Raw genomic sequence first — 114,738 nt, forward strand, 5'->3', positions numbered from 1 at the left:
TACTTTGTGAAGGGTACAATTTCACAGAGGATTTTTTTTTCCCACCGGAGACCTGTGGTTCTCTTTGCCCAAGGCGTTAACAAAAGTACAACTCTTGAAAGGCCTTTAAATAGACTCTCCAAAACTGTCGAAGCCTACCTTGGCCTTTTACGCAATAATACGTCTACACACAGAGACCATTTCAGCTCGAGGCTACGTCCTACACTTGAAGTGCTACCTTGTAGAGCAGGAAAGGAACATGATTTCTTTATGAGAGCTTACTGAGCAGCAAAGAAAGTCAGACATGAGTAGACAGAAAACAAGGCAAGGTGAAGTTTATTGAAGAACTCATGACAGTGTCTTTGTTTTTGTGTAGCCCTCATGTTGACAGAGAAAAACAATCCATTTATTATTAAATGTCTTTCCTTAAAAACACACTGATACAAGCACTATTTAGTAGTCAGGAATCGGAGCACCTGATGTAAAATAAAAACCTTTTGCTGACCACGAGGATGTGCATAACATTAGATATTGACAAAATGATCTCACATCTCCGATTAATGGAGAATAAAGGCCATCGTGTATTTTTGGCACAAAGGAATACAATGAGAATGATGAGTAAACAAGTCTGCCAATTGTCTTCTTTTTTTTTTTAAGTGTCAAGTTTTTACTGCCAATATTTGGTATCTTTTCAAGCTTTTGTCTTAGTCCATACCTAAAGAAAGCTCAAAAGGTGTAGTGACAAAAAAAAAAGTCATCATATTTAACATATAACACATCACAGCATTTTTGGATGAATTCATACATTTTCCTTTCATTCATTTTTGAAACACAACCACATCTTTGGTTCCAATTTATATTATGCACAAATACTGAAAAATGAGCAAAATACAGGCAGGAGAGCGGCATAGGACTGTATCCTACGAATCCTTCGACCGATTTCAAATTCTGTTGTTTGATATGTTTCACGTTGAGAGAACCCCTGCTGTTCGGGGGTGACCATTTCTCTATTATTTATGAGAAGTTAAGGTTCAAACCTTTACGGCGTCAACTCGATTACCACGGGAACATTTCATCATGACGGGGAACGTGAGGGCGGATTTACCGACCAACCTATCAAACTTTTCACGTGAATAACTGGAGCTCCTCCTGTAACTCAGCAAAAGTAGGCAAGTGCTCTGAGCATAATAGCAAACACACAGAATCGCTGAACGTATTGCACTGTATGTCTGCTTGGACTAAAGTTTGAGAGTAAAAACTTTACACTGCAACAGACACAAATGTGTCACGGCGACATGTCGCCAAGGATGGGAGGACTGAGTAAGTACATTTCTCATGATAGACATCACCTTGGTTTGATTGTAAGGGTGTTTTATGAAAGCGGGGTCGAGCCTGTGACTGTTTTTGCTTTCAATCAGAGCTGGCGATGGTGAGTCAGACACGGAGGTGGGATAAAACAAAACCGAGGAGAGAGCCAGGGACACTCTTTGAACTGTCTGGTCTACCCATACAGTCAGACACAGCTTGGTTGTATGTGAGTGTGTGAACATATACTATATATATACATATATAGTTGTATGTGAGTGTGTGAACATATACTATATATATATATATATATATATATATTACCCAGTATCAAGAGAGACTTTTGGTCTCTCCTCTCACCTACACACTTGAGTTTCACTGCAAACATAAAATTGTCCGTGTGACGAACAGCAATGCAATTGCAGATATATGTTGTCATGAACTCTTGAGACAAACAACACCAGCTGCTGGTAGTTTTGTCAAACCTCGGGCTGACAAGAACATGACTGTCATACAGACGTTTTAGAACAGAAGCATGTGATGTACATTCAGATCACTCCCCCACCTTTAGTCTGTTTTTCTCGTTGCCCCATGGGGAGCGTGAACTCTGCCTCGGCGTCTGAAACGCGGCGCTAAAAACGAGGCGACACCGCGGTCAGTCACACAGGAAACTGAGAAGGCAGACGACCTCACATCCTGCCTGCGCTGTGGGAGAAACACTTCCTCCTTAAAAAGCAGCGAGTGCACGTACTTAAGAGCTCTCACGTGAAGGCAGTGGCGCGGTGCTGAGGGATGAGCTACCATGTATGTCTGCTGAAATTTAAAGCCTAACATGGCAGACGTGTACGTCTCTGTTGTGAACAACAAAAACATTATCGCAGTGATCTTTGGAGGGAAATTACATTCACGAATTTCAAGTGAATACAAAGGAAATGAATGTGACTATACTCTGAAGCAGAGTTTCCATCACAGACACGCAAAAACAATGGGATCATACACACTGGTAATGGCTATAAGTTGAACCTGAGGTCCAAAGGACTGTTTTGCCAACAGGCAACTTCTGTTCACTGCTTTTGTGTTGCTACTGAGACTGGTAGTAAAAACATCAAGGCAGTGCTCAAAAAAGATTTGCAGAGGCAGACACATTTCTCGCTTGTGTCAATCTAGAAAATTCCCCCGTGATTACCAAAAAGATCTGAATAAGGAAGGATGTTGTGCATCTCGATCTCACCTTCAAACTGGCAGTGAAACAGATGAGACAGAACAAGCAGCTATGATGCACTGATGGAACAGTCTGTTTGCTAATATAACTGAAACCATCCTCCCACTGCTCCATTATATGCTGACAAATACCACGGAGATATTTCCCCATACAGTCTGCACGACGTCTCGAGTCCAGACAATCACACATTTACAAAAAACCCTGCTACTCTTGTGCAGCTGTACAACAACAATAGCCGTGGAGCTCGGCAGCCTTCTTCCACTAAAGCAGTCTCCATTTGTTCACTTCAGTCTCTGCCCAGAGCAGCCAGCCCCCTGGTTGCCATCAGGGCTTCTTGGCTGCAGTTTTGGCTTTCCCGTTGGGTCCTGTTTTGATCTGGGTCATCTCCACATCTGTCAGGGCGTCAGGGGGAAGGCATGAGCGCATGCGTTCAATGGTCTTCTGGTGAACTGCCCTCTCCTGCTCCAGAGAGCGAATCATGTGCTTCATTTTGCTCTCCCGAGAAAGGAAGTTCTCTACGCTCGTCTCCAGTGTCTGAATCTTCTGCCGTGCAGCCTAGAAGGACATAGATATTGTACCTCAGTGAATACAGGGCACACCACAAAAGACAGAGGGTAAACAAAATGCACAGAAGCTGCAAATTCTGAGGAAGTCAGCACTTTGTTGTACCCGAAACATAGCACAAAATCTCAACAAAAGTGCGATCAGATAGGATTGTAGTTCATACAGAATCCAGGCTTTGTGTAGTTCACTTGTTAAATGTTGTCGTAACAGTTATCCAACACCATAAGTCTACAGATTGTTCTTTGTCACATCGGATACGAGCAGCTCAATACCTCTTTGACACTCATTAATATGAGGACTATCAGGTGTGACTTTACCAGTCTCGCTGCACAGATTCACAAACTACTTATCAAAAATGTTAAGAGCATTTGGAGAACATGTTCAATCCCTTTGTCTTGCTATCATTCTCACTGAGTTTTTAACTTGTGTTTTAGTGCCATCTATGGGTAGTCTGAGGCACTACCAGTGCATCAACAGGAGGAATAATAAACGGACCAATGCATTAAATACCTCCCACAGTTACACATCAATTCCCTCAATGATCAAGCATTCAAATAATGAATACCATTACAAATTATATACAAAACATTTCCTGCTGTTTCCCCAAAATGATTCCCACCGATGTGGATGAAACAGGGATTCTTCTCTTCCTTACCTGAAGCTTTTCCAGTAGGTCCATGTTCTGTTTCTTCAACTGCACATTCGTCTTTTCTAATTTGTCGAGCCGGTCGGAGTCATCGGGCAGCGGCCCGCCCTCTAACATCTCATCCTGCAGGACGTGGTACTCCACCTCGTAGGCATGCAGCTGCTTGGAGATGTCCATCTCCATTACCTGGAAAACAACAGGTTACACACAGTGAGACTGACGCCATCAACTAGAAAGTCACAGAGTGCTACAGGAATGAGTCCTATTGAAGGAGGCTGGGACACGGCCCAAATGATTGGGGTTTAAATGAGATTGCTTTTTATGGCTGTGGCTAAACACATACAGCAACAGTACTTTTGTCAGGAGGCACTGTAACAGAGAGCATGCAAGTGCTAGATATTATCTTTAAGACTGCACGCAACAAAAGCAATTCTTCTTCTATATGCTGTAAATACACCTTAAATTAAAATGCTATTATTACATTTTTCTTTGCAGTAAATCTGTAAATAAAAATTGCCACTTTTTATATGTATTTTTGATTTGTTATCTAATGCTTTATTTAAACATGTAGTCTCATTGAGACCACGCCTTGTATTTTGGATCTTTAAAGGGTAATTTCAGTGTTTTTCAACGCGGACCCTATTTTCCCATGGTTGTGTGTCAAAGTGACCAATAGGGACAGGCTCAGATTTTTATTATAAGTGTCTGACAACATTATGGAAGAGATCCTACAGAGAAATAAAACATTTTTCTTACCTTTTGCTTGATCCGGTCTGTTTATTATTGTGTTCAAGTCCCGCTCAAGGAGAAGTCTCGTTGTGAAATAAATAAATAAATATGGCGGCCATCGAATTCAAACACCTAGTCCACATTAACGAAGTCATCTAAATATTCAGCCATGACATTGAAAATCTAAGTAACTAAGCTACGCTCGCGTTTCCGTCATTATGGAAGACGGAACCTGCCAAAACAAAAAATAAATAAATAAAAGCCTTGATAAATAAATAAAAATGTCATTAAATGTAGCAAAAATAATATAAAAAATAAATGTAGCCATTAATTAATTGATCAAATGTGACAAATTGATATTTGTTTTAATTTGATTCTTTATTCATTTATCTTTGTATTAATTCCCTTATTAATGTACTCTTCTGTTTGATTTTCCCTTTTATTTATTTATGCATTTAGTTTTATTACATTTTTTAAATATATTTATTTATATTATTTATTTTGTATTTATTGTTTTATTTTAGATTTTTGGCAGGTTTCGTCCTCCATACACAATGGATATATTCCACTATTCCACTGTTAGTGAGTCCAGCGAGACTGTCCATAATGTCAGACACTTATAATAACAATCAGAGCCTGTCATGGCAAAATTGAGCACTTCTAGTGGACGTAAATGATGGTGCCAGCTTGCCCCAATAGCACCATATTGTAGCCTGTGAGCAGCTGCCATTTACAGCATTCTCCCTCAATACTGGACCAATTTCAGCAATTGTTGTCCCCATTAGTCAGTTAGACACAAAAACATGGGAAAAAAGGGTTGTATTTTTTCCAGGTTGAAAAATAAAGAAGTTACCCTTTAACAACGTGACACAGAACGTGTCCAGAAGTGGTCAGCTTAACACAATAGAGATGGTGTTAAGTGGCCACTCATGGATAAGTATTAAGTTTACATGTGTCATTGTGGGACCTGGGACTGTACTTTATACTATTTCAACTTCCAGCTCTGTACCTTTGCCATGGTCTGCTCCATCTGTGTCTGATTGAGGGCGGGAAGTGTAGTTTTCAGATAGTCCACAATGCTCTCAAAGCTGTCGCACTCCACTATCTCCCCCTCACGGCTGCTCAGCAGACAGAGTGCAACTTTGAAGATCACCCCAGTCCCTTGGACAAATACAAAATCTGAGGAAAAAAAACACAGCAATAAATGTTTAACACACTTTTCCTTTAAGCTTTCATTACTACAGGGCTATTTAAATGCCATCCTCTTTTGAAAATAGCATCGTGCTGATAAGCATTTGCGTGTGTGTGAGCAAACACAGGGGCCATTATTCTAAAAATATACCAAAGACGCGGGACACAAAGTTGAGAGGGAACTGTGAGGCGTAGAGAGTGAGGAACCACGGTGCTGCGTAGAGGCTCGGGCTGATCTCGTGCTCCTCGAGGTGATTGTACAGCTCGCGGTGGTAGTCGTGTAAAAGCCTGGAGAGCTGGTACATCTGAACCTGGGAGAACACAGACAGATAGTGTGCACGGGCATAAACACACACATTCAAACAGATAACAAAACACACGGAATAAACTGGTATATCTGGATCTGCAGGGGACAGAGTACCACAGAGCGATCTGAGAATTATTAGCTGGCAAATGAACATTTACCCCAAGCTGGGAGCTCCTTAAGGATTACCAGTGTTGTTTTAGAGACTTGCTCAGGCACGCATTTGATGAGCTGTACTAACTCTCCAACAGTGTATTACAGTGAGTGCTACAGTGAAATGTTCAGCAGGCAGAAAAGAGAAGCAGAAGTTAAAGCTCAAGCTAAAATTAGACCGTTATCAGTCTTACAATTTCCTGGCCGTTACAAAGAAGACAAGTAATCCCTTTACCTCCTCGTAGTGAACCACTGTGCAGAGAAAAAAGGCACAAATTCCTCTCTGCTTTGCGACCTTTGGATTAGTCCTAAAAGAGCAGAACTGCAGCGTCGGGAGAAGCAAGAGGGTACTGCTAAATGGTTACCTGATGTAGATTAAACATTACCACGCCTGCTGATGCTCTCACCCCGGTGAGGTCAGCTGATGTTTGACGGAAGCTAACAGGGCAGGCATGCAGGTGTGGTTTGAATAAGAGGTGGAGACACAGACTACTGTTTGCTGTTGCTAACTAATAACCCACACAGGGCCTTTTACAGCAGGCAGATGACAGCTAAAATGTGAATGTTAAAGTCCAGTGTGCTTGTTAATCGCATACTGTTTCTAACAGTTTGGATACATACTGTGCGTATGTCATAACATTTACATTTAAAGCTACTATGTGTAGAGTTTTATAGCTCTTTTATTATTCCAAACTAAAATGCTCAAATTATGAAGTTATTGTTGAGAGAAAAATGAGAACTTCCTGGTGAAACTGAAGCAGTCTATGTGTTGCTGTTTATTCTCAGTGGTCAGATTAGGTTGGGGAGGTGTACAGTGTCTTTTTTGATAGCACCAGTGGGGGGGCACCAACAATTTGAAATTATATTCATAGTTGTTTTAATGCTCAGAGGATTTCTTTTCCTGCAGTACCAAATGTTCAAGCGATTTGATACATTCCCCCAAGCCCAAAGATTAAAAAGTATGTTATTCAAAAAGTGTGCGCACAAACACAATCAACTGGCCGGTACCGGAGGTAACTTCGACAACGGAGATGTTGGGTTTATTTACTTCTTGAGAGATCCTTTATTGATTTGTTTGGGAGGAGGATTTACTCGTGGGGGAAAACTGAACTGAACAAACTGACTTTCTATCTTTTGTTGTTTAATGCTGAATCCCCGAAAAGTGTTTTTTTTATGTTTTTTTTTTGTTTGTTTCTCAACTCTTTATTTTTAGTGAATATGATTGGGACTTGTATTTGATTATCTTACACTTAATTCCCCAGATCCACTTAATTTGAGCCAATCTGACAGCAGTCAATCAAGTTGCAGGAAAAAAACATGAATTACATTATGTTACTGAGCGCCAGTTACTCTGCCGTTAAAATGGCATTACATTTGGTGAAGGGTGCATCGTGACTTGTTTAGGACTGGAAACTCAAAGTTTAGAACTTAACTTGGTACTTAACAATCTTGACCTGGGACTAGACTTGGGACTTGTCAGTCAAGACTTGGGACTTGTCAGACAAGGCTTGGGACTTGACTCAAGATTTGTCAGACAAAACTGGGGACTTGACTCTGGACTTGTGAGTCAAGACTTTGGACTCATCAGTCTTGACTTGGGGCTTGACGCAGGACTTGTCGTCAAGACTGGGGACTTGACTCGGGACTTGTCGGTCAAGACTTGAGACTTGACTCTGGACTTGTGAGTCAAGACTTTGGACTCATCAGTCTTGACTTGGGGCTTGACCCAGGACTTGTCAGTCTTGACTTGGGACTTGACTCGGGACTTGTCAGTCAAGACTTGAGACTTACTCGTGACTTGCAAAACAATGACTTGGTCCCACCTCTGCCACATAGTAACGAGATCCCTCATATTCTAATAACCGAGCGGTCCACCCAGCCATTGGTGTACTGACCTGCAGAGAGACCATGTCGGGTCTGAACTGCTGCCTGATGCCGAGGTCGTACATGAAGAACTTCAGCATGTCGAAGGCCTGCTCTTCGTTCATGTGCAGCAGCAGCACTCCAGCCACGAAGCTGATGCCCTGGCAGTAGCCAACCTGTGTGACACACAAAAATAATGTACTACCAACGTCATGACATTCACCACACTGTGGCATTAGAGTGATGCACTGACTGTGGGGGGAAAGAAACAGGGATTACAGTATGTACCTCTGTATCCATCAGAGAGTAGGCTTTCAGGAGGTTGTAGAGGGAAAGTTGCCCGGCGCCCAGCTGGGCCGAGAAGTACTGGTGGTTGGGGAAGGTCCGGCCTGAGCAGGGGAGGCAGAGATAATATTTATTTATATCTAAACATTTACTAAATGTTCATTGTTTCTGTGATCTTTCAACATGACAAGAAGTGCACACCTAGATCCACCAGAATAGAGTGCTGCTGTGCGGTGAGCTGCTTGAGCAGGTCGTGGTAGGGGATGTCCGGGGCTTGCTGACGCTGGGGCAGCCTGTGACGCAGCCGGTGCTGATGGGAGAGGAGCAACCAGACCTCCCCGCGCCTGCTCTTGGGAACACCTGCAGACAAAATTGGAGGCTACATGTGCTCATTCAAAACATCACACGTGTACCGCTGCATGTTTATTGAAACACAAATACATGCATCTCTCCACAACCACTTTCTTACACACAAAAACACACACATCTCTCACCTTGGCAGAGTGCACGATACATCTCCTCCTTGTCTTGTGGGACCGTCGTCCTGCCCGGGGCTGTCAGTTTTCTCTCCCACCACGCCTGCGAGTCTTTGGAGCACTGGCCCACTTCCTGGTAGTTCAGCTTCATCTTGCGGATGTGCAGCTCATCCCTGCTCGCTGCAACACAATCGCCAGGAAAGGAAAAACAAGACAAAAGAAGAACATATTCAACATCATTGTGTCGATTAACATTCTCTTGTCGCACCAGAAAATCAAGAACCAACAAAAGAGAGGGCTGTACTGTTCTGTTTTTACATTTGTAAAAACAGGATGCAGCTGATTTAAAAAGCAAGTGTGGATATAGTGCCTCACACCTTTTGTCACCAGTTACCATGGAAAGCCTACCACGTAAACACAAGCCACAATACCCACATTAACACCAAAGATCCATCTTTATTATGCGGGAGGCAGGGAGAGGTACAACGGACAAAAGAAACAAAAACACCATGAAAGTGTGATCGGCCCTGAACATGCAAACAAAAGTAGCTGGGTTGAATGAATATAATAACCAACACCCGAAATCATGCAAAACATCTATCTGCCTTGATCCCAAAGGGCTGCTTTTATATCGCTTACCTTCTATTGAAAATGGTTATTCACAGTTAGGTCCTCAGACCAGCATTGGTGTCATAATAACAAACAAAGGGAAAGAGATATATATGTTGGTATAATATAATATGATATAATATAATATAATATATTTAGGGCTGTCAAAGTTAACACAATAATAACGCGTTAACGCAAATTCATTTAAATCCCACTAATATTATAACGGATTAATGCAACAGATTTTTTGGGAGGTTGTAGCAGACTCAGTTTTAAAGCTAGAGTGAAGATACTGGTATCATATGAAACTACAAAAACGAAGGAATCCGTTGGTACCAAACATGTCATACTAGCTTGTAGTGAAGGAGGCAAAATAGGGCTCCAAACTTGTGCTAAATTTTGGCGAGGAAAAACTGTCATGGCCATTTTCAAAAGGGTCCCTTGACCTCAAGATATGTGAATGAAAATGGGTTTATGGGTAATGGGTAATCTATCGTTTATGATAATCACATGCAGTTTAGGGCAAGTCATAGTCAAGTCAGCACACTGACAGCTGTTGTTGCCTGTTGGGCTTGAGTTTGCCATGTTATGATTTGATGAAAGCATATTTGCCTACTCCCATGTTGATAAGAGTATTAAATGCTTGACAAATCTCCCTTTAAGGTACATTTTGGACAGATAAAAAAATGTGCGATTCATTTGTGATTAATTGCGATTAACTATGGACAATCATGCGATTAAAGATTTTAATCAATTGACAGCCCTAAATATAATACCGTTTTATAAAAATAACTTTTTTTATCATATGTGCTCAGAGTTCCCGACTGCAGCTTCAATGTTACACGTTGTTCTTTGTCCATTGTTTGAGCTAGGCATGAATACAACTGACACACACTACAGTCTTAGACTTTCACTATTTACAAGGTTGTTGTAATGGTTCTCTTCACTGTAAAGATGCACTTCTGATAATGGAGTAGCTAATTAACTGTCCCAAATGGCCTCTACTTCCTCTTCTCCACTCCATTCCTCCTCTAGCCTGTTAACTTCCTGTTTAGAGACATGTGGTTGTGAGGGGAGAAGAGGAAAAAAAGGGAGTGCTAAAATAAACTTTGGGATACACCCTAAATCAGTCATAACCAAAGACAGGAGATTTTATTAGGGTCGCCGATATATATCTGCAGTTCACCTTTGAGCCACATGAGGGAGCCTGAATGGTCATATTGTTCTGATTGTAGCCTACTTATAACACTGGATCTAATATGAAAGGCTAGTGTACACTCTATTTGTTTTACGGATGAGAGCTTAAATGCATGTATTTGGTCTCATTTATAAAGTATTATGTTTTCAGTAACATGCATAAAATGAAGTTGTGATTTATCAAACGTATCTTTTCCAAAGGGCTGGTTATTCAATATCAAATAAGGTAATGCTGAAATGGTAGTAAAAATGGTCAGGAACGTTCATTTACATACAAATTCACTCTTCTTATGATTTATAGATATTATGAATTGGGTCGCAATGGTTTGTCATTTTTAAAAAGTGGGACCCGTGATAAAAAAAGTTAGGGAAACACTGCCCTAAATAACATGAGCCATTAGAGGGCAATATTTCCAAATGTTATATCTGTTTATTTTAGCCAATACTGTAGCTTTTTCTCATATACATGCACTTTAACCCACTGAGTGTTTGAGCATGTTTCCATATCTCAATGTGTTCATACGTGTGTGTTTATGCAACACCAAAACATTTTTCTCTAATTATAGCTGTGCTCCATAATCTCCAACCAAGACGGCAACATTTGACTTCTCAAAATAAACACAAATGACAGCGTAAGGAGGAGCTAACTCTGAGCTTTCAATCCCTGCTATCCACACTCGCAAAGCTTCAGTTGTGGCAACAACAAGACTTTAAGTGTTGGAGCGTGTGGTGAGGGCCGAGTGTGAAACTTTCATGATAGGTGAGGAAAAGGGACGGGAGCAGGAGTGGTAGTTGTAATAAATATCTGAACAACCTTAACAATAAGACCCAGTGAGAGCTGGTTTCAACAAGAACGGCCCCATGACAAATTATAAATACCACCAGTGTGTGCAGAGAAACGAGTACACTAAACATCCAGGAGATACTGAATGCTCTACAGTAGCAGCAACAAAACAGACAGCATGTTCTTGGTATTTCTCATTCATGTGACCAAAGGGAGGATTCGTCCCGGGGCGATTATCATACTTTATGTTGCACAGTAGTAAATGCAGCTCACCCTCCAGTCTCTGGTTCTCCTTCTCCATGCGCAGCAGCAGGATCTGCTGGTGGATGGCGGTCTTCCAGAGGGCCCGGTAGTCAGCCCCCGTCCTCTTAGGCCTCTCCCCAGACAGGTGGTCACCTGCCGGCAGCAGGCGCCCAAAAGGATCCAGCCCGGAGTCCAAGCCATGAGGAGAGAGAGGCAACAGCTCCCTGCAATCAGGGTGGTCTGAAACACAGCATCCAACAACATCAACAGGAAGTACATGTAGAAAATATATTTTTATGTCACAATATGAACAAATGTGTACTATCAATGTTGGTTGATGCTTGTTGGCAAAGACGTTATTAAGGGGAGACAATCCAGGTGAATATGGTAAAAAAAAATGAACTGATATCGCCATGAAACTTCACCAGTTGATTACTTATATTAAGACAATTATTTTTGTATTACAAGTTTTTTGAAATTGTATTTTTAAATATGCAAATGAGGCAAAATCTTATTAAATATGTGCTAATTTGCATACATTGCCAGAACAGAAATGTGAACATTGGATAAAGCCAGGTTCAAAATTCTTGTTTCATTTTGTTGACATAATATGTCAACAAAATGAAACAAGAATTTTACAGTAGAAATGTTGGATATCTCTTTTTATCAGTCCATAAATCAGAAAATACTGTCAACGGTCATAAAAAAAAATCTATTTTCACCATGTTTTTAGGAATAAAATATTGCATAAATCAGACCATGAATGATGTATGAACAATACTAGTCATGACAACAGGTAACAGGTAGGAGGATCTCTTTCACTCGTGTTTTTCATCAGTGTTTATCTGACAAGGATGGGGTGGGAAAATCCCTCTTTCCCTTCAGCCCTTACTGCTTCCCCATATATGCATGCAATTTGAAAGTTTCAGAATAGCAATTTTCCACAAGAATCAAATGTCCTCCCTGCCTGCCTCGTCCTCATTCTCTATGCACTTGTGGATTATTCATTGTGCATCATGTTGTGCCTGAGCCGCGTGAGGGATTGTGTTACCAGACCTGGGTGTTGCATCGATGCAGACGGCTTGTTCATGGGTGAAGCGACCCTCAAGAAGATCTTCTGTCTCCAGGAGACCCTGCGTGGGGTCAGAGGGAGACCTCCACTCACTGAGTCGCTGCTGCAGGCGGACAGGGTCCTCTTCCTGCCTTCCCCATTGCTACAAGAGGAGAAGGCAGCGTCACAGACAGGCGATAAATGAGTCAGGTATCGTCTTACACCAATACTCTTTGAGCAACTTTTACAAATGCAGGCGCACACACACACACACACACACACACACACACACACACACACACACACACACACGTCCTTCAGCACACAAATTCATCCCACATTGTACAAGCTTACCATCAGCAAACTCTCTGAGCTGATGTGAACCTTAAACACACTGATGGAAAACATGTACCAGGCATTGACTGATTCCCAGTGTCCATGTTATTAGGGCAGAAGGTAGTGCCGTTATATAAAATGACAACAGCCACAGTAACAGCCACAGTAACAGCCACAGCGGAGAAGCATGCATGTACTGTATGTTCACTTCCTGGAAAAGAAGTGTCTTTTGTTAGTGGAGAAGAAAAGGTGGTTACTGAGCTGCTGGAGGTACTGAAGAACTCCATGTTCACCGTCTCATATTTATCAGTAGTCATAAACTTAAAATTCACACCTACCTACACAACAATGCAGACAATGTAGCGAACTTGGTCCCATTTTAAATGGCGTAATTGCAATTTGCAACAACAAAAATAAAGTGCATGGTCATATGTGGAAAGTAAACATATGAGCATGGACTGTGCAAAAAAGTGGGTGAAATGGAGTAGGAAAGTTGTCTCCATATTTTTTGACATGCATAATGACGCACCATGCAATTACCAACTCTGCAGCACAACGTCATTAGTACAATAGCAGCAGAATTAAAGACAATGTATTGTAATGTATTTTTACTATACCTGGAAGCCCCTCCTATCTTATTTTGACCAACTGACAGTGCTTCCGTATGATTAAGGCCACTTGTATTTTTGTAGTATACGTTTTAATTTTATTTGGGACGTAGTGTATTTGGGCAGACTAATGGACTTCTGGCATATGAGATGTATTTCTCTCCATCAGCTAAATTGTATGACATCATAAAGTTTGATTTATGTAAAACAAAATGACCACTAACAGGTCATTTGTCCATTTGTACATATTTGTACATATTTTATCTGTAGTTTGGGATTCATCCTATAATTATTATTACTGTCAATGTGTACTTTCTATCTCATTTTTTGTTTCTTTTTTTTAAATTTAATTTAACTTTATTTTTTGTTCTTTATCCTTTTTGCATCAGCAATGGGTGAGGATTGGGTGGGAGGGGGCTTTGGGGGAAAAATACCAAAATATGGAGGGACAATCATTTACATGTGTGCTCTATTTGCATGTTTCTGTACATCTGATGTTACTCCCAATAAATTATTACAGAAAGAAAAAAAGAAAAAAGTCTATATTCTTTTGCAGGTTGGGTTTTACTTAAATAAATAGTCAGGTCGCATTCGACTAGATTTGATTGTGTATACATGTGACATTAACATCATAATGTAGCTGTCTGAAATATTGCAGTCGCTAAACCATATTCACAGTTTTTGTTCTCTGTCTTTTTATTCACAGGATTATTTTATATCAGTGCATTCTGCACTGCAGCTTATAAGCACCAGTGAAATTACATGTTATATATGTAATAAATTTGTTTATTCGTCTTTGTTTGTTTGTAAGACAACTATTTTTGCGAGTGAAAATTCACAGTGAATGGTAAATTTATATAAAATATACAGCAAGGCTGTTGAATGTGAAAATGAAATCTCAAGAACTGAAGAGATTTCATTAATGACTGGTTCAAATGACATCTTTCCTCCAAGCTTTTCATGTTACTCGTTGAGGATCACTTGATGGCGACAGTAGTTAGTAAGCTTGGTCAGCACACAAGCGTCCGTCCGATCATGTGGACAGTGAAAAACAGGAAGTGGCCTTTATTGAGACAAATGTCGCTGAGACCATGAGTTTACTCTAACAGCTGCTCTGCACATCACCTCTTTGACAGATTACCTCTTATCATGTTTTTCCTGACAGTAAAAGTCACATAAAAGACAGCACTGGGGTTAAGTTATCTCACAGAGCGACAGATAAAGCAAACCTAACTGTGGTTATGTTGGCATATATTCAGATTTAAACACCTAGCGGGTCGAGACTCTTCAACAAGTTGTCTTTTAAATCTGCTTTTTTTTTTTCATCCCCAGAGACGACGCGCTCCTTTTGCTGCATTGTCAACTTAAGTGCTCAGAGGATAGGACTGCTGTCGGAGGAGACAAACATCCTGTGGAAATGTCATTTTACAAAAAGGTCTGCTCTGCTGAAGCTCATTCATAATGGAAATGTTAACCTTTACTTTCTGCCATCCAGGCACCTAGCGGACCGTGTCAGGGTGGTGCTGAGAGAGAGAGAGAGAGAGAGAGGAGACTCACAGCGGTATGTCTTGTTTTCTTGAACATACTATATTAGCTGATTGATTAGAGCAGCTGAACTTTAACAGCAACCTTTCAAAATAAATACATCACGGAGCTGAGTCAGCACGATGCTTAGAGTTCCTGAGGCATCGTGGAAAAGTGTTATGTGCGGTTAATAAAAGGCTATAAATCCAAATTAAATACAGTTTTGCCGTGCAAAAAAAGCTTAAAATTCACATGCAAATACAACAAGAGAGGGGTGTATCAGCATCCCCTTCTACTTCTGAGAGAAACAGGAAGAGGGCGGGTCCAGCTGCAGAGACGATGGGAAAAAAAGAGTAGCTGGAAAGTATTTTTTACCAATAAAAAGGTTGTTGTGGATAGACAGGAAAAAAGTACCAAGATACAGGGACAAAAAAGCTGAGTGTTAAAAGGTTTGGACAGCCAACAGGTATACGGCTACTGCCGTCCCAGCAAAGACCAGCTCGCCCCTCCCACCCGTCTCATCCCCTCTGTCCTTGACCGATGTGTTTGGGTCCAAGTAGGGGGGATGTGTCTGAGCACCCCCTCTCACCTCTTGAGGCTCCCACTGTCTGCCAAGGAGCTCAGGGACCCCAGGGAGCCCTGGTAAATGCTTTTCAGGAAAGTGGGGGCGGAGAAGGAGGAGGGGAGGCTGAAGGTGGACTCGCTCTCCGAAACGCTGCGCGTTCTCGAGACAGCTACGGGACTGGGCGAGCCAAACATGAAATGCCCACAAATACAAAAAAAAAAAAAACACATTACACAAAAGAAAGAGCTGCTGGTGAGAGAAAAACACTGAGGAACACATGAGGGATCAAAACAGTGACAGGAAACTTGTGATGCTATTGTTCAAGGATAGCGGAGCAGGAGGTGGAGCAGATTTAGGACTGATCAAAGCGCTGCAAATAGATTACATTGTATGTGTGTAGATCAAAAGGTTGACTAAATATTTAGTTAGTGTAAAACCGATTAAAAGAGAAGTGTCAGGTTCTGATTTTCTAAGCAAAGATAGCATTAGCCATATCTTAAAAAAAAAAAATGCAAAAGCTCACTGCTGTAGAAACATTTTAGTGCAATGCACTCTGTGCAGAACATCCACTCCTGCAGCATTAATAAGAGATGCATGTTCTGCATTGGTCATTCCTTTCTCCCACTGGTTCAAACTAGGAAGGAGGTTACCTGCTCTGCAGCAGTTCTGGGTTAACAGACTGTTGTCTGCGTAGCGGAGCCTGTCTGCCCTGGCTGGCCGGCTGGCCCTCGAAGGAGATGCGTTTCTTCACAGGTAGATGGCTGAAGGTGTGGGCTCGCCGACGGAACTGCATGCCGGCTTCCACGTCGTCGTTGTTAGGGGAAGGAGGAGGGGAACCTGGAGGGGAGTGTCCGGGGGATTCCTCATCCTGCTGTGGAGGACCGAACATGACAAAGATGTCAGCGCTTAAGTGAAAAAAACTTTTGCAGTGATGCACATTTATGAGATTTTATACATAAGCATGGTTGGATTTTCTGGTGCATCTGACTGTGACAGGGTGAAACAATGACATAATGGTGACTAATAACAAATTTCTCTAAATTATTCTGCATAGCTACGCAGGTCAATAACCTAAGTATAAGCAGGCAAAAGTCAAAGTCACGCCAAATGTCTTTAGAACTCAAAACCACACACACACAGCTGGTAACTCTATTCCAGAGGCACAGCCCAAAGCCAAATAAAACATCACCTCAATTGCTCAAGTTACAGGTCTGCACTCACCTAGCCAATGCAACCCCACAGCAAGACTCGTTCCAGGTTTAACTTTCCACTCTTGGACTCAACGTTGCCTCATGCTTGGCAGTACAACTCCCACATCTATTGTATTCTAATGGACAACGTCCTGTGACTCACGGCCTCACACACTATTGGTGGGCAGGACGTCAGCGGCTCAACTCCACATGATAACCCTCCAATCTCCTCCCTTCGTGCTTTTACAGCCCTCCCTCTCAGAGATCCGACGTGAAATTCAGCAATATTTGTGCTGCTTCTTTCAATGCACATAGAAAAAAAAACCTGCAAGGTCTAATAGAGCTACTGCTGCTATCTCGAAAGTCCTTGCACTGTTGATCACAATGCAGGTTGGAAAAGGTGTGTTGCACACGTGTAAATCATGCTAGATGTCAGGTAAATGGCTTGATTTTGATTTGTAGATTTTAGGAAACACTGATAAGATAAAGTGACTCAGTGGATCAGACACTCGTGTAGTGTAGTGCTGGGCTAAGGAAGAGGAAGCCAGAACAGGCATGGCTCAGCAGGCGGACAACTGGAACATCCTGACTTGAATTTCCTGCTCAACATTGGCATCCTGACACAATCCCCAGATGACTACTTATTGGCTTAAACCTGCAGTAGGCAGAATGTCTTTGGCATCATTGGGCAAAAATTCCAAAATAGCCTTTCATCATATTGTTATTCAAGTGTTCTGAGAGAAAACTAGACTTCTGCACCTCCTCATGGCTCTGTTTTCAGGCTTTTTCAGGCATTACAGAAACAGAATATTGATTCATATTTGATCAGCGCTGCCTAGTTTGACCGTTTGATCGGAGTTCGCTAGTGATTGACAGCTGCTCAGAGGCGACAAGGCTCCAGCTCAGCTCTGATTGGTTGTTTTCCTCCAGTCTGTGAAATCTTGCAGATGCTATTAGGAGCATAGGAGGACACAGAGTCACATGCTTTTTTTCAGATTACCTGTCTCATGCACTACTGTCTACCCATTCTACCCACTGCAGCTTTAATCAAAGGGCAAACATTCTTCTGACCGTCACTAACATAACAAAGAAAGCGAAGATTGTCCTTGTACATACAGAATATCCACATGTGTAATCATGTCACTTCATTTTGCATAGAACAACAACAGAGGGACATCGTAATGATACTTATAAAGATGCTTATGAAAATACCATTACTTGGTCCTCAGAAGTAGGGTTGTCTGTGGCATTGTGACTATGACTGATTGATATGCTTTTCTTTTTTTTTCAAATCTGCGCTGGCTGTCAGTGTTGGTAGATTTAGTGAAAGTAAGAGATACAGCAGCTTAATAAAATCCCATCACTTGGAGCTGCCACTTGAGGGCTGATGTGAATAATTTCCCCCACTTGTCGTTTCATAGTTCTAGTAAATCTGACATGACATGATTGATGCAGCAGGCAAAGTAAGTCATATGACAGCTGCATAGAGGGTCTATATATAATATGTCTGTGCGTTGAATACTATGAGAAACACATCTTTAAATGGGGAAGTCCAACGATTTTACACATCAAATCTGTTTATAGGTCTTGGGGAGAACTACTGCATATGTGTGAAAAATATATGTGAAATAAAAGTCAGACTTTTGTGGCTCCAGAGGGAGCTATGTGAAATCTGATAAATTGCCTTAAGTGATGTCACTTGAGTCAGCATCGCTTTCCCCTTCACTAAATCATAAAAGTGGTGTTTATTTGTGAAGATTATCTCGCTGAACAAAACGTGTAAGTATCATAAACATTTGTTTGCCACAGAGTTTATTTTCTGCAATAATACAAAACCCGATGGAAAAATCCCATTGGGTTTTTGTCGAGGGAACCAGGGTGATGCTAACTTCCTGGTTGGCCTACAAAAATAGGTCATCCCTCGAGCACTCTATAAGAGGTTGACGTAGTCATTGCCGTTTTTAAGCCTCGAGTTCAGCATTTTGGCCGTCGCCATCTTGGTTTTTGCAACCAGAAGTGACAGGAGAGGGTGTACAACCAAACGCTGAATAAGACATTTCTAGGTGACCAAAATGTTATTATCTAGTAATTATGTTCAAGAAGTGAAAACACACTGTGAAAGGGTTAAAGTTGTAAGATGAAAACACGGACAACTCCCAGACCGGACAACTCCGTGGTAGCGAACTGTCAATCACAAGGTAGCTACCCCCTAAAGCATCCCCTGCTTTATGGTCTATCTGACTCTAAATGGGGCCATAATGTACTAAATGAACATCATGCTGTATTGAAGAAGACTTGAAACTAGTGATTGAGACCATAAATTCATGTTTACAATGTTTACTCAGGTAATAAATCAAGTGAGAAGTAGGCTCATTTTCTCATAGACGTCTATACAATCAGACTTCTTTTTGCAACCAGAGGAGTCGCCCCCTGCTGGTTGTTAGAAAGAATGCAAGTTAAAGGCACTTTCGCAATTGACTTCACTTTTCAGAACCCGAGGTTGCGGCCTGCATAAAACACTCAAATCTTTGACTGAACTATTGGCGGTGTAGTTGCATTGTGGGTAATGTTGGCGCAGGTTTTGACAAGGAAGAAGTGTGCGTGGAATAAAAAAAGACAATATCTCTGGTTCTGCTGCATCAATTTTTAACCTTCTTCTTTAAAACTGTCCACTGTGAGTCTGACAATGTTCCAGGAGTGCAATGCTAAATCGGTGGTGTACTCTTAACTCCCTCATGACTGATGGGGAGTCTGAGGGACTAACTCACACACACACTCCACATTCTGCACAGCAGTGACACGGTGGAGGCAACAACCCCAAATGGTTCACTGACAGCTCTGCCCTGGTCTTTTGACAGCTGCATCATGAAACTATGTGGGAATAATGCAGCGCAGAATCATCATCATCATTATCTCCATCATCTCCATGTGGGAAAAGAAATGTTGGCAGACTGCAGCTGCTGACATTGATGAAAGTGAAAGCATGTCCATCACACTTGTCCTTTTCTGAGGACAGAGATGGAATATAACATGCTTTTAAAAGCCACGGGGTAAAAAGTGAGAATTCCCAGAGTCCCTCGAGTGAAGTTCTGGGAATTCTCGTGTTCCCCCTCAAGGACACTTACCCTTTCAAAACTGCTCATGCTTCCCATGCTTCCCAAACGGCCCCGCATCCGGCTGGCACCCTGGTGACAGAAGTGATTGTATAATATGAAAGAAATTCTGAAATAACAAATACATAAATAAAAACATGTTTACGCCAATTGCTCATGACAAAAAGTGCAGTTGGTATTGACAAGAAGGTAGTAAAACATCGAGCAGCGATGAATCAGAAAATCATAAATGGCAAGAAATAAAAATAACTAATATTTCTTGACTTGATAACATCAACAGTGTCATTGTTCAGTTAAGTCTCTGAGACAATAACAGATGGCAGCAGAGGTCTCAGATTGCCTGGATCCCTCTATTAAGGAATTATTCTGCTGTCTCACTGGCAGATATGGGTCAATCCAAATCCCCTGGATGGCTGTGACACACAAACAGCAACTGATACAAAGAGAGACCAGAGAGACACATAAAGGTACACAGCACAGTGGCTATAGTCTGTCTGGGGTGGAGAAACAAGAGACAGAGACGAAGATTAAATTTAGAAAAACGAGAACCGGAATTACCGCCTCGCAGTTGTATGCCTCCGCCAAACCAGTCAAGCTGCAGTTTACATCCATGTCTGTCCAAAATGTCATAACTTCATCTTTTTATGTTATGAAATTGTCATAATTAAATGCATATGAATTCTTGATTTATGGCCAAATTGGTGTTTTGTGAGGTCACAGTGACTTTTGACCACCAAAATCTAATCAGTTTATCCTTCAAGTGGATATTTGTGCCAAATTTGAAGAAATCCCTCCAGACGTTCTTGAGATAACGCGTTCACGAGAATAGTACAGACAACCCAAAAACATAATGCCTATGGCAACAGCTGTCGTAGATTGGAGGCATAAAAAAAAAAATGCTAGATAAAATAACAGCAGGATATTAAATCAAGATAGAGGCGGGGGCAGAAAAGAAAATGTGTTATAAAAAGACCCTCTCTTGTGACCCACCCTTGCAAAGATGTTCTCCAGGGAGCTGGTAAGGGAGGTGCGTGCTTTATTCTTGAGAGCATCGAGTTTGAAGCGACTGCTGGTGGCTCCGCCGTCTGATGAGCTGTTTGCTGCATTCTGTCAGACGACATAACAACGGGAGCAGAGGGGTAAAAAACAATCACAGAAATAATTAATAAAATGTGATTTTCACTGTGAGCCTTTCAGTAAACACAACTCTGTAAGCACGCAGTAGCAAACCACAAGGCCAAGAATAATACTGGATCTGTTGTTGGTGTTCTGCCATTTGAATGATACTATTTAACATACAGGCCCTCAGGCTACATCATGCTAAAGTAATAATCCACAACCCCCTCGTACTTTAATGGCATGCTTTCCCCGAGGCACCTCATTGGATGTAACAGTGATTCAATTGATAACCAGATCAGGTCTTTTGTGGGAACATTATACTTTTATATGGGAAGTGATTTACTTTTAAGAGAGCAGTAAAGAGCGGAAAAAGTGAGCTTTTAGCAGCAATAACAGCCATCACAGGGAACAGAAATCCTAACACATTCTAGACACATTCCTAAAGCAATAACTCTCTACAACATCTCACCTCTGTCTAACAGAGAACTCATAACTCCATAGTTTCTGCCTCAACCAGATTCCATTCTGTTTTAGTCCTATAATAATTTTGGACAGCTACATTTGCACATTTACTACCTCAATTATTATTATTATTTTATTTATTTTTTTATTGAAGAACAAACACTGCACACTTTGTTAATGTACAGTATATAGTTTGTTGTTGCACACTTGCTAATATATATATAGGGTTATATGTTTTTATTTTTTAGCATTTTTTTATGCGAGTTGTGGTAGTCAGGTATATTTATAGTGTATTCCAGTATTCTTTATATTTTAGATTTTTTGGGATACATTTCTTTAGTGTTGCCATGTACATTGTATGTACTGTTCCTGTACATTGCTTGGATAACCTGCTGCTGTAACACAACAATTTCCCAATTTGGGATCAATAAAATCTATCTATTTATCTATACAACCTTAAAATCACTCACAGAAAAGTTGCTGAACACTGATAGAAAACCCTGTTTGACTTTTTTGTTGGAATTCAAGGATTTTAACTTTTTTTTTATTCTTTATTTTTTTTTTCTGTGGCCTTGTCTATTCAAAACTGCTGCTATTAAAACACAAAAATCCAAAAGAAAACCTGAGGATAAGAATTTCCTGTAGACAGAGAGGTCCAGAGGGCTGAGACACATTCAATTCTGTGCTATTTTGCAAAGAAATCCAATAATTTTCATTAACTCTTATGCTCTAAATTGACTTTCCTCACATTTCAAAGATGTTAAAGACCCTTGGAAACTTTTTAGGCATTCACATACAACCTTCGATTTAGCTTTTAGTGAAAATGTGTCTTCAGTTCAGACAAATCTGATTGGCAACTGAATCACATGTTTTCTGATCTAGGCAGCCCACAAAAAACTGTCTTGTTTCACAGTTTGTGGGTTGGTACTCCAGATACTCAAATGTGTGAGCACAAGTGCTGAAAAAGTGAGTTTTTCATGATGTGTCCCCTTTTAAAGTAAAATCTCAGAAATCAAATCTATAACCGACTATGATTTTCTTTTCAGCATCTCCAGGGTTAAGTATTTACCGGGGCCTCTCCGATGTGGAGGTGGGACTTCTGTTTGGTTCCACAGAGTTGTCTCAGATGGAGAATCACCAGCTCATTCTCCTCTTGGTCTGACCCGGGCTTCAGTCTCTGCAGACGGGGATACACAAAAAAACCAAGATGGAAAACACAGTACTTTGAAGCAGCAGATGCAGCATCTGTTAAAAAACAACTGTCTCTAGAAATCAATCACCAAAACTTGTCAATATGTCACTCATTTTTCAGATAATAAAGCACGCTGGCTCCAAGCAGCGGAGCCAAACTTTACCTGAACTCGTTCAAAAATCTCGGCCTGCTCATTGTCAGTCAGCTGGGAGAGATATTTTTGGATGGCTATCTTTGCTCTGGGTGGGTAGAGACCTGGAAACAGAGGAGGAAATAGGAATGCTCTTTTATGCTCCTTTAACATCAATATATTTATGAGTCAAGCCGGAGAGAGTGGCTGAGTTTACCTTCAATCCGCTCGCAGAGCTTGTGCAGGTCGTGCATGGGGCAGGCTTCACACAGCTGGACCGGAGTCTTGTTGCTCTGTAAGGCTGCTGCTGTAGTGAAGGCCTGCTTCAGGGTCATCATCACCTCATCCACCTGACACACACGAGACAAGCACACACACACACCAAAAGACAACACAGATTACAATAAAAGTATAGGGTTAAAGCTGCAGTTGGTAACTTTGAGCAAATATGGTAAAGTTATTTTTCTGAAAACATATGTGGAGAGAAATAGGCATTACAGTAACAGAATAATGATTCATATTTGATCAGCGCTGCCTAGTTTGATCGTTTGATCGGAGTTTGCGAGTTTCGCGATCAGTGACTGACAGCTTCTCCAGAGACTGCTCGGCTCTGATTGGTTGTTTTTGTTTGGGTACGGTGAAATCTTGCAAATGCCATTAGCAGCACCGGACGACACAGAGGCACATGATTTGTTCACAGATTATCTGTCTCATGCACTACTGTCTGGATATAGTGACCGTTTTATAAAAAAATTACTTTTTATCTTATTTGCTCAAAGTTACCGACTGCAGCTTTAAGAGCAAGAGCTGAAGTAATTTGAATGCACATGTTTTGTGTGACTTACCAGAGACTCGCTGGCACACTGGAAAACGTAGCTCACGTACTGACTGGGACCGGACTCTGACGGGTCCCGACAGATGAATCCAAAATGGTCGGACTGCTTGACACCCTGCATCAAATTCAAGACAAATAGGAAACTAGAATAAATCGCAGCAAGGGAAGACAATACTTTTGGATCTTTGTATTCAGTCCAGCAATACAACAGCACATGTCATATCAATAATATTACTAAGACTGCATACTATTTGTCCCATTCTTTACATGGCTGATGCTGAAACGCTTGTTCATGCATTTCTCTCATCTAGGCTTAATAATTGCATCACACTTTTCTCCGGTTTACCTAAATCAAGGATATTAACCAAAACTAGAAAATTGTATCATATTACCCCTGTTCTTATTCCATTACATTGGCTCCCTGTACATGCTAGATCAGACTTCAAGATCCTAATTTTAACTCATAAAGTATTACAGACTTGCACCAACTTACTTATCACCCCTAGCCACTCCTCATATACCTGCTAGGGTTTTACGAACCTCACTTAGTCTGCCTGAAATACTAATTACGGTTATCTATATAAAACTGTAAATTTTTGTATATTCTGCTAATGTTGCTATTGTTTGTATTGTATATATTGTGTGTGTCGAACTTTTCCATTCTTAATGCTTTTTAATGTAGTTTACATCACTTGTATACATTTGTTGTGTGTTTTGCTAATGCTTTACTTTGCTGTTTTTGTTCTATGTTCAGCCCTTTGCGGCATGCTTTGTGATATTGGACTATAATAAACTTTGACTTGACATGTCATTTTGACACCATAATGGCTTTTTCCATTCACCATTTCCATTTTCCATTCTATTTGTAAAATGGCCACTTTGCTCACACTAAACAGTGCTTTATCTTCACGCAGAATATCCATTTAAAGAAAGGGGATTGCATCGGACAGTAAAAAAATAACATATTTCTACATCACTCATAAAGATGTCATTTGCCATCAGTTGATATATAAAGGGCCTGATGTGCTGTAAAGATGGGCAGTGATGCATTAGATGTCTAGAACAGAAATGCATAAAATTAACGCTAGGACTGCAGCAGAGACAGAAAAGAGGCTTTTCGTGTGAATACAGCAAGTAAAAATAAACCAACCTGACAGCATGATGAGATATCTTTGAAGTTCTTCTCCAGCACCACCGTTTTACTGTCTGGACTTATGAGATTCACTTCAAAACGGCCGACCTGTGAATCACAAAAGTATATTACGGTCACACAGATTCATGCAAGAGCACATACAGATAAATAAAAACACAAAACAATAATATCTTCATACTGTTTGTGGATGATGGATATAACTTAAGGCAAACAATCTCAGTGTCAAGTAACTGATGACAAGGTCTATGACTATTCTGAGACCCGTTCAATGACATACATAAACACGCTCACGCACTCTCAAAATCAAGGTCAACAACGATTTTTCCCACAATTGACTGCCTATGTGGAGTATCATTATTGAGCGTTGTGTGCTCTAGTTTTTAAAATTAGCTCCACGAGGAAATGGACATGGTGTGTGAGGAGGAAAGGCAGCTGGCTCGCTCTGCAGCCCGGCGTGCTTTCTCACAAAGCGGCGGTTTACACAGGAGTCGCGCTGCACTCACAAATTCTACTCAGGAGTTACAGCCTCTTTAACTGAAGCGGCAACACGGGGCCGAGCTAGTAGTCTGTGCGTTGTAACTGCCAGCCACGTGCACATAAAAATGATTTGCAGTAGCAAGAAGCTGAGAACTAAACGCAGAGAGGGTTTCAATGACAAACGGCGTGAGGCAAGCAAGCATTTGGTTTTCTGGTGTGACAGACAAAACATCCATCCATCTCACTGACAGAGTCCAATAAACCTAACATCCACGACAATTTTGGAGTAAATCCAAAGCGTATAAAATATTACTACAACTCAGTACAACTGTCCATCTATAGCACGATCACACAAATGACTGTCATTCAAATATAATAGAGCCCTTGTTCCTGGCAAGGCACTTGGGTGCAAACTAAGCACTCAACAACAAAGCAGTTCTCTTATAATGAGAGAACATTTCTGTTATGATAAAGCTCCTCGGTGCTGTGTTCAACCAACGGACTAAGCTTCTACGGTAAGCTGGAGAAGGAGATAAGAAACCTCTGAGCCGCTGCACTCGTTGTGAAACCAAGACATCAGCAAAATGGTTAGACATCATTACTCTTCATGGAAGTCAACAGCACTTTTAAATGTCCTCTACCTGGAAGAGCATGGTGCGGTTCTTGTCTGAATCGGATGGCTGAACGTGGTTCGGTGCGCTCGAGTGTCTGCGGCGCGTGGGACCCATGATGACGCCTTCCCCCGGCTTCCTCTGCATACCCCCCGCCAGGCTGCTGCAGCGCGCACGGAACTCTTGGGGCTCCTCGAACCCAGAATCCTCCAGGATGCACTCGGGGAACGCTCCCCGCAGGCTGCTCTGGCTGGCACTGTTAGACAGGCCTTTACCTGAAACACATACAGCAAAGATACACTTGGGTTAACATACCTGGCACTTTTTTGCCACTATTCGTATTGGCGTACAGGGCCACCACAGGACCAATCAGACAAGTTTGACAATGTTATCCAGTTTAAAGCTAGGGTTGGTAATGTTCTCCAAAAAAATGTGTTGGTATATTTGTTTAAATTTTCACTACATTCTGATGGCAATCAATAAAACAAATGCTCAGACAAAAAAAAGAAATACAAATCTGGTATCTGTGGCTGTCACGGGACTGTAATAAGGTCGTCCAATCATTTCACTTGGCCCGAATATAATGATTGGATAAGTTACCTACCTGCCATGTTCTTTGTTTACATTTATTATGATAATTTTGTGGGAGTGGCTTTGGAGGGAGGCCTGAAGGGATGGACTATCAGTGACTTGGCGACTTTCTCGTTAGATTTAGGGACTTTTGGAGCTAGTGTTGCCAGCTACTCTAATCGAAAAAGAGTTGGCAAAACTGGGCTGGGTTTTTCAGTTGACTAATTATTTTAATCTAGCGTACTCTTGCTAGTTTCTCAACATTACCAACCCCAACTTTAACCAAATCATCATCTAATCTTACATTTCTCCTTATCATACTTACATTCTAAAATATGATATTACACAATATAATGACAATAATACATAAGGGATGTACAGCTAGCCGGTCATTCTTGTGAAATAAACCCATCAAGGCGATGCGTCACCCCGACGCCAAGCATCACCCTGAAGGGGTTTATTTCACAACAATGACCCGCTAGCTGTACATTATCCAGCTTACTACACGGCTACTTACTTAAGAAATCAATAATATGACACAAAAATGGTCCGCCAGAGTCCAACATCAGAACTGCGTCCATAGCAACAGTCTGTTATACATAGCAACGGTCTACTATGAAGAAATAACCGACCGTAACACCGCTGTGATTGACCAATCAAAATCAAGTATTCACCAGAGCAGTGTAATCATATTATAATATATAATAAGTAGCTCCACACTGCAATACAATAACAATGCTGTTTCTTAATTTAGCATTACTGTACATCTTCTACATGAACGATCAACTGGTGAGGATGCTGACTTCTTGAGTGACACTGCTGACCTATCCGTAAACTAAGCCAATAAGTAAAAATGGAGGAGGACTATAGCAGAGCTGCGCTGATCAGATAATCACGACACGGAAGCGTCTGAGAAACAGTGTGTGGACGTATGGGTCCTACACTGTAGTTGACAAAATGAATGCTGCTTGCCTTCTTGCCACCAAAGTGAGGCAGTGGAAGCACCAGGAAGGAGTGCCTTCTCAAGACACATAGTGCAGTTGCAAACTACACTGAAGGGTGAGACACTCTCTGACCACCGACATGGACATTGCTGGCCACACATGCTTCTGCGTCACAGCTCATTGCATCTCAAACTCACGCATTATGCTATACGGGTTGCGTTCAAATGAACTCAAACAAATTACATGTTAGTTCAAATTCAAACTTTTTGAAAAAGTGACAGCCCTATTAGCTAGCCTGCTACAGCTGGCATGAAAAGTCTGCTTATCAAATGAAGGACCCATTGTTTCCAAACATACAAAGGATTTCAAGCGGTAAATCTGCAGATTTGACACGTTGTTCTTACTGTAGTTGTGTGCACACAGGTTATTTCGATAAAACAGCTAATGCTAATCTTCAATCTGCATGAGGCTCTTACCTCCAGTCATGTCCTCCACGCCAGGGCTTTGGGGGTTTCCTATACTCTCATTCAGAACGGAGGAGAGTGGGTCTCCATCATCCCCAATGCGGAACTCCACCGGGGCAGTGTCCGTTGACCCTCGCTGGCCGTTGAGCAGTCGCAGACGCTTGCGCTCGACCTCGTGCTGATGAAACTTTTCGATGCAGTCATCGATGAGGGTGGCTGGAGCCTTTTTGTGCAGAACCGTCACCTGGATTTTTTTTTTATATATTTTTTTTTTAATTCAGCAGCATTAATACAATTTCTTAATTCAATGAAAACTCTTCAGATTTGAGGAGCACATTCATTTTCTACCTTGCCACAGTAAAGCACTTCAAACTTCTGGGAGTTGTAGAAGGCCTCTTCTGCTTCCTGTTTTGGCTTGGCGTCTTCCTTTAGGGCGGATTTGGACACTTGGCGAATACTGCTGACCACCTCGGGGACCTGTAAGAAAGGAGAGTGGAACGAAGGGATATGATGAACAGGAAAACATTAACGAGGAAAACCATAACAAAAGAGAAAGGGAAGTGAACTGGAACCAAACGCCGGAGGAGGTTTTCTCTGCAGCTCTTCCCAAACAACTGAACAACATGAGAATAAATCAGCAAAACAGCTGAGACAGACACAATAACATCAATTGCAATAACCGTATTACCTCGAAAGACGGACTTGTTTCAAGTTTCTAGAATATTAAAGGGGACCTATTATGCTTTTGTGCTTTTTCCTTTTCCTTTAGTGTGTTATATATATTTTTTGTGCATGTAAAAGGTCTGCAAAGTTACAAAGCCTAAAGCCAAAGGGATTTACTCTCCCCCACAGAAACACTGCTCCTGAACTGCCTGAAACATCGCGCTTGAAGTCCCTCCTTTTTCCCCGCAACGTGGTGATGTCACTAAGTAACACATTTGCCTGATACCTGCCTAGCAGCTAGTTTGGCACGCCCTCAAACAAAGCTAATTAGAGTGGAATCCAAAGAGTTTGGTTCGGTTGATCAATCACAACAGAGTGGGTCAGCTGACCAATCAGAGCAGACTGGGCTTTTTGGGAGGGGGGGGCAGGATCTCAAACAGAGCGTTTCAGACAGAGGGTGAAAAGAGGTGCTGCAGCACAGCAGGTATGAGACAAATACAGCGTTTTTTGAACACATGTAAACATTTCAGAAACCCAAAATACAAGTATGCACATGAAAATGAGCATAATAGTTCCTCTTTAAAAATCGCATCATAACAATGCAGATATTTTTGGACATACATGTAGACTCAATGCACAAACAGCAGTCAACACAGAACATGTCACAAGTCCGTCAGTTGCAGTTCACTCAAGAACTTGTTTTGATTAACAAATAATATGACCCGACTTCATGTTGCGACTTTAAATAACTCAAGGCTAAAAACAAATATCAGCACAAGATTTGAACTAACTCAGGCCAGTCAACAACGGACAGACCGAACACTACATGGGTAGCAGAAGTAGGCGAGGAGACAGGAAACGCTCACACTCCATAGGACAGAAGACAAAACAAAGAGCTGGAAGGAATCAGAGACTTGAAGGTCACTGAGCCTGTTTCTGCACTTGTTTGACTCCTGCAGCAAGCAGGAAATCTGTTTTGGTAACTTGCATACAGGAAAAAAAAAAGAAACAAACAAGTCAAGACAGAAAAATTTAAGTGTTTCAAAGCACACTCTTGAGCAATACTTGTGAATGTAAAGCCAGTCCATCATTCAGTCATGAATGACACTTTTACAGTTGAGATCACAGTCATTTTAACAGACCCAACAGGACTGACAGCCTATGAGTTCCAGCTCTCTAAAAAGCAAGAGTGCCTAGAACCAGCCAAGGTCAGACAAATACCACGTTTAAGACAACAACGAGCGCTAAAACAAACAGTGGCTATCTGATAAGCGTTGCCTGCTGAGCAAATATATTTATTATGTAGACTATGGAGGGAAGTTATGTAACAAAATCAGTCTTACATCAGAGGTGTGACCAGAACAACAGAGTAGAAGCGGGAGGGCAGGGAAAACAGGAAAGGATTGCAAATAATATAAAAGTCCATCCTGCTTTTCATGGAGGCCAGTTCATGTGTGAGACACAAGAGATCAAATACTTGTCTGCCATATTGCCGCTGTGGCTACATGAGCTATTTTAAAGTGCCTGCCTTTCCAAGGGTTGAGCTGTGCGTAGCTGGTGACACAGGGCTGTGTTGGAGACGAGGAAGAGGGCAGGTGGTGGGTGGTTAGTCATACATACTCAGCCATCTGTTCACTCCCAACAGAACTGACCTGTGCAATTGATTTTTGTAACAGTTTGGCTGGTTTATTTTTCTGGAAATCCTTGAAAACTTTCAAAGCATATTTTGAGATAACAGCAAACTTCAGGGAGCAGAGACCTTTATCTACACATAGTTATAGCCACAAAATAACCTGAAACATGTCACCATAATTTACCATGTGTGAAAAAAACAGTATCTGAAATCACCCTGGCTACTAGGGCTGTGTATTTGGCAAGAATCTGGCGATACAATGCGCATCATGATACAGGGGTTACGATTAAATGTATCGCGATATATTGCGATACGGTAAGCAAGGGGATATATTGCAATTTTTTCATCTAATTTTTTTAAAACTGTCCTAGAATAAAGAACACACAACCATATGTATAAAATTAGAGTTTAAAAAGTTATGTTTTTATGCAGTCAGAACAGTGGGATCTGCATTTCCATTTATCCCCTTTAGTCCCTGTAACATCCAACATCATAGCACTACTTTGAGAGAGCACATACACTAAGGGCGCATCTCTTTGCAAATGAAATTAAGTATTGACTGAGTTAATCCTTGCATGTAAACTATTAATTAAAAATCTTTAAATTAAAAATTAAAACAATTTTGAGAATCGATACAGTATCACAAAACATAATATTGCGATATTTTATTTTTTTCTATATTTTCTTACACCCCTACTGGCTACCTTTGTGGGGAAAAAAGGATTTGGCAAAAGCAGTGCTGACACTATGAGGTCAAGGTAATTCAGAGGCCTTCGTTGGCTGAGAATCACAGCTGCACCGTCTGATCCGTCACGCAACCAGGCCTGTGTAGGAAAGAAATAACAGTGCCGTCTTAACATTTAAGGGCACTGCTGGATTATACATGAGTAAGATGACGCCACAGCACCATTTGATCTGATTAATTATTTGTAGCCAACCCAATACACACAGCCATTAAGTGTGCTCATTCCTTGTGTGGAGACAGGCACAGACAGGCAAAAAGCTGTTAGGGAGGGAAAGCCATGTGCTTTCCACTGGATATCTCTTCAGACAGAGCCTCCCACTCCGATGGTTCTTCAAACTGGTTTTTACATCTAACCTTCACCCATCATTGCCTGGCTTTATCAAACAATATCTGTGATCCAAAGCCTGACTACATAAACACCAGCAGCTTTAGAGCTTAGGAGAAAACAAACACGAGGATTGTCCTCTCTGAGCTGGTGGAGTCCCGAGCACCCTCAGTGCACGGCTCATGTCATGTCAAACCTCCCTACAATAGGCCTAATAATATCTGGTCAAACAGTAGCTTGGGCATGTGTAGTTCTGTTGCACTTATCGGCACCGTTATAGAGGATCTATTAGGCTTTTGTGCTTTTCCCCTTTCCTTTGGTGTGTTATATAGTTTTTGTGCCTGTAAAAGGTCTGCAAAGTTACAAAGCCCAAAGTCCATGCCAAAGGGAATTACTCTCCCCCAAACACTGCTCCTGAACTGCCTTGAAGTTCCGCCTTTTCTTCTGTAACATGGTGATGTCACCAAGTAACACATTTGCATTAGGGCTGTCCCGAATACTATTTTTTGGGCTTCGAAGCTTCAGTAAGAAATATTCAAAAGGTATTCTAAGCTTTGGGACAGCGCCGCTGCCGCACTACTGTACACTCACGCACCTCTACTCAAAACAAACAGCGATATCTGTCTGAGAAAAACTAATAATTAATGTTGAATATGAATAATGAATAATGTTGTGGGATTATTTCTTATTTCATGGTCTATTTTGGGATTTATACTTTATTATTACATACTTACATATATAGAAAAAACAAAAAACAAAGCATTTGAATACTGATTTAAAGGTCGATTACCATGGCAACGCTTGAAGCTTCGAAGCATGCGGGTCAGCCCTAATTTGCATAATACCTGCCCAGCAGCTAGTTTGGCAAGCCCCCACACAAAGCTAGTTGGAGCGGAGCTGAAGCGGAGAAGAGTTTGGTTCAGTTGAGTGGGCCAGCTGACCAATCAGAGCAGACTAGGCTTTTCAGGAAGGGGAGGGCAGGAGCTCAAACAGAGCGTTTCAGACAGAGAGTGAAAAGAGGTGCTGCAGCACAGTCAGTATGAGAAAAAGTAAAGCGTTTTTTCAACATTAAAGCATGTAGACATGTTCTAGTAGAAATCCCAAATACAAGTACGCACCCCGAAAGTGAGCATAATAGGTCCTCTTTAAAAAATAAAAAAAACACGGTGACGACCCAACACACTTGCCCACACCATCCACAATAGACCTAATTAGGTTTATCTTAGGTTATCATTGTGTCAATACGAGATAAGGATGAAAGCAGACAAAGAGGCCCATGTCAGGACAGAAGCAATGCAAGATTACATACTTTTTATGTTAGAAGTAATCAATATAAGTTCTTGCAAAGTTACTCAAAATAAATAAAACAAGAAAATCCAAATTACAGCTGAACTTAATTTTAATTAAAACTTTAAATGTCAACTTTCAACAGTTCAATCCAACCCAGGTGAAAAAAAAAAGTTGAATAAGAATCCACCTAATGAAATATAGGCAACTGATAAAGAATTCTGTTGCTTGTTAACCTGAATAAATACTGTTGCTTTCAAACATATCAGTCTTTGTGTGGCTGGAGCTCTCCCAAGGATCGCTTCTAAAGGCACCTTACTGTTCTCACTACGGCTGTGACGTCCAGCCAGTGCTTTTCCATCTGCCTGAGGACAAACTGGCCACAGCAATTTAACAAAGTTCATGTCCCAACTCAAAACAAAGCAGGACAAGGGCTCTTATGTCACCTTAACATCAGCCAAGAAGCTCATATCGTAAGTAAATCACAATGTATCAAGACAGCAGTGAAATAAAGTGACTTTTACTTTACTTTACTTCCTCCCGTACACGTTTGCTGCATCAAACATGTGATTTTTGCCATGGAAGATCCACGTTGTGTGTCTTGAGTATGTCATTACGGTACAACATCAGACCCAGACCAATTATATTTCATTTAAAAAATGATCAGGGGCAGTCAGTTCTCTATTAGAACAAGTATACTCTCACATTGTGCCTTCAATTAAATAGATACACCCTTTAATTTGCACTGTCAAACCAATGTACTGTACAGCTAAAAAGAGACGCAACTGCAAACAATGGAAACAGTTGACTTATAGGATTTAGTGATCATATGGTAAAGGCAGGCATTATTTTCAAGCATGCAAAGCTACTTTAACAATAACACTTTAACAATCAGTTAGTTTGTTTGTGTTATCGTGTGGCTTTGGTTAGTTTGGATTCACCAAAGTCACACTATAACACAAACACACTAACCGATCAAGGCAGTGTGTTTGTGTCTGGTGTCTGGCGGCTGTGGCGAGAGCATAGACAGATACAACGGCTTCAGTTCCCCGCCGGAAAGGACTGTCTAACGGCAAGGTGAAGCAGTGAAAATATTCTAAATATAGCGTAGACTTAAACTGATATTGATTTATTTTTTATGTGAGCCTTTCTTTTAGGTGGCTAAAATATGTTTTGTCGTCATCCCCGTCCACAGCAGTACATTGCTTTTTTCCATGCGGTAACGCCTGTCTGTTTCTCCAAGCTGGGGGCGTGCCGACTGTCATCTACCGTAGGTAATACACTAACTAATTGATAAGTACCTCATACAACCCCACTTCAAGGCACCCAAACTATCCCTTTAACACCTCTCAATAGCAGAGAAAGGAAAAAGCCATGTCTGTTTTACTCCATAACACTGATAGAAATAAGAAAATGTATTGAAGTTTCCTAGATGTTGATTTAGACTTTTAAAACGCAGTCAAGTAAGTCACTTGTGTTGGCTCACTCCATGTCGCTGAATGATAACCGGGCACCCATAAAGACAGCAGAGGGTCACCCAGTGAGAGATTCAACTGTGGTACAGTTCCAAGTGAGAGCAGAGGTGGAAAACACACAGAGGCCTCTGTGGTTTACACTGTGCTGGCTCAGGCTGTCTATTGCTGGCTTGATAACTGCACAATGGAAATGGGTCGAGTGTTAAATTAGTGCATGCTGTCATGAGAGTCTCACTAAGGATGTAAAGGAGCATCCCAAACTCTGAGCCGAGTAAAATGTTACAATTAAAGTCTAAAGTTGAAATATTATGTATAGCCTGTTGTCATGGATACACCAATCAAGAGTCCGGAGCTGACTGAGTGACCTTAAATGTCAGAATGGCTGCACCTTATGCACAACTATTACGACTGTAGCAAAAACAATTACAATACATTCATGCGGACTGAAGTTGAATTTCAAGTTGAGGAAGTCAAACTTGACTTTAAGCACCCAACCTTTCAAACAAAGGAACGCACACACAATGAGACATCCCATATAAACTATGCTTTGTTAGCATTTCTTCCTGTTAAATACTGGATTTTGTTTTTCTCAAACTAACACACACAAAATCTTATAAACCAACTAAGCTTCGCTGCTCTTCAAGACATCATGAGCGTCATTTCATTTTAACCTTTCACATCATATTGGTCGATGCCAGGGGTCTTTCCTCAGGCTTTGCACAATGTACCCGTGTCGTGTCTACGGCTAAGAATAGATCTTAAAAACCATGCATGCCTTTTAAAAACGAGGCAAAGAGTTATCTTCAAACTCAGTTGGGACAGATCGAATTCCTGTAGTATAGAGAGGAAATATGGGAAATAATAAAATCATTAACAAAAATGAGCGCAACAGTTTGTTGTTGTACATGGCAGCAGTTTACTGGTAGATTAACCCATGCATTCCACATGTTCCTGGCTTGTTGGCTGCCAAACCAGTTTTTTGTTACGTAATACATGCTGAATGAGGTATGTTCAAGATGCCTTTCTGACTGCTGCAAACATTTGGATGCCAGTAGGAGAGGCCAGACACCTCGAAAGTGTGTGTTGCCATCTTCTACTCTCAGCTTTCAGCAGCAGACAAACAGCCTGCCCGAGCCCTGCACATACATACCACAGGAAACATGATCCAACGCAGCAGGCGCATTTGAGATCAATGCAAAAACGTGAGCATATCTGTTTAGGAACATTATTTGTGAAGCACTGAGGAAACAAGAACAACATGGACGAGACTTCAGCTTGTCTTACAGCAGGTGAATAATCATGTTGGCACAACCCCTAAAGCACATGATTCATATATAAACACCCACAAAAAAAAAACATGTATTAAGCACTTTCTAATTCACTACCGCAAACTCTCACTCACACGCGAACAGACACATCAGTGACGCTGGGGCAAGCTCTCGAGTGCAGTGCCTTACACATAACACACTATGACCTAAACTGCATTTCAGCAAAGACCAAAAAAACATGACAACACACTGACTCCCACCTTCCTGATTTTGCACTGTTTACCACATTTCGGTTTATTACTCAAGAGTGGCATGCTGATCAGCATGTAATTGTGCTGACTCGATATTGTGCCTATTCAGTTGTTGTCACACTACTACACCAGTCACCAGTGGAGAGATGTCTGATCCCCTGAAGAGGAAAGCACAGAGATGGATTAACTATGCCAACAAAAAAAAAATCCAGGGTGCTTCTGTTTATCATTCCCACCGACCGCTTGGCCTAAATACTTAATACCAAAGCAAACATGTTTGGGACCATTGACCACTAATCTACTCTGTGTTTGAGATTAAATGACATAGTTGTCACCTAAAGGAGATTTCAAATCAGGCTTTTGCAGGAGATTCCTTTGTCTTGTGTTTACACTTGGAGCTAGATTCAGTCCATCATAACAGGTGGGCCTCACTGTACATCCTGACAGCATAGTAGATTTACAGTTAAGGACACTCAGGACTTTTACATTATACTCTCACTGGAATTAGAGATGCACCGATGCGACTTTTTCAGTCTCAATACCTATAGCAATACCTGGGCTTTGTGTGTCGTCCGATACAGAGTACAGATCCGATACCAGTGTTTAATTAATAAGCTGTATGTGTATGGTCTGTTATTTCTTTATAGCAGACCGTTGCTATGTATAACAGACCGTTGCTATGGGCGCAGTTCTGATGTCGGACTCTGGCGGACCATTTTTGTGTCAAAATAGTAGTAGTTCTTAAAAGGTAAATAAAGAGAACGCGCTGAGCAGAGATATAACCGGAAGCATTCGAATATTGATTTGGAGGTTGATTGCCATGGCAACGGTCGAAGCTCCGAAGCATTCGGGTCACCCCTATTAAATTTACTGAGTTGTTATATATTATTAAAATAATAAACCGTACACCAGCAACTTGGGGGGAAAAAATATTCAAAGTTAACAGGAATTACAATTCAAGTGTAAACCCTTTTAATGCAAATTGGTCAAAACTTAAACAGGAATTTAAATTCCAGTATATAATGTATATAGTATATAAACATATAATTGAATTGAATAGATCTGCCCCATTGTCATCAATATCCAATCCAGCTATTTGAATCAGTATCGGCCGATATCCGGTATATCGGTGCATCCTTACTTGGAATATCATGAAAAGTGCCTATAGTAATACTCCAGTAATAATATGTATTATTTGAGTGATTACACTACTGATCCCCTAATTATCTTTGGACCTATTTTCTCAGTCTTTTGTTCTTTAACAATGCTACCAGGTGCGCTTATTCTCTCTTCCTGCTGTTGTGTCACGTGAAAGGAAGTATTTTTTGACACTATAGTTGGACAGGACAGGACAGGACAGGCCAGGCCTACCTGGTTGGGGTCGCAGGCCTTGAAGACGTGACAGGACATCTCGGACTCCGGGTTGTCTGGCTGGCCCCGCATGAGATAGGCGAAATAGGAGAGGTCATTGCTGTTGTGTATGAAGCGAGAGATGAGCTGCGCTTTGTGCTCGAATATAAAAACAGAGGAGTTGTTGCTGCTGGATGGGACGCATCGGACGAAGGGTGTGTTGAGGACCAGCTGGACGTCTCTCGGCTGCACCACGGGGCCGCAGTCGCCTCTCTCGCTCTTTCTCCTTATCTCAGCCACCAGCCACGGCAGCATGGGCAGCGTGGTCCGCCTGTCGAGCGACGACCAGCCGATGTAAGTCAGAGCGAACCTCGGAGGGCTGCTGCTCTCTCTCTCATCCGGACTCTCCATGTCGAACCCGAGCAGACACTTTTCCGTTCTCGTTGACAGCGATGTGGCGACTATAAAAGACTACTTTCAATGCCGATGGAGCATTCCCTGCAAACCAAAGCAGTTGTGGTTAGTTTACAACACTTTCCATGTCTGCAAAGTTCACGATTTTGCTAAATGCACAACATGTGCTCACCCTGTCGATCAGCTGCGACGCTCCATGATACCCCAAAAATCTCTTAGATGGACAGTTTTTCCTTCAAATTCACTTATATGGGCATGTATTCGCAGCTTCCACTGTTTGCATGGGCAGTGACTCAAAATGCCAAACAAGTCCCGTACTGTACTGTCCCAACCAAAGCGTGCTAAAACGTGGCTTTGGATGGCTCCTGTGTAAACACAAGTCGCACAGAGAAATCTGATTTCTTGAGACGCGCTGGCTGGTTGGTGTTCGTTGCTCCAGAGCGCACAACGCATTAATACAGTCCCGGCACTACAATCCTATTATACATAGAAGCTTATAGCCGGCACGATCGCATTATTTTTCCCCCTAAAATACATACATTGATGCTTGTTTATCGCCTTTTTAATGCAGTCTCCTTCCACTGTGTGATCCTTCCTTCCACAACGCCTTGGAGGCGGAGCGGCTGTGCGCTCTGACGGCCCGCCCATCCATCCCATGTGCTAAAGGAGTGGGCAGGGCACAGCTCGCTGTGTGTGAAACGTGACAGGACGAGGCTCCACCTTTCTCCAGTGCATAATAAGAACTGGAAAGCCTCTTCCAAGGTAAGTGTGGAAAAGTGTTTGCAAGCCCCACAGCACTTGGCCTCTGGGCCCATAAGTCTGTTTGTTGTAATACTATACCTACTAACTGCCATTACAAAAAAGAGCATGAGTTGAAAAGACCAGACTTGGCCAAATACTCCAAACCCATATGTAATATTTCACTAAAGCAGTTGACAACTAACTGTTTACCAGCAGAGCTGTGCTGATTCATAGTCTCGGAAAGCTGCAATCCCATCTGATCTGTTTCATGCACTAGAGGAGTTCCCATCTATAATTCCAAGCACTCCGCCTATCCCAAAAATAGTACCAGTGCCATATAACCTCATCACTGAGGCAGCAAGCCACTACAGCTCTGCAGAACCACCAAACCTCACACTACTGGTGAGGAATATGTGTATACGCAGCTCTGACAATCCATTGCACAAACATGTTTGGACTTATAGATATCCCACCCACCCCCCACCCATGACAATACCCAGAGGGCGCTCAAAAAAACAAGTGTACAAAAATAAATATAAGTAAATAAATAGATAAATAAATAAAATAAATAAACATAAATCATGATAAATTGTTAGAGGTCTAGGACATTACATCCTATCATCTAGGGCACTGACATGCATAAAACAAACACAGGAGTTAAGCCGAAGAGTTGAACACAAAAACAAATCAGGGGTCCTTCCCATGTTTCCTTTGAAATATTCCTGGTGTATACGCATTTCAACTAGACTTTTATATTACAGGGCAGGCCACCAAATAAACAGACACCAGGCCCCAGACCCCCATTTGATGAAATCATATGGTTGTATTTTCGTTCTTTGAGTGTTTTTCATTTTGCAGTAGCTTGCTGGTATTTCAACCACATTCATATTTCCATAGTGATTCAAGTAGTTAAATTACTTTTTTTTGTGAAGTTATCAACTGAAACTATAATACATTTTGGGCCATTATTTTCATTTTTACCATTGCTTCTATACTGTAAATGAACCCCCTTTGAGCAGCCCCGTCCCCTTTTTCTTTCAATGCATTCGTCAGGCAGCCACCACCACACACTTGACCTTTCACCTTTGTGTATAGTGCCTGCATGTGCAAAAGGGCGGGCACACACAGCGACAGCGTCATCATCTTCAGCAAGTGGAAGGCTGTCAACAAGTGAGATGTTACAAAACTTACAAGTAAAACAACAGGCACATTTTTTTTAGACCAGTGCTCAAGTCTGTCAAAGTTTCTAAGTTAAATATTATTTTAGTGGGGTATTTTATTGTTTCGGTTTATGTATGACCTGTGAACAAGTGGACACACAAATAAATTCAATGGAGTGGCATTTTTTGCTGGCATGTGACTTTTGTATTATATTTTGTAGGGCTTTCAAAGTTAACGCGATAATGCGTTATGACGAATATGTTTTAACACAATCGATCTTTGGGAGGTTGTAGCCGGCTCAGTTTTAAAGCTAGAGTGAAGATACTGGCATCATATGAAACTAAAAAACCTCAGGAATCCATTGGTACCAACCAACTGTCATACTGTCTTGTTGCGAAGAACGCTAAATAACGCCCCAAACTGGCATGGCCATTTTCAAAGGGGTCACTAATCACATGCAGTTTTGGGCAACTCATAGTCAAGTCAGCACACTCACACACTGACAGCTGTTGAGTTTGCCATGTTATGATTTCAGCATATTTGTTTATGCTAAATGCAGTACCCGGGAGGGTTTCTGGATATTTGTCATTGTAAGAGTACTGAATACTTGACAAATCTGCCTTTAAGGTACATTTTGAACAGATACAAAAATGTGTGATTAAGTTGCGATTAATCATGGGCAATCGTGCGATTAACTATTTTAATCGGTTGACAGCCCTACTATTTTGTTATAATTTGGTAATACATGCACATTCTCAATTTCATCTTTAATTTTTACAAAGTAGTTTGAACTACTTTCTCTAAGTAGCTTCTAGATTATTTCCTAGGGATAGCTTTGCTATAGTTCAACTTCCAGTGTTTTTGTTTGTAAATTGGTAATTTGCAAACTATGCTTCCCCAAAACTGTTGAATTGACTGTCTACAATGCATTGCAGCAAACATGGAAATTAATAATACATCCATCTAAATATGCAATCATACACTACATAATCTGAATTATTAATAATAATTAAAGCATCCCTAAACTTGCTGCAGACCCTCTGGACTCCCCACTAGAATGCCTACAATCCACAGACTTCACATCAGGAACCACTATTAGACCATGAAGTAGAGAGTCAGAATTATTTCTGTGGGTTCAACATATACAGAGAAGTTAAATGGTAAACAGTGACACTAATTTACAGCATTCAATTCATTCAGTGTATAGTTGCTTTTACTTTGATTTGATCTGAGCCGTGAAGTAGGGATCAAAAAACCATGCACTGGAGTTTTACATTTAATAATTTAGTTTATTGCATCATTGTTGTATGGCATCAGAGTCAAGATGGACGGATACAAGTAGAAAAAAAAGACAAAGGCCTCCTCTGAACCACACAGCAGCCATTTCAGCATTACCAGGGGAAAACACAAGCAGCAAAAGTAAGTTTTCCTAATTTAGACATTAAAGGTCTTATTGATAACATTTTTATGTAAACAAATATTTTTTTTAAATAATACATCAACGAGCCTTCAGAGAGGTGCCGAATAAAAATATGGCTTTTCCTGAAAGAAATTATAATTGTGAATTAATCATTTAAAAAAATTTGGTTGATCCAAAATTAATGTTTTGTTTAACTCTGTGGAAGATATTTAACGTTTGGTTCCCACTTCTAACAAGGCTTGTGAGCCAATAGTATAATGACGTTGGTATCATGTGGTATCTCTGGGTCATCGGTTAGTATGAAAAAAACTGATAAATGGCTGAGATTGATGGTAAGTGCCTGGCAACGACTTGTTGCGAAGTGAATGCATGGGAGGGAGAATAAGAGAATGTTATCAATAGCACTTTTAGCAAAAAGCACAAAAACTGTGGATCATTTCACTTCACAAGCTTTTCAAACTAAAAAATGCACTGCAAAGTTTATATGAAAGTGTGCACACTAAATGACACTATATTGTGTAAAGGATGTGGTATAGTGGGCTAATCACATTTTACCCTACATAAAAATACAGCAACATAAGCAACGGCTGTGTTCACTGTGGCAACAGCATATTTGTATTCTGCACAAGTAACACCAGAACTAAAGTTTAGTGCAAACTAGGATTAATCTAAACCATATCGTTGTTAGACATTTTGTAACTAATTAGGCACAATTTAAATATTAGTCAGGGTTTTGCAGCATTAGCAGTAGATATATACTCAGTTGCCCCTTTATTAGGTACACCTAGCTCAAACTAACACAGTCTGATACAACAGTCCTGCAATAAATCCTACCTTCATGAAGGTTATAAAACCTCTCTGTATAATCTAATACAGTTCAACAGCACCTCTCTGGAACAGTTTAAACAAAAGCTGAACATTACAACCTTCGTTAAGGTAGGATTTATTGCATATTAGTTTTTCATGATACCTGGATAAGTTAAAGTCTCGGCATTCAGTGAAGACAGATTTTCAATTATTGTAACAGCCGGTGGGCTTTAAAGTTAATCATTTAGGAGCTTATGCAATCTGTTGGGAAAAAAACGGAAGTGCAAAGCAGACAATTGACATTTGGAGTAATTTTGAGACAGCCAGTAGACACACACCTGTGTCAAGCTGTTCCTCCGTTGGTTACATGTAAACTGGGGTGTAATTTCGACAAGCACTTAGGTGTGCTTGCAACTCTCACACAGTCTCCATAACAGCTGCCATCTCCTTGAACTGCTTGTGAAAGTTCTGCAGAGGACAAAAAATAAAAAGAATCACAAAATCAAGCTTGTAATAAATTGCACCATCATTCACATCAACAAATACAGACCTGGAACTGTGGAACGGTCATCTCAAAAGACCTCTGGCAAATCTGTCCAGAGGGCTCAACGACCTTCAGCAGCAGAGACACGTACGGGGAGTTGAGAGATCGGCAGGTGTCGGAGCTCACTGCCATGCCGAGCTTCCACTGCATGTCCACTAACTAGAAAGACACAGCAAGTCTCATCGGCCTTGAATGTAGACCAATTCTGTGTTCAGGTCATCAGATAATATTTGAAGATGTGGACATACCTGGCCGATGCTGAGCACGGACTGGACCTCCTGCTGAGCATGGACTAATGCACCATGTTCACTCCACAACCTGTGCAACACCTGAAGGGAAGCTTTGGGCCACTTGTTACTGTCTTGTTCCAGCCTCAACACAAGGTCATCCCCAGAGAGGCTGCTCTTTCCAGCTGACCTGATGAAACAAATGTTAACTATCACACCTTACAGTACAACAAAGTGCATCTTTATGTTATGATTTAGCCTTTTGCCAAGTGCATAACCGAGGAAAAAAGATGTTAAAGCTCCGTTACACAATTGGAGCCAATGCTATAGGCATTTTCTTATCAAGGGGATTTGGAATCAACATGCAAATACATCAAACTGGACTAACACTGATCAATAACATAAGGAATAACGTGGGCTTACACAGTAGAAGACACATTCACCAGCTACTAGCAAACCACATTCAGAGGCAATAAAACAATGGGACGAAAAATACCTGAATGTTAACAAGAGGAATCTGATCATGTTCTGCAGAGCTTCATGATCAAGTCTGACTCCAGCTCTCTGAAATCTCTGTCCAGACAAGAGAAAAACAAAACAAGTAATGAAAGAGGAACTTGGAAAGATGGGTTACTAGAAGTTAGAAAAATATTCTGAGGAATTATTGACTCACATCAGAAATTTCAGCTGAATCTACTCCTCTAGATTGACCTTGAAGATAAATCAGAATGTGCTGACACTGTGGAGATTATAAGATTAGTTAACAGAACTACAGCGTATAACTTTTATAGCAACAACACCACATCCTGTGCAGAGTACGGCTGCTAATAGTCCTACAATGAACACGTTTATATTGTATTTAACATCCAATTGTTAATCCCACTGAGAGGCTGGCTCCACTGCAACTCCATGCTGTTGTGAAGCTCATAAAATGAAGTGTGAAGAGGCATGTGGTTGATTTAAATGAGTCATTTCAGAAACAATAACAACATGACGTATGACTTGTACTTCTCTTTTAAGCACTTCTATATCACTCACTTAAATATTAATCAAGGACTGTGCCGTATGCTTATTTACTTTTCAGGTTTAGAATTAACTTGCTTTCGGCAAAAATGTACTATACTATATACTATATTTTGAAAAATATACTCACTGCTTCGGCCAGGAGATCTGGAGAAAGCTTACAGATGTTGTCCACAACTTTGTTGACACCTGAAGCACAGAAGTAAAGTAAGTCACGTTGTCATGCTCTCTTTTAAGGAACAGGCAAACAACTTCAACTGCAAAAGCATTTAGTAAATTATGTATTTATGATAACATTATTACAAATATGAGCAAATATATGAGTGTGACATTATCAGTCTTTTTTGTCCGAAAGAAAACTAAGTATAAATCTTTGTTTTCCCCCTCAGGACCTTATTCAGTAACAAAGTATAATAGATATTCAGGACAGGAAGACAGGGGATAATAAGGGCCAACACATAAAGAAAGATTTAATAAAAAATCAATAATACTATGCACTATAATATTTTATAAATTAGAAAAAAAAATAATTAGGGCTGTCAAAGTTGACGAATACTTGACAAATCTCCCTTTAAGGTATATTTTGAACAGATAAAAAATTTGCTATTAATTTGCGATTAATCACGATTGACTATGGACAATCATGCAATTAATTGCAATTAAATATTTGGATCAATTGACAGCCCTAAAAATAATGAATCCATTTACAAGAAAAAAAGACAAAAGATGGATTTAAAAAAAAGAAATGTCGAGGATACAACATACATTTGCAAGTTTAACTGTGTTTGCGTTGTCAGAGGGAATCATTGTTTGCATATATTGTTTATTGTAGAAATATATATTTAAGCAGGATTTAACTTTAATTTTGCAACTATGAATATAGAATGTAGCCAAAATAATAATTTTGTTGATAAAATAGTCGTGTGTGGACATAATCATATCATTGATATGAACACCAAACAGCACATGTTCAAAACACAAAACAAACTCAGGAAGGACATGATCAAAAATGAAAACACTAATATCAAAAACAATGTACTGTGAGAGCAGTTCCAAAACAAGCTCATGAAAATGATATTGCACAGTGAGAATGAAATGAAATTCCACCTGAAAATATCAGGTTATTGTCAGTTTTTGGTGTGTAAGTGTAAGTGGTCTACTGGGAGCAGTGCTGGTTGTGGAGTCTGACAGCTGCAGGAAGGAAGGACCTGCGATAAAGTTTGTTAACCAAATTTAAGTTATTGCAATAAGATACTACATTTGACGCAGAGTGACTTCTGGGCAGGGGAGCACACATCGACGGGGAAACAGTAACTTGCATACCTCCGGTACCGTGTTAAGCTAACGCTGAGTAACTATAATACATTGCCTGGGTGGTATAACGTTACAAAGATAACGTTACTCTCTAGTCAAGCTACAACCTGCTGAAAACACTGTAACGCTACATGATGCGAGTTCAAACCCACCCTGCGACTCCTCTGCTGCTGCAGGCATCTTCTCTCTCTGTCAGGCTGCAGGCTGCACTGCCCTGCAATGATGCACACTTAGCGAGTTTATCGCTTTAGACCCCTTTAGCGACGTTTCAAAAAAATATTTGTATCATTATTTAAAAAAACAAAACAAAAAATACCTAATGCCAAGAAGAGCTACTTTTTGGGCAGAGCATTGTTGTCATCTTCTTCCTCTTTTTCTTCTTTTTCTTCTCCGTTAGTGTTTATTGGCGGTTGGCAAACCAGTTTAGAAGTGTATTACCGCCACCAACTGGACTGGAGTGGTGAACAAGAGATTATGCAGTAAAATAAAATAAAATAAAATAATAATAAATAAAATAAAATAAAAACAAATATTTTCCTAAGAATGAAACTCCTCTCCTTTCAAGAGAATCACCAGTATTCTTCTTCTCTCTGTTTCTCGGCGTAATGCAATCATTGTAGTAGGGGAGAGTGGGGTAAGATGAGCCAATTTTTACTTATGCTGTCCTCGAGGTTAGGAAAAATGAGACAGAAGTAAAATGAAAACATGAACCTTAAATTCAGGATCTCTCCTATTAAATGAAATGATCAGCATGCATCTATAACAAAGCTGTCTGAAAAAAATTACCTTCCCAAAAAAAGTGCTCCTGTGGCTCAACTTGCCCCAGGTAAGGGGTAAGTTGATCCGAGTCAGTGGGTAAGTTGAGCCATCGTGGGGTAAACTGAACATCTGAGTTTTTAAGTTTAAACCTCAGCATAAGTGTGTTAACAAACAGTTTCACAGTTATGAACTTGTGAGAACAAACCACCTGTGAGTTTCAAGACCATTGAACAATCAAAATATCATTCAATATTCGACAATATTCCAGTCGTCAAGGTTGCAGTGAAATATGAACTGTTGCTCCCTCCTTGCAGTTCCTCCAGCCTTTTGAGGTTGAGGTAGCTTCTTCAGCACATCACTCAGCAGAAAAGATGCCTCATCCTTTTCCTTGAATGCAAAGGTGGGCTTCTCACGTCAAGTGTTCCCCCGGATTCTTCTGAGAAATCTTGCACTCACTTCGTTGCCCTCCAGGCTCTCAACCAAGCCAATGTAATGGTAGCTTCTGCCTTTGGATACAAAGTTTACTATGACAAAGTCACCAACTAACAGATCTGTGATGTCTGATTCACTTCTCTCATCATTAGAACTCTCATGCTCAGAAGTGTCATCAAATGGGATGGGAACATCACTCTCCTCAGAACTGCTGTACGCTGTGATTTTCGTCTTGGTCTTTGGTTTGACCTAGGCCTACCTGCTAAACCCTTCTCTTTCCAGTTGTTGGGGACAGGAAGGTTGTTCTTTCTGCCAATTCCAATGCCAGTTCACAGCATTTCTTTGGAGTAAGGCCGTGGAACTGTTCAGCCAGCTTCTTGATATGGTCTGCAAGCTCCTTCTCTACCACCTCTGTGAAGACCCTCTTTGCCTCTGCTGTTCCACTGTAACCAACTGTTTTTACTTCCTTTATCTCCCTCTTCTATAAAGGTTAACATATAAAAAATCAAACCAAGTTGTGTAACACTCAACGGTAATACCATTTTATACATCAGAGAATTAATTTGGTTAATTTATGGTGGGGTAAATTGAGCCAGTGGCTCGGAATAACAGTAGCATATTAGTGAGCCATTGGCTCAACTTACCCCATAGCCTTTGGCTCACTTTGCCCCATAGCTACCATTTTGGAAAAAATGGCCTAGTTTAGCAATTCAGGCTAATCTTTAGCGAAGGGATTAACATGGTGTTATATCTTAGTAAATCACCAACGTGTATAATATATTTTTTTAGACCTGGATAAATTTGCTTTGACCTAACATTCATTATTCCTGACATGCAGAAAATTTACTTTGATAGGGAAAAAACTGTTTTTGGTGTAAAAAAGTACTTACTACTTCTCCCATGTGCTTCACTTCATCACAGCAAGATAGAAATGATGGGTACTTCCTAAAATAATGGTTACATGACAAAACATAATCACAGTTGCCAAGATAGAGGGGGTGGGTCAACTTACCCACTGGCTCATCTTACCCCACTCTCCCCTAAACGGTTAAATAGAATTACTAGAATTTTAAATTCCATTATTTATTTATGAATTATTTAATGTATGTTTATATGATGTACTTTTTTCACTGTTTTATGGTGTTTTTGTTAATCCCTTTTTAATATGAACTATTTAAATATGGATTAATATTTGATTTATAAATTCTTTTAATAATTCTTCTTTTTATTGCCCATTAAAATGTCAAATAATTAAATACTTTGCAATTCTGTCCATTTATTCATAGATTAATAAATTAATTTGTAAAGACATTTATTAATGCCTATTCTTATTGTGCAATTGGTTATTAATCAATTAAATGCTCTCTTACTATTTACGTGACTCTTGTGGTCTTCCATAAGTAACAGCAGGCAAGCTGTTATCCCAGTCAACAAGCACAAATAAACAGCCTTTACTTATTAAATGTTAGATATAACTACACTCAACTTCACATATTTGAACATACAATCATATGTTTGATGAATAATAACATAATCAACAACAACAACAACAAAAACAAAAATAATAATAATAATAATAATAATAACAAAATAAATACATAAATAACACCCAAGTGCTTACTTGGGATTTTCTTTAGGCTTTCCAAACAAACAGCAAAGGAGATCAGTGCTCAGTAACATGGGCTGCCCTTCTTCTTTACTGATTGGGTGATTACAGTTCAAATGTATTTACTGTGAAAACACCAGGATCACCGGGCGTTTAATAACCACCAACAGGCACTTAATAACTCCCCCAGATTGGGGAATGATCACTACCTACTGTGGAAATATTTAATGATTCTAGAAACTTGATCAGATTATTCCCAAACTATGCATCTAAATGAGCTTGTAAATCATTTTGAACTAAGACATTGTAGTTACAGATTCATATGATTTATACAAAGGATTTGTTGCAGCCCTACAGTCCTGAAAGGGGGTGTAATGATGTAAATGTACAACAAAAGCAATGAATACCACCTGATGTAGCCTACTGAAGCCTATTGTGTGTAATGAAAACAGTAATCACATTTTATTTATTTTTTTCTGAACAGGGAGGTCTGGCTTCTCAGGTCAGCTGGACATATTCAAGATTCTAGATTCAAGATTCAAGATTCAAGATTCAAGATTCAAGATTCAAGATTCAAGATTCAAGATGTTTATTGTCAGGCCGGTTATACAAATACAATCGTGTGAAATGCTTTTTGCTGGGAAGCTCCATTCAAATAATAAGTTATATTACAATTATAAAAGGAAATACTTTGTACAAGGGCATATTAAGAACCTATACATATCACGAAGTATGAATGTACATATAAGATAAGATACGATAAGATAAGATAAGATAAACCTTTATTAATCCCCGGAGGGAAATTCAGGTGTCAAGGCAGCAACATCAGCAAACATCAGCAAACATCAGCAAACAGAGTGAAACACAGGAGAGGTAAAGGTATACAAAAATTATAAAAACAATAATAGAGATATAAAAGATACAGAGTGAATGGGTGAACATAGTGTGTGCAGTCCGTCAATAAATAAATGTAGTGTGTGCAATAAATAAATGTAATATGTACAAATGTGCAGTCTATAAAGTTAAATATATAAGAAATACTTTGTACAATGCATTTTAACAACATATACATTAAGAACATATACAGTATATACAGTACAAGATATATTCACATATTCACAAAAGCCATGCATCAAACTGGAAGGTGCCTTTTTATGTGGGAGACAGTTTCAGTGAAGAATATTCAGGGAATAACCTGAAGAATATTTAGAGAAGTGTAGAAGAGGACTAAGCCAATGTAGGACAACAGCGCCCCCTTCTGGCTGAGATGGATGCTGCGCCCAATTGTTAGAGCTACACACTTTGAAACCCAGCCCATGACTCTGGAATGGTCCACTGTTGGCCTGATGGTGTGGGAATTACATTAAAAAAATCCTTCATTTTGAAGACAAAGAACCATGACACGATTATTTAGGCTAAAAACATACGATAATTATGTATTAAATACATGTAACCCGTCTGTTAATGTCATAGACTACTGGGTGTTGTGCATTTGTGGTTTAAGTAAAAGCAAACACCCCTGCGCATTAACCTAAATGTCAAGGTGCGATCTCCTGACGCGGAAGTGATTTCCCCCAGCTGTCAAACAGATCTTGGTGTTTCATCAGTTTCATCTCTCGGTTGAAGGGAAATAAACCGTCGACGTGACTTCAACATGGACAGTCCACGCTGGTTGCCTCTGGAGTCTAACCCAGAAGTACGTGTTGTTGATGTGTCTTCAAACTATCTCGTTTTATCCACGTCATTCATTCACTAATAAGCATGTGAGAGCTAGCTGACTAGCAACTTAGAACAAAAGCTGCAGCCGGTGTGTGGCTGCTTTGCCGCATCCAGAAACTATTTTACTAACGTTTTTATTTGTGTTTTTCTCATTTCAGGTTATGACAAAGGTGAGTACTTTCTTCTGATTTGATTTAACATTATAAATCATCTAAATAATCAGCTGCAAAGCGACTTGCAGAAGGACAAGGCCTACCTACCTAGCAGCGATGCTACATCCAAACCAACGCTGTCATTAAAGAGGACAAGTTACTACTGTCTGAGAAACACAGCACATGGTTACAGCTGTCAATAACATCTACCTAGAAATGTAGCCTCTGACCTGAAGTAAAGGTTTCCAACTTGGAGAAGCCAAAACCCTACAGAGTAAAGATTAATAACCAGACTAATTGCTGTTCACATGCCAAGAGTTTGGACGTGTCAGTCTATAAATGCCAGTTCATCTGGATACAATCTGGTAGATAGATAGATAGATAGATAGATAGATAGTAACTTTATTGATCCCTAGCGAAATTCAAGTTTCCAGCATCACAGCTCCAAAAACATGTTAGTAAAAAAGTTGGTAGTACAAAGTACAACATAATATACCAAATGGGTAACTCCAGTAGCTTAGTCTATGAAAGTGCACTGTGTGGTAATGATCTATTGTACAGGTTCATAGGAACTATGCACTTTGGTTCTAAAAATGAGGGAAAGCAGAGACATTGCTTAATTGGTACATTTCCATTTTATTCATTTAAATTTATTTTAAGTGTAACTGTTCAGTCAATTCACAGCAGGTCAGTTGTACATGAAAAATGGGAACTTTATCTACAGGCAAGTATCCAATTGTACATATGACAATAAAGTTTCCAATATTAGATTGGTAATTAATTAATTAATGCTTGCTTGGGTTTTAATAGAAGTTTTCTTTAATAATAATAATAATTAGTATAATGCATTATTTACAGGAAACTCCCCGTAAGATTTTCTGACAGAAATGTTGTATGCTGGCATGCAGTGAATATTCATTGGAGAGTAATGACATTGACATTTCAATTGGTTTTCGGTAGGAATCAGTTGTACCAGCTATTTCATACAACTTTACTTGGAAGTTAAACTTGTCTGCCAGATATTGTTAGGTTAGCGTTATGTCTTTGTATGCATACAAATTTACTTTCAGCTTTTTGTGTAGTTTGTCAATTGCTTGGGTATGAAACCAACCTGGCAATTTGGAGATGTATACGGATTGGACCCGGAGCTTCTCAGCATGGTACCAAGACCAGTGTGCGCAGTGCTTCTTCTCTTCCCAGTGACAGAGAAGGTACTTTTTTTTAAATCTTTGGTTTAAAATGTATTAACCGCATGTTCATGAACCATAATGGATGTCTTCACATTATGCATACATGTTGTAACTTAAAGGGGATCTATTATGCTTTTGTGCTTTTTCCCTTTCATTTAGTGTGTCATATAGTTTTTTGTGCATGTAAAAGGTCTGCAACATTACAAAGCCCAAAGTCGATGCCAAAGGGAGTTACTTTTTCCCACAGAAACACTGCTCCTGAACTGCCTGAAAGGCTTTATTTGAAGTCCTGCCTTTTCTTCCGCAACGTGGTGATGTCACCAAGTAACACATTTGCATAATACCTGCCTAACGGCTAGTTAGAGCAGAGCTGGAGCAGAGTCCGAAGACTTTTTTTTTTTTTTACATTAAAGCATGTTAACATGTTCTAGTAGAGACCCAAAATACAAGTATGCACCTGAAAAGAAGCATAATAGTTCCTCTTTACTAATTCTATATACATGTTGTTCTGGCGATAAGAAACAATGTTCAATAGAGATTTCTCTTCTGTCCAGTATGAAGCATTCAAGCAATTAGAGGAAAAAAAACTCAAGGATCAGCAACAGGAGGTCTCTCCTGACGTCTACTTCATCACGCAAACTATTGGAAACGCCTGTGGAACAATAGGATTAATTCATGCAGTGGCAAACAACCAGGCACACCTGGAATTTGGTAAGTATTTATTCTGTTCACATCATATGCAATGGTGGAGATGTGAAAGATTCCATGTTTACAACTTGAGAGTGACAACTCCAGACGGTTGTATGATTACAGAGTTGATGGTGTGTGGGTTAAAATTACTGTGAGTTGACAATATAACACTATATCTGTTAAATTTGGGTTTTATTACATTTTAAGAAAAATAAATAGTAGTGTTGCAAAACAATTAATGACATTATTTGTTCATTTTTATGCCTCCGTGCCGGCGTCAGCTGTGGCCGGATGCAATATGTTTTTGGGTTGTCCCTCCAGTCCATTCTTGTGAATGCTCAAGGACTCAAGGATGAACTGATTAGATTTTGGTGGTCAAAGGTCAAGGTCACTTTGACCTCACATCCGTCTCATTCTCATGATATCTCAGGAATGCCTTGAAGGAATTTCTTCAGATTTGGCACAAACGTCCACTTGGACTCAAGGTTGAACTGATTAGAATTTGGTGATAAAAGGTCACTGTGACCTCACAAAACACGTTTTTGGCCATAACTCAAGAATTCATATGCTAATTATGACAATATCACACAAATAACTAATAGGATAAAACAATGAAGTGATGACAATTTGGACAGACATGGATATAAACTGCAACTTGACTGGTTGGCGGAGGCATACAAGCATGAGGCGGTAATTCTAGTTCTCAGCTAGAACAGCTTTGTATCACTTAGTTTTAAGACTAAGAAAAGATTCCATTTATAATAAGCACATTAACTTACCATGCATAATCTCCTTTTACAGTTGCAAAGAAAGAAGTGTTGATCCATCACTCAGCTCTAAATCCATATAGTAAATCCATAAACATATACTTGCATAATTATATGCATGTTGTCCTTTCTCCTCAGAGCCCGATTCTGCTCTTAAGAAGTTTATTGAACAAACCTCTAAAATGAGCTCAAAGGAGAAGGCCACCTTCCTGGAAAAAGATGAGGTAAGAAAACACTGAAAAGGAGATCTTGGCTCAAGGATGGGGCGATGAAGTGGTCAGTCCTTGGGTTTTTTTAGTCATCATTTCACAAAAAGGATTTTTTCTGCTCATTGTATGTTTTCCCATTCTTTTAGTCAGACAGGTGATAGATGAAAACTTTTTTGGAGCTAGATCTTTATCAGTGTCACTGAACATTTTTGGTCACCTAAATCTCTAACCTATAGAGTAAGGTCTTGACCTGCTCTATATAAAAAGCGTCTCGAGATAACTTCTGTTATGATTTGACGCTATATAAAAATAAATTGAATTGAATATTGAACGTGTTGAGTGATGACACCATGGGGAAAAATCATCTTTATTTCCTGGTAACTCTTTAGCATTTACAATTTTATGCAACAGCTCTCTAGCCGTCATTTGTTAGATGATAATACTGGCCTTGTGTTGTGTACATAAAAATCTTAAATGTGTTGGAGATTGGTAAGATTACCATGAAGCACAATACCATAAAAGCTACCAGAGACCATTGCTCACACTGCAAATCATTTGCGTTTTGTTCCTACTCTCTGTTTCAGAGTATACGTGTCACACATGAATCCAGTGCACAGGAGGGACAGACTGAGGTTTGTATTGAGTTTTAGACAATCTGTGTTTTCTAACAATGCTTCTGACAGAGATAACACCACTAGTTTTGTGTTGAATCTAAAAGAAAGTGTTGAACTCTAAAGCAATTTTGTTTATTTCTTGTCTGTTTTAGACCCCAAGTTTAGATGAGAAAGTGAATCTGCATTTTATAGCTTTTGTGAATGTCGGAGGACATTTATATGAACTGGGTGAGTTAAAATATTGAGTAGTATTTTTCTCATTGTCGATGATAATTACTTTAATTCCGCATTTAGTGGTGGCAGATTTGAAGCAAAACTCCTGGTCTTTTTTTTAGATGGCCGGAAGCCTTTCCCCATTAACCACGGAAAAACTTCAGGAGATACTTTCCTCGAGGTAAGACGTCACAGAATAAAACAAACAAATTGTCATAAAAACATCTTCTCAAGTTGAGTCACAAGTCATCATTTTCTTGTTCGATTGCACTGCAGGATGCTGTAGAGGTTTGTAAGATCTTCATGGCTCGCGACCCTCAGGAGGTTCGTTTCACCATCATTGCCCTCTCCAAAGATTCAGACTGAGGAAACTCCCTCGTGGCCTCAGAAAACAAAGAAAACATTACTGCCAAACATTCTCAAGTGCTGACTTTATTGGAAAACATTTTTTTTTTTTTTTTTTCCAAAATACTTGTGGGGAAAATAACAAAATGTCAGGGATATCATTCGGAAGTAATGTTCTGTTTTTGTTGAGTGCGGCTGTGCGACTAAAAGTATTTCTTGTTAAGATAAAATCTTCCAGTTCCCCACTGCTGAACCATCTCGATAACTGTAATACAGATATCAGCTTTGTTTACATGACGTGTTTGGCTTTCAATTAAGGAGGAAATTTAACAAATTTTCCAGGTAACTGAGGGAGCTCAACTTCTTTTTTTTACTCTGGGTTCAATGATGCGCACTGTAGTGATTTTGTTTTTGATCATGTGTCCAACCACATTGTCAAAAACAGCTGTTTTGCAAGGCTTTAATTTCAGTCATAGCTTTCAAAAAGCAGATAGGCCTAAGCGCTGTTGTATGCAGTAACAATGTTAAAAGGAGCATATTAAATAAAGTCTCCTGAAAGTGAGGCCGGCTGGAAAATGCAGCCTGTACATCCATGTGGAAGGTGCCTACATTTTTTGTAATCAGAATTAGAAATTCTGTCAAATAAAAGGCAAATTTATTAAGCATTTCTCTTGTCAATATTCTCTGTAACACAGACATCTTAGTTTAATATTAATCTGTTTACCTTTTATATTTGGACTTTGTTTGTTTTATTGTCAGATGCATGCAACTTGATCAGGCCTACTGAAGAGAATTAAAAAAAATAGGCAAACTGCAATGGTAAAATGAAATATTTTTTTTAAATTAATTTATTTTGCACAAATTAAGACTACACAAATTTAACAAAAGAATAAATGATATACAGTGCAGGAAGAGGCAAAAAAAACCACTAGGCTTATTTGAAGCCTCCACCTAGAGGCAATATTAATATACAGAAATAATATGACTACATAATAGTGATGACAAAACAATTGGAACAAGAGATAGATAGATAGATAGACAGAGATATAAAATAACTAAATCAAAAAAGACAAGAAATGTGCGTGCAAGTGTATGTTTTTTAGAGGGATATTGATTTAAACATTTACATTAACTTTGAAATCAGAATGTGAAGTGTGAATCATGCCTCTCCCCTGGAAACATAAAAAGCTGCTGATTTGATTGCAACCAGTTAACCTGGTCTAAAAATTGCAAATATCATCCTAATTTTACTACCACTCTAATATTTATTCCATAAAATGGGAAAAAAAATATTCAAAACACCTTTCTTTAAGGAGCATGTTTTTTCCCTTTTCTCAAAACTTAAAAGATAGGTTCATATTTTTGAAGTCTCTTAAAACAATAGTAAGGTGCCCATATGAACATTGAGACAGGATGTGCTGGCTGTAACTTTGGATTATAACCACTTTATTTGTCGAACACAGACTACTGAAGTCTCATGTTAGCTTCAGATAAACTTTGGAATTTTTTTTTAAACACACTTTTTTGTCTCCTGTCATTTACATTGAAATTGATTTTGGAGCGGATCTCTTCGGGGCCAGTATGAACAGGAGGGATGATTAGCTAGAGCAAGCACATCCGGTCTCAATGTTCATATTGGCCCCTGATTATTGTTTTAAGACAGATTTGAAAAAATGTGAACCTGTCGTTTAAAACAGTAGAGGAAGCCTCATTATTTGCTGAGTCATTTGACTAACTTGTGCCTTTATATCTGAAAATTAAGCAAACTGTATCTAAAGTTTGTCTTGACGTGTCTGTCAAAAAACAGTCTCAGGAGGACACAAATCATATTAGACACTTGAAACTCCAATAATATTTATAATCCATCAATAAATAGTTCCAATTAAAAAGAGATTCACAAAAACACCATAAAACAGTCATATAACATAATTTAAGCCGCAGGGAAATGCTAATGCATATGGGAAAAGAAGTTGCCCTTTTAAATGCCTGATTAAAACCTGTATTCTTAATTCAACATGTGAATCCAGTTATTTATTTCACTTTTTAAATTTGCATTTTCAAGCAGAATTTTAAATTCCATTATTTATTTATGAATTCATTGATATATATATTTTTTAATTATGTACTTATTGACTGTTATATGGTGTTTTTGTAAATACCTTTTCAATTTGAACTATTTATTGATGGATTTTTTTAAATTCTTTTTGCAATTCTTCTTTTTATTGCCCTTTAAAATGTCAAGTAATTAATTTACTTTGTAATTTAGTAAATTTATTCATAGATGGATAAATCAATTTGCAAACAAAGGTATTAATGGCTATTTTTTAGTGTACAATTAATTATTAATCAATTAAATGTTTCATTAATATTTACGTGACTCTTGTGGTCCTCCGTAGCGGAGTAGACAAAGTACATTCAAGTACAAGTACCTCAAAATTGCTTTTCACTGCTGCTTTTACGATTAAATCGCCAAATTGATGAAGTTAAATTTTAATAATAATAATACATTTTATTTATATAGCGCTTTTCTAAAAGAAACTTTACGTAGATCAAAAGATCATAAAACAAGGAAATCATAAAAAAGATATAAAACACACAATATTAATTACAAATTAAAAGCTGTTTTAAAAAGGTGAGTTTTGATTTGTGATTTGAATGTGGAATTTTGCAGGTTGTATTTCAGGCGCTTGCAGTTCAGCCTCACCGCCGCTGCGTGTCGCTGCAGGACAGTTTGTTTGTTTTAGGAGCGTTGAGTAAACTCCTACAAGTAGAAGAGTTTACTCAACTTTTTAAACATTTGGCTAAACATTTTGGTACCACAGACGTCACATTAAGTCCAGTTTGACTGTAATGTGAGACTGTTTTGTAGCTGGTTGTGATTCGGTGTAGAGTTACACCACTGTAGCAGTGAAAACATGAGCTCAAAATAATCCTCCAGAGAGAGAAATAACAAGCTATAACGTTCACCTGGAAGCCTCTCAAAGGACCCGTGGGTGGTCCTCGGACCCTGCTTTTGGAAACCCTCCTGCTCCAGCCTGTGTTAGTGCCTCTTCTACCATACGAGGTGGTCGGACTTTGAAGACTCGTCTGCATAGGTGGAGCAAAACGGAGCGCAGTGTGACAAAATACCCAAAAGAAACAACAAACCCGGGTGTGTCGGATGAAAGAAAGAACAGGTGAGCAGCTGTTACACCTTTTGCATTCATCCAGTGATGAGCTGGTGGAAACGAACAATAGGAGGCATTTTTCATGAATGAGTAGTGTGATTGCGATGTTCACCTGTAACGCGCTTGACGAGTTTAAAAGTATCTGCTTGATTGGACTGGCCAACATTTGATGTCACTCACTGGACTTGAAGGAACCGACTTGGTGCAGCCTCCTCCTCGAGATAACACGGTGTCGTGATGGAGTGGCGCGAGCAGTCCGCAGTCAGCTGTGATGAAGCCTACCTGGAGGCGCAGAGATGGATTGAGGTGAGTTTAAAAAAAACAAAAAAAAAACATTAAAAACTATCTCAACAACTTCCTTTACAGTTACTGGCAGGGCTTAAGCATTGGGAAACATAGACAAGGTGAAATCTAATTGGCAACTGCTTATGGCAGTTCAGGAAAGTGGTGTATTTTGTGTTTAAAGATGTTACTCTCATGGATGATTTGGCCACTATGAGCTGAAGTTTATTTTCCAATATATCCCTGATTTAGTAGTATGTTGCTTGGTTTTAGCTCAGCTTCTTACCCCAAAGTTTCAGATAATATTAACTAGGGCTAGGCGATAACTCAAAATGATAATTTATTTTCTTTTAATGTAATTGTAAACTATTGAAAACTATCAACAACTTTCTTTACAATTACTGGCAGGGCTTAAGCATTGGGAAACATAGACGAGGTGAAATCTAATAGACAACTGCTTATGGCAGTTCAGGAAAGTGGTGTTTTTGTGCGGGTTTTTCAGTTTAAAGATGTTACCCTCATGGATGATTTGGCTACTATGAGCCTATAAAGGTGTAAAGCTGAGGTTTACTTTCCAATACATCCGTGATTTAGAAGTATCTTGCTTGGGTTTAGCTTCAGCTGCTCACCCCAAAGTTTCAGATAATATTAACTAGGTCTGGGCGATAATTCAAAATGATAATTTATTGTCTTTCAATGTAATTGTATCGTGAAAACTATCGCAACAACTTTCTTTACTGACAGGACTCAAGCGTTGGAAATCATAAACAAGGTGAAATCTAATTGGTAACTGCTTGTGATAGACAGGGAGAAGATTTTGTCCGAATCGCCCAGCCGTAATAGTAACCAGGACCAACAGATGCATGGTGGCATGTGTCACCCTTGACCTCACGTCTCAGGTAGCTGGTGAAATAGAATCAAGTCTATTATTTCAGCCACTAGAAATCATGTGGCTTTTACTCCAAGCATTAGTACAGGTAGCCTACATGGATTTGACCCCAGTCATCATTATTGTTTCCTCGCTTCTTCCTTTGTCAGATCTTGCCTAGACCTGCTCATCAGTTTTTTTTTGTGTTTTCCAGAGTCTCTTTGAGACTACAGTTTCATGCAATTATGAAAAACTTCTACGAATGACTGGGTTTGGGGTTTCCATCATCCTCGTGACACTTGCTATCAAATGTAAGCTATACACAAGATATTGAAATGATTATTTCATGTGTTAGTAATGAATACAAACTAAAAAAGCAGTCACACATTATGGCTCATGCAATGTTTATAACAATTTGTGAAAAATGTGTCATACATAGAATACATGGTTTCAACAAGCAATTCCTTTTCTGGAGCTATTTTTATGGTCATAATGTACCCCCTTTCCTATTGCAGTAATCAAAATGCAAAACTAAAAAAACTATCCACCAGCACTTAAAAAAACAGTCCCTTTTTATTTCCAATAAGTCAAATTTATTTAAAGTTTCCATCCAAGCTCCGGCCAGACTCTCATTCTTTCTTTTCTTTTAACAAGCGGGTAAAATTATGTTCCCTCATCTCGCAAATTCTCTTCCCAGCAGGGTGGCGCGGAGCTGCTGCACGGCTCTAACTAAACAAATATTGTTCTAATTTCATGAGGGGTGAATCTGAATTCTTCTGATGTGACATCAGTGTCTCCCACACTTGCACACTGGCCCATTGTAGTGGCTTACCTCGTGGACTGTGGGGGGGGGGGGCTGATCTCAGGCAGGAGCAGGAAGATTAGGGAGAGTGAGCAGGAAGCTGAACAAGTTAAATAGGTAGAGGTGCAGGCCATGGGACGAGTATATTCATAGTGTAGGTGTGAGAGGTTTTGGCATCGGGGAATTACAATAGCAATCAGAGAGCAGGTTCTGTCACGGGGCAAACACATTCCTGCTCAAAGACAAAGTTTTGTGGCTGTCATATTCTGCCACTGAATGATTAACAAGCCGCCTGGCTTCACTTTAAACAGAGGCATGTGTGCATGGCGAGGTTGGTGGTATTGTTAAAAACTAGACTAAATGGTCTGGAGCCTGTCACATGGACACATTCCTGCATTAGCTGCCATGGCTGTGAACATAGCCCCCTCAGAGCTGGCCAGCTGTCAGCACAGGGCGCCGCGTCCTACAACCGCAGGGCCAAGTAGAATAATAGAGGTCCTTGTTAATTGAATAGAAAAGGCTGTAAGTGTGACCGTTGTGACAATCAAGAGCAAGTTTATGCAACTTACAGGTCAGAAGATCATGCATATGGCCGCCTGTAAACACAAACACAGTCTGTTATGAATAATAAGTTTGCAGTTAGTGCTTATTTATTACACTGTATGTGTGTGTTTCAGTGCTTTTTATGGTTTCTTCGCTGGTGTTTTAGCAAATGTAGGTTGTTATATTAATAACTCACAAGCGTGCTGCAACAGTGTCACGCACATCATGCCAGTTTTTCTTGTTTAGTTTCGGCTGTGATGGAAAATTAATTTTCTCCAAGAGCCAACCAGGAAGGTGTTACCTAAAATACTTAGAATACTTCTTTAAACAGGTTTTTCAATAGGGCTTCACTATAGCCACTGATCAGGTTTAAGGTCATGTAATAACCCAGGTCATAATCTGTATAAGATTTCAACTCTTGTTTTGATTTTACTCCCCTGTGTTTGTTTGAAAAGGGCCGTATTGTGTTTCCTCACATACTCTGGAGCAAAGCAGCCAATCAAACGTAACACGAGCCTGTGGATGTTCTTGAAGTTCTGTTATTTATCCTGTTGTTGTTGTTGCTATCGTGTAACACTGAACCAACTCCAAGCCTCCGTGTGGTTTTGGTGTACGTTGTTGGGGAAACAATGTGACACAGTGGCAATTGATATTGTACATGTTTTGATTCAGGGATGCAAATGACAATTGTTTTCATTATCAATCAGTATGCTGATTATTTTCTTAGAATTGATTCATTGTTTTTGTCCATAAGATGTCATGTAGAGAGAAATACCTATTTTAATTAGGGATGCACCAATCCGACTTGTTCAGCCCGATACCGATAGCTTTGGGTATCGACCGATCTGATACCAGTGGTTAATTAATAAGCTGTATGCCTCACTGTGTGGAAGTGACTGGATCATTCTTTTGTGTGTAAGGCAACATCAGGCCTGACTTAAATATTTCTTTTTAACTTTGTAAAACAAAATGTAACAAATAAATATATAGATATAAATTTACAGAAACGTACTTATTATTTATTAAAATAATAAATCGTACACTAGCAATTTGGTAAAAAATCTTCAGCATTGACAGGAATTCAAGTGTAAACGTTTTTAATGCAGCAACAAATTGTCAAAAGTTAAAGGGGCTATATGTTGGAATCAGAAATTGCTTATTAACAGTGACACCTGTCGCTGTTAAGTCAGCGACAGTCAGCATCCTTTTGCTCGCGCTTGTGCTCGCACTACGTAGACGCGAGCGAGCATGGGTCAAAACAGTGAGGCGACAGGCATCGTGTTGATTAACGTTAGCATCATTATACAGCTAAAACCACAATATCACTCTATATTTCAAATGCTTGGCAGTAATGTTGTCTTTCCTGTCCAGTAGGAATTTTGCCAGCTCGGGGTCCGTTTTGATACCCAAAACCAAACAAGGGTCCCTCCATGAATCAAAGGCCCGGCCGATTTTGATCCTAGTTTTCCCCCCGACGTCGGTCACATTCCTGTTTTGCAAGAGGGGCTTCACTAGATATAACTTTGGTTTTTCTGTGCTTCCGTGGAGTTTGTGTTGGAGTCTGAGTTGTGGTGGGGGCTGGTCATTTGTTGGCGTTAGCGGACTCCATTTCTAACCGACTGTTAGCTATCGTTGCACACTCTTTGCCCTGAAGAGGTAGGAGCTGAAGAGAGTAAAGGCACTCGCGAGCACGCATGACGTCACATCCGGATTTTCCCAGAAAAAACAGCCTGCATTCTTCACATTAAAATCAGTCTAGGCTGGTAGAGGATACCCAGAAAGTCGCGGAGGGTCTCATTTTTTAGATTAGATTACAACCTATGACATACAGTGCTTTTAAACAGTATTAAAATTCCAGTATATAATGTATATAGTATAAGCATAGAATTGAATTATATAGATCGGCCCAATTGTCACCGATACCCGATCCAGCTGTTTGAGTCAGTATCGGCCTGATATCCGATACCGATCATTAGTCACCTCACTGTAGCATCATTTTGGGGGTTTTGACTGTTTTGATAGGGAGCAATTAGAAACTGGGACACATGCATTCACGTGAAGCAGGACCTCCCACAAGAAGCCATTCGCTTGCAGTTACAGGTCTAGTAGTATATTTCTCTTGAGTCAGGACCCTGAAATATCTGGATCATATCCCAGTTGCCCTCTGTTGACCCATGCCCCTGTCCTCTGCAGAAGAATTTTTAGGAACAATTAGTGGAGGGGGCTGCATCCACACAAACCTTGAATACTGATTTGCCTCAGTGCCCTGCATGAATAAACAATAGTTGTGGTCACGGACCCAGAGGCTCCTCAACTCCTCTGATTATCTGTGCTCTACCAAGACACCATTCTTGGTTCACCGCAGTAATAATACAAATTAATTACGTATCGGAACATTTTAAGAGCCCGTGATGAATTCTGAGGACCACATTTCTATCTTTAAATGTAGAAACGAGACTTCGACACGTTCAGCAGCACATTCTTGAGGGGAGCGAGAGTGGGTGGGTTTGCAGGAAGGCAAGCTGTTTTGGAAATCTCTGCTCCTGCCTTTAAATCTCCCTCCTGTTAAATCAGAGTAGCAGTATGTTGTTCCAGATTAGAGTTGTTATCCCACATGGCAGGTTAAACAGGAGAGAGAGAGAGGGCACAGCAGGCTGGATCTGAGGGGAGTTAATACCTCTATAATGATGACGATAGAGAGGAGAAAACTATTCTGTTACAGCCAGCTTAGTGCAAGCTTCAGTGCTAGGGCGGGCCCCACCTTCCTGAGATAATATCTTAATTATCACATTCATTCTGTTGCTTTGTTACCGTGGTGTTTTTTCTTACACATGTTCTTATCAGACACCTTGCGTAAGCACCACTGGAATCTAAATGATTGTACTGTTTTCCACCTGCATTGTTTGTTTGCATACAGCTGCTGGCCCCGCATACATGCAACAGCAGGGGTCAGGATTTCATATGCCAAGTGCAGCGCCTGACAGATTATACGCCGCACTGTGAAGTGAATTTTCTGTGTGTGAATACTGCGTGTTTGCAGCTTTGCTCGTCTGTCTGTGTTCCTGTTTAGTGTTTTCCAGCGTCTGGTTATGATTGTATTTTTGTCAGTGAAGGAGGAGCAGGCGGAGATCTCCTTTTGGTTTGCTAACAAAACAAGGATTTCCCAATAATAGCTTGATGGCATTGTGCTAAAACAGACTGCAGACGATGTGTCAAAACTTTTAATCCTTATTCACCTATTACAACACGGTCTAATTCTCTTGGAATGATGGGTATTTGAGGCCGTCTCAGGTGGCCCAGGGTGTGGTCTGAGGTGTAACACAACTTTGTGTAAAACTAATAATAGTAGTGTCCTCCAGTCAGTCTATCAAATTGCTCTGGTTTATTTGCCCTCCACAAAATGATCGCCTGTACTCAGCTGTGCCACTGATTGTCCCAGCTTTTGTCCCTTTCCCTTTAAAGTAAAAAGGCACATCCGATTTGGTTTGTGAGACCGGTTCGACTTGTTTTGCCTTGTGCATGAGTGTGTGTGTTTGTGTGTCTGCACTTTGGTTAATTACAGCTGTCTTATAATACCGTATATTTACAGTGTAATAGCCTGTGTGTGCTCATCTGCCTTATTGGTATTGTAAACTAATTAATTTCCATGCAGACTTCAAATCAAACACATTGCAGTATGTAAGGTCAGTGAAGCTATACACAGAAGTGTTTTCATATCTCATAGCATGCACTCAGTAATCCCAGTTTGTTTGTTTGACTGGGATCATTTAGCAGGATATCTCAAAAACTGGTCTCAGTGAAATATGTTGGAAAGTTCTGCCGCGGGCCATGTAACAAGTGATTAGTGTATGCATCCAGATCCAGGATGTTTCAAAATGTTTTCTAGACAGTTACAAAGCTTTTTCGAACATTTACTGTACTGCACTTACTAGAATGCAAAACATTTATGCATCCATCTATAAATGTCTATAATTAAGTATTTTTATGCACATCGAGATTTTGAAATCATTTTCTAAAATAATAAATATAGAAGATTGTACAGAATTAATAGCAGTATACCCTCTTATTGTTTTCTTATGTAATGATTTGTGTTGGATTTAGCAGCTCAGGTGCTGATTGGTCAAGACGTTGATGGTGGAAACATTCCAACAAAACAGAACAGGAAGCTCTGTTAGGGAGCGGCCATCAGCATGAATTTGATATTCGTTAACAAAGTTGCAGTTTCACATAAAAACATAAAAAAGTATTGCCTTTGAGAGGAAATGCAGATTGCATATATGGAAGGCTACAAGTTGTAGATGTAAAAAAAACAATTACAGACAAGTGTAATGTTTAAAATCAAGTATGTTTCAGTGTGTCTATGTATATGTGCATGTGTTTTTGAGGCTGGACGTCATGCACGCAGTGCCTGCATAATGACTCTTGGTGTTCCCGCAATGGTGGTTTGAGATCATGGGAAAGGCATGAGGCTGTAACACAGCGCTGTGTTCCCTCCAGCGCTCCAGATGCTCCCATAGCCTTGCGGCTTGGGCAGCCTGGCTCCAGCACAGTTTTAGCACAGTTCTCCGGTTTACCAGCGGCTTTTAGCATTAAAGCGAAATGAACGGAGCCCCCCGAGGAATACCTGAAGAACTGTGCTCAACTCTGTCCCAGAGACACTGTAGGAGGAAATACCTCTGACTTCCTCTGCTACTGTTCTCAACATCCTACCTTTCTTCTACCAACCTCCCCACCCCACCACACAACACACTAACCCCCGCCTCCTCTCCTCACCCAACCCTTCTCGCTCACTGTTTTTGTATCCTTTTTTTCCAGGCAGTAACCAAGAAAAAATTTGGGAGCGACGACTTCCGATCAGCGCTGGAGAATGGAGTTCTGTTGTGTGAGTAAGTACTCTGCTTTTCCCAGGCACCTCTCTTAAAGCCATTCATTCATATGGAAGCCCTCCGCTCTCCTCCAGGTCTGCGCTCCAACGTAAGTGTTACTGATATTTCCCAGGCAGACCCCCTGCCGAGTCGTTGTTTGTTTGTCAGCCACATAAAGTCAGCCAGTGTTTCCAGACAGTAACAATAGAGGTTGTAGTTATTTGATGTTTCCAGTGTCAGATCTGCCCTCTGTGGTCGTGTTTGAGAATATGAAGTGTGATCTATTTCAAGAGGAGTTATGTTTGTGTGTTTGACAGATGTTACAGATCTGTGGATGGGCCGAGTGCCATCCTTTACTTATAATGAGAGCTGTGAGAAGCCGTGTATTGAATGGAAAGCCTCCAACGGAAACCACATCGGAGAGCCAGGGCACCCTGCTTTCTCATTAATGCATCAAGAGTTTTGATGAGTTGGAGGAACACATTTATCTACACAGAATTGGCTTTTGCATTGAACTGCTCTTCTAAGAGTTGTGGCTTTTCTCATCAGGGATGTGTTTGTGTATGTGTGAGAGGGTTAGCATCATGTCCCTTTTATACATGTGTACGTGGGCAGAATTGGTGGATGGACACAGCGATGCGATTTGCACGAATCAGCAGGAAGCTGTAATTACCAGCAGCAGCCCATGCAGAATCTTCCTAACCTCTATTGGCATCGTTTCAAAGAAGAAGAAGAAGCCCCTCATTCTGCTGATTTGAACCTGACTCCACTGTTTGCTCACTCTTCAGAGAACAACAGAGACACTTTCATTCAGGGAGCTGTCCATGTTCTCTCAGCGTGAGGAAGAGGAAGACTGAGATAAAAATCGCTCTCACCTAGAAAACTCATTGTGTTGTAGTTATCAACTATTTGGAGAGGAATGTTCAGTGTGGGTCGCACACATGATTACATCCTACTTAGCTTACAATGTGTGTTATCTGATGAAATATTACTGCTTTCTATTGTTTCGCTGCTAAATGACTAACTTAACATCACATTCCTTTTGCATTCTTTCTCTGCATTTATTGTCAACCTATGCAAAGTCGTATACACCCCATCCCATCCGCCTCAGTCTGTCTGCTGACAGAGCAGAAGATGCACTGCAAAAACATCTACTTTAACAAGTGTTAGAAATGTTAAAACAAGAACACATATTTGCACTTTTTTTGTTTGCAGATTAAGATTTTACATACAAAACATATGACAAACATATGAAACTTGTTGCACAGGTTAAACTACCCAACAGTAGCCAATTACGTCACTGAATACTGTTTTCCTGTTAGTGCATCTGAACTAACAATCCAGTTATATATACACTGAAAGGTATGTATTAAAGAAATGTATAAAGAATTGTATGAAGAAAAAAGAACACAGAAATAAATAAGTTTATGGAAATAAATAGGGGGGGAATTGCAAAGGGAAAATCATGCATAAATAAATAAATACATAAATACATACATTTTGATAATGAATAAATCATTTGAAGTAAAAATAAATTAAAAATATATAGATAAGAAAATGCTAATGTAAAAGTTAATAAAAACAAGTAAATAAATAAATAAAAGGGAAAATTATATAGAAGAGTAGTTAGATAGGGTAATACAAAGGGTAATAAAAAGATAAATGCAAATTAAAACAGAAATATCAATTTGTGACACATTTTATCAATTAATTAATGCCTACATTTATTTTTAATATGTTTTGGTTTTTGGCATATTTATTGAGTCATGTTTTTATTTATTTATTTTTACTTTGGCAGTTTTTGTCCTCCATAGAAGGAGCCATTCTGCATGAGCACTATTACTTGCTATTACTTGCTTTCAGTTAGAGCTGCAACGTTTAGTTGATCAATCCGCAACTATTTCGATAATCGATTAATCGTTTGAGCCACTTTTCTAGCAAAACTTGCAAACTTTTGACTGTTCCAGTTTCTTGTCTTATACATCATAGTAAATTGGAAACTTATTTTACTTAAGTAGAAGATCTGAATAGCATTTTTTAATTTATTCTTTTATATACATCTTGGACTAAAGAATCCCTTTCAAAACCCTTTGAATATCACCAAAAATGCATCATCATTTATCAAAATCCATTACTGTTTTTCTGAGCTGATGTGTGGTGATTCCAGGTTTGTTTGGGGTTGTTCCAGTAGAAGAGGGTATGTTTTTAGCAGCCGGGGACCCAGTGTGTTTACATCACGGAGCAGCACTGGCCATTTACTAAACTGAAGCCAGGTGGCCACCATTAAACTAAGTCGTAAACACACAACACCGAGACTTTGCACTTTTTCCTTACTTCATTCCTTGTTAGTTAGACCAGCCTAGCCAATGACCAAGTGCTTTCACTTACCCTCTTCACTCTTTCTTTCCCTCGCAGTCTGATCAACAAGATCAAGCCTGGTGCCATCAAGAGGGTTAACAGGCTGCCCACACCTATTGCTGGACTGGTAAGTCTCTTTTTATTCTGATTAAATGTGAGACATAGGACATTGCATGTACAATTTGTTCTGAGACCCAGGCTTATATGTATCTCTATTAGAGGCTGTAGCACGCTCAGTCTTAAAGCTGGAGTGAAGATACTGATATCATATGAAACTAAATAACGCTACAAAGTTGGGCAAAATGTTTGCGACGAAAAAATGGCATGGCAATTTTCAAATTGACCTCTGACCTCAAGATATGTGAATGAAAATTGGTTCTATGGGTACCCACGAGTCTCCCCTTTTCAAACATGCCCACTTAATGCTAATCGCATACAGTTTTTTGCCTGCAGTATTAAAATGGTGTGTTTGAATATTTCTGCCTACTGGGGTCCCTAAGCAGTTTTGGAGTTACATAAATTGGGACTGGAAAGCTGAGACTCTTGTGAATCCAATGAGCCCAATTGTATTCATGTGTGATGATGTTAGTTGTTAGTAGCCATTTCACATAGCGAGACCTTTTTTTTAAATTTGACCTCATTGTATGAAATGACCTGTGATGACCTCTAGGATAATCACAGCCTCATGAAACTTTACAACCACAAGCTAGAGACTAGAGAGCATTCAGGGGATGGATAGATTTCCTAGCTAGACGATAAGGGGGTTTCTGAGTGGTTTCCAGAACAGAAGAGCTCGCCATCCAATCACCAAAAAGTGCAATTCTTGAAATCTCCAAATGTTAAAGGTTTTTGATACAAAATCACAGCATGGCTTTTTCTATGGTGTACATCGAGGTCTTGGTGTCTTAATGTGGTGTCGTGGAGGGATTTTTGATTATTTTTGATAAAAAATGGTTAAATTTACCACCAAATCTGTGTAACAAATGGCATCAACCCCAAAATTTCTGCAACAATTTTTGAGACATACACTTCCATTATAATGTCCTAAGCCCTTATACACTTTCCCAATGTATTTTAATTAATTATTTGATTACTTCATTCATTCGTGTTTGTTACAGATTTATGACTAGAACACCTTGACACATACTGCTTATCTGCATCTCAAATTAATCTTCAAGTTACCAGCTTTCAGATGATGTACACCACTTCTATGTGTTATCTACTGTTGACCTGCTATCTCCCCATAAAGACCACCTCTACCCCCCCTAAAAAATACAAAAATGGGTCTATGTGGGCCTCTAAGGGTTAAAAGATATCTTAACACATAGCCTCAATAGCTCATCCTAGTTTTCTTCTTACATAGTTTCGTCTCCTATTATTACTGTTGTACAAATGTCTGTTGTAGAAAGTATGTGCGGTGCGAGGTACAGCAGCAGCAGCCGTTGAGCTGACTGGTGACAGGTCTGAAGCTGCCAATGAGAGAGATGTGTTTGCCTCAGTGACTTGTCGCTCCTCATATCCATCCACACTAATAAGTTCAGGGAACGTGGAGCTGCTTGAAAGGCCAACGGTCGCATTCGAGTGCACCCTAAATATGATGTCAGCCATGCTTGAGGCTGCGTTCAGTCAAAGTCATTTAAGACAAAACCTCTTTGTGCTGGTATGATAATTAGGTCTTTGATTGAGTGACGGGAGGTCAGAAGAGGGCAGAGCTTGGTTTGCGTAATAACCTGTTACTGAATCAGTGTTTTTCACCTTTTTAGGCCTGGCAGTGTCTTCATATTTAAGCAGCTTGTGGCAGAAGCCTTTTGGGTCCACAGTGGCTCAGATGAAATAAATGTTTTGGGAGTGTCTGCATACAAGTGCTCGTGAAGTAGAGGGTTGAAAACCCTACCTTAAACCCATCCCTCACAAAGCTCTCTCTTGTGGGAGTAATTGAGTCCAGCTGTCTAGAGGAATTATAGAGAACCCCAACCTTAACCCAGCCAGTCTGAGTGCACGGCGGTGGGCTCAGTAACACTCAACATGTTTGGCAAGACAATGACAAGTTTCCAGTAGAAGGAAACAGACTGGCATTCATGCTAGATGTAAACAGTAAACCTGCATATTTGCAGCACCAAACACTGTACCATCATATCTGTGTTATGACATAAATCACATTTTCCTGCCACTTTGTTTTGGACAGTTAGTAATAAAGCTGGCTGGGCACCTGCTGAGGTAATGAGGTAAAGTATATCCTCCATCAGTAGCGCTGGTGTGGTATTTCCGAGACTTGGACAAAATCCTGAAACCACCTGATCATAAATTCTCCAGCAAAATGTGAAGGCTCCTGGTTGGCCCGCGGCGATCAGTTTCTGCCAACCACATGGAGAAACTGAAAAGTGGAGAGCTCTCCGAAAACAAACATTACTCACTCTCTCTCTCTGCTGTGAGAAAAGCTTTTCTCCCAAAGCAGTCAAGTAAGATTGTCCATTATCTCTCATCTCTATAAATAGTAAGACGTCTGTTCTTTAAGTGTTGAAATTAAGTGTTTGAAATGTAGCTATAGTTCTCTGAAATTGAGAAATAATTTAACCCCTTGCCATTCCAAACTCTTTTTTCAGATGGATATGGGTGGGGGAGAGGGGATGTTCAGGGGTAGATAAAAAGTTAACAGTAGATGTCACATATAAGTGGTGTACACCAGCTGAAAGCTGGGAACCTGAAGATTAATTTGAGGTGCAGTGTAGCACTGTGTGTCAAGTTGTTTTAGTCATTAATAAGAAATACAAATTAATTAAAATAAATTGTGAAAGTGTATCAGGGCTTAGAACATGATGATATAAGTTTGTGATGGTCATTCCCATGCTCTAAGTTGTCGAAGCATTTTTTTGGTTGATGCCATTTGTTACACAGATTTGGTGCTAAATTATTAAGTTACATTTTTACCACTCGAGAATTGATAAAAATTATCAAAAATCCCCCCAGAATACTACATTAAGACACCAAGACCTTGAGGAACACCATAGCAAAAGCTATGCTGTGACTTTGTATCAAAAACTTTTGACATTTGGAGATTTCGGCAAGAATTGCATTTTTTCAGTGATTGGATGGCGAGCACTTCTGTTCAGGAAACTCAGAAAGAACTGCTCAGAAATCCCCTTATTGTTTGACTACCTAGGAAAGCCAGTAGGCCTGTAGTTTGTGGCTGTAAAGTTTCATGAGGCTGTGATTATCCTAGCGGTCACAGCAGGTCATTTTATACAGTGAGGTCACGTTTCAAAAAAAGGTCTCGCTATGTGAAATGGCTACAATGCGGACTAACATCATCACACATGAATACAATTGGGCTCATTGGATCCATAAGAGTCTCAGCTTTACAGTGATACACAATTTATGTAATTCCAATCATAATTTTTTTAGTTTAGGATCCCCAGTATGCAGAAATATTCATATACACCATTTATAGAATATGAGAAAATAACACATTTGTACTGCATGCAAAAACTGCATGTTTTTTGCCTCAAACTGCATGTGATTAAAATGGGCATGTCTGTAAAGGGGAGACTCATGGGTACCCATAGAACCCATTTTCATTCACATACAGTATCTTGAGATCAGAGGTCTAGGGACCCCTTGCCAGTTTTTCCGCGCCAAAATTTAGCGTAACTTTGAAGCGTTATTTAGAAATCTTCCCGTTTTAAGGGGTCAAAAATATATGTTTAGCCACTTAGCCTCTTATTGCATTTTTTTATTGAAGAAAAATACAGTGGACAAAGAACAAGAGTAATGTTGTTTGTGCTTTTTTTTGTTTATAATAATGATACAGTTTAACTTTAATCACCGCTGAATGCAATGCTCTTTGCAAACATGCCTCATTAGCACTCAATTATGTACATTTTCTACCATTATGGTCATAACTGTCGTCTTAGTTTTTCTATATGAAAGCACTCAAATAGATACCAGGCTTCAGCTTTGGCAGAATAAAAAGCCCAGGGAGGGAAAAAACGGAAATCTCTGGTTTTGTGGAATATTTAGCAACATTGGCTCCAGACCCTGCTCTATTCTTTGGCTTCACTTATGTCCAAGGGAATGTTTCCCATGTCAGCACACTTCTCTGTCTGTTGCTGAGCAGTCAGTGAGCTGTGGGTTGGGATTCAAGGCACCCTGGTTCAGACCTGGTTCTGCTTTTACCAGTATTGGGCAGGAAGCCGGCAGTTGTGTGGCGGGGCAGCTAGGCAGCCGGATTTGAGGCCCACTGGGCTGAATCCGGAGGGACGGAGTTAAAGATGACTCTGCCCACCGTAAAAACGCTGTAATTGACATGGTGCTGGATGTTCCCGCATACACCAACTCCTTGGTGAGTTGAGGGAGCAGTGGGTGGAGATAAACAGACAGTTTCTATGACCCTGAGGGTGTCTTCACTCATTTAAATGTCTGTGTAATCATCCGTGCAATGACAGGCATTTGTCCATGTTTTGTTACTGTGTTTGTGTTGTACGGGTGCCTGTTATGACTGGATCTGATTGTTGGGAAAGAAGGGTCTTTTATTGGGTCTGTTTCAGGAGAGGCAGCATGTCAAGTATTCGGTTTATTGTCACAGGACTTGAAAAAATGTGTAGCCTGATATTTTAACCATAGCTTTGCTTGGTGTTTGAAGCACTGCCAGGGGTCAGTTGAGGGTAATTGTAGAGTATGCCCATCTTAGACAAAGAATGCAGTGGAAGAAATAGAGTGACCACAATGTGACCAGTAGGGATGGTGATCCTTTTATACCAAATCAGACACCTCATGAGTGAAATCTTTCCGTCTCTCGGTGTGAGGTGCATGAATCAGGGTCCTCAAGCCTGCATGAGAGGATTAGAGGCTGCTGGATGGATACAGCATATTTAGCAGGATTATGTGCAGGCACAAGTCAGCATAACATTCCTTCAACATCATTATCTCTGCATGTTCTGAGACTGGTTGTTAGGGGGGCTTTTAGTGTGTTCATAATGCTCTTTGAGGTTAAAACACATTCATACCTAAGTGATATTAATAATCCTTTTATATAGGCCTTGATTACATTGGCTTAAAGGTTCTCTATATGATATCCAGAGTATTATTATAGCATCAAACAACTATTGTCTATGTAAAGATATAGTGGAGTAATGTCTACCTGAGCAGAGAATGAAGTCGCTCTCCCTCTGTGTGTGTGTAATAATCCGAGCTTCTCCATGCTTTGTTGACATAGCCGGGCATGTATGTGAGCATGCCCAACTGGCTAGCTCACGGTCGCCGCTCTGCATTGCTCTCATACGGCAGTAACAGCTGATAATACCGTCGCGGAAGTGTAGCACCCATCCTACCAGTACCTACAGTAGATGACGGTCGGCATGCCCTCAATTTGGAGAAACATAGCAGCACGAGAGCAAAGCAATATACTTCTGTGATCGGGGGCAGCAGCAAAACTTATTTTAACCACCTAAAAGAAACACTCACCTAAAATAATCAATATCAGTTTAAGTGTAGCGTACACTTAAACTGATATTGATTATTTTAGGTGATGGTCCTTTCTTTTAGGTGGATAAAATATGTTTTGATGCAGCCTCGTCCACAGCAGTGTATTGCTTTGCATGCCGACCACCATCTACTGTAGGTAATACACTGACTGTGGATAAGTACCACATACAACACCACTTCAAAAAACCCAAACTATCCCTCGAACATGCAGAGTACCTGAATGTTACATGTGGTGTAATTTGTGCAGTCTTGTCAGCCAACATGCTGAGGTGAGGCAAGGTGTACTTTGTTATTTTTGACTGTACATGCTGTACGCATCGAATAACAAGGTAATAAATTAAGTGTCACTGAAACACGTACATGTGAACTATGTCACACGGGCGAATGATCACAGAGAAAAGAAGGTCTTACTCACTGTACGAGATAAAGTTTAACATTCAAAACCCATGTAATTAACTCAATTACTCAATCCTGTTCTGTTGACAATTACATTATCATGTCTATTACCAAGACAAAGCAGAAGAAGAGAAAATCTCCTCTGTGTTATAATTAATAAAGGGTGACCCCCCCCCCCTATAGGGGGGTGGGAGTGATCCTTGGCCTGTAGGGGCCCACAGTGACCTGTAGGGCCCGGCAAAGTGCTGTTAAGGGACAAGCAATGCTGTCAGTAAGAGATTCCTGCTCAGAGAGGTCAGCTCTGTCCTCCTACCATTTGCTAATAAGCATGTTTGCAATTTAAATATAGAACTAGCTACCCCTTAATTATTCCAGCCCATGTTGAGGCCATGTGTCATTACATGAAACTCTCTTAAGCAGTCCTGTCCCAATGGAAGTGCAGACTTACAAACAAGACACATGGGATTACAACTGGAAAAGTCATAACCCCGGAAAGGAATGGTGTTTTTTCTATTTTTGTGGTTGATGAAACGCATGAGATGTGTGTATATTTATAAAGCAAAAAAATTATTTTTGCTATTGGGCATTACACTCCCACATCTGTGCAGATCATGTGCATACATAATACAAACTTCATGCAATATAAAATGATTGACGTAGTGTAGGGCACTCCCATGTCCGCGTGAGTTGCTTCAGGAAAAATAGCCGTCAGTTTCTGTCACCCGACCTCATGTATCATAGCAACCAGATGTCTCCAAAATAGTCCCCCGCCCCACAGATTCCGCAGGTATTCTCGAGTGAAGGGCTCGGCAGGGAGGGGAGGGGAAGTTTCAGGGTGTGAGGCAAAGGATACCGCAGTACGCATTGTGCTCCTGTGTCATTTTTGCACTTGCATGGCCGGTTGGGTGGGACTTGAGCAAAGCTCTGATGTCATCCTTCCTGGTTCGGGCTTTGTCCCAACCCTAACCCAGCCCACAGGTAGCTATGCTGCTGTCAGTCAGCTTCCTGTCACGCAGCCTCTCCCCCCTGCATGTGTGTTTGTGTGTGCTCTCCACCGGGTCACTTCTTATTTGCTACACACACATGCTCCTCCCCGTCCGTCTCTGCTCTCTGGTGATATGAACTTTGGAAGCATTGAGTTGCAGGCTGTGTGCGCGCCAGAGAATTCTTGAGTGATTATTCTTTGCCTCTGAAGGTGGACAACCCTCATCCCCGCTTTGTTCTTTGTCCAGGACAACCTGAACGTCTTCCTCAAAGCCTGCAGGAAGCTCGGACTAAAGGAGGCACAGCTCTTTCACCCGGGAGATCTCCAGGACTTATCCACAAGAGTTACAGTCAAGTAAGTTCTGATCTTATGAGCTTTGTGAAGTATTTCAGCTACTGTGACATTTTGATACCCGTCCATGCCATTCACAGAGTTGAGGTCCTCCTGTAAGCTGAAACCAAATCATGTTTTTAACTCTTCCTTGATTGAACCATCTCCTATTTATGTTTCCATTAATATGCAGAGACACATTTAAATGTAACTTTCACATATACAGTGTTTCAGAGCATGTGTCTCCTCGTGTGAGGCATGATTTAAGTTGCAGTTAGAAAAAAGGTCAGCGCTATTTTCAGTGTGTGTGTGCGTGTGTGTATTCTTGTGTTGGTAAGCACCTGTTAAAGCATAGCTCTGTGTGTTTCTTCGAAATATGATGGAGGGAACAATTGATGGAAGTACACAGGTCAGAAGAGCAAAGCACGTGCTATCCGGCATGTCTGGTGTTCGGATCTGATCAGATTGATTTTCTTTTTGATGCAAGTCTAGAAAACCACGACGTCAGTCACAAAACAATAGTCATTAAAGTCAGGAACATCAAGAAATGCTTTTTTCTGATATTGTGAATCTAAAGAAGCTTAGTTGGAGCATGAGTTAGTGAGCAGGACAAAAAATATGTCTGCCACAGTGTTTATACTTTTGCAGTTTCAGTTGCGTGACGGACAGAGATGCATGCGGTATGTTGAACAACCTGTTCAGTTTTTACGCAGGTATGCCTTCAGGGATCAAGGTAAGGCAGAGCTCAGAGCACAGTCCATCCACTGTGACACACTCACTCACACACTGCTGTGCAAGCACAAAGAAAAGTGCTTTAGTAGCAATAACTGCAGGTCGTTAAACTTGAAGTTGATAGTAAATACATCACTTTAGGTGGCAAAATAATGTAAGGTGATGTCAAATTCGGTGAATGTTCCTTTGAGATGTTGCCACAACGTCTGACAACATTTTTCCTATGATCCACCCAAGACTCTGTCAGTCATTCTTCAGTAGCACTGACAATGGTGTCGAAACCACAGCTGTCACAAAAACACACACAGAGGCAGATGCACTGTACACTGGAATAGGATCTCTGAATAAACAAATCTGTCAAGACGCACCCTCTCCCCACAGCAGAGGATATGCTGCCCTATGATTCACTGTCATAAATATACTCAGTGTCATAAATATAGAGACAATACTTTTATGGACCGGTGCGTTATCAGACATTTCCCCTCTTGCATAACCTTTTCCCATGTATTGGCTGTAAATTACTTTTGTTTCAAAATGACATTCACAGCGTGGGAAAAAAATCGCACCCACATTTATGTCGTGAAAGCTGACATGTGACTTAAAGAAGACCTATTATGCTTTTGTGCTTTTTTCCCCTTTCCTTTAGTGTGTTATAGAGGTTTTTTTGGCATCTAAAAGGTCTGCAAAGTTACAAAGAGCCGCTCTTTTACCCCACAGAAACACTGCTTCAGAACTGCCTGAAACACCTTCCTTGAAGTCCTGCCTTTTCTTCTGTAACATGGTGATGTCACCAAGTAACACATTTTTATAATACCTAACTAGCAGCTAGTTTGGCACACCCTCAAACAAAGCTGGTTAGAGCGCAGCTGGAGAGGAGTCCGAAGAGTTTGGTTCGGTTGACCAATCACAACTGAGTGGGCAAAGTGACCAATCATAGCAGACTGAGCTTTTCGGGAAGGGGGGGGCGGAGCTCAAACAGAGCGTTTCAGACAGAAGGTAAAAAGAGGTATGCCGGTATGAGAAAAATAAAGCGCTTTTTGAACATTAAAACATGTAAACATGTTCTAGTAGAAACCCAAAATACCAGTATGCACCTGAAAATGAACATAATAAGACCTCTTTAAACTAACTTTTACATAGTTTTTTTTCTGGATCAAACTCGATTTGCATGAAATCGCACGATTGTCCCAGTCTCACTGTTCTGTTGGAGCTGATAGCTCAGCTCTTTGCCACCAGGTCTGCCTGCTTGCGGGGGTTCAGTCAGAGCCTAAGAGGGGCTCACTTTCTATTTTTAGGACCAGGGGGTCACTTTGACAAGCAGGATTGATTGGAATGGTGTATCAGGACTCAGAAGAAGAGCTTTTAATAGTGTGTTGTCTCCTCCCAGTACATTACACCTCTGCATGAGGTCTTGGGAGTACACCTGTGTGTGTTTGTTTGTAGTCGTCTGAAAGTTTGAGTGTGGTTTGCAGTTGAGGCAGTGTCTTTTTTGTGTCTTTGACTGCTGCACAGTGTTGCTCAACAGTTACAGGTCCTAATTTTTTAGATGAACCTGCAGCTGCTTTGACTGTCAGTCTTGATGAATTGTACGAAGGGAATCTTCTTTAAATTGATTTCTTAGTCACGTTTAATCTTAAATGCAGCATAATTTCATTGGGCTAAAATATAGAGATATTTGAGTGTGTGGGCACAATTATGTGCAGTGTTTATAACTCATACACAGAGAGAGATGGCACACAGAGAGTAACATGAGGAGAATCCCAAACAAGGCTGCAGACAAGCAACCAATGGTTTTATTTCACTGTTGCTTATCAGAGCTTATACTGTAGGCAAATGAGCCACAGAGAGCACAGCACACAGAGAGAGAGAAAGTTGTCTCTATCAGCTGTCTTTGCCCCTGGTGTGTGTCCAACCTCCACTCCCTTAAACCCAGTCTGACAGGTGCTTCGCTCAGCTTCCCTGTTCTCTGTTTCAGCAGCAGTAAGGTTGTTATCCTGTTGGGGCTATAAGTTTCGTTTCAACTACTATTTTTATAGCAAAACCCTTCACTGATACATAACGCTGCCTTTGAGTTTTTTTTCTCTTTTATATTGTTTTATCATTTATACATTTTATTTAATGTTTCAATTTATTTAATTTTACTTGTATAATTTTTGTTGAATTTAACGTATTATAGAGAAAGTTATAGTTATACGCAGAGTATGACTTTAGCTTTTACATGTGCATTAGTTTCCCCATAGTTTTGTATCCGCACTAGAGCTGTAAAGATCTATGATTCATCGGTCAGTAATCAGTCATTTATCGAGCAAAAATGCCAAACATTTTCTGACTTCAGCTTCTCAAATGTGAGGATTTTGTTGCTCTCCTGTCTTTCGTTCTATTTTTACTGTTGCTTTGGGTAAACAAGACGCTTGACAATGTCACCTTGGAATTTTTTCTTTACTGTTTCATGACATTTTAAAGACCAAACAATTGATTTATTATTGGGAAAACATGAATTAGTTTCAGCCCTTATCTGTGCTAACTTGTATGAAAGGTGCTACACAACAAAAAAAGATAGATTTATTTTTATACCATTGAAATAATGTAACTAACGTAACTTGCAAATTTGTTTTAACACCATTATTTTCATTAACACATTAACGTCACTTGCGATTTAGCCCAGTCGCTATTCGATCTTTCGGAGGTTGTAGCGGAATCAGTTTTAAAGCTACAGTGGCATCATATGAAACTAGAAAAACCTAAGGAATTCATTGGTACCAGCTATGTCATACTAGCTTGTCAGGAAGGAGGCTAAATAATGCTCCAAACTTACACTAAATCTTGGCGAGGAAAAACTGGCATGGCCATTTTCAAAGGGGTCCATTGACCTCTAACCTCAAGATATGTGAATGAAAATGGGTTCTATGGGTACCCACGAGTCTCCTCTTTACAGACATGACAACTTTATGTTAATCAAATGCAGGTTTGGGCAAGTCATATTCAAGTCAGCACACTGACACACTGACAGCTGTTGTTGCCTGTTGGTGTTGAGTTTGCCATGTTAACTTCAAAATTAAAAAAACAATTAAAATTAAACTTTATATTTGTTATATACATACAGGTACATACACAAAATTTGACCTCTGCATTTAACCCATCCTATGCATAATGTTAGTTATAATTTGAGCATGCTTTTTTATGCTAAATGCTGTGAGGGTTTCTGGACAATATTTTCATTGTTTCCAATAATAAATATATACATATATTGGCATATTAGCATATTTGCTCACTCCCATGTTGATAAGAGCATTAAATACTTGAAAATCACCCTTTAAGGTACATTTTGAACAGATAAAGAAATGTGGGATTCATTTGCGATTAATCTAGATTAATCATGGACAATCATGCGATTAATCGCGATTAAACATTTTAACCAATTGACAGCCCTAATATTTTTTCAAATGATTCAACACTAGTTCACTGAAAGAGAAACCTCTCAATGACTTAAGCTTGATTAGACTCACTGAACTTCCCACATTGATAGTTTTTGCTTGAAATTTAGTTATTATTAGGAAGGCTGGTATCTTTCTTTTTTTTTTTTTTTAAATGACTTGCTCCCGCACACACTTTTCTCTGCTTTATTAGTCAACGTTTCGGTCAACAAGGAACTTCATCAGGACATTAGTATCTTTCTTTTGGAATGAAGCTTGACTCAGATATTGACTAAAGCAAGGTGTGCTAAAAACACAGTTTAATTCATACTGGTCTGTGTTTTCTCTGCAGCCATAAAATATTATCGGATATCTATTTTGACCTTTGAGCTTTGTCGTTGTTGTAGTATTGGCCTTACCACCATTTGGAGTGCATGTTGCTCTATTGCCTTGTGTTGTGAAACCAGCTTTCTGAGAAAGATGTCGTTTATCAGCTAGAAACACATTCTGTATCAAAATTTGTTGTATAAATATGTAACATGACAAACTGTTGTGATAGAAACAGACTGATAAGAGAGAGTGTGCTGCTTTGTGAGTTGTCCTGGAAGATTTCCCCACATCATCCACGTGTCGTTGAACTATAACCAAGTTCAAACACCACCCAGAGGTGTAACACCGGCCACACCGAATCTGATTCATCATTGGAGGCTATGATTCACTGGCTACTTTAGACCAACTCTGTCCATTTCTAACAGCTGCCCAGGAAATGGGGGCTGAGGGCATTAGAGTGCTTTGGATGAATCATTGCATTTGAAAGTGCTCTATTTAACTTCAGCCACTTCCTTTAGACACTTGGCTGCCTTTTGGAAATCCAGCAGCATGGAGTCAAGGTTGGACCGCAGCTCCGAGTTGACATAAAGGAAAAGGCTAGAAAATGCCGGGATTTCCCTAATGACACAAAATGTCAGCTGATTACTGTACGCTTGACCTCTACGAATGTTTTAACAAGTGCCATTTGTCATAGAGATACTTAAACAGGAAATCTGCCTTGGAAAGTGGAAATTGCAGTGTGTGGAACAAAGGATGCACAGTCATTATGTAAGCTGTACATTATCCCGCTTATTACACAGCTACTTACTTAAGAAATCAATAGCAAAGAGTCCGACATCAGAGCTGCGCCCATAGCAACGGTCTGTTATACATAGCAACGGTTTGTTATACAGAAATTACTGACCGCAGAACGCCATGATTGACCAATCAGAATCGAGCATTCAACACAGCCGTGGAATAAGTAAGGGACAATATACAGCGAACCGGTTATTGTTGTGAAAGAATCCCCGACAGGGCGATACAGACACAATAATCGACTAGCTGGCGAACATAGTGGAGCATGTAGCAGCTAAAGAGCCAGATATTTCCATCAGGACTTGGTAGAGACCAAAAGCAGAGCTAAAAGAGGGTGAATTTTGGACATACATTCATGAGGTGTTCAGAAACATGACTCCAAATGAATGATAATGTTGCTCCGTAACTGCTGGATGTGTAAATAAGCAACTGTTTGCGATCAAGTTCACCATATCAACATAAAAGGTGATGAGATGTCAATGTCGTGTTTACAACTTGTTTCTGCTGCCCCCAAGTGGCCAAAAATCTGTTATTGCATTTGCTGGTAGCACCTCTGCACTTTTAATTGAGTGCATTTTTAATGCAGGATGGATTACTTTTACACTGTAGTATTACTACTTGTAATGAAGTCAGTCTGGCTGTGAGTCCAGCTTTTGCTATGTGACCTCCAGCAACTGACAGAACAAACCCCCCGCTGAGAGGAGTCCAAAGTCTCACTCGTTGCCGCCGTTTGATTAAGCAAATTATTGACGAGGAGTTGACTGCTCGCTAAACCGAAAAAACAAAATAGGAAACTGCACTTGATATGCAGGTACATCCAAATACATTGTCCTGTGAGGAATGTCAACGACCCTTTTGAAACAATAGATAAAGAGGAGTGGTGGTGTGGTGTGATTACACAATTTGGATTATGCAATGGCATCCCTGGCTCTAGATCAAACCAAATGTTTGAACTACCTGAAGGAATGTGCTGTTTCCCAGACAAATTTGGACTGACTACACAGCCTGTTATCAGAATTTATTCAACACCAACATATATCGTGCCTCATGCCGTGTGTGTGTTTATAGTTAAAACTCACTGTGACAAAAGTTGAAATGTTCCTGAGTGAAGTGCATAATGCAAAGAGGACAAAGTGCCCTGTGTGTGTTAGTATTTCGGGTGTGGCGCACTGAGCTGGCACTGCACGTTCTGGTTTCGTGGTTCAATACATGGCACTGCCGTCACTTCTTGTTGCAGCGTTGTGTGGACTGTGGGCAGATTGTGAAACCAAACGAGCGATGATGGGGAAAGGCCAATAAAGTTTCTGAGCCATGGACATGGCCCCGGCTGTAAAAGGCCAGCACAAGGGTTATGTTTGTGCTCCGTAGTTGACTCGGAGAGACAAATGCCAGCCTCACCCTTGTTTCCTTGCCTCACAGAGACTGCAGTGTTTCTGATAAGTACGCCACAATGATGCCCGACACTGTCTCACCCACAGCTGATTCCTCTATTCAAACTCTCCTTGTGTCTACATTTTTCAGGACTCCTGATGCATGAGAGCGTCTGGGTGTGTCTTTAAATCCAAAAATATTTCATTAGAATGAAAGGACGTAGATGAAGGATGTCACATGTGGTTGTTGAATGCTGCAGAGCAAGTAAGCTTCATTGCAGAGGTATGCTTCTGATCACACACGCACACCCATTCATTTAAGGCTTTGGTACTGTATGTTTGTCTTTTGGATGTTATTGTCTCAAAGAAGCAGAGCTGCCTTGATCTTGTTGGTGGCTGGATTGAGACACATCCTGTGGTCTCATTTCGGTCCATGTTCAGTTTTCACCTGTAGATTGTTTGTCTTGCTAGAGATCCACATATAATTTTCCTTCGGTTGCAGCACAGGGAAATGATTGGAAATGATTGGAAAGCTCATTTACTTTGGCTCATGTTAAGAAGTTATTTGTCTAACATTTGAAAAGTGGCTCATGTTTCTTCGGCTGTATGTGTTTCTTTTTGTCTCTGGTTTGTATCGCTAGAACACTCTTCAAATGAAAGTCAAATAAAATTAATTGTATGCTTTGGCACAATAGTGTCACGCAATTCTGTCGCTATTTGACAAGATAGAAGTCAGTCACATTAGCTGTTGTCTGATATTGTCCACCATTGTGTGGTTGATGATTGTTTAGCATACAGTGAGTGGCTAACTTGCACACGTAATCGTGTCTTGTGTCTTTGCATTTCCACTGGAGGTTAAAAGAAGAAGGATGCCTCTTGCCCTTTGACCTTGGCAAGAGAGTGGTGAAGTGAAAGGCTGTGAAAGCACGCAGAGGTTGAGGCTTATGGCTGACTGCTGGTGGAAGTGATGAGAGCGTCCTGTTAATTTGTCAAGTTTCCTGTCAGAGCTCTGTGTACTCACTGTATAGCACGTATACATTGTCTGACAGGGGTCAGCTGTTTAAAGGACCAGTGTGTAACATTTTGGGGGATCTATTAGCAGAAATGGAATATAATATTTATAACTATGTTTAATGTATAATCACCTGAAACTAAGAATTGTTGTGTTTTCGTATGCTTAGAATGAGCCCTTCATATCTACATAGGGAGCGGGTCCTCTTCACAGAGTCCGCCATGTGGCTCTGCCACATTTCTACAGTAGCCCAGAACGGACAAACCAAACACTGGCTCTAGAGAGAGCCTTTCACGTTTTGTTACATAACCTGTAGGCCACCGTAGTTCTCCGACACGTTGTGAAACTGCAGTAACGTGAGCCACAGAGTGCAAAACCGTGGTACCGCCCGCTACTGTTTGACATCCGTTGGTCCTAAAGTTGTTGTGGTAAGGATGGCCTCTGAGCAAGGCGAACAGTGTTACCACGGTTTTGCACTCGGCGGCTCACGTTACCGTCTTGTGAGCAAGAGGGGTACTCAGTTGGTTGCAATCTGCAACCACACCACTAGATGCCAGTAAATCCTACACACTGTACCTTTAAGGACCCTGAAGTGTCCTGTTTTACTTCTTAAACTAAAACTATTTTTTACCTGTAAGATAAGAAACAAAGTTAAAAGGGGCATCTCCACAAGACAAAAAGACTTTTATTCTGATGCCATCTGTTTGATAATATATATTGGATGTCTTGTTAAATTCAGGCTGCCTTTATTGCTTGCATGTGTGCAAGACACACAAACACAAATGGCTTTCTTCTCCTTTTTCAGCACATTAAAGACCAAAAACCCAATGTGGTTATTTCAACTGATAATACTACTTCACTGAAGCTACTTAGCCAGTACTCTCTGTATAGAACTTGTGTGTTTCAGACTCCGATGACGTTCTGATTATGATTGTGCTCAATCATATGAGCGCTCAGCTGATTTTACCAGCCCGGAGGCTCTGGAGGCCTGAAAATAGCCCTCATATTTTCCCTTCTGTTCAGCTATTACCACTAACCATAAATAAGCATTACGAGAAACAGTGTGGTAGTAGTTTTGGTATAAAGCTATAATCTTAGACTTTGTGACTGTGTTCCAAGCCACACAAGAGAGGGCATTTTCTTTCTCCAACCTCTTTTATTGGGCCCATAAATTTGCATTATGCCAAATTGGTAACCGTCCATTTCAGCTTTTCACTGTTGGCGAATCAGCATGATGGAAGCCCCCGGTGCAAGATGACGCATACTGGTGGGAAAGTTGTTCTGCTTTTCATCCTACTGGTTTAATCTTCTGCAGCTTGTTGTGTTTTATAATGTAATCCAATGTTTTAATGTAAAATCTTAATCTGACATGTAACTGTGCAATATCAATATTCCATATTCTGTGCAATATAAACATTTCATATTCCATATTCATATGTGCAATACTGTGAACCCATTATTCAGTCTATTTTTTAAATCTTGTTTTTTACTGTCTACTTGCTGACTATATTGTTATTGCTTACTTCCTTGTTTATTAGATCTTGTTTTGTTTTTTAACTGATGTCTCTTGTTTGCACTGTACCGCTTTGCTGCTGTAATCCTGCACATTTCCCCGCTGTGGGACTAATAAGGGATTATCGTATCGTATCATATCGTATCATATCGTATCATATCGTAACTACATTTATCTGACCGTTATAGTTGAGTAAAAAAAACTTACCTACTCTAAATAAATATGTCTCTCTGAAATGCAGCGAAATAGAAATATAAAGTAACAGGAAATGTAAATGCTCAAGTTAAGTACAAATACCTGAAATTTGTACTTAAAAGTTCTGTGATTAGGATCCGCTCTGTATGTAGATATAAACAGCTCTTTCTAAGGTAGCGAAAACACAACGATTCTTAGTTTCAGGTGATTATACACTAATGAAAACATAGTTATGAATATTTCATTCCATTTCTGACAACAGTTCCCACTAAATGTTACACACTGTTCCTTTAAGTACAGTATTTGTACCACTAAATGCTATATTGTACAGTCAGTGCTAATGTCTCGGTTCAGTTGTCACCATCTAACAAGCTGCCCTGATTTTAAAGAATTGAAAAGATGTGTTTAATTATACGCCCTTACTTTGTTTCCTCCCCCTGAACCGAGCAACCTTTATGAACCTGACCATGTTCGTGCATTACATTCTCAGCAGGTTCGTTGGTTACATTGCATGCTGGGAAGGGGCTGTAAGAAATCCAAGTGCTCATGGATAGAGAGGCATGTGTGACTATTGTATTACCACATGATAGCAGGAATGTGTAGCAGCATGCACATGGGATGTGAAGCAGATATCTCCTATCACTGTTATGGTTGCTCTATGTACTGTAGCTGGTTATAACAGTTTATTCTCTAAATAGACACTACGGTCACCTTGGGTGACAAGTACACGATGTACACAAGAGAAAATATAATATCAGGCTTGCAGGTTGACACTGTGAGTTTTGTTTGGTTTCACAGGATCAAGAATGAGCCGACAATTTCCTGCAAAAGTGATTTACTGACTGCCAGGTCAACTGTCAAACCCCAAAAATATGACTGAAATTCAGTTTGACCTGGGTACTATGGTGGGGCTTTGTTGCTCCAACAGTAAAGCCTTGTTTGGTGTTCCGATGTTAAACCATCAGTTATTAGTTTTATCGATATTTGAAATCAGAAACAAAAAGCCCTTTTGTGCCCCTAAACATTAACTAGATGTTTTTACAGCTGCTTGATTGTGTGATTAGTGTAAAAATAGACACACACACACGTAAAACACTTTACTTTACGGCTTACAATTATTTTTCCAGAAATGTGTGTTTGTTTTCCTCTCAGCCTTTGTGTTGCTGTGTGAGAGTGAGTGAAGGGCTGGCAGTAGTCTGGATTGTGCTCTCACTTTCCAGCTCTTTCACTGCCCAACACAGAGACCCAACAAGCATGCCCTCTGTTCTTTTATTGTCAATTTCTCTCACACATGCACCTCTGTTTTCTGCTCTTCCTCTCGCAGGCATCAAGAGACCAACAGGAGGCTGAAAAATGTGAGTGGAAAAATAAAAATAAGCAGTGTTTTGTTTTCTTCTGAGAGCTTGATTTATTGACCTGTCATTCAGCAATAATAAAACACAATGGAGCTTCAGTCCTGTATAGCTATGAATCCCTTAAAGGGGAACTCCAACAATTTTACACATCAAAGTCTTTTTACAGATGTTGGCGAGTACTACCTACATATGTGGAAAATATGTTGCATTAGAGCCTTTTGTGGCTTCAATTTATCAGAATTTTGTGCAAAATCGGATAAATTGCCTCAAGTGATGTCACTTGAGTCAGAGTTGGTCGGAGCTGAAGACTACAAGTTTGAAAATGACAAAAATCTGGAGGTTTAGTTAGAAAGAAGTGATCTTACCAGACCTGTAGCTCCTCACCTGTACTTGAGGCTAGCAGCTGGAGGCTATATACATTGTGCATTGTCAGTAATGTAGGAGCCAAGTTTTGACAAGGAAGAAAAATGTGTGGAATAAAAAATACGATATTGTCTGCTTCTACTTTTGAGATATTTTGTATTATTTATTATTATTATATAAACACATTATATTCTATTTTAGATTATGTTTTTATTTTATTATTTATTTTATTTTGTATAATATTTTTTATTTTATATTATATATTATTATTATATATTTTTTTTAAATTAATTTATGTATCTATGAAATACAGACAGACACTAAACATGTAGCACAAAATTAATTAGTTTGTCCTTACATTAATTCCAGACTAAATTTGAGATATATTTCAAGGTCTTACCTTTAAGTTTGAAAAGTAACCTGAAAGGTACTTTTAAAGTACAAGATATGATGTTTAAATTGCTCTTTTTGAGGAATGTTTGTCCCACAGATGTAATATTAGTTAAAGATTTAGATTTTCAAATGCAAGTGAAAGCATAGTATTTCTCATTACAGCTTCATCGTGTTTAATTAATCCTACAATATTTCCCTGAACGTGGCCCCGTGACATAAAACCAAAGAGCTGACGTGACAGTTTGAACCGTATCGTGTAATAAAGGACCAGCATCATCGATGTATCGATGATTGTTTGCTTTAGTGCAGCACATTTACCTGCCCAGGCTGATAATAATGCACACACAAACAGCAACAGAGTATTCTGGATGAGCCTGGAAACGAGAGCAGGGCACCAGCTGATATCACCTTGTGTCATAACAATCACCTGCTTTAGCACTGCACTGAACATTCATGAACTAGGGTAAAGGTACAGCTATAATCTGATGTATTCTGTCTGGTAATAACTTATTATAGGCTTGTGTAATAAGTTATTTGTTTTCTCCTCTCCAGGTATTGATCACCATTTACTGGCTTGGAAGAAGAGCTCAGTGCGACCGTTTCTATGATGGACCTTACCTGAATTTGAAGGCGTTTGAAGGCTTATTGGGCACAGCACTATACAAGGTAAAACTGTGGATAGTTATCCCATTCATTGAGCACTCTAAGCTGTCTTATCAGTGTCGTCATGAAACAAAAGCTTAATTTTCTTGTGGAAACCAGATATAGCATGAATGAAATCCTCTTTTACAGCCACTGCCCAGTACATTTCTGTATCCTCCCTGGTATGTAGACTATGTGTGGAAGAATGACCGTTAAAGGCCGGGGGGCCTTGGATTGCTGGCCACTAAAACCAAAGCTACGTTAAGTCATAAATGATCTGACCCTGCTATTTTAATCTTGTTTACAACACGGCACACAGCTCGCATACATTTGCAGGTGAAAATAGCTTCTTCTTTTCCTCCCCCTGCTCATTTTAGTGTTGAATTTGGCACTTTGCTTTCACATAGATTTATAGGTGATGGTGTGCAAGCCCTCTATAATTCAACTAACTACAGGGATTTTCAGTAATAGCAGTTGGTTACAGCGCGTCTTGTACGTTTAGCCATGATAATCCAAGTTCACCGGCGCATGGTTAGGCTGGGTTTAGTTTGTGGACTTCGGTGGATTACAGATCTGAAAATAATTTTTGTTATGGCTGACAAGTTTTTGCTTGTTTGTAGCCGTGCTGGTTAAGGTGGCTCCGGGGGCTTGCTTATGTATTTACGTGCAATAAAAATGTCTTCATGCAGTAAAGTTTGTTTTGACAGCGATGGCACTGAAGAGAATGGCACTGAAGAGAAAACAATGAGGTTATTACAATGTAAATTACAGCATGCGCCGTCTCTTATAGATAGTATAGGAGCGTATGTTTACAGTAACTGAGTCTGCAGAAATCAGAGGCCAGACTTCACACTCTACCTGGGAGATCTCTTGCACACCACACACAGTGGAGCTAAATATTGTAATTGGCACCCTATTATCTGACTTTGTGTGTTTTGTGTGCGTGTGTGTATGAAAGGCTCTGCAGGAATCGTCCAGTCAGAAAGGCAGCAACGTCAGAGACAGCGGTTTTGGCGATAGCTGGTACTCAGAGCGAGAGGAGCTCTTCCAACTGAGAGGAGGAGGAGGAGTAGGAGGAGGAGGCGGCGGACACAGGAGAGACGACTCCCTGGACAGCTTGGACTCTTTGGGCTCCCGACCCCAGAGCATCTCATCTGACACCACTCTCAAAGGCAGCAGCGAGGGTAGGAGACGTCCTATCATTTGTATTTACACACAAACAAAATCAGACACGTGCTATTCTTGACCTCTTTCTTTATACACTTCTAAAACTGACTTTATAGCATGTTTTTCTTTAATTTTTGTAAATTGCTGTTTATGTTATCCCACTCACACAGCTGATGTTTCTCAAATTGTATCTCAGCATGATTATTTATAATGAAGTTCTGTCTAGATCTTCAAATATTTGTGAACAGGGAAGATATGCTGCATCGGAGCCAGAAAGTTGCCTCCCATTTGTGAAAACAAATACCTATTGCCATCTAGTGGTATGCTTTTGAAAGTGAATGTTTTCAGCAAAAAGACCCTTATATATATCAAAGCTAAAGCCCGTCTGTGATCTTGTTTCATGACAAACGTGTAGTATGCCTTGAGAGTTCTGGTCAGTGATCTCAGAGTGGGTGTCCCCCGCTGTAAGAGAGAGCGGTGAGACATTCCACAGCCGTCCACACCGGCTTGTAAATGAAGAGGCCTTCGCTCCCCACCCTGCACCCCTCTGTTACTCCTCAGAAAGTCACGCCAGAACACACAACACACTCTCCCCTCGCTCTTTTCCCGGCTCTCACCTCGTTTGTCCTTCTTGCTACTTCATTATCAGACATCCTGCTTCTCTTCTCTTTCATTTCTTCTCCCACATGTATTTCCCGTAATCTGTTTTACACCTCTTTGTCCTCCCTCCTCTCCTGCTCTGTCTCTGCCATCAGGTTGTTGCAGTGACACTGAGGCAGACTCCGTCTTCAGGATGGCCGAGAACAAGGACGGTATCTCTTACCGCCGGTCAGTAAACATCACGCCCAAGGCCAGCGCCCAGTTTAACCAGTTCCTGCCCACTAAAGACAAATCTTCAGGCTACGTGCCTGCGCCGCTAAGGAAGAAACGGGCCGAACGCAATGAGGACAGCCGGCGCAGCTGGGCCAACCCCACATACGCGGAGGATGAAGGCCCACTCACCAGGTACTGTTACACCCAACAGTTTGATCTGTTTAAAGGTGCCGTTTCTCACCTCAGACAACTAATTTTATTTCATTTTTTTCCCCTTAAAAGCAAGACAAAGTGATCTAGTGTTCATACCCAAGTCCTTGGTTTGTGCTTCAAATGCCTGAAGTTTACGTTATCTCCTCTCCCGTCATGTTGTGGTGCTGTTGTGTTGTCTGCGAATGGACGATGGTGGTGTGTACTGGTTGTGTTTCATTTTCTGTGGATTGACGACCTCAGTGAAACAAGGCCTTCCTCTGACTGCTACGGCTACAGTCAAGCATCCCAGAGTGCCTCGCCCGCGGCTCATCTACAGTGGGCCTACGAGTATGAAAGCGGCAGCGACTCGGACGCAGATCGACCGGACCCTGATCTCCTTCTGGACGATCTGGCCAGCAGACGCTTCCACAGCCCCTCCCCGGCTCCTCCCACCAACTTCGCCGTGCCCATCAGTCCCCTGGCGGTAGGGACGGCGTCCAGGGGTAGTGGGAGCCCCTGGCCTAAGGTCCCTATGACTCCCAATGTTGCCCCTCAACAGAATGAGACCTGCTTCAGGTCAGAGAACATGAAGCAACGGTGTGACTTTGATGTGCCTGCCTGATGAGAGCAAACTAGAGCGCTTCTCTTACCTTCAGTTTGCATGGTTAATTGTAACCATGAGCAACATCCTTGGTTGTTGTATGCTGCCGCTAACAGTGCTTTAAAGTCTTCCATTTGTTGGTTTCTGTTTGAATTGTTTTGGGATTTTAGCTGCAGCACGTCCTTATGAGCTTGGAGGAGTGATTTGAGTTTGCAACATAATTCCTCAAATCAATTTTTGCTTCCTTTACAGTTTGAGCTTGCGTTGGTTTGCTTACCCTTGCGTCATCTCATTTGAGGTTGTTGTGCTCGAGGTAAATGCTATCCTCTTTGCGTGACTGGCGTGCTGTGCTGTGCTGCTGCGGAAAACAATATTTTGACACGTGTGATCGGCTGTCTGTCTCGAGCAGCAGCGGCATCCACAGTGGGGAAACGCAGCCCCCCCAGCAGAGCTTCGTGAGGGTGGACCACCACCAGCGGCGGCCCATGTCCACTGACAGCCTGTTCGGGGAGATATACGACGACTCTGAGGATGAGGACGATGACGTGGGCTATGCTGACCCCGTCCAAGATGATCTCTACTCCCGCAAGATGGGCCTCAAACCCCAGCCTGTCGCCAAAATGTCTTATGACAAGTTCTTGCCAAAGTTCTGGACGCCCGAAGAAGACCTTCACATACAGAAGATCAAAATGGGCTCTCAGAGGAGACCCTGGTACAAGAAGATGCAAGGCTTCAGGTGTGTGAGGGCAGTAAAATCCAGCATAATGTGGATTTATCTCATATATACATACTTTAAAGGGGTAGTTTGGGTGTTTTGGGGTTGTATGAGGTTATTATCCATAGTTGGTGTATTACTTACAGTAGATGGTGGTCAGCGTGCCCCAGGCATCAACAGGGCTGTGCTGTAGACAGGGGCAGCAGAAAAACTTATTTTAGCCACCTAAAAGAAAAGCTCACATAAAAAAAATCAATATTAATTTAATTGTACGCTATATTTCTAATATTTTCACTGCTTCAGACAGCCCTTTCCTTCTCCTTTCTGACGGGGATCTGAACTGAAAGTGAAACTTATCTATGATCTCTTCAAATCCAGCAGGCTTAGATGACAAAAACAGTTCAGATATGTTTCACTTTAAGTTCAGTTTGCCGTCGGAAACTATTGTAAATATAGCGTACACTTAAACGGATATCTATTTTTTAGATGGGCCTTTATTTTAGGTGGTTAAAATACGTTCAGCAGTACATTGTTTTGGTACTCCTGTTTCTCCAAACTGGGGGCGAGCCGACCGTCATCTACTGTAGGTAATACACTGACTATTGAGAAGTACCTCATACAACCCCACTTCAAAACACTCTAACTATCCCTTTAAATCTCTCTATATTATATTTTACAGAGTAGCAATATCATGGATAACATGTATTCCCTGCTTCTTGCACAATCCTTTCTTACTTTTCCACCAGACACTTTGCTATCCTTCAAAAAATGTTTGCATGCAAATTTAACCTTTTAGATCCTAAGATTCAAAATGTAATTGACTGCATTTTCTGTATAGATTCCTCCCACTTACTCTTCTTTCTTTCTCCTGCTATTGCCTCCTATCTTTCCCTTCACTTTTACCCTCTCTCTGCTCCTGTCCCCCTTTCCTCCGTCCACCCTGCTGTCCTCGGCTGTAGCTATAAGAAGTCGGGCTCTTCGTCAGATGACTCAGACTGTGACATCAGTCCTTGGCTCTCCTCTGCCCCCTCTCCCTCCGGCCCCTCTCCCTCTCACTCCCACACACACGAGGCCCCGGCACACACCACCCTCGTTGTGGGGAAAAGGTCGATACAGCTGCACGATTGTGACACTGAAGGAATGTTTTAGAGCATCCAGATTTTATAGGAGAAATATAGTTGGGTCCTGTTGGGGCTGAATTTCTGATAAGCTGCTTTTTAATATACTAATGGTAAAATACACTGTCAAGCTACTGGAAGTTGCCCTAACACACTTTATAGAGCAGTTTGCTTGCACTGACCTTAGTAGAAACTAGGCTGTATCTCAGCATTTTTATTACAGTCTATTCCAGTGATGGCAACTAGCATCGCAGTTTTATTTCGTAGCAGAGTGATTGTAAAATCCTGATTTGATCAACATCTGTTTGAATCAAATATCACCACTATAGCCGCTCGATGCATCTCTTCCTCCTTTTCTTGCTCTTTGATCCAGTTGCCATGCATGCACTCATCACCTCTCTGTCCTTTTCTCTCCTTTTGCCCACCCTGCAGTCCACATTTTCAAGCACACACTCCTCCACAGCTCCCCAAGATACAGTCCCCTCTGTTAGAGACCCCCCCTCTGGTGTTTGCCCCAGTGGACCCGGCCTCGGGTCCCAGACTGGTCAAAGGTGAGAGGTGGCCCCTCCTGGGGCGCCAAGACCCCCGGGAGCCCCCGGACTCCTTTGATTATGAGAGCATTTGCCCCGACTTGGAGAATGACGACATGTTTACCAGGCGAACCCTGGCCTTCCAGTCCAACACTGACTTGGCTATGATGAAGTCTCAGCTGCCCGCCAAACGCCGTCTCTACACGTCCGAGCCGCAGCTCAACATCATCACCCAGCGACACAGCAGCGTCAGCACCGATGAGAGCGATTTCCCTGATATCGAGGAGGACGATGTGGTATATCGTAAGGAGAAAACCCAGCAGGTTCAGCGGCCTCTCTCAGGAGCCCCCGACAACTACGCCCCTATGCCCATCCCAGAGCCGTGGGCTCTGCCTCCTGAGCTCAAGGCCAGACTCCTGTGCCCCCCATGTCCTCTGACCAAGGAGGCAGCAGCAGACAAACAGAATTTGACTGAGAAGGAGGAGACGCGTCCTAAAACGGATGACATGCTTGTGCGGAAACTTGGAGTTTGCTCTGACCAGAGCCAGAGCTCATCATCCAATCAGATGGCGCCCTCAGTACCTTCTTCCTGTAGCGAAGGTGACCTGCAGAGATGGCAGGCTATCAGGGTAGCCAGTCAGATAAGATATAAGAAGAGGCTCATGGTGGAGAGGCTGGCTGCTCTCAAGTTGTGAAAGTAGATTGCTGTAACAGTGCCTGTTAGTTTCTGCTTACTTTGTTGACTGTGAAAACTCATTAGTGCCATTTCAGTTTTGAAATATTTTCTGTCAGATGGTGAAGTGGTCTAGACTGCATGTGGATCCAACTTGTGAACGATTGGTCTGAAGGGCATCACTGTCATAGATGGGAGCTCTATCTATTTAAGCTCTTCTTTATGACAACTGATTGGTGCCTTCAGCATTCACTGGGTCAGTCACACAGACTGCAATGAAGGAGCAGCAACAGCTCACGTTTTCCTGTTTAAAATGTTTGTTGTTACCTCAAAATTGAGTCTTTTTCCAGTAAGAAAGACATTTTAATGAAAGGCCCTATGACATTATAACCATAAGGCCATTCATTATGATTTTCTGCATGATGGGAATATGGTTAATTGTACCTTAGCACCACATGGTACATGCTGAGTGGATGGCGACTGCTACTGTGTTTTTGAAGTGTGATTTTATGAACAAAGCAACACAAATCTCCAACGTCGTTAACTAAATTGTTCGGTACATCATGAGCACTGTTAAACAGACGCAAATTCTGCATTTTGTCTTCGGTTTTGTTTTCCTATCGGACCGAGTTTGCCTGTGAATGGAACAAATATATATATACAAGCTTAATAAAGAAAATAAGAGATCATGATCTTGTGATGGAATGTATTGAATTGGCCATTTGTTGATCTCACCCACTAACACATACAGAAACGCGGATCTGACCAGAGTTCAATGTTGTTTTCCCTCAGCAGAGGGAACTTCACACTGATGTGTAAAAGCTCAAAGTGCAGCAGCATGAGAGTGTGGAAAGGTTCAAGCCTGAGTAATATCCAAACATAACGTCCTGAGCATACTGACAGCACCAAGCGGGGCAATTAAATGCAGTCCTGTATGTTGAGCCGACTTGAAAGCCTATAGAAATTCCCCACGGCTCTGAAAGAAGACGCGACTCCATAGTAACCTGAACACAAATCTGTACCGCAGTGTTTGCACATGAGCAGACACACACACAAAGCAACCATTTAACCTGAGTCAAGGCCATCTGGATTTACTTCAGCCATGTTTCCAGTGACATCATGTTGGAGTCTCCAGAAAGGCAGCATTGTTTAGAGAAATATACATGTCTGCACACCTCCCCATAGAAATGTCAGGGAAAGGAAAATCCACTATATGCGCACCTTAAACTCTAATCTAAGTGAAAACCAGCAGGGTCATGTTTTAGCGCCCACCAGCTGTGGATGAGCTGGTCTGACAGAGTCACTAATTGACCTCAAGCACCTCTCTCCAACTCATTGTCAGGAGCTTCTTCTGCAATTATGTGACTTTGTTGTGTGTGGTTCTCTCCGGTTTCCTAGACAGCGGGGAGAGAGTTTCGACGGGTGAGTTGATGCGGGCTCCCAGGAATGTGGCACGTTTGCATTTGCTCTGGCCTCTTACAGTCGCACCTCGCTGCCCCCCTCCCTCCCCTGCTTTTGTGCTGCTGTTCTCACTCACTAGCTGCTAAATGCTGACACACAACGCAGTGTATTGTATGGCACAGGGCCAAGTTCAGGGGGTGTGTTTAGGGGGGGTGCTCTATTGACAAAGCAACAAAGTGAAAAGATGCATACAATAGCAATACGCTGGGTCATATACCCAAACTGTAGTGCGTCCCAGTGAGAGTTATGACTGAGCACCGGTCTAACCCACCCTGACAGCAATATGAGACACATGTAAATCTTAACAGGTAAGTGAAAACAGTGCATTTTTCTGAAGGCTGTGAGTGACTTTGCTGTTCTGCTTGACGGTTAGGGCTGTGATACGCGTTACTAACCCACCCACTGAGCTTATACATCACTCCACAGTTTTATGTGGTTGTAACGTGTGCTGCATTTGCAAACTAACACTTGGTTACAGGCAGGGTCTGAAATTAACTTTTTTCACCGTCTGCCACTGTGGCAGGCAAGTCATTTTTGTTGTCTGCCACTCAGAAATTTTATCTGCCACTTTTTTTATCTTTCTCCTTCAAACAACTGTATTTATTCACGTTTCTAAATTAAAAAATACAAGATGACATTCGAACACATCCTGATATACCTTTGACCAATACTCATTTTACGGAATAGAGCTTGAACGCATCATAGTGCAACTCAATGCAACCTCCGTTAACGTTAGTAGCTCCGTTATTTAGCCAAGCCGGACTGTGCTGTTCACCGGCTGCTAACAGCTAACATTACTAGTTCTCCTTCTGCCGATTTGATGTTAACAATGTACCATTACAAAGGAAAAAATAGGGATGCGTCCCCTCAGGTTTACTAGTGCCACGCTGTTGAGCATTTTCTCAACCAAGGCTGCGGAATCAAACAAACTGGAACATAATACAGTGTGCGTACAGCGTTATGTCATTGTGCATGCAAAACTGTCAGAAAGCATCAATACAGAGGAATTGATAGTCCCTGAGGCATGAGATGCCAAGGAATCGGACAACTGCGGATCGACTCTCTATTCCCATCCCTAGCGTTTTGCCTGTACGCCAACAATTTATCCACATTTGGTGGGTGGTGGGTGCTAATTTCAGACCCTGGTTACAGGTTAAAGGTCCAATCCAACTTTCACCATCAGCATCCAAACATATGGATGGTGGAAATTATTTTGAATTTTGGATGGTGTTTTTTTCTCTACAATTTATTTGATATGATGGTAAGAGATGGTGTCATGTCTTGGAGTGGAATTAATTTTTTGAATTTTACTAACTTTTTTTTTTTAGCTTGTGTGGAGCTTCTGCCAGGATATGCAAACTAAACATCCCCGTCCACCTCTCATTTGAGCTGCTGATGCCTTTTTTTTAAAAAACTCTTTCTTTCCACAGGAGTAAATCAACAAGCGATATCCAGGTCGACCCCACCATCATCCGGCAGATTCACTACGAGGAGCTGCAGAAGCATCGCGAGCAAGTAAAGGACACCGAGGATAAGTGGCAGGATGTGAGTAACTTATACGTCTACATGCACGCTGACGCTCGAGGATATCCGTTTGCTTCTCGACATTCATGTTGTACAAATCAAGACAAGCTGGCAGAAAGAAGCTTTGTTCCCATACACAGAAGTGAAAGATGAGCACATGATCTGAAGGATCTGTGCGGCAATCAGGAGAGCAGGTGTTGGTGGTGCAGTCTGTGGCCACAGGGTGAAAAGAGAGCTGTTTAGATATAAGCCAGAGACGGAGGCAGAACACTGATTGGTGCAGCACTGCCCTCTGGCTATGGACTGTCCTCATTTCCAAATCAGTGTTTGTGGCAGGAAACGCCACAGCCTGTACTGTAAATACTAATAATATAAATAATGTGAAATGGTGTTATGATGTAATATAGACACATGATGCAAGACAGACACCCTAGAATGGAAATAACTACATTAATCCATGTAAAGTTTACTTGGGGGGTGCAAGTTATTCCTGGAAAATAATTTCAAAGGGCATCTAATTTGAATCACCAGTTCTTCATCACAACTACTCATTCTTAGGTGGATAAATAAAGAGTTATAAAAAGTTATCCACATGTGTATGACTTGCTGTGACAGTGGCGTGTCTGTCGGCAGTCTGATTAGTATCATGGCCAAATAATGGAGTCTTAAAGCAGCATTTAGGTCACACAGTCCCCAATACACAGGGGAAGTGAGCCGGGAGGAGCTTAAAGCACACAAATAGAACACCTTCAAATGTAGCTCATTCTGGTTTTTGTTTTTTTTCGTCTTTCTCTCTCCTTCTCAACTTCACTCCCTTCAGCTGTGCAACAGTATCAATCTGTTCTTTTTTATCTAGATCTAAGCTGAATTGTTACAAAAATGGTGCATGAAGTGATCTGGGCTTACTTTCACTGCAGGACCTGAGCAAATGGAAGAACCGGCGCAGGAGTGTCAACTCTGACATAGTGAAGAAGAAAGAGGAGAGGGAGATGATAGAGCATACCACGACCAGCAGCAGCAGAAGGTCCAAGACCTTCAAGGAGATGCAAGAAGAGAGGTAAGAGAAAACACACCTGATCAGGTACTTTTGATAGTTTACGTTATTGGTGTATTTAATGCTATAGAATTTCTATTTCCATTTTCTGATCCTGTTTTTTACCAAAAAGCAACACGCAGTGAATTTGTTCTTCTTTTACACCTTTTTAACCCTCGGAGGGGGATCCTTTACTAAGGTAATAGAAGAGAAGGTGTGTATGAGAAGCTTTGCAGAGACGAAGGATTATTTGTGCAGGAGTGAATGAGGAGTAATTGTGCCTTCAGTCAGTGTGCAAGTGTAATCTAATCATCCTCCCCTTTTTTTGCCCCACCCCTCTCTTCTTTTCAACCTGTGCTCTTCTTTCTATTTTCCTCGCTGTCACTCACTGCCCTTCCTGTCCCCTTCATCTCCCTAAATTGCACCACCCTCATCTTTAATTTCACCCATCACTGTCCACTTTTTCCCCTATTACCTCTTTATCCCATCCCCCTCCTCCTCCTCCTCCTCCTCCTCCTCCTCCTCCTCCTCGTCCTCCTCTGTCCAATCCACAGAGAAAATAAAGGTCATCTCGGATCTCTGTCCTACCCGGACGACGCAGACGTATTTGATAAACCCGTCATTTCCCCACGTCGCCGAACCCTTCCTCCCAGGAGCTACACTATTGACACTCCCTACTATTCCTCTGATCCCCCTGAGTCTTCTCCAAAAGAGGACGAACCCCCAGCTGCCTCCCTAGCCACTGGCAGGGCCGCATCCCCTCCCACCTCACGGGAAGTTGACATTGTGGACAGTCCTGCGGGCAGCGACGCAACGACCACCATCACTCCCACCAGCCGCAGCTTTTACCACAGCTCCCAGACACCGGCAGCTGCACCTTTACAGAGGAGACCGGTCTTAGAACGCACCGGCGCAGTCAAGACAGAGGAGACCAAGACCACTGTGTCCTCTTATAGCTCCCTGCAGAAGGTGCCCGAGCCAAGGCGCCCATTGTCGGGCATACAGACTGAGGCGGGGGCCCCCTCCTCTGGTTTTCTGTACAAACAACAACCACAGCCCAGTTCAATGGAACCCAAGCCTCCCGGGGTGTCTCGGGTTTCTGCCTCCCTCCCCAGGAGCTACCAGAGATCGGATAGCGCACGTCTAACCTCAGTTGTCACGCCAAGGCCCTTCGGGACCCAGTCGTCCCGCCTAACCTCACTTCCCAGAGCCTATACAGTGAGTACTAGATAATTCTGCAACTAAATACAAACTACCAGGGCAGCACAGGGGACTTTGAGTGCATGAATGTTAGCCAAGAGTCTGATCTTAATACTGTGTGAATAATAGATGAAGCTAGTGTTTTTATAATGCTAACGCAACTACCAGGGCTGCTATTTTCAGCCTCTCTCACATTCATTACTGTTACAGGTTTATCAGATCAGTTAGTGACTGTCAGGTGAGGGTAGTGAACTCTTGAAACAGTTTCACACTCACTTAAAGAGTTGACAACACATTCCTCAGTTGATTTCCCACTATTCTAATATCTGTTACAGATTTAAATCGATTATTTTGTAATCAACATCCCTGTGTTATTCAGGTTCATTTTACATGATCTTATTCTTGAAACTCTGCATTCTCTGACTATCTGATTTCCCCCCCGTACAGGTGGACGACCCTCAGAAGCGCGTCAACGGCGACGCCGATGTCTCTAAGAAGTCGTCGGTGCCGAGCCGCTATCGCCAGTTCATGACCTCTGAGGACGAGACTCAGTCTCAGTCCAGCTCGGCCCACAGCAGCGAAGACGAGAAGGAGGAGGAAGAAGACAAGACTGCAGCGAAGAGCATCACCTCTACTCAGAAGGTCTCACCCGTCCCTCCTCAGGTCAAGAGTGAAGTCCCAGTCAGTCCTGCTCCAGCCAAAGAAACCAGCCAGGTACTCAGCTTACCCGCTGTTGATAAAACCGATCGGTATAATGAAGAGTGTGTTTGTTACACAGATTTTATTCAATGCTGACAATATGGACAGTCACTGAATGTATTTTTAGCTCTGTGGTGAATAATTAGTGAACCCAAAATGCGTCATTAAATCAAATTTTCGCTTTAACCTCTCGTAAAGCTTAAAACTAATAGGATGATGCACTGCAGAAATGAAAGAATAGTAACAGGTTGGCATTTAATCAACAGCCATAAATGATTAATACAAGGCTTTCTTGCCTGCGTACACACAGACACACAGCGTGACATGCTGATCTCCAGAGCGATGCAGAGTCAGGACCCCATTTCTGCACTTGAAGCTGGTCTTTTTTTGTGTGCGTGTGTTCATGTGAATCATTGTTCATCTCTACTCACCTGTGTTGGTGTTTGGTTTCTAGGAGAAGTACTGTGAGATACGGATCAGCCTGAACCAGAAGCCCAACAGCAGCAAAGACTTTGGCTTCCAGGCGGCCTGGGACTCCACAGGAGCCCGCGTGACGTCCATCCAGCCAGGTAACAGCAGAAATATTTGACAGAAACACCTTCAAACAAAGGGATTTGTGCAATACAATTGTATGAGTAGAGCTTTATTCACCTTCCAGTATAATGTCTGGTGATCAGCCAAACTGGCAGCCTTAAACTCCAACATTCCCAGGGGTTTAAAAAAAGAGCAAACAGTCATATCTCACTCTCACTGAAGCTGACTGATGTGTTCACAGATACAGTACAGTAGTAATATCTGAAACCAGTGCCCAGGCTCTGTTATATTTTACAGTGAGGCACGGCTGGATTGTCGTCAGCAGGTTTTCAGGTCCATTGCAGTGGCGATGCCAGACCTATGTAGGGCAGCATCTATCTGGGTCAGATCTGCTGGGCCTGAGCCTCTCTATCTGCTGCGATTTTTCCACCTTCACAGTATCTCGTGCAATTTAACAGGTTAGGAAAAACAAACATAAAACGCTAAAATGACAACATCAGAAACAAAATCAGCATGCACCAGACAGTGCACAAATCATGCAAAGCAGCATGAAGAAGAAGCAAAACAATGATGCAACAGTACAATGACCTCATCCTATGTTCAGCACATGCAGTCATGCAAAACAGTATAGAGCAACAAAACTTAAATACAGCAATACTGTTAACCACATTATGCATGCATTAGCCAATGAGACATAAAGTAAAATGTTAATAATATTGATCTTAATAGTATGTTATTAGAAATAGTTTAAAAGTTGGTAATATCACACAAAATAAAAATATGTTCTGTCTTGTTTCACTTGGCAGTAGTGAAAAGTAAAGACAATGTAAAGGACATGTTGGAAGAGTTTGCGACTCTCATTAGCTTCCAGCATTGTTTAGTATCTGTCACACAAAATACATTGTAAATATGTATGTAGATTCCATTTCATATTTAGATAATACAAGATAAAAACTTAGACTGCTTTTATAAAAAAAAGTAACCTGTAAGTAAAAGTCCCATTGTCCAAAAACTTAAAGAGGACCTATTATGTTTTTGTGATTTTTCCCTTTCCTTTAGTGTGTTATATAGTTTTTTTGTGCATGTAAAAGGTCTGTAAAGTTACAAAGCCCATAGTCCCAAGAGGGAGTTACTTTCCCCCACAGAAACACTGCTCCTGAATTGCCTGAAACACCTTGCTTGAAGTCCTGCCTTTTCTTCCGTAACATGGTGATGTCACCAAGTAATACATTTGCATAATACCAGTCTAGTGGCTAGTTTGGCACGCCCTCAAACAAAGCTAATTAGAGCAGAGTCCAAAGAGTTTGGTTCGGTTGATCAATCACAACAAAGTGCGCCAGCTGACAAATCAGAGCAGACTGGGCTTTTTGGGAAGGGGGGTGGCAGGAGCTCAAACAGAGCGTGTCAGACAGAGGGTGAAAAGAGGTGCTGAGGCACAGCCGGTATGGGAAAAATAAAGCGTTTTTTGAACATTGAAGCATGTAGACATGTTCTAGTAGAAACCCAAAATACAAGTATGCAACTGAAAATAAGCATAATAGGTCCTCTTTAACACAGTGCCTTTGTTCCTTTTTTTGTTCTTGGCATTGGAAGGTTTTTGTTTTTGTGTTATATTATTGAACTATAAAGGCTATATGTGGATGACTATTCTTGTGTGAATGATGATGAAATTCAATTTCAGTGAAATTACTTAAACAACCACCGCTTTATGCAAAAATTATAGCACTTATTATTATTATTATGAGTGATAACCAACCATGCATTGGGTTGATTGTGTACTTTCTTTGCCACTAACGACTGTTCCTCTGTCTCGGCTGCAGGCAGCCCGGCAGAGATGTGCCAGCTTCAGGCCGGAGACGAGGTGCTGACGGTGAACGGGCAGCAGGTGGCACAAATGAGCTACACAGACTGGAAGTCCTGCATGGAGGAGGCGCTGCAGGAGGGCAGCCTGATCATGGATATACGCCATCATGGCAAGAGCAGTGAGTCATATGTGTGTGTGTGTGTGTGTGTGTGTGTGTGTGTGTGTGTGTGTGTGTGTGTGTGTGTGTGTGTGCGTGTTTGCGTGTGCGTGTGTGTGTGTCTGTGTGTGTGTGTGTGTGTGTGTGTGTGTGTGTGTGTGTATGTGTTTGTGTTTGTGGGAGATTGAATTGAACCACTTTAAGGGTTGCATTCCTGGACTGACAGTGCTGCTTACGCTGCTTGCGTTGCTAAACAGTTTTGACACTTTAAATTGGTCCGTAAACTATTGTGAAATCATCCATGAATGATCTCATGACAGCTAAGCAGTGAAGGACCTTTTTTTTCTCTGTTTTTGTTTCTGTTATTGCGTTGACCTCAGTGGTTTTTATTTCTCCTTTTTTTTCCTGTGTGCATTTTTCTTGTCCTGTTTTTCCCTTTTTATTTCTACTGGTTGTTTCTTCTTTTTTTCTCCTTCCTTTTTCTGTCTCATCAGCATTCCTCTCTGTATCGATGCAGTGTTTTCCTTGTGGAGAACTAACCCAGCTCAGGTCCATGGTCCTCTTGAGTGTGCTGTTTTCACAGTGTTAGTATAACAGGCTTACTTATTCCAAACTACGTCAGTGTCTCCTTCCAGAAATAATAAACCACCCAGAGTAGCTCACTTGAACTAACACCTAGAACCTGTTTAAATAGTTTAGTGAAGCCCAGTGGTTGTGAGCCTGTTAGAAACACTGTGTGGGTTTTTGAAAGCTTTAATAGGCTGCATGGCTGGGGAAGGTTTCTCTGTCACACCCTGATGCTCTCTATAATAACTCCACAACAGAAACCTTGTCCCCTGCTTCAGTGTTCTTTATGTAAATAGACAATTCTGTGCCAAATGTGGATGCATAACGACTACTGCATACACACAGGCACAAAAAAACGTGGCTTTACATGCAAACACACATCCTATTTTTTGCCATTGCATTGTCTGCATGCAGACTGGGACACAGATCAACCTTCCCTGGCGTTTAAAAGCCATAAGACCATCAATCTGACCAGTATGGATCACCCGATCACACTTCTAGGTTCCTCCGACCCAAACACCGTCAGCTCCAGCCTGGATTTCACCTCACGCGCTTCCATGGAAAAGCTGACATCCAAAGAGGCCACCACCCACCCAGTTGTCGTGAGTGACCCAGAATGAACTCGAGTTTGATCAACCTTTATTACTGTATTGTGCCACCTTTTAATGAGCGCACACCCTGCTATGTCTCCCTGCAGGACGTGGCTTCAAACGGAGTTAATGGAGGCTTCCGTGAGCAGTCGGTGACCATGAGAAACAAAGGTAAAGAGCAGAGCACACAATCAGAAAGGTTATGGAATTGATCCTGATGACTATTTCTGTACTGAATACAAAAACACACACCGGTGGGGGTTGTCATTTTGTTTACTTAGCTTTGGGAGAAACATCTTTGCAAACACTGGACTATTGTGGAGAATACTGATGGACATTTACTGTGTTATATAAGAAAAAAGATGCAACAAAAACATTATCTGTAACATGATTATGATGCATCTTAAAGGGGAACACCAACCAAATTAAGAATTCCAATTTGTTATTTCCATGGCTTAGTAAAGTACAATCAATATTTGTGAACATGAGCTCCTCTCTCAAAGCCAGAAACCAGAAACCAGAGAAGTGAGTTTCAAACTTGTGATGTCATAGGGTATAAAGTCTGGAGCTGCTCCATAGACAATGAATTGGAGACTGATTTTGTGGACCCACAGAATGATTGTTTTCTTTTTTATACCTAAATGAGCTTTATTCTATTGTAGTATTGTCAGTTTTGAAACAGCAAATGTTCCCATATACTCAGAACAATCCCCTGGGTGCTCTCAATATCATCTAGAACATCTCTCCCTATTCATTGTCTATGAAGCAGCTCCACACTTTATACTTGATAATATCAGTTTGAGTTTTAGCACTGTAGTTTTTGGATTTGGAGGAGAGTTGTTCATGTTTGCTTATACTTTTTGGACTGTCTTAGACCATAGAAATAACATGTATGAATTTTGGAAATGGGCATAGTTCCCCTTTAAGCAACATGTACTGTATGTGTAATTCATGTATTGGTAATATAAGATGGTAAATCCCCTTGTAAACTTGTTTTTCTCCTCTCACTGTATCCTGTTTTCCATCTCTCATGTAGAGTCAGAACCCCTATCTTTGAAAAACTTAAAACGGAGGTCAGAGTTTTTTGAAAAAGGTAAAAAAAAAAAGAAAGAAGAACTGCGGGGTGGCTCTTAATAATCACTACAGTATAATCTGTGTAATCTGGTGGCTGGGTTCTCTGTGCTTTTGTCTCAATGAATTCTTCAGATTCCCAAGGGATTTTTGCATGTTTCTTATCACGTCACAGCCTCATGTTCAATCGATAAGTGACCTATTATCGATTGATTATGAGATGTCAGGATTAAAATAGATTCCTCCATGGCTCTGTTTTGGTGCCAGAGCTTAACCTTTGTGCTGTGCCCCCTTCCCTCCTCCTTCAGGTGGCTCAGGGTCCAGTGTCAGTGCGCTGGTCTACCTCTGTGGTAAACAGGGTTGAGTGTGCAGTGACTTCTTCCTCACCTTTGCTTGGTACACCCTGGGGCACTGACATGCTTTTCAAACCGAGGGAGTCTGGTATTGTTTTGGGGCAAATTAAGGAATTGTCTCCTCACAAACCAATCAAACTGTGTTTAGCTTCATTATTTTCTAAATGAAGCTGAAAAACCATCACATCATTATCACATTATTATTGTTTTTGTAGGGAAGAAGAGACCCCATTAAAAAAAAACAGTCTGCGTATAAAAGCAACACATTCAGCTCCAAAGGCTTGACAATCATGTCAGACTCTACGCCAGCGTACCAACCACAAATACAAATCTTTAAATCCTCAGCCAATTAGACTGTTATCATGGCATTAAATAAGCATTATCAGTCGCTATAAGTACCATAGAATGCTTCAGGACTGAGTCCTAAAACCTGGAAATGAGTTAGCATTTCAGCACTTACGGTTCCCTCTTCCGTTTTTTGAATGGGTTTTTAGTTAGATGCCTGAAATAAGGTCTTTGGTTAACACATGCTAAAGAGATTTTTTGTTGTACGACATAAAATACATTAGCCTTTATGTGTCTAACATAAGGCTAACAAGTGGCTAATGAGACTACTAAACGTCATCATGCTGACTCGTCCGCCTTTACAGCCTCGTTGTGTATACTCACATTCATGCAACCGTGGTGTAGTTCGTTTATAGCCTAACGTTAGCTTTTTACTTCTGGCAACTGCATTCACACTGGAGATTATTTTACAGAACAAAACGTGTAAATATCATAAACGTTTGTTTGCCACAGAGCTTATTTTCTGCAATAATCCACAACCTAATGGAAAAATCCCATTGGCTTTTTGTCGAGGGAACCAGGGCGATGCTAACTTCCTGGTTGGCCTACAAAAATATGTCATCCCTAGAGCACTCTATAGATGTGGGTCAATAGGGGCCTACTACACACAATATTAGGTTTTATCATCTATTCACATGGGCAATCAACAAAGGAAGGTATAAAGATAACAGCGACCTCTAGCGATCGTATTAATTATGACGGGAGCAGAAGCGGAAGTCAGGCCTGTAAACAGCGTGAAACTCCCTATGTGGTGGAATTTGGGGGCGATGGGTGGGACACAAAACACCACGGATCGCATCCTGTGTATAACCATCAATAGTAGTTGTAGTTGTCTTTGTGTCACAAGCGTTAAGCGTTTTAAGTTTTGCTTTCACTTTTACAACGTAGTAGGCGTAGTAGGCCCCTATTGACCCACATCTATGGTGCTTATAGTGACTGATAACGCCTATTTAATGGCCTGATAACAGTCAAATCAAGTGCAATCCTGCAGTGTTTGTGGTGTTTTTTGGAATGGTCCAGGTTTAACTCATGGTTACACTTTTCACTTTGCTGCACATGAAGTTTAAAGTTCCTGTTGCTGTCTTTGCATGCATGAATTGAACCGTATATTAGCCTTTCAGACTGGCTGCGCTGTACTCGTCTGCATCTTAAGTACGCATGCTGCTCATATGTGTGTTTTTCTTCCAGTTTGTTTGATCTTGTTGTCCTCGCAATCAGTTTATTGATTTTCCTATTCAGAAATATTGGGCTGGCATCCAAAGTAAAGGTCAACAAGTGGGTGATCTTGAATTGAGAGAATCAATAAGTCCTAGTGGGAGAAATTTAACCTTTGTTGCTCGAGGCTTGTTGAAAACATCAATTACCGTTTGTGGTTTTACATGTCATTTTCAATGATGAATCGGCACTTGACTTAAAGCTGAAACTTTAATAAGCCTGTCAACTTTGCGCTGCTAGTATATGGCCTCAAGGTTAACTTCTATTCTGTTGCTCTGCCTGTGCATGCCAGAAGTATTGACTGGATGATTTTCTTTCTTTTCAAGGAGGATCAGAGTCTGCAATGCCAGATGTGAGTAGTATTATTGGTGCATAGAGGGCAGTCTTTATCTCTTTTGTTGTGTTTGCTATTATAGCAGGCGACATCTTTAAAACCACAGTTATTACAAAGTATAGACGCATTATTAAGAATCCCATAAGGACTACATTGCTAGTTCTTTTCAGACGCTGGTTCATTCTGCTTCTTAAGCCTTTTAGTCGCCCAATTACTCAACAATGATTGAAGGGTGCTTTCATTTTTTATGAGTATACTCAAGGGTCTAAGGATAAATTGTGTTGTGTATTGTACAAAACTGAGACAAAATTGTAATTTCAGGCTGTGTAGCTAAAATTGACATGACTTGACTTGACAATACCACATAGTCAGTTGCCTTATACTGCATGCCTATCTTCTCTGTCTGCAGATACCTGTCCCTCCAATCATTCCGTCTTCCAGCCGCTGGTCTTGGGACCCAGAAGAGGAGCGCAAAAGACAAGAGAAATGGCAAAAGGAGCAGGAGCGCCTCCTACAGGTACATAAAGGCTCACTCATGCTGCTATACTGAGAAACAACAATTCAGATAAATCACAAAACAATGAAATAAGGACACTCAAGGAGGTAGATAAGAAAACTAAATACTATTAAAGACATAAAATAGACAATAGACAATCAAATCGAATAAAAATCCTGGGAATAGAAAGTTTTATGTTTTTGCTTTTGTTTTCATGAATTTTATTATGTTTTTATTATATTTATTTTATTAATAAATGTGTTTATTGAGCAATTTGGGATTTAAAAAAGCGGTTACAAAAAAGTCAATATACATGAGCAGGTTGTCCACCAATCGAAAGGTCGGTGGCTCGATCCCCGGCTGCTCCAGGTCACATGTCGATGTGTCCTTGAGCAAGACACTTAACCCCAAATTGCTCCCGAAGGCATAGCCATCGGTGTGTGAATGAGTATTTAGATTAGATCCTGATGGGCAAAGTTGGCACCTTAGCAGCCTCTGCCATCAGTGTATGAATGTGTGTGTGAATGGGTGAATGCTGACATGTAGTGTAAAGCGCTTTGAGTGGTCGGAAGACTAGAAAAGCGCTATATAAATGCAAGTCCATTTACCATTTAACACATGTACCTTTTTTGGGAATTTCCATATTCCTATTATTTTTATAGTCGGCAGATGGCCACCCACCCAGAGCCGGGTTCTGCTCGAGGTTTCTTCCCGTTAAAGGGGAGCTTTTCCAAGCACTGCTTGCTCATGGGTGAATGTTGGGTCTCTGTATTATGTGTTAGAACTAGGGCTGTCAATCGGAGTGGACAAATATGCTTGCTTTATGGAAATGTATTTATATATTTCTTATCGGAAATCAATTACCAACACAAAACAATGACAAATATTGTCCAGAAACCCTCACAGGTACTGCATTTTATATATTTATATATCTTGTCATGCGATAACTTCTGTTGTGATTTGGCCCTATATATAAATAAATCAGAATTGAAAATTGACTTTATATCATTTTCAACAAAAACTGAACTTTATATCCTTCATGGAGGGAGGATTTATTGCAGGACTGTCGTATCAGACTGCATGAGATTCAGCTAAGTGCACCTAACAAACTGAGTGTATAGTCCATTAATAAAACTGAAAATACTAAATAATGCAACCTCAAAATCAATCATTCGCTATAAAAGACCCGTCTGTAAATCTGTCTATGTGCCCAATCTGACAATGAGACAAGGCACAGAGCTATGACGTCCTCATAATCAAAGCAGACAGGCTCAAAACGTTACAGAGCGCTCTGGCAGCTGAAAGTAAAGCATCTGTCGAGTATCCAACTTAAATGTAGTAGAATCCTGTCAAAACATTTTTCTGAGGGTCTATTTCTGGATGGAGATCAAAGGTGTCCAAGCAGAGCGCTGTAGCCGGGAAGGCTTGTTACTCCTCCAGTCTTACTCCCTGTTGGATACACGGCCTGATTTCATGATGTGCCAGGGAGACTTCCTGCCCTGGGCGAGCTTCTCTAGGTTTATCAACTTTTCAGGATGGTTAGATAACACGTAGGTGAGGTTGGAATTATCTGAATACAATACAGCTGCGATTCAGATTTTTATTTTATTCTTCCCAATGTAATGTACAATGTGATTTTTGCACTGTGTGCATGCATGTCATTTAATTTGGATGACCTTTGACATCTCTCCCTGCTTTTTCATCCAGGAGAAATATAAGCGCGACCAGGAGAAGTTGCAGGAGGAGTGGCTTAAAGATCAGGAGGAGGTTGCCAAGAGCGTAGACGAACAAGAGGTAACAAAAGTATTTGTAATTTGTATAAATTAAAGCCTAACACCTGAAACAGCCAGAGGGTATTAAAAGGTGGCAATGAGTTCTGACTCATAGCAGTAAATCACCTGTAAATTGTTGATTGAAATTGCTATAATTATGCAGCAGTTATGTGGCTAGGAGCTGGTATTTCTGGCTTTTAAAATGCAGGTCCATTTCACGTAAAAGACAGACAGCAGAACAATGTTTAGTCATGTGGATATTCACACAGGACACACAACATTTGCTTCCCGTACTGTGAATGGTAGAAGTCTTTCCAGCTCATAGTTTTGCAACAAAAACTCCCCTTTGATTGGAATTTCAAAACACTTAGTGGATGACAGGAGTTTCTCCACTGTTGTTGCAGTTCCTCCTTGTGTTAAATGCTTCCTCTTTTCTGTTCTTCCTTCTCTCTGATAGCCTGGGAGCCTGGAGGTGAACAGACACAGCCTCAGCCCACACTCGCCCTACTCTCCCGTCAACCAGCCCACCTCTCCTCCGTGGGAAGAGGAAGAGAGAAAGAGGAAGGAGAAGGAGGAGCAGGAGCGCCAAAGGCAGGCATTGGAGGAGGAACGCCAAAGGCAGGCGTTGGAGCAGGAGCGCCAAAGGCAGGCGTTGGAGCAGGAGCGCCAAAGGCAGGCGGAGGAGAGGAGGAAGAGGGAGGAGGAGGAGCGGGAGCTGCAGCGTCTCCAGGAGGAGAGACAGAGGAAAGAAAGGCAGGAGGAGGAAGAGAGAAAGAGGAGGGAGGAGGAGGAGCTGAGATGGCAGAGGAGGAGAGAGGAGGAGAGGAAGGAGGAGGAGAGGAGGCGGCAGGAAGCTGTGGAGCAGCAGCGCAGAGAGCGGGAGAGAGCCTTGGAGCTGCAGCAGCATCAGCAGCAGCATCAGTGGTCAGTAGAGACACTGCTCCTCCTACTTCCATCACTCTTTACTCACACGTCTTCCTCATCTGTCCGTCATGTTGATAATAACACATTTAACATAACCTGCTTCACTGTCCGTGCATTAACATAAGTGCAACTAATGTGTTTGCATGTGCTTTGTTCTCCAACTTTGTGTTTTAACCCTCGCCACCACCTCTCCCTACACACTACCCGTCACCAGGGCTGGTGGCTCCCATGGCTTTGCCAATGTCCCGTCGTCACTGTCCATTACAGACAGGTTAGTACAGGAGGGATGTGTGTACGCATCTGTCAAACTGCATCTGCGGTCATAAGATAATGCTTTTCTTTCTATATATTGAGCTAATCAGCTATTGGCACTAATAAAACCTGCTTGCTTCATACCCTATTTTAACAACAATGCCTTACAATGATTACAATTTAGTATAGTATTTCAGCATAATGAGTTGAATAGGTTGTGTTGGCAAAACTTTATTTTAAGTTCCCCTATTTAGTATTCATGAGCAGTACGGTATATAAACAATTCATAAATGATAGCAAATATAATATAATACATTAATAAATACTTATAACTCCTCCTGTGGGCACCCATATATGGAGGCTGTTTTATGTAAGGGATAATGTGCAGTGAGTGGGTCATTGTTGTGTTATGATCGGGATCGTGGTCCACCCCTTCATTCGTGTCGGGGTTCCCGTATCACCCTGAAGGCGTTTATTTCACAACAATGACTGGCTCGCTGTACATTATCCCGCTTATTACACAGCTACTTACTTAAGAAATCAATAATTTGACACAAAAATGGTCCGCCAGAGTCTGACATCAGAACTGCGTCCATAGCAACGGTCTGTTATACATAGCAGCAGTCTGCTATAAAGAAATAACAGACAGTAGAACGCTGTGATTGACCAATCAGAATCGAGTATTCAACAAAGCCGTGTTAATAAAAACAGATAATGAATGAAAATATAGTAAAACACAGTTGTAATAATATACAATATGTCTCCATAGGAGAAGTTATAATCACTGACAAATACTGCATTTTAATAAGCACTTAAAATCGTATAGTGTGTTATAAACCTGTTGTTAAATGTTTCTATACTGCTTATAAATATTAAATAGGGGTACTTCGAGTGTTAGTTGTATTTGAGTCCTAAATTAATAAATGTTGCTTTCACATCAGCTTCTCTACATTTCCAGCTCTCCACGTTCACCTTTTCTGAGTTGTTTATATAATTCTCTGCACTAGGGGTTATCTTGGCAACAGTTTGTTCTTGCCTGAATTGTACTGACACTGCCAAAACAGTGTCTCACAAATATACTATCCTGCCAAACAACAGTTTCTAACAAACAAGAATGATTTGTCTCCTGAAAACATATTCACCATGTACATAATTTAACATCACGTTTGAAGCTCTGAAGCGGTAAATCCTATTATTCTTTTGTTATATTTTCAACACATTTGTCAGTACAAAACAGACCTGCCGCATATTTAGGGGAGAGCGGGGTCGGTTGGGACAAGGGGACCTTCTTACTATTCCTCACATGTTATTCACAGTAGTTAGCATACGAGTCCAAAGTGTGTCTGCTCTCCTAGCGACGGTTGGGACCGTATTGTTTATAGTTCCTACCTTGTTACAAATCAACAAAAAGCAGACAAAAGCAAGACAAAGGCTTTTTTCCGAAATACACCCACGGAGTGAATGCAAGTCAGAAATTTTTTTTTGCCAAATTCCATATCCTAGTAATTTAAGAAAATATAATTATTTTACAAATATTGTCTTTTACTCAAAGAAACATGTGTGAACAAGTGCCATTGTAGATATACGGTGTTCAAATTTAGACTGCAAATGTGTTTTATTTAAAAGAAATTTAGCCCAGAACAAGGTGTTTCAACTGATTCTACCCACTGTCCCACACGTCTTGGGGGGGCAGAATTTGGGGAAAATGCACTCCTTATACACTTAACTAAATTGTGCCTTTCACGTTTGGCTCCATTTGAAATTCAAACTCTCTCTTTATATAGACAATCATGAAATTGGAAGTCCTCCAGCCAGTGGGTTAGGTCTCCAGCTGAGATCTGTGATTGGTCTGCAATCAGCGGTTTCCTATAGATCCATTTTCACTGAGGCATTTGACATTGTCAAAATACTTGAACACTTGAGTTTTATGTTTGTAACAAAAAGGTTGTAAAATATGTTGCTTCTATATAAAAGTGAAGTATGGTTCATTTTCTTTTGTTTTTTAATCGTGCCCTAACAGGTATTTTCTTTTGTTTGACAGGATGAAATCTAAATCATCTCCCCAGCTTGATGAAGAGGAAAAACCTCAGACGAAAGGTCAGTTTTCTTGATTTAATGTATTCTCCATTAGTTATTATCATTTACCTTTTAATGAAAAAAGTGATGGATTGGATGAATGCTTTGTGAATACAGCAGCAATATGAGACCAGGAATATTAGCTTTCTCTTCATACTGGTTGTTCTATAAATGACTCAATGTCTGCATGTTGTTGCACATATACTGTATGTGGGCTGTACTCTACTGTACTGTAGGAGTGCATGTGCAGCCGGGGGGCATGGCTCACTGGCTGCTGGAGGAGCAGGTGAGGAGTGCGCGTGACAAACAGGCCCGGAGTCAGCGGGCTGCGTCAGAGCTGGAGATGGAGAGGAGGAACATCCTCAATGCCATGAGATACAGAGAGCCAGAGAGAGGTGGGCTCGGCCCCTGATCTGCTCTCATTATGATGATTATCAGCGGATCGGTCAATTATGGGATTTCACCAAATCAAAACTTACAGCTGTTTGATTAACAGCTGACCAATCAAATGGTAAATCAATCAGTCAGCCAACCAGAAAATTGCATGCAGCAAAAAACAATTAACTCATTGATTGCAGGGCGCTTTCATAATTTAATTGTACTTTTAATCGAACCAGACTGGGTAAACGCCGTATCTACATCATCACAGACTCATTCTTTATGTCCAATTTGTATGTCTGTCCGTCTGTCCATTCTCGTGAACGCGATATCTCAGGAACTTCTGGAGGGAATTTCTTCAAATTTGGCACAATCGTCCACTTACACTCAAGAATGAACTGACTAGATTTTGGGTTGTCAAAGGTCAAGGTCACTGTGACCTCACAAAACACGTTTTTGGCCATAACTCAAGAATTCATATGCTAATTATGACAATTTCACACTAGACATGTGTCAAGTAGGATAAAATGATGAAGTGATGACATTTTGGACAGACATGGATGTAAAATTCCAATTTCCAAATTCTCAGCCAGTCTTGATCTACTTTTCGACGTTGCATGTCTAGCCAGCATGACTTTGAGTTCATCTCTCCTCTCTGGATGCAGTGGCAGGCAGTGGAGCGGGCGAGAAGAAGGGTCAGCAGTCATCGTCGCAGGCAGAGCTGGAGCGGCAGCAGATCCTGAACGAGATGAAGAAGAAGACACCGCTGCTGATGGACAAAAGCTGGATCCGTCAGCGCTCCTCCACCATCTCTACCGTCAAGGAGTCTGACGTGCCACCCATGCGCAGGTACCCAAAATCCCATGTCAGTTGTGTGATAGTGGTGGTTGGCTTTTAACACTTACTAATGATCTGTTAACTCATGTTGCGTGCTGAAATGTAAACATTTATTAGTCTGGCTACCACTCTGTGCCTTGGCAAATTTGATTGAAACATTATTAAATATTTGAGCATAAAAACAAACTGCTTCAGGCACCGCTGGTAGCTAGACATTTTAAATGCCTCTAACGTGGGTGTGGCGTGGGTTGGCTTTGCAGAGGTGAGTCTCTTGACAACTTGGACGCTCCCTACAACTCCTGGCGCTCATCGTTGACGCCCAGAAACAACTCTCACGTCCAAAACTACTCTCGGCCTCAGTCTGCCCTCTCTGGCAGCACTTCCTTTTACGGTGGCGGGTCGGGGGCCCAGCGGCCCGGCAGCTCCACTCTGCCTTCCTCCTACTCCATGGGCTCCCTCCGAGGCGGGGCAGGAACCCCCTCGTCCCCTTGGTCCCGGCAGTCGACTTCCCCCTCACCCTCCTCCCCGTCACCCACCACCTCTCCAGAGCCCCCGTCTGAGGCAGGCGCCCCTCAGCAGCAGAGCAGGTAAAATCAACAGTGCTGCTTCGCTTTAACACCCCCAAAACGCTGCCTCTAACCTCTCCCTGGTATACTGGGTTGCATTGTCATAGTCCAGGTGGTGTTGTTGAACCATAACTTTGGATGGGGAGTGGTGGTAAAGGGCAACTGAACCTCAACTGATTTCACTTGTTCTACTTTTAAACGTATTGTAATATGATGTTGTGAATTGTATTATTTGATGTGACATTCTCCATCTGTTCACCCTCAGGTTGCTAACAGGTTATATACTCTGACTATTCTGTACTGTCCTTTTTACAGATTCCCTGTTTAATTCCACTTGAACACAGAAACACAATCTCAAAACACTGTATGTGCAAGTGTTTTGAAGCAAAACCCTGACACTGATATTTTAAAGGAACTGTGTGTGCCATTTAGGGGGATCTATTGGGAGAAATGGAGTATTATAAGTATAAATATATTCTAATAATATATTCTTTAGTTTTCTTTAGTGTATAATCACCTGAAAATACGAATTGTTGTGTTTTCGTTAGCTTAGAATGAGCTGTTTATATCTACATACGGAGAAGGTCCTCTTCACGGAATCCGCTATATAGTAGCCCACAACGGACAAACCAAACACTGGCTCCAGTGTTTTCACGTTTTTGTGTCAGCCACTGTGGTTCTCCTACACGCTTGGCACATAGGAGAAGTTTCAGTTGGTTGCAATCTGCAACCTCACAGCTAGATGCCGCCAGATCCTACACACTGCACCTTTTAAGAGTTAAGCGAACACTTCCCAATATTTTTTTGCCAAATTGTTTCTAGGTCACAGACCGGAGGAAAACAACCAATCAGAGCTGAGCTGGAGTCCGCTGTCTCTAAGCAGCTGTCAATCACTCACAAACTCCGATCAAGTGGTCAAACTAGGCAGCGCTGATCAAATATGAATCAATATTCTGTTACTGTAATGCCTATTTTTCACCTCAAATGTTTTCATAAACATCCTGTAGTGGACTGTTTAGCTGTAAAATGAGAAAGTTTGTGACCCGGCAGCCATGTTGAGATCAGTTGAGGAAATAACAAGCACCACCCACCAGCCGGAGCACAGCCAATAGGAACGCTCTCTCTGAAATGACCGGTGATTGGCCAAAGTCTCCCGTCACAGGCTAGAGTTTTTAAAGCCTGAAAACAGAGCCATGAGGAGGTGCAGGAGTCTAGTTTTCTCTCAGAACACTTGAATAACAATATGCTGAAAAGTTATTATGGATTTTTTGCCAAATGATGCCAAAAACATTCTGCCTACTGCAGGTTTAACAAAAGGCCAATATTGTCCAGATTTATTCCCAGACAATAATCTGTCAGTTTTAACCCTGTTGTATACCAGTGTGAGCGTGTGTTTTGTGTGTGTGTGTGTGTTCATACATGTGTCATGCATGTTTGCTCGGCTCTCAAATTACAGCTGTGCGTTCTGTAATCCAGGTCAGTGAGTGGCAAGAAAATCTGTACGTTCTGTGACGAACCGCTGGGAAAGGGAGCGGCCATGATCATCGAGTCCCTTGGGCTCTGTTATCATTTGAGCTGTTTTAAGGTGAGAGCTGGGCTCGTGTCAGCACCCGGAGCACGTCATCCTCGACACACCTCGGCCTGATCCTCAAAATCTAACCTGATCACTCCCGATTCTTTTTCTTTTACGACTAATCTGGTAAATCCTGGTGAATCTCAAGGTCCTGATCCCTTTACAGCTGAGCAAAATAGATTTTCTGTGCCAAAACCAGCAACCTCCCTCACTTTGTCTCTTTTTACCAACGCTTAGCTCCTTCCTGGAACTTTGGTCTTCACTTGAGTTTGGCCTCCTGCATCTGAATACTGATCCATCCTGCCAATCTTTGTCATTTGACTCTCACTTATTCTTTTCTCTTCCTTAATTTTTGTCTTTCTATACACAATCAAGGGGCTTCTATTTGTCTTCATCCCTCCACCTTTGGACTTTGGGCACCTTTTCGCTTTAACCACAGAGTAGCTTGAGTAGCTCTTTAACTCTTCCCTTTCCTAAACTTCCTCAGTGTATCGACTGTAAGTCTGAACTCGGAGGAACGGAAGCCGGGGCTGAAGTCAGGATACGAAACAAACAGCTCTACTGTAACTCCTGCTACGTGCGATTCAAAGGTGAGTACGCGATCAGTCTCATCAGCGTGATGACGTGTCGTTTTCTGCTTCCTTTAAGTGCTGTTTGTTTTCTTTCAGCTGGCCAGCCAACCTCTATGTGACGTGACTGTGCTCCAGCAGATTGATGAAGAGACTACTTGCGACAACAACCCATGAGCATTAAAGTGTACATTGAAGCCATTACAAATATCTGGGACACTTGGTTTGGACATACTTCCGTTTATGAGACCCAGCTGACTCGCTGATGAGAATTATATTTGGGTTGTTTTCTTTTTTTTCAGTGTGTGATTGAGAGGGTAAGCTTGCAAAGAAGTTATCTACTTTAATGTGTTTATATCCTATTAAGTATTACAGTTGTACAAAATGTAAGGGTTCTGCATGCACCGGAGATTTTAAATGTTTTAGCCACGAAACTAGTCGTTAAATTGTCTGTAAGATTATTGAGGCAGATCTTTGTAATCACCGAGACAGATTTTTGAGAGAGATTTCAAGGTTTCAATCCCCTCTAGCTCGTGCTTCTTTTTCCGCTGAGTCTTGTGGTATTAACACGTTTGTCAACCAATGTATTCTTATCATGTCTATGTGCCTTTTCATTTGTGGGAGAAGTAATTAAGATTATTAGAGTTCTTTCAAAACATATTTAAAACCATCTGCTTGGATAGCACTTTTCACTGATAGATGGAGGAGTGTATACACACAAGCAGGTTTCCGTGTGAAGGATATTATATCATACTAAATGGCATTGAGGCAAACGGTAACATTTGTAAATAAAATGACTAAAATGCTCATCTTGTGTGCTTTCGTTTACTTTTTTTCAAATTGCATAATTCTTTGTAATGATATTCCAGTGCGTGATGCAAGGCTTTTCCTGCCTCTGTATTCAGAAATCATTAAACTCATCTTTCTCTGTCCCGTCCCTCTCATTCTCTCTGTTTCTCTGTAGTGCCGCAGTCATAATGAAAGGAATTTCAATGAGCTTTTGTGCAAAAGGTTCAGAGGACCTGCCTGCTCTGTGTTCTCTGAAGCCAATTTGTCATGCATATTTCATTCAGTGCACATGCATCATATTTGATTACACTTTGATAAGCTGTTTTCTTAATGTATTCGGTCATTTTGGCTGTTTCATGCTATCCATATCTCCATAAACATA

General features: G+C 40.9%; 5 protein-coding genes across 29 annotated transcripts; 3 read left to right on the plus strand and 2 right to left on the minus strand.

Annotated features, from left to right (window-relative positions):
- Window positions 1-297: 297 nt before the first annotated feature.
- tbc1d4 (TBC1 domain family, member 4) lies at window positions 298-37,953 on the minus strand. Of its 7 annotated transcripts, none has more exons than XR_012597109.1 (24): window positions 37,478-37,953; window positions 36,913-37,389; window positions 28,243-28,371; window positions 27,907-28,138; window positions 25,947-26,191; window positions 24,826-24,915; window positions 23,686-23,790; window positions 23,058-23,190; window positions 22,874-22,965; window positions 22,588-22,695; window positions 20,928-21,044; window positions 19,950-20,009; window positions 16,285-16,505; window positions 12,607-12,764; window positions 11,581-11,790; window positions 8,736-8,897; window positions 8,443-8,601; window positions 8,245-8,345; window positions 7,989-8,132; window positions 5,788-5,947; window positions 5,455-5,624; window positions 3,726-3,902; window positions 2,112-3,061; window positions 298-2,042 (listed from the first exon to the last, which is right to left on the minus strand). XR_012597109.1 is itself a non-coding variant. In XM_074658719.1 (24 exons), exons 2-24 carry the CDS (start codon window positions 37,300-37,302, stop codon window positions 2,831-2,833), a joined length of 3,747 nt encoding a protein of 1,248 aa, XP_074514820.1. In that variant the 5' UTR covers window positions 37,303-37,389; window positions 37,478-37,953; the 3' UTR covers window positions 298-2,830. The 7 variants fall into 7 exon arrangements, 5 of the variants coding, with proteins under 5 accessions (XP_074514820.1, XP_074514821.1, XP_074514822.1 ...); XM_074658719.1 differs by adding an exon at window positions 15,659-15,811 and having other exon boundaries at window positions 298-3,061; XM_074658720.1 differs by having other exon boundaries at window positions 298-3,061.
- A 2,522-nt stretch (window positions 37,954-40,475) lies between these two features.
- On the minus strand, window positions 40,476-44,930 carry commd6 (COMM domain containing 6). 2 transcript variants are annotated; one of them, XM_074658697.1, is made up of 7 exons: window positions 44,859-44,930; window positions 43,359-43,417; window positions 42,879-42,944; window positions 42,702-42,778; window positions 42,227-42,395; window positions 41,985-42,137; window positions 40,476-41,902 (listed from the first exon to the last, which is right to left on the minus strand). In XM_074658697.1, the coding sequence occupies exons 4-7, from the start codon at window positions 42,728-42,730 to the stop codon at window positions 41,852-41,854; spliced, it is 402 nt and encodes a 133-aa protein (XP_074514798.1). In that variant the 5' UTR covers window positions 42,731-42,778; window positions 42,879-42,944; window positions 43,359-43,417; window positions 44,859-44,930; the 3' UTR covers window positions 40,476-41,851. The 2 variants fall into 2 exon arrangements, with proteins under 2 accessions (XP_074514798.1, XP_074514797.1); XM_074658696.1 differs by having other exon boundaries at window positions 44,695-44,922.
- Window positions 44,931-48,894: 3,964 nt separating this feature from the next.
- uchl3 (ubiquitin carboxyl-terminal esterase L3 (ubiquitin thiolesterase)) lies at window positions 48,895-53,903 on the plus strand. Its single transcript, XM_074658698.1, has 8 exons — window positions 48,895-49,035; window positions 50,281-50,421; window positions 50,955-51,111; window positions 51,996-52,081; window positions 52,651-52,698; window positions 52,833-52,908; window positions 53,016-53,074; window positions 53,170-53,903. The coding sequence occupies exons 2-8, from the start codon at window positions 50,311-50,313 to the stop codon at window positions 53,257-53,259; spliced, it is 627 nt and encodes a 208-aa protein (XP_074514799.1). The 5' UTR covers window positions 48,895-49,035; window positions 50,281-50,310; the 3' UTR covers window positions 53,260-53,903.
- A 2,187-nt stretch (window positions 53,904-56,090) lies between these two features.
- On the plus strand, window positions 56,091-114,374 carry lmo7a (LIM domain 7a). 18 transcript variants are annotated; one of them, XM_074658709.1, is made up of 31 exons: window positions 56,095-56,711; window positions 63,716-63,786; window positions 66,181-66,250; window positions 73,233-73,339; window positions 84,000-84,030; window positions 85,339-85,452; window positions 86,387-86,612; window positions 87,351-87,600; window positions 92,636-92,659; window positions 94,129-94,243; window positions 95,140-95,279; window positions 95,810-96,473; window positions 96,903-97,169; window positions 97,609-97,723; window positions 99,509-99,670; window positions 100,631-100,818; window positions 100,914-100,977; window positions 101,843-101,899; window positions 104,117-104,142; window positions 104,534-104,641; window positions 106,328-106,414; window positions 106,850-106,959; window positions 107,020-107,316; window positions 107,531-107,587; window positions 109,610-109,665; window positions 109,881-110,039; window positions 110,688-110,871; window positions 111,120-111,446; window positions 112,902-113,010; window positions 113,486-113,588; window positions 113,667-114,374. In XM_074658709.1, exons 1-31 carry the CDS (start codon window positions 56,643-56,645, stop codon window positions 113,687-113,689), a joined length of 4,380 nt encoding a protein of 1,459 aa, XP_074514810.1. In that variant the 5' UTR covers window positions 56,095-56,642; the 3' UTR covers window positions 113,690-114,374. The 18 variants fall into 18 exon arrangements, with proteins under 18 accessions (XP_074514817.1, XP_074514818.1, XP_074514810.1 ...); XM_074658700.1 differs by having other exon boundaries at window positions 56,098-56,414; window positions 56,597-56,711; window positions 106,850-107,316; XM_074658699.1 differs by having other exon boundaries at window positions 56,098-56,711; window positions 106,850-107,316.
- On the plus strand, window positions 88,220-92,629 carry LOC141782405 (LIM domain only protein 7-like). The gene is made up of 3 exons (XM_074658725.1): window positions 88,220-88,937; window positions 89,876-90,022; window positions 90,467-92,629. The coding sequence occupies exons 1-3, from the start codon at window positions 88,519-88,521 to the stop codon at window positions 91,257-91,259; spliced, it is 1,359 nt and encodes a 452-aa protein (XP_074514826.1). The 5' UTR covers window positions 88,220-88,518; the 3' UTR covers window positions 91,260-92,629.
- Window positions 114,375-114,738: the final 364 nt, after the last annotated feature.

This window comes from Sebastes fasciatus, chromosome 14 (genome assembly GCF_043250625.1).
Source record: "Sebastes fasciatus isolate fSebFas1 chromosome 14, fSebFas1.pri, whole genome shotgun sequence".
NCBI lineage: Eukaryota > Metazoa > Chordata > Actinopteri > Perciformes > Sebastidae > Sebastes > Sebastes fasciatus.

What these genes read in the sequence shown, in the direction of transcription:
- tbc1d4 (XM_074658719.1), bottom strand. Translation starts at nt 37,302, where the DNA reads ATGGAGAGTCCGGATGAGAGAGAGAGCAGCAGCCCTCCGAGGTTCGCT. An exon ending in CCAGAACTGCTGCAGAGCAG is followed by an intron (nt 15,812 to 16,284) that starts GTAACCTCCTTC and finishes TGGCTCGCCCAG; the next exon opens with TCCCGTAGCTGTCTCGAGAA. An exon ending in GTATCGTGCACTCTGCCAAG is followed by an intron (nt 8,602 to 8,735) that starts GTGAGAGATGTG and finishes TTTTGTCTGCAG; the next exon opens with GTGTTCCCAAGAGCAGGCGC.
- commd6 (XM_074658696.1), bottom strand. Translation starts at nt 44,722, where the DNA reads ATGCCTGCAGCAGCAGAGGAGTCGCAGG. An exon ending in TTCCTCTTGTTAACATTCAG is followed by an intron (nt 42,396 to 42,701) that starts GTATTTTTCGTC and finishes TTGTTTCATCAG; the next exon opens with GTCAGCTGGAAAGAGCAGCC. An exon ending in CCGTGCTCAGCATCGGCCAG is followed by an intron (nt 42,138 to 42,226) that starts GTATGTCCACAT and finishes GTGTCTTTCTAG; the next exon opens with TTAGTGGACATGCAGTGGAA.
- uchl3 (XM_074658698.1), top strand. Translation starts at nt 50,311, where the DNA reads ATGAAACCAACCTGGCAATTTGGAGATGTATACGGATTGGACCCGGAG. An exon ending in TCTTCCCAGTGACAGAGAAG is followed by an intron (nt 50,422 to 50,954) that starts GTACTTTTTTTT and finishes TCTTCTGTCCAG; the next exon opens with TATGAAGCATTCAAGCAATT. An exon ending in CCTTCCTGGAAAAAGATGAG is followed by an intron (nt 52,082 to 52,650) that starts GTAAGAAAACAC and finishes TCTCTGTTTCAG; the next exon opens with AGTATACGTGTCACACATGA.
- lmo7a (XM_074658699.1), top strand. Translation starts at nt 56,643, where the DNA reads ATGGAGTGGCGCGAGCAGTCCGCAGTCAGCTGTGATGAAGCCTACCTG. An exon ending in CCACCACCCACCCAGTTGTC is followed by an intron (nt 100,819 to 100,913) that starts GTGAGTGACCCA and finishes GTCTCCCTGCAG; the next exon opens with GACGTGGCTTCAAACGGAGT. An exon ending in CATCAGCAGCAGCATCAGTG is followed by an intron (nt 107,317 to 107,530) that starts GTCAGTAGAGAC and finishes ACCCGTCACCAG; the next exon opens with GGCTGGTGGCTCCCATGGCT.
- LOC141782405 (XM_074658725.1), top strand. Translation starts at nt 88,519, where the DNA reads ATGCTATCCTCTTTGCGTGACTGGCGTGCTGTGCTGTGCTGCTGCGGA. An exon ending in AAGAAGATGCAAGGCTTCAG is followed by an intron (nt 88,938 to 89,875) that starts GTGTGTGAGGGC and finishes CCTCGGCTGTAG; the next exon opens with CTATAAGAAGTCGGGCTCTT. An exon ending in ACCCTCGTTGTGGGGAAAAG is followed by an intron (nt 90,023 to 90,466) that starts GTCGATACAGCT and finishes CCCACCCTGCAG; the next exon opens with TCCACATTTTCAAGCACACA.